Genomic DNA, 144,179 nt, shown 5'->3' with positions numbered 1-144,179 from the left:
CCAGTTCAGTCAGTTATCAGCCCGGGAATAATGAAGGAAGAGGCCGGCAGACCAGGACCACTCACCCTAGCCAGCCAAGTGGAGAATTTAATTTCGTGCAGGTATCACTGTAGCCAAGCATTTCCCCATTGGAAGTCCACTGGTGCTTGGGTGAGCATGGACAACTCAGTGCACCCGGATCGGAGTCTTTCCGGCGCTGACATAGATGTGCTGTGATGGATTTGCAGAGTGTATGGGAGAGCGAGTGGGTTTCAGTTCGGTGGCGATCTTGAAGAACAAAGGGAGCGATGACAGCCTAACTTCAGAGAGCAGTAAGAATGCTATCACCGGGTTCCGAATTTTTCAGGTCTTAAGTGTATATTTAATAATTAAATCCAACGCAGTGAACTGATGAGTGAGTCTCACAAATGCTATTTTTCAAGTTTAATCTTACCTCTCCAATATCCTTTGGTTGCACATTTTAATTAAATACATTGTTTTACATTATGACAAATTGTAATCCCCAAACATGCCAATCTGTGGGTGAAACTAAAATGTCTAATTATGTGCCTTGCATTGAACATATTCAATTTCTCGCAAATCATTGTTGTCTGAGTTTTGACAGTCAAATATAGTGCGAGTAGCTAACATACATAGCATCATCTTAACTTAAACAGCACAACCAGATGCGACTGAATTGCAGGAATGCAAATACATTATATCAAGTCTCTTTTTCATTAAAAAAAAAAAAAAAAAAAAAAGCTAGACAATGCATGTGCTGCCCAAAAGAGAGACCAATCGAGCTAGTGGGAATGTTGCCAAAACAGGAAGTGGAAACCCACCAAAATAAAGTCAGCAAAAATACTAAACATGCTTCACAGGACCAAAACTTCTGCTCAGTCATCCACATGGCTTCTGGTGATCCACTCTGCCTGTGACACTGAAACACCCCGAGATGATGGAAACGTAGACTCGGTCCTACTTTCATTCACCGTAACATAAAAAGATGTATTCTTCTTCGTCTCGCCTCCCATTCATCTTCTTCCCGTGTCATTGTTAATTCCTTTTTCTGTTTTACAACGTAGTCCCAAGCAATGTGTGATGCGTCAGGAACTTTCACTTATAAATTGCTCCGACTCCAAATTTCACGACAGTACCAGTGCAATGGAAACTGCTGTCTTGGCCAGGCTGCCCTTGAGCAAATGAGATCCTTGTGTCTCAAGCGGACCGACCTGGTTAAACAAAGGCTAAATAATAATAATTGAATATATATTCTCAACAGGGTTTGCCTCCAATACACCAGACATTTCTGTCTGTGGATTGGCATTTATTTATTTGAATTGCATGCTTTAATTTAGGATGGCAAATAAGCAGTCTGTGAAAACATTGCCAGCCTGTGAGCAAGCTCAATGACTCATTTACTAACTTATTTATAGTCAAGGGGATCGATTACGCCTATGTTGCAGTTTCACAACCCTGGTCAAAATGCTGGTAAGGAGGCTGCGTATGTTGTTACCTAGGACACATACAGTAACGAGCTAATACTGGAATTGAGATGACTGAGAGTATGTTAATATTTGCAGATTTTTACGGGGATTATTTGCATTTCAGATGACTAATTAACATCAAGTAAATCCCAACATTACCATCTTTCACTTGTTGCTCTTGAACAAGAGTCTGAAGCTTTTCTTGGATTATTTCATGTTCATGTGGGCTCCAACAAATGCCAGATAAAATATGACGTCAGACACCTGCAGAATCGCTCAGAAATGATTCTATCTTCTGTGATCGTGCTTGGCTTCAGAAAAGACTGAGGCTATCATCATCACCGTTTCTTCTGAAATGTCCTCATTATTTGATATGTTTGGATAGGGGGATTGCTCTGCAAAAAACTGATTCTATCAGGCTAAGAACATCCAAGGATTAAGGGAGTTAGTCAAATATGTTCTATTGCAGTTTTGGTCTCTTCTGACTGTATATTTTAGTGAAGAGAAAATTCTCTCATTATTCTTTTGCTATTTATTTAGTTTATCTTCAGATTCAAGTCATGGACAAACATTTCATGGACAGTCAGTCAACTGGTTCTGTTAAGTAAATCTTCAGTCAACTTGTGTTAACGAAACTGTTACCATTTTATTGTACAACCCCAATTCCAGTGAAGTTGGGACGTTGTGTTAAACATCAATAAAAACAGAGCACGTTGCATGTTCAACCTATACTTAATTGAATACACCACAAAGACACGATATTTAATGTTAAAACTGATAAACTTGATTGTTTTTAGCAAATAATCATTCATTTAGAATTTTATAGCTACAACACATTCCAAAAAAGATGGGACAGGTGGCAAAAAAGACTGAGAATGTTGAGGAATGCTCATCAAACACCTGTTTGGAACATCCCACAGGTGAACAGGCTCAATGGGAACAGTGGGTGCCATGACTGGGTAGAAAAGGAGCTTCCCTGAATTGCTCAGTCATTTACAAGCAAAGATGGGGCGAGGTTCACCTCTTTGGGAACAAGTGCGTGAGAAAATAGTCCAACAGTTAAAGGACAATGTTCCTCAATGGAATTTAGGGATTTCATCATTGACGGTCCATAATATCATCAAAAGGTTCAGAGAATCTGGAGAATTCACTGCATGTAAGCGGCAAGACGGCAAACCAACATTGAATGCCCGTGACCTTCGATCCCTCAGGCGGCACTGCATCAAAAACTGACATCAATGTGTAAAGGATATCACCACGTGATACACTTCAGTAAATACAGTTCGGTGCTACATCCGTAAGTGCAACTTGGAACTCTAATATGGAATGCAAAAGCCATTTATCAACAACACCCAGAAACACCGCCGGCTTCTCTGGGCCCGAGCTCATCTAAGATGGACCGATGCAAAGTGGAAAAGTGTTATGTGGTCCGACGAGTCCACATTTCAAATTGTTTTTGGAAATTGTGGACGTCGTGTCCTCCGGCCCAGAGGAAAAGAACCATTCGAACTGTTATGGACGCAAAGTTCAAAAGCCAGCATCTGTGATGGTATGGGGCTGTGTTAGTGCCAATGGCATGGGTAACTTACACATCTGTGATGGCACCATTCATGCTGAAAGGTACATACAGGTTTTGGAGAAACACATGCTGCCATCCAAGCGATGTCTTTTTCACGGACCTCCCTGCGTATTTCAGCAAGACAATGCCAAACGACATTTTGCACGTTTTACAACACCGTGGCTTCGTAGTAAAAGAGTGCGGGTACTAGACTGGCCAGCCTGCAGTCCAGACCTGTCTACCATTGAAAATGTGTGCCGCATTATGAAGCGTCAAATAGGACAACGGAGACCCCGGACTGTTGAACAGCTGAAGCTGTACATCAATCAAGAATGGGAAAGAATTCCACCTACAAAGCTTCAACAATTAGTGTCCTCAGTTCCCAAACGTTTATTGAATGTTGTTAAAAGAAAAGGTGATGTAACACAATGGTAAACATGACCCTGTCCCAGCTTTTTGGAACGTGTTGCAGCCATCACATTCTAAGTTAATGATTATTTTCTCAAAACAGTTTGAACATTAAATATCTTGTCTTTGTAGTGTATTCAATTAAATATAGGTTGAACATGATTTGCAAATCATTGTATTCTGTTTTTAGTTATGTTTAACACAACATCCCAGCTTCATTGGAATTGGGGTTGTGATATAATTTAAGAAACAAGATCATACCATGTCTCTGGTCTGACCCTTGTAGACATCAAACTCATGACCATGACCACTCATTTGGAAGCGATGCAAACGCCTGTGGCTTTAAAGACCTGCCCAGGGTTCAGGTTCTTAAAGCAGAAATAATTGCAGAGGTGCACGCTCCATTAAAGCAACTATTTAATACAATAATCATTCAATTAAAAAAACCCTTGTAGCAGCTGCCATACAGGATTTGGATCAAAGGATTGTGTCATTTTTATTACAATCACATAACGTGTGTGTGTGTGTATATATGTATATATATATATATATATGTATGAACATAGATACGTTTGAACAAGATACGTTACAAGATAGATACGATAGATATGTATGAACAAGATACAGTTTTCCATTTCCATTTTCGTCAATAACTAAAACAGTCAGTGCTTTTCCACTTATGTTGAGGCAAAAAAAACAGTGCTAACAACAATGCAGTGTGCGTGTCAATAAATGCGTGCCTTCATCTGTGCCAAAAACATTTAGATCGGCTGGATTGACACCACAGGTGCAAGAGCCCAATGCTCACTTGATGCCTATATCCCATTTTGTATTCTTACATACATTTCAAGTGGCGTGGCAAAATTATTAGCTATTCGAAATGGTTGATGAGATGTCATGATGCCAATAGAGGGGAATTTGTGCCCTCATACGGAGACGTTATAATGGCTCTTCAAGGTTTTTGAACGTTGGTGTGAGAGGTTGTCGTCGAAGTCAAGGAAGTATGACACCTTCATTGTGCGAAGAAGAAAGAGCTAAGTTGTTGGTAGGAAGTAACTGTGATGTGCCATGGCCGCTTGTGTATGTTCTTGTGAGTGTTTGGGGAGGGGGTTTGCGTCAAAGGGAGGTCTCGCACAGGGCGCCATTCAAGCTAGGATCGCTATATTAACTGTGTAAAGAGTCGGCTTAGCACAAACACTCGACGGTATAATACAGGCTAAAGTTGAATGATAATTGTTCATATTTAACCTGAGTGCATTGTTGTGCACGTGAAGTCACACTTTGATTGTATTTGGGCTTACAGGGTAAATTGAGACAAATGATAATAAGTCGTTTTGAACAGGGTGATAATCAAAACTATTACAAAAAAATCAGGACATTGCACTTTACAATTTGAAAGCAAATTGCCTTTCAAATTGAAAATTGAAGTCTATGTCGTTGGTTTTCATGCAAGACCATTCTTCTTTGTATTTTTATCTTGTTGGCTGCTTTTGGAGCCAAGGAGCACATTACGATGAGTCTTTGTTTTATTGTGTTCAGCAAATTAATAAATGGGAATCACAGGGGGGGGGGGGAAATAGATATGAAAATGTGTACTTTGCATTATTGAAAAGCCCATCCACGAAAGGTTACCAGCAGCTATTGTAGCACAATCTGTGAAATGTAATTAGAGTCTCTGTGAGAGAGCAGCACAGATAAAGCTGCCTCCGCCATTATGGACTCCCTCAAAACGTTTGGCTTTCCCCCTAAAACTTATTCTCTCTGAACTAATTTCGCATGACATATTTCATTTCTGCTTCAGCTATCATGAGGCTACCTGTAAACTAAACTGGGTATGCAATACAGCAAATTTCCAGATTACATTTTGGACATGCAGCGATCTCATATTTTCATGGCACATAACATGTACAACATGACTGAAGATCCTGTTTGCTGTTGCGCTGTGTAGTACACGTTCTGTATCAATAGGGGATACCGTAGGTTTCAAAGTGTTTGCACAGCACTACCAGCACCTCATGCGAAACTGGCACCGTGTGCTTAAAATCTGAAAACCTGTTTTGTAACAATCCACTGATGGACTCCTTGTGATCATAGTCCACAGGATTTATGTATGTTTCATTTAATCTTGCGATTGAAAAACGAGTTGTGAGGGAATAGACAACAAAACGAGGAACTATTCACATCGTCTCATCATTTGTCGAACTGTTGCTCACAAGAAATTTGTGGTTGGAACCGAGGTGGGAGAAAAAAAGCAGCAATATTGCAGCGTCACATTGTCAACCCCGATTATGCATCATCGATATACCAATTTCAGATCGATACTGAGGCACTTTTCTTCTGGGCCATGGAACATGAAAGCTTCCCATACCTCCACAATTTAGCGCTGAACTTGAATACCAGTGGAGAGTTATTGTTTTTATTGTATTTATTTTTGTGGTGAGGCATTATCATGAGTCACCATTATGCATGTGTAGGTCAGACAAACGTTGACTCATACTGAAATGCACGCCGACCCAACACGACTCATTTCCTAATCGATATGTTGAGACGGGTTGTTTCTTGTTTGCAATGTAGTCCATTTGGAAAACTATTTGTTAGTTTTTCAACTAAATACGGCGCGTACGTGCTTTTACTACGAATTCTGCACGTTTTTTGGTTGTCCATTATCATGAGTACAAATTTACAAGGTTGTCATCTACATAAATTGAACCTTAACAAGTCAAATGAAGTTTTACATGATCGCATTTATAAATAGAAGGTAATGTTGAATTTATGTGACACAGTGACCCAATAGATGTCTTTGTTCATGCTTCCTGTCTGAGATGAGGCTGCTCCCATTTTAATGACACCTCCTCGTGAAAGCAGTGATAATAGAAGCCAGCCAGGCCAAAAGTTGAACAAAAAGGAGAAATGATAAAGGAAGCTTATTAAAAGCAACCTTGTAGATTCAGACGCATGATGGAGCGCACATTATGAGGCCTGATCCTTTTCAAATGACACCACAGTTTCCCGTACACGCCGAAAAATCTGATTAGGGTGACAAGCACTGAGTGATACTGCAAACCTGTTAATAACATGAAAATTAGAAGGGGCTCATGCAAAGAAAGGAGATTAATTTAGCTGGAGTCCATCTTGTGCAAATTGCGAAGTTGTGAATATGTTTTCAGATAATGAGCCTTCCTACTTGTCAGCTCACTTGTCATTTTCTGTAATTAATGTTAAGGAAGACTCCTTCCTGATGGTTCATATTACTCATGTACCATGAAAATTTCTCCCCAGAAATAATTTACATTTATTATCATCAGTCTGTTTGTGTGGTTTACTTCACACTGAAGTAATTTATTGCAGCAGTATTTTGCTCGCCTTGATTAGTCAGACTGAGATGTAATTTTTTTTCTTGCACCTCTGAAATTGAATGATTTTTTTTTTTTTTTTTTTGCACAGCGAGGTATCGTCCCAGCTTAATCCTTGACTATTTTTTGTCCTTTTGTGTCTTTAAATTTGCAAACACTTTACTGTAATTTATTATGCAGAATGAATGAATAGACAAGAATGAAATTACACATTTATTTTGCCTACACAGTGTGCTTTATTCCCACGAGTGGCTGCAGATAGCAGCGAAACAGATTTAGTCCACAGTGGTGTGACCATAGCTCAAAGAAATGTTCGTTTAAGACAGATTTTTAAATAAGCCTAGCTGAGCATCTGAGCTTTGCTTTTCTTTGTGCCAGCAGATTTATAAGCCCACTTCTTAAATGTATTATTCATCCACACATGTAAATAATGCATGCCCGGCTTCCACTGTAAATTAACCCTTTAACTTACTGAACGTGCAGGAGTCATTGTTTTGAAAGGCAATTATGTCATTTAATTAATGTTGTAATTAATACTGGAATTAGCTTAAACACCTTGCAACTGGGTGCCACTACTAAACTGTCGTAATTAAATCGATTTAAGACTTTCATTTGTTTTCATTTATTTATTTATTTTTGTTTGCAGTGTCACGTCTCAGGGTGCTGTGAAACATATCATTCGGTTTACATTTTTGAATATAATGTTTAGAGAAGGCATTTTAATGATCGACAGAAAAGGAAACGCTTGTTGTCAAGCCTGTTTTTAGATGACAAATCAACTTTGTGACATTTACTTGTCAGGCAATGAAATTGGAAAAATGGGACCAAAAATGAGACGTAGTGATTATTTATTTGACACATTTACATTATCACATACTGATACTATTTTGCACTCTGGGTAAGTCAAAAGATTAACCCAAATTAATCAAATGCATAATTCCTCTCTTAAAATTGAAGCTCTGGAAAGAAGAAGGAAGAAAAAAACAAAGTCGTTCTGGGCAATTTCCACTTGACTCAACAGCAAAGGCTGCAACTTCAGCTTTGTATTCACAGGCCGCATGTGAGCATCCACACAGCTATTGTGCACGTGCACGTCAGGATCCTTTCAGAGCCAGGCCGACCTTTTTCACTGGCGGGCGGCGATGGGGAGAAAAATGCGTTGCTTTTAAACTGAATCCCTTCAGTATGTCAGAATGTGACCGGGTCCCGGAAGTTAAAAGCTACTTTCATACTGTCATGTCATGTGGCGCCCTCTTTTTTTTTATTTGTGGGGTTGAAAAATTGTAAATACCCTAAGTGAATTTGTTCTCAGTATTATATGCACGCGTGTCTGAGGAATACTCGGGCTTTCTATTTGGTTGCATGTGATTTCATCATTGTCATTAGACCATTCATTGAACTAAGTGAGAAATCCATCAAAAAGTGACACCGAGCTGTAGACTAATGGCTGTTAGGCTGTAATATTCTTTAATATGATTTTTATTTGCCTTAATTTCATCTTCTTCTGCACTGGGCCCAAATCGGCAGAGAGCTGCTGAGCACAGGACCATTTGTAAAGCTTTATACAAGCTTTAGTCACCTTGTGGCTCGAGGTTCTCGAAAATGGAAGCAAAAGAATCATTTTTTTTGTCTCTCACAATGGGGACATTTTCCAAAATGAGGGTCAGCATATGTAATGGCCAAAGTGGCATCAATTGTCCACAGCCTGATTTCATCTCCCCCAACCAGCAAACACTTGAACAATCTAAATGAAAGATAGCTCAGCAGGTTTCGAAAACTAATTTTACACCTCCTTTCAGTAGGTTCCCCTGTCCTTACACTTCATATCCTCCGAAACAATCAGCTGGGGTTGAATTGTCTGAAACAACAAAACAAGTCAAATGGAAATTCATTTTTGTGCAACAAGATTATCAGGCCGTGTGACTATTATCTTTGCCTGCTGTTTATCTGAAGTCAAAGGAGAGGATGATGATTTTATAATAAATTGTACTCTATTGCAATCAGGAGTTGACAAATCTTGAAGAAATGGTCCTTCACATTGCTTTAGCCTGAGCTTCAATAATCTTGACCCTGGGTATTAATGGATGACTTAATGGCCTGCAGAAATCCTTTAATTTATGCCAGGGTGAATTAAGAATAAGTAATGGATTCGGCTTTTCAAAATGCCCAGACAAGGCATTTCCTTTCAGCCTATCTGAAAAATCAAATTATCATATTATCTCTCTGAATGGCTCCTCTGAACTCATATTTCACAATATTTGATGCAAATAGTTTTGACATTCATTACATGCTCTTGCTTTATTATATACACATGCTATGACAAAGGAAAAAAGAAAAACCTGACAATTTTCCAGGCAGTACAGAACATAATGGAACTATAAAGAAATAATGGAAAAAAAGTTCAGAGCAAGAGAAATCCTTAAGGTAAATAAATGCAAGAGTACATATGTAAGTATGAATTTGTTCAAAAGAACACATGATTCATAAAAAAAGGAGAGTGGCTGACACATGACAATTAAGTGAGGATTTTGAGGAGTTACTGACAAAAGAAGAAAATAGAAAAGCCTTCATTGTCATTGCGCCGTGCACACTGAAATTGCAGGAAAACTCCACCTAAGGTGAAGGAAATGACGCTGTCTGACTTTGTCTTGTTGTTGTGGCTTCATATTTGTAAGACACTTAAGGTTTGAAAAAAGCTTATGACGTTATTAATTGTATTTATGTGTTTGTTTGTTTGTTTGTTTTTAACAGACATGCCTTGTTGGGCAGCTGGAACATCCCAGAACAGGTAGTGTATGTGATCTACTTAAGGGCATTCTTGTTATCTAGCTGCAGTATTTTATAGCTACACCAAATAGGTGCAAGCTGTTGAGAAACAATACAACAATTCTCTGTTGAAAATAATGCTCATGTTCACAGTCAGAGAATTATTAATGAAACTTTATGTTCGTCACTGTGGTCGTACTTTGCAAACTCAAGAATGTTTTTAAGGGTTAATAAATGCAGCAAAATGAGGGGGGCAAAATATACTGCTTCATCATGTTTTAAATATTTTATACTGAAAAGCTAAAAGAAGCATAATTCGAAGTTTGAAATATTTAGTTTTCGTAATTTGTGAAGAAGTTAATGTTCTTCGGAACCTCTGCAATTGCGGCAGGAATATCGAAGGTCAGTATCAAAGGAAATGCAGAAGAAGAAAAAAACATTCTAGCATTCTGATAAAGATCGAGAAGCAGTTTTAATCACAAACATAATCACTGTCAGAGACTGACAACTTCAAATTACGGTCCTTTGACTTCAAAATGGGCGACAAAGAGTGGTTAGCACATCCGCCTCACAGCTCTGAAGTCTGGGTTTGAATCCAGCCTCCGGCCGTCCTGGGTGAGTTTCCCTGCTCTCCCTGTGCTTGTGTAGCTTTTCACCAGGTACTCCAGCTTCCTTCCACCCTCCAAAAACCTGCTTTGTTGAAGACTGTATTGTCTTAAGGTGTGAATGTGAGTGGGAAAGGCTGTTCGTTTATGTGCGCTCTGCGGTATCACAATGAAACTGAGTGAGAAAAAAAGGTCAGGTTTTCAAAAATGAACACATTTTGATTGCAGACACCAGCAGCAAATGAGAATATAATGTGGGACTTACATAACATGTAACCCACAATGCGGGTTCTGTGGATAAACTCTGACTCTTTGTGCAAATATTGGAGCTACTAGTTGGTCTGGACAGAACTGACGAAGCAGCAACAGTGATGAACAATGTTGCAATTTGTTCCGTCTTCCTGATTCCTCCCTCAGTCACGCTCTATCCCTTCAACACATTCACTTTGTGAGGATGTACAGTTCCTGGACTCAAGACCAAATACAGTACACTATGTAAAATCCCTTAATTTATTTGTGTGGACCTTAATCACAAAACAGTCTCAAAGGGGTTTCAGGCCCACAGTTCACAATAATCAAGGACATCTTCTGGTTGAAACAGCAAAAAACAATTTTGGGTAAAACAAGAAAGAAACCATGAGAGAGGATCACAGCTGAAGGGATCCTCCCCTTCCAGGAAGACCAGGCTGCAATGGACGCGAGTGGTGAGTTGGAGCATTACAGTTTCAGTTGAAGAGAAGCGGCGGCAAAACAGGCCAAAATCCAGATGTCAGCAAAAGGCAATCTGCAAACGACAATGACTTCTTATCTGAAACTAAAAGGTAGACATGTGGACTTATCATTCATTTGTGCTTTGTTTGTTGATATACAGAATAAGAAATTGTAATTTGACTAATGTAAAGTATAATTGATAGCAGTTAATGTCATGTATGTAGATGAACAACATATTTTGTTCTGCATGAAACAATATTCTGTTTAAAAGGTGTAATTTAGTACTTCTTCATTTTACTGATATATTAATATACAGTGTATACACAAATTATAACATTGTTTTTCAAGGATGTATTGTCATCCATTAGTAGAATTGAACGAATACAACCATATATTGACCCTCATAATTCTTCGCATTAGATTTTCCTAATGAAGGCAGAGTTCAGTCTACATTAATGTGTTCAAACTTTTATCGTCACCGAGACCAGTGTCTGTACAATGCTCTCTTCCCTGTGCCCCCGTGAATTGAAGACCCCCTTGGGGCCTCCCTTGCACTTGCTTAAGGCCAGGACTGCATTTTTAGCGGATGATGTCATGCATGTGTCACCGCGAGGGCATTTGATGCAAGCTATTTCACTTTAAGGGAGTTGTCATGATGAAGTCATCCTTTTGCTTCACAGATCACTCGACTTCTCAGGTTGTAGAACATCCCGAAAGCCAGCCGGGGCCCCCTCGATCCTCTAACTCGCACATCCTCTCCTGTCAAGCAACCGCACAACACTGGCAGTTATTTGGGGTTTGTTTGTAATCTTTTCGGGCGCTTTGTCAGGCGGACACTGTGATATTAGTGTGAGTGCACCAAAGCCCCCAAGTCGTGTCACGCACAATTAATGTCCCCAGGTAGCAACTCCATTAGTCTTATGAACTCACGTCGCAGTGGGGAATGCTAATGGTGGAGGTGCCGCAGGGCATTACGAATGAGTGCGGCCATAGCTAGCACTTTATCCTTCGATTTGACCAGTCTGTACCTTCATCTCACTTTAGAGGCCAACAACCAACACCCCCCACCTTGACAGACGAGTAGTCAAGTCGCAGGCCGCCTCGGAGAATCTGCTAATTTATGCCGCTCGCTCACTCGCTCGCTCGCTCGCTCGCTCACTCATTCGCTCACTCACTCACTCACTCACTCAGTTTTTTTAGGAATTTGACCAGCATTTCTGAATAAGAAAAAGAGAATCCTCTGAATTTGCACAAAGTTTGAGAGAGCTCAGAGTTTGAACGGCTGGCATCAAAGTGTGGCTTTTGCTTTTTCTTTGTCTTTTTCTGAATTTTTTTGCGAGATTTAATTCTGTTACAAGGGAAGAAAAAGAATGAGCCACGTCGGCGAATCAATTAACATTGATGTCATCCAACTGTTAAGAATGTTACCCAAAACCCTGAAATGTATTCAATTACATAATGACAACTGATCGCTTGTCCTGTGGGGGGTGCTTCGGGAGTATGGGGCGCCAAACCACCTCAGTCTCTGTACGACCAGTGTCTGATTTTGGTCCGCATTGCCGGCAGTAAGTCGGATTCGTTTCCGGTGAGGGTTGGACTTCGCCCTTTGTCACCGATTCTGTTCATAACATTTATGGACATAATTTCTAGGTGCAGCCTAGCGTCTAGGGCGTAGAGGGGGTCCGGTTTGATGGCTTCAGTATTGCATCTCTGCTTTTTGCAGACTATGTGGTTCTGTTGGCTCCATCAAGCCGTGATCTCCAACTCTCACTGGAGCGGTTTGCGGCTGAGGGAAAAGCGGTTGGGATGAAAATCAGCACCTCCAAATCAGAGACCATGGTCCTCAGTCGGAAAAGGGTGGAGTGCCCTCGCCGCGTCGAGGATGAGATCCTACCCCAAGGGGAGGAGTTCAAGTATCTTGGGGTCTTGTTCACGAGTGAGGGAAGAACAGAACGGGAGATCGACAGGCGGATCGGTGCAGCGTCGGCAGTGATGCGGACTTTGTATCAGTCCGTTGTGGTAAAGAAGGAGCTAAGCCGAAAGGTGAAGCTCTCTCGTTACCGGTCGATCTACGTTCCTACCCTCACCTATGGTCACCAGCTGTGGGTCGTGACTGGAAGAACAAGATCCCGGATACGAGCGGCCGAAATTAGTTTCCTCTGCAGGGTGTCCGGGCTCTCCCTTAGAGATAGGGTGAAAAGCTCGATCATCCGGGAGGATCTCAGAGTAGAGCCGCTGCTCCTCCACATCGAGAGGAGCCAGATGAGGTGGCTGGGGCATCTGATTCGGATGCCTCCCCGACACCTCCCTGGTGAGATGTTCCGGGCACGTCCCACTGGGAGGAGACCCCGGGGACGACCCAGGACACGCTGGAGAGAATATGTCTCTTGGCTGGCCTGGGAACACCTCGGGATCCCCTCGGAAGATCTGAATGAAGTGGCTGGGGAGAGGGAAGTCTGGGGTTCCTTGCTAAAGCTACTGCCCCCCCAACCCAACCTAGGATAAGTGAAAGTAAATGGATAGATGGATAATCAGATTAGTTTTGACCATCAGAAATAAGACAAATATTCTTGGTAAAATTTTGAGTTTTGGCAGCAACCAGCAGTAAAAGTTACAAAGCTCTCCGCTGATTGTCAAAGTAGAAACAATATCTCCTCAATTGTGTCTTTAGTTTACAGCGTTGCTAACCACAGATTGACATACAGATTAGACAACGATCGTGGTTCACTCTTCCAAACCGGTCTATGGCGAGCTGAGCTGAAGTGGAGCACTTGAATGACTTGCTTTTACAAGTCGATTTTATTTTAGGTCTTTGTGTAAAACTCCCTTCGCAGTCATACCATTGTCAGCTTTCATGAACACTGATTCTATCTGAGCAGACTCAAATCCCACATGGTCATGTGACCTCATACACTCCAGATCCCCAGCGTGACCTTGCCGGTGTAGAAGCATGAAGTGGTTCATTTACTCTAACAGGCCTGTAGCCGAGCTAAAAACTCCACAGCGTTTCTTGCCTGTGCCCCTGCTCCGCGCCAATTCCTGCATGGATGCAGTTAGGAAGCCTGGGAGCTACTTTTACTTCACAGCTCAATACCATCACGTTGTCTTCAAACCTACATGTCAATTGCGTGTCACACGGTCCGCGAAGCGAAAAAAGAGATCAAGGTGGTCCGTGATAAAGAGCGAGCTGACAGCAAGCAGAGCGATAGAGGGAGTAACGCTGGTAATTTTAGTAGAATGAGCCCACATCACCTAGCAGCCTCCTCCTCACAGGCATGAAAAACACAAGCCTGTCATGATAGCGACTACAAACACAGAGACGGTAACGCTGCTCTTTTTCACAACCTTTATTACGTTATCAATTACAGATTATAAAGCTACTCCACCAGGTCTGCTTCTCTATGCATTGCTCAGTCGTGTTGAACCGTCATCACTCAAAGTGAAGCCCACACGGGAAGGTCAGGGCAGCTCTCAGGTTGCCAACGCAAACAATCTCACCCTTGCAACGGATTACTGTTTTCTTTCCCCACAACTGGCCATCTGTTAACCCCTGGCAAATACAATTACAATATAAGACAATTGACATTTAAACAATAATCATGCATATTCTTAGTAAGAGGCAATTTTCAAGACTCTTAACTTACTCTGAATATGACAAGTGTGTTTGATTTGACACCCTCCTATAAATGATCCAAACAATTGTTCATATTGATTTGCACATTAACTATATTAGCAATAAAACAATGTCCTGTAGTAATCCAATTGTAAAATCAATAGTAATTGGAATCAAACTATTATGAGTTTTTGGTCTGTAAGCCTTATTGTCTGACCAGAGAAACCTTGAACATTTGTGATTAATGTGATAAATATTGATGTGAACGTCAGATGAACATAAGGCTAGGTATAAATTGCATCAACTCTGGATGATCTGAATTGCGTTAACACACCAAACCTGAGCTGAACATTGTGAAATTGAGCAAAATCATATACAGGATATGGATTTGCAGAAAATTGTTGTTTTTTGTTGTTGTTGTTGTTGTTGTTGTTTCATTCACATGCTACCCATGGTTAGCACAAAATGCGGGATCATGAAGTTGGGTCTGACTTTAATTCTCAGGTTTTCCTGATGATAAATACATGTTAGACAAGTTCCAAATTATCCTGTCAGAAGCAGTGTTCAAGATATCGATATTAGATTATTTTACACAAATAGACAAACAAGTGTCTTCTATACACTTGCCCCATTTACCAGGAGGTGTGGGGCCACCAAGGAGCAAGAAAACAAAGCATGAGGTGTGTCTTATTCTCCGTAGCGTGCCCCAGGGCCAAGGAGTGAGCTCGCTGCCATCCTGGAGGCTTTGAGTGCTTTATAACGGCGCACACACAAAGGAGTAGCTTCCCGCAGCCGGGTCATTAACAAGTGGGCAGCGGTGGCGGAGCGGCGCCTTCCACGGTCCTGCCAACACACCTGCTTCCACATCCTCAGAGCCAGAATGGCCCAGCGTGAAGGATGACTTGTAGTGTGCTGAACTCTTGGGAAAGCCTTGCTCCCACTCTTGTCTTGTTTGTTTGAGAATCTGGAGTGTTAGACAAGAGACTGAATACTGCATAACTGCTAACATTCCTCCAGTTAGGGAGTGCAGAATTTTAATACGATCACAGAACCTGTATACAGGTAAATCTCAATAAATTACAATATGGTAGAAAAGTCCATTTATTTCAGTACTCATTCATTATATACTATAGATTCATTAAACACTTAGGAAAATGCTTTTCAGCGGGCTAATTCCTGCCTAACATCAACGTTAAGAATAATTTCCATTGTTTCTTGATTGTTTGTTACGTAATAATCGAACTTCTGGAGATGGTGAATTTGGGGTTTTTGTTTGTTGTAAGCTATAGTCATCAAAATTATACAAATATTTAAAAATCATGATATATTTCACGCTGAGTTTGTGTAATGCATCTTTAATATGAGTTTCACTTTTTGTATTGAACTACAACCTAACATAATTAAGCTTTTGACACTATTCTAATTTATTGAGATGTACCTGTATGTACTTATGTGGCTAATACAAAATCACATTAGAATAGATACAGTATAGTAAGATATAATAATAGTGATGTAGTTGTCTTTCTGCTCTTCCTGTCAGAGGTCAGCACAAGGGGTCACTTGCAGAATTGTTTTTTCTTGTTGGAACAATTTTTATGCTGTATTCCCTCTCAAATTCGTGCCCCCCTTCAACCTCTTTAAAGATACATTTTTGCATACACTTTTCCAAAACATTTTCAAAATCATGCTTGCTAGAAAATGCAAGCCCCCAAATTAATGAAAATAATGTAGTCTATTACCATTCCTGGACAAAACACATATTTCGTTTAATCATATGATTTATCCTTATGAAAATGGAAAAATACAAGCACAATGAACCCTTGTTTATAGGTGAAACTATATAAATGGGCAAATATTTTTGGGAAGTTTTACCCCTCCCACACACTGAACATATCACTCCCAGGTGACATTCACTGGAAAACTGACACAAAAAAAAAACAAGTGACTCTCCATCATGTTCAAGCAAACCATATAATTGTGTTTTAATGAAAAATGCTAGCTTCATGCTCACTTGGAAGGCAGCAACTCATTAGGCTTCTGGACATAGAAATTTGCATAGATGTTACGGTAATAATAAACCTTCACAAAGCTGCTACGTTAACACACACAGAAGCAATACAACAGACTATACATAAAACAATTCTCAGAGGCGCATATTCTTTCTGCTCTGTGGGAACAGCAAATATTTCAACTGCAAACCATGAAAATGGTCATCTTGCTCTGAATTATGCTGCATCCCTTCCAGTAGACCTCGGTGCTGTCCAACATGTTGTGTCATACATTACACCGAAGGCGTGCCACTCTGTCTACTGTAAAAATCCCCCTAAAACTTTGAGAAGCAATGGATTACAGTAAAGGCCTTTTCACACTGTACTTAGCAGCACGCAGCACTCTGTCAACAAACCCATTCATTGTGTATGTGTTGAGAGGGCAGAAGGATGGAATGGTGTGTGGCGGTGCGGCACATCGCCCAAGGTGGCTATTTCCCACGAAAAAAATATTTTTTAAATGGATTGTGATGTCGCGGTAATATCAGAAAGCTCATCCAATAGGTGAGGGGCTGGCAGAGTGATTTCCGAGTGCTAACATCAATAGACGAACCAGCGTGAAAAGCCAACGTGTTACTTCCTGGTCAGGCTGCTCCACAAGCACTTCCAAATATGGGCACGATTGCACCATGGCACTGTTGTCCTTGTGTGATCCCTCAGAGCTTTTTCAAAAGGCCTTAACCCTATCTTATTACACTCCTGTAATTTTCTTTATGAAATCTCACAAAATATCCATGCACAACCAAGCAACTAAACACAATTGTCCTATAGATCTGCCCTAACACACACACACACTATCAAAATTGATTCCAGGCAGAATGATGTTAAAGCATATGAGAGGAAACGTTAACTTTTGACCACTTTCCATCACATATCGACGCTGTTATGTACTGAGTGAACAATGTCAGCACATCTCTGGCTGGACAGAACCAAATTTTGATGGATGCCAGTTGGGACTGCTCGACTTGACGACGAGACAAGTGAAAGCTGATATGTGACATTTATTTACAGAGGCTGCTCGCCGGCGGTCAAGTAACAATGCTATCTATGTAAATGGCACACCTGTCCTCCCACGGACTTGCCAATTTTGATGGGAAAATCTTCCTAGTAGTGTTGGACCACATTGTGTGACAGGCATCGAGCATTGGTGAAAATATTTGAAAGTGAATATCCTCCCGATTCAATGAAAATTGGCCATTATACATTCTAAAGGCAGGATTTGTAATACAGCTCATGTAAGGATTGTGCAAGTGTACCTGATGGTTTGGTCAGTGAATACATCAACACTAAAGTGCTGCCATATCTATCATTATCCCCAAAGGTTTTGATTCAGTCAGAGACTGAGTTCAGTCTGATCCCTCTTACGGCCTTCTACGTGTTATTCTTGTCTTTGTGTAGCAAGAAAAACATGAAATAAGAAGAAAGAAATGCTGACAAGATGATGATGATAGATTGCAACACCATCAATTTGGCGAGATCCTTCACAAGCACAGCAGTCAGTGCGTTGTACGGTGTTAATATCTTGTAATAATCTAGAGCACAAGCCACACCTTTGCACGCGGCGATGTAGCAGCCTTTGCGCTGTGAACAAAGAAGTCTCTCTGCTGTAATGACTTTGAGGTGATCCACTTGTGTCTCTCAAATTACTTTCATCAGCTTCAACAGAAATCTGGTGAGGAGGAAAATCCACACTAGATAACAATGAAAAATTCATATTGTTGTTTTTCCCCCCTCATCTCGCTCCGTCTCACGTTCCCTCTTTTCTCTCACCTCTCTCCCTCGCAGCCTTCTCTCTCCCATTCTGTGATATATTTAAATGTTAATAACCATTCATTCCTGACACCCGATATACGAGGGCCCAAGTTTAACAGGAAATCTATTTAATCTGAAGAATCTCATTACATGATCATGGCAGCAGCTAAAGTCTCGACTATTATCAATAGACGGGAGGTTGGAGGAAGGAAGCATTGATGCACCCCCACAGAAAATGAATATGAGGCTATATTACATTTGATATTATTTCATTTAACCTCGTCGTCATGCACAGAGCAACACAAAGGAAGCATAAATAGCCTTGGCTCTTCTTTTATTTGAGGAGATGATAGCTGAATGTTTTGATTGTGCTACACAGCTAAAAGGTTTAATCCTTCCTGGGACCATAGGAAAAAAAAAAAAGAAAAACGCCACACCTTCTAGTGCATTTTCTACTCATTTATATATAAAGCTCTATGAAGGCAGTTAAACGATTATCACTGATTGAACAAAATTCCTTTTCCGAGCATTAGCTACAGATGGTTCGGAAAGCCCTCTGCACAGCATTCTCACTCTGAGCTTCTATTATCTCATCCACCCAGCACTATTTAATTTCATTTCCATGAATATGCAATGGATTTAATTTTGAACACTATTTTCCTCTGCTCCTGTAATCACTAAAAAATGCCAGTGTAATTAGTTTCTAATTACTTGGTGTAATTGTTGTAGTAATCATTTTAATTACCCAAATGCACAGACATTAGATGCTAAAAGGGAAGTAATCTGCTTGTACCTCCTACTGTGTCTCTCTTTTTTCCAGAGTTTGATATCTAGATTTTGACATGGATCACTTCCCGGTCGTCAATGTGGGTTTACACATACGATGGAGCATGCGTGTATAGGTGGGGTGGGGGTGGGGGTGGTGGGAGGTGAAGGCGAGGCAGACTGACGGGACCAGACTTACATTGTAGCACCTCCGCAATCTGCTCAGTGTAAATTTGCATGCTCCGGAAAGCCATTAAGTTAAAATATACAGTTATTGTACCTTTCTGGGACTGGTGCCATACAAATGCTTATTGCATGTGCTTATAGCTCAGTCTACCAGATGGTAAATCATGAAATTTTATGAAATTATTGCACCAGTGAGGTGTTTTGAAAAGGAGCAGCTGTGAGGGAGATGGGACATTAGAAACACTCACAGGTGTTCTGTCTTTCTCCTCCGCCAGCCACAGCACACAAAATTAAATTATAAATAAACTGGCAAATGTTGCAATCTCTTTCACCGATACACTACCTACACGAGACATTGGTTAAACCAGCCAAAAGTAGAATTTTAATTTGCATCAAATATTTATCCAGACAAGGAAATGTCTCGGCCGAGTCCGCTCATCTGCCAAATTTGGAAACAGCCGCAATGTTGGTCCCGCTCGCATCTCAGGGCCTCAGATGAGGATCCATTAGGGACAAGTGTAATGTGCACTTCACTCAAGCACATATGGGCAAGTACACCTAATAAGAGAGAGCCGGTCAGTGCCAAACACCACGCCAAGCTTGTGTTTCTCATTAAGATTTTATTCCTTCCTTAGTATTTAATTAGCTAGTCTAGCACAGGGACCAAGGATGATGGCGAAGCATTCAGCACATTGCCGCCTTCCAAGTTTTAGGATGCAAAGTGGCCGTCTCCGGCTCCTCGCTCTCCACGCAGCGGATCGAAAGTACTTGTTGCTTGGAGTGGAGTCACGTTGTGTATTTACGCGTGCTGGCGTGTATATATCGACGGCCCGCTTTGGGATTCAATGCTGATTTGATCTATTAAGGCCTCACCTCTGCAAAATTAGGAACTTCATTTGGATATCTTATAATTCTCCTTTCTTTAACCCACTTGACTTTGTGATACAAGTGTGATACATCGAAAACCGCCCACTCTGGCCAAGGATGCGTTCATGCTGACACTCATCGGTGCAAAGTCGAGCTCGTTATCCTCCTGGGTGTGGCCTGTGGCGCTCAGGTGTGAACACAGTAATTGAAACTTCATTTTGACGTGGTTCAATTGTGGTGAGAAAGGGCGGCCATTTCAATCACATCCAAATGACAAATAAATCAATCAAACATAATGCTGATACAACTGAAGGTATAGCAAGAAAGACAGTCTGGTCATTCAAAATATTATATGAGTAGATATGATGATGACAATTATTCCCAAAATATCAACACCGCTGGTTTCGAAAATAAACTCATATATCAATGTGATACTCAGACCATTCTCTGGTGTTACTTGTTACGTGTGTGCATGCGTGCGAGCATCTGTGTGTGCGTGTGTGTAAGTGTATGTGTGTGTTTGGAGGTTTTCATCATCCTTTACTATATAAATATTATTTCATGACCATGTATTCATGGTGTATGACAGGGCTTTTAACATATTCAAATGAGATGCATGTGTCTTATTTGTGTGAAGAGGCTGGTGCCTGGACACAGAGAAGTGCTGCAAGGGTAGCTACAATAGTCATGCATATTCAAATCCACTGCTGGACATGGCTGCCCTAAATAGTCGAAGAGCGTGCAGCACTCAAGGGGGGGATTGTTTTTCATGTGCTGTTTTATTTTCTTCACCACTCCACTCCTTTAATCACACGAGCATATATATTTTTTTTATCATAACACCGCTGCTCTATACTGTATGTTTTCCTATCTTTATATCTACTGTATGTAGACATTTAGAGAAAAATAATTAAAGAGTAATTGAATTGTGGTCCACAGAGCTAATTTTCCAGTTATTATTTCTGCCATTTTTTTCCCAGAAAGAAATATCGACGATGACTCATGGATTCCAGCAATATCTAAATGTGTTTATTTAATTAATGTTTCTTTAAACCTGGGAGTATACACATGGCTCCAATTATTCTCGAAGTATAAAAGTGAATAAATGAAATACAGAATGAAAGCGTGAGTGCCAACTGACGCTGTACATTGTGACACTTTCTTTTATGAGGCATTAAAAGCAAGCTTCTTCTCACACCACCAAACAAAGCGTCTCCGGAAGAGAATCTCATTATGACTCGTAATGACAAATTCAGCCTGTGCAATTATTTGCTGCCATTTCCAGGCTATGTCTCGCAGAGAGAGAATTCAGTTTGTGCACGGTGGGCCATAAACTCAGAGGTAGTGGCCCAGCCTGGACATTGATATACTTGCTTAGGGCTACATTTCTGATGAAATGCAATGACATAAATGGGACATTGGTTGTTTGCCTATATAAAAAAAAACAACAACAAAAAAAACATCTTAGCTTACGTTGCACATGATTGCAGTTGTTCACATTGTTTGCAATGAATACACACATGCACGCACACACACACGCACACAAGCAAACGCTTACTGGAAAAGAGAAACATCTTTTGCAGCGGAAGCAGCATACTGTATGGTAATCAAACGCATCTGCAATGATCTCATGCTCATCAACAAAAGCTTTTAATAACATCTGGAGAGGACTGCTGGGAAAGAATGAAAAGTGAGCAATGGCCTTTCAGGCTAGTTGGAATTTGGAATTCCCTGAAAAAAATACATCATGTTGTATTAGAAGTACATACAAACTCTTTGCTTGATGTGTCTGCCGGTAGACACATGAAGTAAGAAAGGCTATACATTTGAAAATGATGAAACCTGATTGATTTCGTCTCTTTAAGTGTATTCCCTTGATATATCAAAACAGGAATATACTGTAAAACATGAACACTTTTCCCTGAAGATTCTTCTCATAGCTGATATGACTCATGGTTGATTTAGGCGGACATTGGTGTCAGTTTGACTGCTCGGCTGAAGTCGGCTAAGCTACATCCGTACCGTAATTTCTCATGTATAATGCGCACCCATGTATAATACCCACCCCCAAAGTTGACCTCAAAATTCTGGAAAACCCTTTCACCTATGCATAATGCATTTTTACAATGCATGATTTTGCTTCTACCCATATGATCAAAACATGAAGTAAACATCTGTATTTTGTTAGTTTTTTTTCTGACGTTAAGTGCTTTATTTGAACACACACTTTCTTTTTATTTACTTGCTCTTATTTTGAAATTCACAGCCCTACTTTGATTTAATTAATGAGAAAACACACAGTTGTGCTCATATGTTTGATTACCCAGGCAAAATTTGTAAGATGGGCACGATGAAGGGCCAGGCGAAACACATTTAATTGTATTTTAATGGGATTAAAATTATACTGTCAAGCATTTTAGAAAAGCATTATCATGAAACAAAACATAACCATAAAGAAATTAATGTTGGTTGTTGTTCAGTCATCAGTCGTATTTAAAAAAAAAACAATATTTCACAAATTATGTCAGGGCATGTAAACTTATGAGCACAACTGTACATATTGGAATGAAAGTGTAGGCTACACCTTTTTCATAACCTCTCGGTGGCGGTGGCATATTAGAATGAAAGTGTACAGATTTTTCATAATCTCTAGATGGCGGCATACATTTATAAAATGGGAAAGATTTTGTTTAAATTTACTATTACTACTATTGACTTTTGACAATTCTTTGCAAATTATACATAAGAAAATACGGTATGTGTTCTTCATGCAGATTGCTGCCCTTTGACTCCACCTTCTGATTCATCCTGAAGTTTTGCAGTCGTTATTGCTATGCGGACACTGGTAAAACCCAATTAAACCTAAAGGTCTACATGATGAATCAGACAAACATTTGAACTCAGGTCTTGTGTACTTCACGCCGATGCCTCACATACATTATTGGAGTTAATGTTAGTAGTATTACGTATTAATTGATCAAAGGTTTTATTTTGTCATTAACGTCATTAACCACTGAAAAAAGTAATTCCAAAATCTGGCAATTGCAAAGAATGAATATGTGAATCTCTTCACTGTTTGGTACATTTTGCTTATTATTGTTTGAAATCCATCAAACTTACCGGTAGTACATACATTTAATGGATTTATGAGATTTATGGGTGAATCATGATTTAATGTTAAATTACAATACATTATATTGGTTTTGAGCATCTTAGATCCAGTATTCATCTCCCAAATAATTCATTATTTAGTCAACCTTACTTTTTATGTATATTATCAAATGAATTCCTGACAATAAAAAATACATAAGGTTTAATTAAAAATATAACATTATAGTGATTGCATTCAGTACAAAGGGGTTAACATATTATTGGTAGTTGACCTATATCTGTACAAATCATAAAACCCCTCCATGTTTAATAACATTTTACTTTGAAAGCAATTGCGGCTATTCCTCTTGAGTTAATATCTTTTAATGATCTTTTTCAATAAAAGGAGCCCATCTATATGAAATAACTACTTGCAGACCGCTGAGGCCATCAGCGTGACAGGCGGGTCAAGAGGTCGTCAGACTGCCGAGCATGTGCAGTGGGCTGTGTGAAATAAAGGACACAGGGGACAAGTGAGCGCGCTTCGTCTGACCACCCTCAAAATATTGGCTGTTCTTTACTCCCTACATAAAAAATCGTAGAGAAGAAAAGATGCACTGTACACATTGTCTTTCACTAGATAGACAAACAGAGCTCCTGTCTTCATGTCAAGTGTGATGTATCTGTGCAAAGTTGAAAATAAAAATCTGATTCAAATACATCGTGTACTGTTCTAAACATCAACAAAATTTAAATGGAAAAAAAAAGAGCTAAAGAAAAAGAATGGTGAACTGCTTATTTAATGGCAAATATTGTATATGGTCTCAGGTGAACACGGTCGAGTGTGTTGGGGAAAAATGTTTTGTTGAAACATCTCCGCGTTGTTTCATATATCATTGATTAGACAAAATAAAAAAGCCATAACATTGGGTCAGGGAACACACGGTGCTGGCATTCGATCACAGCAGACACATATTGACTGCTGCTCGGAAAGTAGTCACTCACTCATCAGTGTGAGGCAGCCTGATTGAGTTGCCAGCAGCCACTAAATGAGGCCTCCATCCAGCCTGGGTCGAAATCAACTGCAATCTTTTTAGACCTTGTTGCAGCCCAGAGACCCAGTGTGTGTGTGTGTGTGTGCCCGTACGTGCGTGTGTCTGCGAGACTGCTTGTGTGGGAGAGAGAAAGAGAGGTTTTAAAACACAAGAGGATTTAGAATAAGTTTACTGAAAAACAAAGAAGAAAGCCATGAAATGTCTTCTCCTTGAGATATTCTTCATTAAGCTTGCACTGCGGCATACTATCTTCAAACCATGAGCTCGTACTGAGAAATGACAAAAAGTAGCAAAAGGGCCATCGTAGGACACTTTAGCACATGCTTGGCAGCGTCTTCACTTCTTGGACTCTCTCAGTAATGCAAAGAGAGGAAAGCATGCAGTTAATTATGGCTAATGAAGGCGTGTTTGACCAGAGGAGGAGGGCTGCGCTTAAAGACGGAGAGAGCGAGTCAAGCGGCTTGAACCGGGGGTTTCCACGCACAATTTGTTTGAACCTGGGTCCTCCTCTCTCTCTGCATGCTAATTTACCTCAGGGCTGCACCGCCTGTTTTTAAATATCGTTAATTGACTTAAGAGCTCATCAACGTGCTTCGTCTTCATTAGGTTAATGAAAAGGCCCGGTGTTTATTTTTCGTAACAGATTGTGGCAATGACATAATCTAATCGGTTACTTCCGCTTCCTGAAGAATTGAATCTGAGCTGTTGGAGCCATTGGGATGTTGTGCATTTGCGAGCGTCGCCTACAAAGCAGAGATGACGTCGGAAATAGAAGAAACACATTTTGCCCTCGGCACCAATGTGTTTCGCCCCTCTCCAATCGACAGTGTGAACTAACAAGTACTAATGGTCATTTTTTGATGTGTGGTTTGTTGAGGTGGCTGAAAAAAATAAAAGATAAAACAGATCTAGCTGACAATATGATTTGTCTTCGTAACATTAATGGTCTGAAATAATTCAGCAATAGTTTAATGTCCAGGACTTGTGTTATAAATCTCCGCGGGCCAAAACGGAAACAGGTAATTGTAAACTAATAACACAAAGACAAAACATTTTTAAATAAAGATTAACTTGAGTTTGAATTTCCTTATGAATAAAGTGTCGCGTTTTATTTTTACAACAGCGAAAATGTTTAAATATATTCAATAATAATCAATGTGCTTTGACGAGTAAAAAGATTTGAGCCAGCTTGTGTTCTAATAAGTTCTTAGTGGAGAATGTGGCCGCTATTAAAACTGAAAACAGAATTATAACAACAAGAACAACAAAATGTTCGTTATAGGTTTGTTACTTGTATCTGCAGACAAACAATAAATCATGCGAACACATTGGTCATTGCCATGTGTTTGTTTGTGCTGCTTCATCATTGTAGAACTGGACCAATTGTGCATTTGAATGTGGCCATAATATGAGTGAATACGATTTTGATTCTTAAATCTCCAAAATAATAGTGGGGCATTTGTTGTTTGAGTAAGTCAGTCTGATTTGCTTCAAGATTTGGGCAAAGTGTGCTCCTCTTCCTCCTGAGGCCAGTAACCCCGAGCGCATATATTTCTAGCGCTTAGGCCAATAAAGAGTGGCGTGCTGGTAAAATAAATCAAATCCCAAGCCTGGAGCAGACCTCGTCCTCTTGACCGTATGGACTCTGTGGTCATCAGAGGGCTGCAAAAGCTCATCAGTGAGAATTTGCCAATCCTCTCAGGAGCTCGTTCTGGGGTCAGCTCAGCCTCTTATTGCCATAAACAGCTCTCATTGCAGCCAGGTTCCTCCCTGATCGTTTTCTGCTCACTGTCCATCCTCCAGCGCCCAAAAGCAGACGTTTCCAATAACTCATCTGACCCCCCCCTCTTCTTCTTTGGCAGTTGTCTAGAAGCCCTCCTGTCTGTCCCCAACTTGGCCCGAGATGATACGTTCAGCTGAAGTCACTTAAATAAAAAGATCGCAGTGGGAGACATAATGTGTTAAAGTAATAAGATGGTCTCTGGCAGGTCATGGCCCCTTTCGCTGCTCCAGTGCTCCTGTGGAGGCTCTTTGAGTTAATGGGCTGTGGTCAGTGCACTGGTGAGCCATAAAGGCTGCCCTCCCAAACTACAGCGCCATTCACAACACGGGCCTCTCCAAAAGCCACTAACTGGCCCATCTTGATAACAGCACACCCAGCACTATTTTCCACAGTACACCTGACACTCCCAGGACCTGTAAATCTTTCGTATTTATAATCTACACTTGGACCTTTCTCCCCCGACGGTCATCTTTACGCAACTGTCCTTGCTTGTCAACTAGTTTTCTGATGAAATAGAATTTCAAAAGGATGAAGACGCAAGCAATCCTTGTTTCTCTTCCGTATCCTGCAAGTCGCCGTGTACACTAATTAAGAAAGTTGTAAGCACGATAATGTACAGCAAATCATCCAGCTGGGTTTCAGCAGCAGGTTATTTTTGTGTGTGCTAACGTACCTCCGCCGGCGTGTGTGTAATCTTGCCGAACGGAGGGAGTGACTGCTAATGAATGTAGCTTCATGGATTAATGAGAAGAAGCAGGGGATGTGTCGTGGAAAAGTGTTTTGGCGTGGCAGCGACGGCACCTCAGCCCCCGTCCATGCCGCCACTTACAGTGATTACATGTGAACCCCTGTCATCTTCTATAAGTGCTTTTATTAAATTGTATTAAATGCCATTGTTTATGCCTCACTTTTCACTTCCTCATTGGTCTTCCACCATTGTTTTGTTGCCCACCCTTTAAACGCTTCATTTAAGTTTCACTTTAGCTTTCATCATTGAGGCACTATCACGTTTAGTCAAATTAACCAATTGTTCTTCGAGCCAGATTCACAGAACCTTGTGTTTCTGAGCTCACATTCATCATTTTGCTTGGGAAGGATTCATTTTTCATGGTTCACGTGAAGATCAGTAACCACACCGGACTTTTTTAGTGAACAGCAGTCGCTTAAAGTAGGACAATTTGCCACAGCCAAGACTCCTACTGATAGCATTTACGTGTATTTAAGCCAATCTAACTGATGGCAGGTTGGGGACAGCATTAGAATGGAGGCCTGCACCAATCATTTTCTTTTTTAAATAAAATGTTTTTATGGCACACAGCAACAGAGGTGGGATGATAAAAGTTAAGTCAAATCATTCCAGCAATCAGATGAAGAAAATCTTCAAAGCAGCACACTACTACAGTTCAGAAGAAATTGTTGTTTTTGTTTCTAGTTTCCTCTCCATGCGATGTTTGAAATTGGAATAACTCCTAAATATTTCCACTTGAATTCTAATTTCATTGTGAAACCATGATGTACAGTATTACACCACGTGTCATAAAAACAAGACGAGACCAACTGGCATCATGCGGTGCCTTCTGATTGGCTGCTGACCAGTCCAGGGTGTTGCGTGCCTCTGACCCGAAGTCAGCCAGGATAAGCTCCACAAGCTTAATGAGGTCACGTGGGAGAGAAAATGGATGGATCAATGAAATGCAGCATTGCAATTTAATGTACATTTAATTTGATAGAAATTATGAAATGTAAGCATTTAAGAAAAATGTAATTTTATTCTATTTGTTTGCCACAACACTGGTAGAGGTGTTTATTCTTACTTTAGGCAATAAATTAACCTTTACTGCAAATGAGTTTTAACTGTTTTCTTCTTCTGGAACTTTGTCTTCTACCAATGTTTAGTATCTCACTATCTGTATGTAACATAGTGACATGTGTGTGTGGGGGGGGGGGGGGGGGGGGGCACTGCATCGACAGAGCCCCTGTCCCCCCCCATCCCCCGCCCGCCCCCACCCCCTCTCGCCATGGATGTAATAACCTCCTGGCTTTGGAGCAGACTCTTTGAGAGATATCCTTGAGCCTCACCTTCATCTCTCACCTTCAGGTCACACAGAGATCCAGGAGATAGTGGGCCATAGTTAAGGTCCAGATCTGCTATCTAGACTTGAATGATGGAGGAAACCATGTGGCGACATGTTTATTGTCACCCAGATGGCGCACAATGCAGCGGCCCTAATATAATTCATTGGGTGGCACCATTGTGGGGTGACTGATAAGACCTTCACTATGCCTTGCACTGGTCACTTGTCTCAAGGAGACTCCAGAGAAACTTCACACTTTACAAATGGTGGCCAAAATATCTAATCCCACCAAGGGTTGTACTTGCTAAAGGTTCAGCGCTGAGAGGCCATTTATAATAAGAGAATTCTCTCCTTTGGTCATTTGGCTCTGCTATTAAGAGGAGAGAAGCAATCCCTTGAAAGACAAATAATGGGAGGCAGACGCGAGGGACTCGAAGTATTTAGAAGAGCCCACCCAAAGTGCGACTTGAGGTTTCTTAGTCTAGGCTTTAGTGGTGGCTGTCCACACAAAATTAGGTCTCCAGAGGTTTTGTGCTTTGGCATTTCAAAATATTTTGTCACCTTCAAGTTCAAGAGAAAAAAGCTGAGAAAATATTATTCTCCCAAATCATTTAATGGTGGTATGTTTGTTGACATTTGGATAGTGAAGGGCACCGTTTGATACGGCGGTGACTGCTCGGATCTGTTTCCCATCCAACCATTGTCAAGCCCCTGACGAGGTAAGTGTGCATAATTGCTCTCAGTTATCTAGAAATCTGGTCACCATTATTCATAGGCTGATGTCATCTGTGACATAACACTTTTAAGTGTTATTTCGAAGTGGTCATGACCGCAGACCAATTGATTGATCTGTGTAACTGTGGAGTATGAGCGTTAAAATAGAAATTAAGAATTCCCCACCAGTAACCAAATTAGGGCACTTTTAGGAATCGTAATGCTTAAACTTACCCACAATTGTACCTTATGTATGATGGATGTTAGGAGATTCATACCTACAAGCATCCATCCACCAGCCGAAGCAGGGAAGAGCAGAGTTAGCTCTCCACAGCAACGTCTTCCAGGGGATCCCGTGTCCCTCCCAGGCTCCGGCCGAGCCAGCCGCGCTTTTGTCACGAAGCCGTGGCACGGCACATCAAGTAAATTCAAGTATTGTATTTGGTTCTACTCACGTAAACTCACAGGCCTCTATCTAAGTCGTCGGTACATCCGTGGCGGAGCGCAAATGCCGGCGTATCCTGATTTTCGTGCAAGCGCAAGGCTTGCTGCTCGTGTTTTCCAATTTGACAGATCGGCCTACGACAAGTTGGGCCTTCCGGCGCAGCGAGGATGCGTCCTTGGAGGTGCGCCCGGCAAAGTGAAAATTTGATTGCAGAAAGTCGATCTAAACGCATGCCTGCTCAGACCTTGTCTAATTGCAGGCGCAGCTGGTCTAATGTGGTTTGGGTGAATTTGATCGGGGCGCAGGCAGACAGATACTGAGGACCGCGGACATATTTAAGCTGCCAACAGTTACCAGATCATTCTGTATTTAACTCAAATTGTCTGACTTTCCAAAATAAAGTGAAAATGAAAGAGATCAGATATGTAATGAAGCTGGCATCTGTGCAGCCATTGCTTCCCTCTATAGTGAGCACTATTTTATGTCATAAAGCTTCCTTAGTAAAGCCAATCCTGACTACAGCGGACTGAATCTCCTGACAAAAGCGATGAGGGCACAGACTCTCACATTGAATTTTATAAGCTCTTATGGCATACCGGAGCATTGCGGTCTCCGTGGCTTGTTTTGTGACCGCGGCATTTACTCTTCTTTAATAACCTGAAGCATTTGTGGTCAATGAAATGCATCGCAAGCGAAATTGTGAGAATCCCAGCCACATATCTTATGTTCGTTGTTTTTGTCCATTAACATTTTCTACTGCTTTCTGCTTTTCACGAGAAACGCCGTGAAAGCTATCATCACGTCTCTTGTGGTCTTTGTATTGCAATTTTTCGTGATGGTTTTTCTACTAGCTGATGCCGGTGACTCACAAATCACTGCAGAATGTTACAGAAAAGTGTGACTGACACACAGAACATCACAGTATTCAGGGTTGGGATATTTATTTAAATACAGAAAAACTAAAACATCAAGAGTCATTTTAATAATACATTTCTATAGTTGATAACTTTGTTGCTCCTAGTGTTCTCTTTAAATGCAATTAGAACATATGCCACGTGTTGGATGAAACAAACAGTAAACATCATGCTCTCAGGGTAAACACCACCAAGCAACTTGAAGGCACTCTTTGCTATTAGTACAGTTGATGAAATATCGTTTGGCATATAGTTGTCAAATATAGCCCAAGAACATGAGATGTTTAATTGAGAGGTACTGTATTTCAGTGGAAGGTCAGAAGAATATTTAATGAACAAATTGTAATAGGAAAACATACACATTCTTAAGTCAGTTCAAATATACTTGATTATTCAACTGTTCAGCATTGGTTTCAGTAGCCTATTATGTATTAAACGCAAACGTGTATTGTAATACTGGACAAATAAAATTCATTCATTCATCTTCCATTCCGCTCATCCTCACGAGGGTCGCGGGCGTGCTGGAGCCTATCCCAGCTATCTTCGGGCGAGAGGTGGGGTACACCCCGAACTGGTCGCCAGCCAATCGCAGGGCACATAGAAACAAACAACCATTCGTACTCACATCCACACCTACGGGCAATTTAGAGTCTTCAATTAACCTACCACGCATGTTTTTTGCGATGTGGGAGGGAACCGGAGTGCCCGGAGAAAAGCCACGCAGGCACGGGGAGAACAGGCAAACTCCACACAGGTGGGGCCGGGATTTGAACCCCGGTCCTCAGAACTGTGAGGCGGATGTGTTAACCAGTCGACCACCGTGCCGCACAAATAATATTGCATATGTAAATGAAGATGCATAATTAAAAACATTGCAACTACATGAACTTTCAGTGTATGTGGGATATTTTTCAGTGAGACCTGCAGTTGGAGCTCAGCCTATCGAGGCAGTATCTTTATTCACATGGAAAATGAATCCTCAGGAACCTGGCCAGGAGCTTTATTGTGTATGCAGTGTGTGGCCAGGTTCAAATTGGCAATCAATTATCCAATTAAGACTGACAGAAATGCACATCAGGTATTCCAGCCCATCAGTCCAAGCTTCTGATTGGAACACGATTAGAGGGACTTAATTAAACCCTAGGTGCTGGGTGTTTAAACATCATTTGCAAGCGTCTGAGGGCTTGGAAAACACACACGTTTCTGGACACCCAATTCTCCATACTTAGCTACAACCCAGGGAAGAGCAAAATCTCCTCCAAAAAAAGTCTTTCAGAATCCATCGTGCTTCTGACCATGTTGGTAATTGTGAGCGGTGCACGGAGCAGCATGGAACGGTCACATTACGATGCATACCCTTGGGAAGATCAGACCAAAAGAGACAAATAAATGGGAACATTGCACGGTACAATGCAATAACAAAAGCATCCATGATATTGTGCTACATTAGTCTTAAAGCCATCCCCACAGTTTAAAAGGTCCTGAATAATTCAAGAGCACCCCCACCGTGGAGAGCACTACAAGTGTGACGTGTGGAATGAAATGCAGTTTGCTGTTGAGATTCCTCAGAATGTTTAGGGGTGTTTACTTGGCCGAGCTCGGCTTCTCCCGTGTCGTTCTTTAGTGCCTTTATTGATTTCTGAGCTGTTCCTTCCTCCCATGTCAGGCTGTGCGAAATGGAAGGCCCTGCATTTTGATATTCGCTTGTGAATTAATCATTTTGCCCTGATAGTAAAGCTCAGCTCCGTCCCTGCAGAAGAGCACCTTATCACAGCAAATAGGATTCAAAGGGAGAGGAGCAGGACAAGCCACAGCTAATTGGATGAAATGGCTGTGCTCTTTCCCTCTTTTAGGGGAAAGCGTCCATGGAGCCCCCTCCACGGGGATCTTGCAGACACCGAAGAGGTTATTACAGTTTGTCCTAAGGGAGCATTAATACCTGAGCCCTTGTTCAGACATGCAAATAATCTAATTCAAGGTCTAGCTAATTAACAACTTAGCTTCAGTAAAGATAAAGAGGCTCAATAAGAAGCCAGAGCTTTTGAAGGAGAGCAATGCAGCAGCGCGCTCCAATACACCAATGTCACAAAAGCACTTTGGCCACACAGAGATTAGGAAACAACCTTGTCCAGTGGTGAAATATAAACCTTTGAGCATGAAAGGACCGGCCACAGAAGGCTTGAGGCGACATTAAAAAGGCAGCAGGGTTTAAATTTGGGGGAGGGCCACTAATGATAGCACCTTATCTCTCGAGAGACCACGTCAGTTGTCATTTATCTTTTAGCAGTTCCAACCTTCACTTCATTTAGCATTCAAGCAGAAAGCACACCTAGGGTTTATTAAAAATACTAGAAAAGAGCTCACGAGAGCTAATATGGCTGAACAATCCTAATTTGGATTTGTACCAAATAGACCATCTTCTGCATATTCTAGAATTGTGTAATTATGAGTCATGCGTTATTTATCACATTTAAGAAAAAATACACTCACAAAAAAATATCGAAACACACGACAACCAACACTTGAAGGTAAATATCACAAGCTATCAAAAACAAGATCAGCATTAAATGTTGTTTGAAAGATGTAAAAACTGCTTGTGAGAACATATTGTCTATAACAGTAGCAACTGATAATTTGACAGATGTGGGTGCTGTAGGCTATTGTCTTGCATCAAGCAGTAGAAAAATGGAAAATGTTTTAAGGCATCTCTCGCTTTACAAAGCTAAAATGTGAATCCGGTTTTAGCAAGGTTACACGGTCAAGGTTACCAAATTACAGACAAGCACTAATCACCCCTGCCTGCCTGGGAGCAAGTGTGGCTCTGAAGCAGACACTGCGGAACATTGCTTGCAGCCGCCACCGTAATGTCTGGCGACACTCAGCCACTCCAAGCGCCTTCTTCTCTGATGGAATTGGGGTTTAGAGCACATTAGCAAAGAATTCCAACTTGAATGTGTGACATTTCTGCTCCAGTATTGGTTTGAAAACACAATGATAGCGTATAGTATAGCAGAGTTAAATAAACGTGACGATCACTGACCTTTCGGCATTACAACATTACCATCAGCGTTTACATATACCACTAAAGTATTTCAGACAGGAGAATGTGCATGAATACTTTGTTTAAATCAAGTTTAAATTGACCATGAACAAAATGTGTTCACCCATAATTAAATGATTGACATTTGCTCAAAAAATAAACGGACACATTGTTTGGTTGGAAAGGTTGGGGAGAGTTCAGTGTGTGTGTGTGTGTGTGTGTGTCTGTGTGTGTGTGCGCGTGTTAGTGATGAAATTCATGTCTCTATAATAACATGCATATTATGTTTATGTGTATGTCTCCTCTCATCTTAAATGACCTAACCCCCCGCCACCCCCCAAACGTATTGCAAGTGAGAGCATTTGAAAACATTCGGCTATGGCTTCAAAAGATGAGTATGAGACAATCGATCAACAGTTCATCTTCTATTTTCAGGAATTTACATTTGGATCAGATACATTCCTTTGAAGATAAAACCTTTTGCTTGACTCCTCCCATTTTTCAATGAGGAAATGTACAGTGGGTTATTTTCACGGTTGTGTCCTAGCACATACTATTCCAACAATATAAACCGGAGAGCTTTCAAAGGGTAAAAAACAAGCAATTGTGAAAATGGAGAATAAAGAAACCGCTGTTGTACTAAATAACAAGTTTAAAATAGGTGGCTTAATATTTTCAGTGCACAGGCGCACTACTTCTATGCACCCCTGTCCATAATCCAAATTGTGGGCCACTTCTGCCAGTCGATAATTATGCTTGTTAGCACATCTGCCTCAGAGGACTCACTGAGGACGGGTTCAAATCCCGGCCCCGCCTGTGTGGAGTTTGCATGTTGTCCCCGTGCCTGCGTGGGTTTTCTGCAGCCGTGGCCCAATGGTTAAGATCACCGTGGGGGACCTAGGTTCAAGACCCCGACTGGACCATCTGCCAACATCCCCCGGACTCATGGCTGTGGTGTCCTTGAGCAAGACACTGATACCCCAAACGGCCTCAGCTGCCCCCTGCTCCAGTGTGTTCCACTAACAAGTGTATGTGTTCACTGTGATAGGTAAAACAATCATTGGTTTTTGGGTTACACACTTTTAACAGGACAGTCACTTCCTGTACATACCCTTTCCATAAGATTAGAACTTTGTAAATGTTTTTCAGTGTTTGTAAAAGTGAGAGCAAGCAAAAAAAAAAAAGCAAAGTAGGCATTGTCCAGAACCTGCAGTAAGTTTTGGGGTGCTTAAGGTGGTAGCTGAGCACATGCACACGCACACACATACTGGTTTCCATGTGGGATGAGGACCCGCCGCCCGGTCCTCACCGTGTCGAAAGATGTGTCGGTTGGAGGGGGCCGGGTCATGGCGCTGCGACTCTGCATCTCCTCCACATGAATCAGCTCCAGTTACTAAAATGAAAGCACTACTCGCTGAACTTATATTGATAAAACATTTATTGACTTCAGTTTCACACTATTTACAGTACATTGCATTTTCCCTTTCCTTCTGGTAATGCACTTTTAAATGTACAAAGTAACCTTTTTTCCCGTCTTGGGCCTAAAATGCTTTTGGTTCAGCTCGCAGTTCTCACAGTCATGCTTCGCTGCAATGCAAGAAGCCTGCCATTTTCAGTCGCTCCACAATGTTTTCCTTTTCTGTGGCGCTTTTGCAAAAGTGATTAGTTGAGCTAACACTACATCTGATTTTAGTGTTTTATAATGTATTCTACTGGCTTGCATGTCTTAATTGTGTTTTAGAATTTCATTTTCCTCCAGAAAAGAAAATGTCTCATCTGCTGGTAGCTCCGATGACAAATAATACCAAAAAAACAAAATCAATATTTTCAGAAAGATAAACACTGGGTGGACAGGGATAGAGACCAAATGGTCCAGGCATTGCCTAATCAACACCGGGTTCCCTTTTGGGGACCGGATTTTTCGTCCACATACAGCAAGAGGTCCCAATGATGAGACTGTGGATACAGATCTAGGTTCCCAAAACGGTGATGAATATACACACACACACACAGTACACGTACAACATATATATACACGCACACACACACACACACACACACACACACACAAACATAGCCAGCAAAAGTGAGTGAAATATTTCATTCACAATGAGACAACAAATCTAGTTTGTCTCTACATAATATACGCCTGGTTTCCTGAGTGCTTTACTTTTAGTACCTCAGTATTATTTCCAATGTTAATGAAAAGTACAGCAGCATGAAATTTGGTATACCAAGTGTTAGAGTCCAATCACTCTCTTTAATAGCTTTATAGTGGCCAGAAAATCAAGTATTCATGAAGATTGAAGATGATCCAGTGGACTTCAATTTAATTGGTGCAAATTAAAACAATCCATCTTTTGCAGCTGTCTATCTATCTGCTACCACCACTCCATTGCTCGTCGTGCACCTTGATTGCAATTATCTTTTAATAGCAAAACTTGTCAGCAATTTCTTTCCCTTCTGATTTACGTCACGACCCAACACTGTTGTTCCACTTGTATAATTCATCTTTTAGTGTAAGGCGGAGTAAGCCTTCACTGGGCAGACAAGATGTCCTGACTCCATCAACTCATCTGCTGCATTGCGGTGACAACTGGAAAACTGTCTGTCTGTCTGCAGTTATATTTACCAAGCATTTCCCTATTAACAAATAAGTACTGTATATGCACATTATTCCCACAGACCTTGTGCAGAGCATAATACATCAATAAATCAAAATATAAATATATATTCAGTCACATGTTTTTTTTTTTTGGACTGGTCTAAATGATAAAACAATTTTGACCGATAATTCAGAAAAAGTTTGCTGAGCTAAGGTCTGTTTCGACAATGCCTCACCGAAGCATTATTTTAACATTAATTGAGCTCTTGTGAAACGGTTTTCAGTGACAAAAGGTTTAACATTTTCTCCTTAGTGAATTAAGATTTCATGAATGACGAGAGTTTGAGCATTGGGAAACAAACACATTAAAAATTGTTGAGCAACGCGATACATACAATATCGCTACAAAATATTGGTGACGCAAATGATTTATTTATGCATTCTTTATATATGGGCTTTAAAAAACTTATATTCATGTGAGACTAAATCTACTGGAGGTATTAGCATTATCCATCCATCCATTTTCTGAGCCGCTTCTCCTCACTAGGGTCGCGGGCGTGCTGGAGCCTATCCCAGCTGTCATCGGGCAGGAGGCGGGGTGCACCTTGAACTGGTTGCCAGCCAATTGCAGGCCACATAGGAACAAACAACCATTCGCACTCACAGTCATGCCTACGGGCAATTTAGAGTCTCCAATTCATGCATGTTTTTGGGATGTGGGAGGAAACCGGAGTGCCCGGAGAAAACCCACGCAGGCACGGGGAGAACATGCAAACTCCACACAGGCGGGGCCGGGGATTGAACCCGGGTCCTCAGAACTGTGAGGCTGACGCTCTAACCAATCGGTCACCGTGCCGCCAGCATTAATCATCATAGGGAAAAAATATTTTGAGTTTAAACTTCCTTCCGAAATATCAGCAGTAGAGTAATTGGTGCAGCAATGAAATGGACCCCAAGTTCAAGACAAAAATAACAGCAAATGAGCCAACAAAAAGATGGATTAAAAACAGCATTGTGTATATACAGTATGTACAGGTTAATGTGGATATATTTTTTCAATGGAAAGCCAAATATACTTGACAATAGGCCGCATCAAAGGGCCAAAAAAATAGATGTTCAATTATATACATATAAAAGTGTGTGTATGTATGTGTGTGTATATAGTTTTGGGAATTGTGTGTGCATTTCCACTGTGCCCCAAATAAAACTGGATGTTCTCCATCCATCAGGTGACTACACGGAGAGCTGCCCTGTCATAAATTGTGTGTGGGGATGATGACAGGGCCAGAGCCAATCTTCATGAAAGAAAAAAAAAAAAAAAGAAAAAGGCACATGGATCCCATCCCCCCACCTCCCTAAGCCCTTTTCCTACCACAGCTCACCCTTTACCCTGGCTAGTGGAGCACCCTTTGCTCCTTATCTTTCGGACTCTCTCTCTCTCTCTCTCTCTCTCTCTCTCCCACCCTTTCTCTCTCCATGGGTAAGCAGGTAATCATGAGCTGTCACAGAAAGGTGACCCATTAATGTGATGGATACGGTGTGAAAAACAAATGGTGTGAAACGTGTGGATTGCTGTCCTTACTGCACCTTGGCCTTTTGTTCTGTCATATCAATATCCACACAGGGCCTCATTACACCGCTGCACTACACAATGAGTGGAGAGCCGAGGTCAAGACCGCACCACGCTCTCTTTGACTGGCTCTGACTGGGCTTTTCAGCTCAACTATCACCCCGAAGGACTCCCCCCCCCCCCACCCCCACAAACAGTCACACAGCAGCCTCTGGAGCCATCATCCCAGACTAAATAAGCAACCCCAGCAGCTTTGTTTGCATTTGGGGCGCTGACGCTGATGCACATGCATATATGTCCACAATGAAAGTTGCCAATCTGGTATACTTACAGTATATAAATAATAGTCAAACCTTGAATAACCTTTTTTTTTTGTAGCTAAACACTGACTTTGTAATTGAAATGGACATCATTATTGTGACATTTCTGTGTTACAGCTACAAAGTCAGAAATTGAAATGAGTTTACAATTTTGCCTTGTTTACACCAAACAGTAACCTTCCACGCACCCGACAGGAGTCGTACATTTGAAAAAAAAAACATTCTTTTATCTGTTAAGATTCATATTCCTTGGCAATGGATCACATTTTTCCAAGATAATGACGAGCAACATCATAATATATGGGTCTCCCCATTGCTAGACTTTTTGAGAACGGTAGGACTTTATGGAAAGGTGTATGGAGTCATAAATTGCTTACGGCATACTCTAAGATGGGCACTTACATTTTCAAAGAACTATTCTGCCAATCAAGGTCAAGAGTGGATGCAGTGAGGAGCTATCACAGTCCTGGTCTAACCCTGCGCTGTCCATTATACTTGCCACTGACTGGTCAAGCACTTATTAAAGAGTGAGGCCAGTTCTGCTGCCAGGACCTGTGATCCACAAAGTAACAGCTAATCACCAATTAAGCTATATTATGGATTACAATCAATTGATTTTATGTGCAGGATCTGGGCAGCGTTGATATCAAGGACTAACACTTGGATCCCAGAAACATTTATAACAGCAGAATCGTTGAATAGTAATGCTTCTGTTGGCTTTTCGGAAGATCATTGCGTAACTGAAAGTGAAACACTGCAGCTTTCCCTACACATAAATCCGTGTAAGGGATGCCAATGCACCTTCTGTGTCCCGTCCCCCCCCAGAGGTCTGAAGTGGTGGTCTTATGGACATCTCGGATGGAACACATGACACTCTATTAGGTACGGTGGTTACGGGCCACAAACTAATCTAGTTTGACAAACTGGGGTGTCCCGTTATATCCAGGTCTGGTGATGAATCGAGTGCTGCAGTCGCCCAAGCTGTCAAGTCAGAGAAGAGCTGAAACAGATTGAGAAGGGGCAGACAGCTGATTAATGTTGATGACATCTTATCACTACTCAACAAAAAAAGAAATAGAGAGCGGCCCAGTCACATGAATTGCAATGTTCGAACATTTTGAATACCGCAGGGCATTTAGCCGCTCGCCCAGTGCGCCATGCATTCCGACTTCCTCGCACATTGTAAAAACCTGACTGCTTTGTTCTTTGAAATAAAAACTCTAAATTGCTCAAGTGTCAATGTGAGTTTGAATGTCTGTTAGTGCCCAGCGATTGACTGGCAACCAGTCCGGGGTTAAAACCCGCCTCTCAGCCAAAGTCAGCTTGAACAGATTCCAGCTCACCGTGACCCAAAGTGAGGACAAGCAGAAAAGAAAATGGATGTCTCTTTTCATGACACGTCACAAGGGTGCAATGCAAAGATGAGTCACATCACGGGTGCACCTCACACATCTCAGATTTGGGTTTCTTACCCATCAGTCTAGTGGAAGAAATAGTTAACCATGAATGAAAAGTGATCTTTCAATACTCGCTGAACTAAGCTCGTGTGAATTGTGCTGAGGTCTCACTTGATATGTTGATGTCCCGTGTGATGCATTTCATGACGTTGCTTCAAACTCGGATGTCTTGTGCCTGTTTAAAGGCATATTTACCCCCTCGCCCCCCCCCCCCAAAAAAACCATTTGATTTTAAATTGGATAACCCCAGCGTCATTCAACGATAAAATTTCGCTTGTACCAATAAAATCCTGACATATTTGACAAGAGGTAATCATGCATATCATGAAGTTGCAAACAGGAGAACATTTCAAGATAATTATGACTTTGTAACGGTATTCATCTCCATTTCAATAAGTATAAATTGACTTTTGCTTACTACAGTATATGCGCATCTTTGTCAATGCATTCACTTAGCTCTTGGGAGCTGAGGAAGTCTATTCTGCCAGGGGTCAACAATGATTTTTCTGAAAAATAGAAGGGTGACAATGGTACACAGTGGTTCCTGGTGTCTATTCTCAGCCTTCTTCTCCCCACCCCTCTTCCAGTGATGACCACATCCCCACCGTAATGTACCTGCACATGAAGGACACTACGACCGGCAGGGCTATCACAGGCACAATCTCGCAGCACTTTAATAACTTTGAGAGCGGTCAGCACCCTGTGCTTTAATAACACTCCCTGTCAGCTCGCCCCACACGCCGCAAAATTGTCTCGTTGGAATTCTTTATGGTGGGGGGCCACAGAACTCTGGTGATGGGGCTGGAATACAGCTGCGATCACCCCGCTTCTTCCCTCTAAATGGTTTTCCGAGAGCGTGTTTTTATCTGTGGCTCAAAACAAACATGAGAGAAGACAGACGCTGGCATCGTGACACAGCAATAAGCTTTGAAAATGAGCGCTGTTGACTTTGAAAAAATATATCTATAACTGCTTTCTGTGAATCTAAAGTTCACTCACTCATAAGATAAAAATGTCAAAGATTGAAGGGCAGTTGAATGCTCACATCACCCATTTCACTCGCTTCAAGAATACTTGAACGCAATTGGCAGGTTACATAAATCTCCTGACAGCTCAGAAAGGCATCAGAAATCTCCAAAATAAAGTTATGTGTGAAGTGTTACTCCGTTTGACGATTGGATCCCCCGATCGGTTCGCACGTTTGGTCATTTGGCTTGGAGAATGGTGCGCAACATGGATTGTTTAGATTTATGTTCTCAAAACCATTTAGCTTATCATTATGAAAATATGCGATTATCTGTTAAGAGAGTTTACAGGCAGTCGCATCACAAATGCAGCATGTTTGTTTCCAGTATCCATATGAAAGGAAAATTCCAGCTGAGCAAATGATGTGTAAATCACTGTGTGCCGCACACAGTTGCTGGCTGTGTTTCCCTAGCTAATGATGGGCTGCTTCTGTGTTCTCTTCTGCGCTTTTTCTTTTTTGTGGTGCATTTGAGATTAGAGCTTCTCCTGCAGCACTGGGGCTGCAATCCTGCTTGTCCCTGCCTGGTACATAATCAGCCAACATTAGTTATTCATGTGATGTGCAGAAGCGCTCGGGGGTCAAATCTTTGCCCCGTCTAATAACCTATGTTAAATATTAAAGAAGTACATGGGCTGCCTGATTTACATGCCTCTCATCCTGCCTTTGGATGTGCATGTAGTATGAAAAAAATAAAAATAAATCACTCTTGGCCTGTGGTCCATTACTTTAAAATGCTAAATAAAATAATCATAATAATATCATGAGGAGATGCTGTTTGTTCATGAGAAAAAGTGATGAGACCATAACTGTATCCAATACAAGATTATGTGCACAAACTTACAGTACAAGTACAGAAACCCAACCAGTCATGAACAGTAACACACATAATTGCACTGTATGTGCATGTGCACAGGGGACTTTTTCCACTCGGCTTCTTCTAAACGACCCCAGTGGGCATGCATTAACTGAATTGCTGCGCGTTTGTATGGCTGCATCTCTTGATTAAGGACAATGAGCAGGAAAGCTAGCACAGTGCCGAGAAGCCGATGCCGGGTGTGCCAAGCGCTGGGTGGAGGACAGCCTGTGGGCTGCAGAAAAGGAGGCCGGCTACGAAGCCCGGGGAAGTCATTAGGAGACCAGTGACCTCACTGGTGCAGAGCTCAAAGAAGCTGCCCGGTGGCATGATGTCATACTTCAGATGTCAGCCTTCATCATGGCAACGCATTGAAAAATCTCAAACTGCGAAAACCACATCATGCACCTGGCAGCCGCTTCTCTTTTTGAATGCCAGTTGTTGTTTCACCTGTGAATTTAGCCTCGAAGCACCACATCGACACTAGATTTTGGTTCTTAAAACCCACCGGCCCTGATATGCATAAAGTATAGGACATACTGTATATGCTGCAGTACAAAAGATCTCCTCAGCCACATTTGGGATAACTTGAGCCAGTTTTACCTTGCAACTTCAAAATATTGAAAAAGTCTGTTTGTATTCCTGTCAGATAGATATTGTATTCCAGGAACTTCAGAGCTGTTCTCTCTGGGACCTATAAAGTCTCTTACTTACAGTAGAGAGAGTTTGTAAGAAAAATACACAGATATAGCAGCAAGTGGCTCTCAGCGGTGGCACTATAATCCAGACTGGGTTTTTAATGGCAACCAGGAATGTCCAAGTGAATGGATGCACAATTCGTCACCATATTCCCACACTGAGTACGACCAGGAGGACAGCGCATGTAAACTAATGAACCGCAAACTCTCCTCAAGGCTTGCCTTTGTAGTGCTCAAGATACTCAGTATTTCTTTCTCTTTTCTTCTTTTCTGTTTCTTTTATTTTGCACCCAAGAAAATAATGGTCCTTACTGCCTCTGCTTATCTATTGGTGTGTGGATATTTAGGAAGTGACATAACTATTCTGCGTCTTTATGGGCAAATACACAATACATTTGAACCTCTAAAGACAAACTCACTTCCGTGACACTGGTCACCACCAATACGTTTACATTTCAAAAGAAATGTCCCCATATAAGAATCAATCAATCAAGTGGAATTTCACATTGTTATTTCTAGGTTAAACAGAGCGATACAGCCAGTATGGGATTGGAGTTATGTCATCAGTGGTGACACATGACGGTGATGTCATCAATGGTGACTTGTCGAGCTTCTCTGATCAGTGCCTTGACCTTAGCACTATTCCCAGAACTAACCACTGAAAATGGTCTGCCACTCCCTTGCCTGTCAAAGAGGTCACTCAAAGCAGGCGCTTGTTCTACGCCCTTGGTCCTGGAGACCCACTTTTTTGGACACCTCAAACAAAACTTAAAATATATATATATATATATATATATATATATATATATATATATATATAGACCGTCAGCCTCACAGTTCTGAGGACCCGGGTTCAATCCCCGGCCCCGCCTGTGTGGAGTTTGCATGTTCTCCCCATGCCTGCGTGGGTTTTCTCCGGGCACTCCAGTTTTCCTCCCACATCCCAAAAACATACATTAATTGAAGACTCTAAAATTGCCCGTAGGTGTGACTGTGAGTGCGAATGGTTGTTTGTTTGTATGTGCCCTGCGATTGGCTGGCAATCAGTTCAGGGTGTACCCAGCCTCCTGCCCGATGACAGCTGGGATGGGCTCCAGCACGCCCGCGACCCTAGTCAGGAGAAACGGCTCAGAAAATGGATGGATGGATAGCTTCAAACAAGTATTTAAAGAACAAATCGTGAACATTTCAGGGGGAAAAACAATTATTAGTAGGTTAAATTAAATTCCGCTCATTAATTTTTGACTGTCACTCGTATACCTAAGAGTAATCCTCTTTTCTTGACTGCCAAAAACAATTACCTCGGTTTTGTTGTGGTTTAACGGTTAATTAAAGTTATTTATTTGTTTTAGACAGCGACACAACAACTCAATTGAACCGTAGTCATCTGGAGACACTGCTACATATAACTGTGTGTCATTTTCATAGCTATGACCGTCAACATTAAGTTTGTGAAGAATTTGACCCAAGTGTAGAATATACAGACTGAATAGAAGGGGTACAAGAACTGACCTTTGAGGGACTCGATATATCATTGCCATTCGATGAGATTGAACACCTTTCCTCCAACTAGGACCTGAGCTACCATAAGAACTTTTCCATTCAGTCCAACCCACTTTTCCAACCTGTTCAGCAGTATATTATGATCTATCGTATCAAAAGCCGCAATGAGATCCAAGAAGACCAGAACTGAAACCTTTCCTGAGTCAGTATTCAACCTTATATCACTTAGCAGTTCGATAAGAGTTGTTTCTGCACCGTGATGAGGTCGGAAACCTGAAACTTGTCGAAAAGTCCATTGAAGTTCAGGAAATTGCTGAGTTGATTGAAAATAACTTTCTCAACAATCTTGGCAATGAAGGGGAGGTTTGAGATGGGTCTGTAGTTTGCTAACATGAAGCATCTAGCATTCTCTTTTTTAGAAGAGGCTTAATGGCAGCTATTTTAAGAGCTTTAGGAATCTCGTCTGACTGAAGTGAGCAATTGATCATTTGCTGCAAATCAGCTAATACAAACTTCGCAATAGCTTTGAAAAAGTCAGATGGTGTTGAGTCAAGACCAAGTGGATGGTTTCAGCTGCTGAACCGTTTTCTCTGTTTTTTTTTGTTTTTTTTTTGTCAACTGTATCAATTCTGGCATGGTAATAGAGAATTTCCCAGCTGGTTTTAAGTGTTGTGTCATTTTATCATTTTGCTCATTTGTGCTGATATTTGTCCTGAAGGATTGTATTCTTTCCCTTAAATAGCAAGTAAATTAATTGGATTTGGGAGGGGGGGGGGGGGGAAGCTTGTCAACCACAGCAAACAGAGTCGGAGTATTGTTGAGGTTCTTACTGATGATTTTGGAAAAAATGTCACTGCCTAGCCCTAACTAACTCTTGTTTAAAATTACAAAGACTTTGTTTGTACAGTTCATAGTAAATGTTGAGTTTTTCTCTACTTGCACTCTACTTCTATACATTTAAATTTCAAGGGCTTATCCATTAAAGTGCAGCTCCATGGTGCTTTAAGGAGAATCTGTAATGCAAAGAACACACAAAAATGATCAGAAAAAGCCAAGTCCTTCATGTCAACAGATAAAATGTCACCATCCTGATAGACTACATGGTCGAAGATGTGACCTTGAGTCTGGGTCAGACTCTTTTTACATTTAGGTGAAAAATATATTCTATATATAGTGTTAAAATATCCCTAAAAATACAGAAATACAGCCAAAGTAATGGGATCTCTGTGTCCAGAAAGGCATAGTTGAATACGTTTAATGAAGAAGGACTTGAAGCCCTGAGCTAAGCCCCATCAAATATTTTGGGATGGAATAGATCAGGCATTGTGAGCCAGGTCCTCTCATATAAAATCAGTGACCTCTCACTTTTCACATTTTCTCCTGGATGAGTGGACCAAGATTCCCCACAGATACTCTCCCCAGAATTGTAGAAAAGCTTGCTCCAAGAGATCCCAACCCAATGGAAGCTGTTATTGCTGTGGGGAAACAAATAGTGGGAGGAGAAAAAACAAAAAAACATTTTGACTTTTGGTGGGTGTCTGAATCCAACACTGGCTTGTTTGGGTCACCCTTGTCATGCAAGGACAAGGCTTAAGCATCAACTCGGGCAGAACTATAATGACAAATGAGTAATTCATTGCTTATTAGTGCTTTCATTTAGCAATATCTGTACATTCATTTCTTTTACAATTAAATACGACCTCAAATGACACTTTTGTGCTAGATCTTTGCCTGTGAGACAATTTAATTTAGTGAAAGCAAAAACAACAAAAAACAAAATCCCATTTTATTAACACATTGTGACCCTGCCAATAATGTGATCATGTCAACTGGTTTCTATAGTTTATATTTCAAGTAATAATGTGCAGCAGTCATACAGTGCTCATGCAAAATCAGCTCTTTCTCCATATCTAAAGATGATGGCAAGCCCAATGTATTTGGCAGAGTCCAATGTCCAGTGGTGAGTGGATGAATGAGCCACAATATTGCACAGCGTGAACACAGTCCTACATCTTAGCGCACTGCGTTTAAATCAAGCGGGCGGTCATACTCGATGTGTACATCACCACTGAGGCATGGTGAGCAATGAGACGCTTGTACAAGGCCCCTGCCGGCCCACTGCAAAAGCTGCACTGCTGAGGCCCCTGGGCTGCCTAATCAAATCTGAAACCATCACATTCGCTCGGGTCTCAGGCGAGGATGCATGCAAAAAAAAAAAAACAAAAAAAAAAAAGTACATCACCAATCATGTGCCCCTCCCCCATCACTATCTATTATAACCATTGGGAATGCAAATGCAGGCTGGGAATTCTCGCATTTCTTACTGTTGGTTTCTCAACATTAAGTAGCTTTGTGCTCGAGCAGAGGTTAACAAAAAATAGTGCTGCTTAACACAGCCAATGCAAACAGTCTTATGATGCACATACAGTAAAATATCATTCCCCATGCGCAGCTGATAATTTCCCTCTACTCTCAATCCCTAACTTTGCAGAACTCTGAAATTGATGTGTTTATTTAGCGTGTCCAAGCCAAAGTCGAGCAGTAATAGTCTTGTCACAGGGGCCAAGATAGAAGCCCATTGCTTCGCCTTCTATGCAGAATAAGTGATTTCCTTTGATGGAGATTTGCTCCATCTAAATATAATTCGGCAAGCGTGAACAATGATCTTCATGAAGATCAGAGTACTAATTAAAAAAGTTCAGCAATACAGCATTTCGAAGATGACAATAACAATAACAAGAGGATGGATTGCACCCTTTGCCAATGATTCAGAGGATATCAGCTATTCTAATAGAATCATATCTTGGCAGGAAAAATGACGATGAATATAAACATGAGTAATACATCGATCGCGCCTTCTCCAGTAGAATCTATCAAGTTCAAACAACAATCATTTTTGTTGGGCGCAAGATCAGTTTTAAACATGAAATGGGTATGTACAAATTGTAGCCTTTGTTTTGGTCACAATTATTATTATTTTTAATTCAAAATGTATCATGAGTGGTCACATGATACAACCACATGGCAGCATTTTGATGACTAAGTACGTGCAGTCAATTGCTACCAACTGTCTAACCATATTTAAAGCACTTAAAGAAGATCAGAATAATCACAAAAAGGTTGTGTGTGCATGAGTGTGATTCAAAGAGGTTGGTCTCCCGAGAGCTGCAAAGATTTTCAAATGAATGCAAGCCTTGAGAAAAATGGATTTCTTCCTGAAGATGTGACTTTATAGCTTTTCTTTAAATCCCTGCAGCACTGTGTGCATTTGATTACTCTCAGAGAAGGAGGAACTCTTTGCATCTTTATAAAATATTCATCAGTACGGGTGGGTGAGGCAAGGCTGCGTGGATGGTTGCTGGGTGATGGTGGAAATCTTTGGAAGTTCAAGTCGGATGCTCAGACAATTTGGTGTCTGTTGTGCATATCACATGCTGTAAGTAGGCCAGGTAGTTAACGGTAAAACTGCTTAAAATGATCTGAAACACGATTTGATGATGAGCTTAGTTGACGGTTTGCCCTCATCTTTAATAAATGGTATAGTGCATACAGTAAATGAGCTGATCAAGTGATTCAGAGTTGTGAATCAGCCACAGGCAAAGGTTGCTTTTGTTCCAGCATCTTTCATCCATTTTGCACTGACAACAGATTGATTTAAGATACGATTGTGATTTAATTAGTCATGGGTCTTTCATTATCCACTTGGCAGTCTCTGCTCTTTTTTCCCCCTGCGTAATCTTGGTATGTGTTATCTGCTTGCCTCTACATACATGTGGTCAGAGTTAATTATGAATTCACTCTTCAACACCCTCTGGTGTGTCGAGCCAGTCTGACATTCGGTACTCCGCCTCTGACTCAGTGTTTAACTTCTTAAAACGTAAATATAAACTAAAAACTGAATGGTGAGTGTCGTGGCAACTAATCTTCTTTTGCCATTTTGACTATAGGGCAGAATAAGTGGCTCGTGCTTTCCGTCGACAAGCTGTACATAATCGAAGCATAACACCAAGGATGGAGACCAATTTAAACATGAAAAAAAAAAACATTTTTGAACTTACTCTCGCTAAGCATCTCTCCACACACTTCAACACAGCGCCATCACGGCGGCTACCTGTGCTTTATGACCATTTGAAAAGCAAGACAACCTAATGGAGCACTGCTCCCTCAATATTCATACAAAAATGATACTCAAAGTGAAACAACAATAAAAGTTGTCCACTTGCCATCCTCACGTTCTACAAATAGTATCTGTGACGTTGAAAGTGTGTGAGTCTTTAAAAGGCAGGCCTGGCCCGATGAGTGACGTGGAAGTCAGCAAATGAGAACGTAGAGCTGGCTGTTAACCACTCTGCGTGGTGAGGGACAACGTCAGCTGAGGGCATCGGCAGGTTGTCTCAGAATTTGCTTGTGTTTCCACTATTTTGTTACCGTTTGTTCAATAAAGTGACTGAATCCTGACCACCTGTGGAGGGATTACGGTTTGTTCTAACTAGCAGTGGGTGGCTGTATTAAATTAGCTACGGTCTACTTTACCGTAGACGTGCAGTTAGGCTACTTAAGCCAGTTGAGCATTGCAATAGCCACACTGCATGTTAGCTTCTTTTATTAAGTGTGAAACGATCCCAAACTTGAGACATTCTCTGTCTTTTACGCACTATTTCCACGTGGCTCGCGCTTATTGCTACGTAAGTGCAGTAACAGTCCGTGTGGAAAAACAAACTCAACAAAATCCTGAAATAAAACAAATAATCCACAATATATGTACGATTAAAAAAATTATTTTTTTTAAATGCTGCAATGCAGTGAAGTCGCAAAACTTTCACATGTGCTAGGAAACACGCACTCGTTCCCTATACAATATGGGGAATAACTTGAACTCACCATCATGGCTTTTCACCTTTCACGGGTGGGTCTAAAACATATAACCTTCTGTCATGATCTGTAGTTAACTTGATTTTGATTAGATTTAGTTGGTTTCATGTTTTCCTCTGTTCCATGTACTTGTTTGCTCCTTTTGTTTTCATCCCCACCTGTTCTCGTTCTGTGTCAACCAATCAGCTACCCGCTACCACTCGTGTTTAGTCCATGTGTGCCTTGTTGTCTCGTCAATTTGTTTGTATTAAGTTGCCTTCTTTCTTTCAGTCTGTTTCTGGTCATTGTTGCTCTAGTCATGTTTCCTTTGTCATAATATGTTTTCTGTTGGAGTGAGTCTATCACCAGTGTTTCTTTGTTACGTTGTACCTTGTTTTTTGGGACTTGGTTTATGAAGATTTTGCCACGTGCCCTGTTTGCTTTTTGTGTTTTGAAGATAAATCCTTTGTTAAGATTGCCTTACCGCCCTGTTTCCCTGCGCTGGGGTCCTACAACGTAACACAAAACTGCCATTGACTCTGCATTGTGCTTAATGTAATTCTGTACTTGGTAACAACTTTAGGTCCTTTACAAATCCTCACCAATGAGTGACAATAAGGATTCCTTGCTACAAGAAGCTCCAAAAAGTTGACGTGAAGGCGTTGGATAGTTTACCATTTGTTTTGAGACAAACTGCGGCAAGAGCAAATCAATTTCTCTAATCATCTTTTAATCTGATGCAATTTTTTGGGGAAATGTGTTTTGCTATTCACACGCCGATTGGCCACAAAGTTTCATTGACATCGTTTTTCAACTTGGGCGAAAACAATTCCTCTGGCTTTTGCACTTTTATGCTTGGTGGAGGCAAAAAATAGAGTTGGAAAGTGCTAACACACACACACACACACACACACACAGAGACTGAGTGGAAGGGCTTGTCAGAGGAGTAATACCCCTTGCTTGGTATCTTCAAAAGTGACTGGATGACAAACATGTCTGTCAGCGCTGTGCCAATATAGTTTAGAGCCTCTCGTGATGGGGCACACACCCAATGACAGAAGCAGGTCATTTCCGTTCCCTGGCATCATAAATCCACCGTCTGGCCCCTGTCCGGCTGCTGATGCTGCAGAACACCACACACAGTGGACCTGTCGGAGCACCGTGAGCTACTGCACTGTCCCTGTGGCACAAAGACACACACACACACACACATTCAAAGACTACTCTTTTATTACAAAGCATTTGCTTTGGCCAACTTCCTGTCCAATCTGCTGTTATATCGGGTCTTCAGTGTACTTGGTCTTTCCATCAATTACTTATTTTGGGGTTAAAAGCTTTACAGATGATTCTTGGCAAGAAAGAGAGCAAAGCTGCCATCCTGTGGCTCACATGTCCGCTATGCGCAGCCTGACAGCCCGTATTCGTGTCTGCAGTGAAAGCTACACTTAGTATACAGTAACATAGCCAGAATACAGTAAACGACAGTACAACAGATACCACACGTAATGTCAAATTCATATTTGCTCAAGTTTAAAACAGCAAATATTTCTCGTGGCTTCACGCATCTTTGGTGCAGCGATTCAACATGAATGCCAATACAGGACATCTCTGCGCAGTAATACAAGAGAAATAAAGGACGAATGCTGCACTTGTGCCACTTGTGTTCCTCTCCTCTCAAGACAAAAATGTAACTAGGTCATTGATCTTCAATCTCATTTTGCTCTAACGTGCAATGACAATCTTGAAATTCTGATTTGAAGCCACCTTCTGACGAACAATCATATGGAACGCCTCCGTTTAGCATGGAAAGGTATTACTATTTCCCAGCATTAGGCCATGGGATGAAAATATGTGCTTGAGGGAAGCCATGACCGCGTTCAGGAAGCCATGTCTGGGGTTGAGCGGAATGCTAAATGCCATACATCCTCAAGGTTATCTGTGAAGACAGAGCCCTTTTGGAATCAGCCCCTGCTTTATTTTTCTTGAATGCATGCATCAAGTCAGCTGAACGGAGAAGATGAAGGTGACTCCTGGAATGAGTCAAACGCTTTGTGCTGCGTGTGTGCACTCTGTCGGCGGTTGTACGGCAGGCTACACCTTGCTGTGTCTACGATGAATGGTTGGGATTTGGTGGGTGTTTTTTTCCAGCCAAGCTGTGCGTGCACTGGGATTATAGGCAGGGGTACAGTAAGCCGGCGGCTAATGCGGTCCGCACAGTAGCTCGAAATTTGAAAAGTGTCCTTTCTATCCCCAAGTCCCTGAATATTGAAATTAGGTCATCAGTGCAGCAGAGGCCAATTGTCACCCTCATATATCATGGCTGCCCCTGCACTCAAGGTCTCATTACACGATACATGGTCAATAAGCTATTAGCATGCGGCACATAATGTGTAACGCTCACACAAAGACAATGTTTCTACAGTAACGGTATGGGCAAAGCGTTTGCGACGAACAACATTCCAATCATCTTATCATATCTTTTGTTATATAAAGCTATTGATAAACATTTAAACGTTTGGGCAGGGAGGGCAGCCGAAGCTTAAATACGCATCATCTATTTTTCTAGCATCCGTTTACCAGTATGATATTCATTTGGTGGAAGCTGTGCTGCATAAACAAACAACGCCCAAGGCTACTAGCGGCTGGTTAAACAACCACAGGCTGTTTTCTCATTTCTCCATCACATCACATTGGGGATTCTGTGTTGGGCCACAACACTCTCTTTTATCTTTATTCAACAAATAGCTTATGTGTACAGACAATTTTGCGTTATATTATTTATACCTCACCGCAAGTCTGTGTTTATATACTCAGTCAAAAGCGTACATGTCGAACATGATACTGTAATTGTCTTTGTAATGATTTAATGGTTTTCGCTTCACTTCCTCCATAAATCGCAATGATATAAACGCTCCTTTGTTTGTCTGCATCCTACATTTCTTCTGCCATTACTGCGCAATAAAGTGAAGGCATCAACATTCTTCTAACAAACCAAAGGCAGATTGAGGCCCCTGGCTGCCAGAGCTGTAACAAATGGGCCAAATCATTGTCACAAGCCATGTTTCTTTCTACTTTAACGTGGTTACATGACTGCGGGGACATTTATGGACTGTCTGATCCAGTGCTGGCAGATTAAAACTAAATCAAGCCAAACCAGTTTGAACCACTTCTGTGACAAGTCATCCGGCACATGCAACATTTCAAAACAAACATTGTATTAACAGTAAAACAACATTCTTTATTTTGTATCCAGACCTGATTCAATATATTTTCCCCAACATGTTTCCCCCCTGAGCTGAGTAGCTTCTTCCTGCTTGTGGAAATGGGGTTTGTATTGATGAGTCGCGCCCGGTATTGATTTGCCATCATTCCTGGTGTGGACATTTTTTGGTCTATTATACTACAGTCGCGGCATATTCCCACAGCAGCCGTAAAGTGGATATATGGACAACCTGACCTTGGCAATATGGAGATAATGAAATATCCTTAATGACCCTTCCTGAAAGATTTTACAGGCTGGACTATAGACTGCCAACCTATGTACAATAATAGTTAGCAGAGGAGTATTTTAGCGGCCTGACTAAATGTGGAGCTTGCAAGACATATTGGGAGGACTGTTAACTTGTCTGTTTTACTAGGTAAATGTAACCTATATTTAAGGACACACAGTTATAAAACGAATTGTCATGAATGAAAAATGACTGCTGGATATGAAACGTACACTCGCACCTGTTAAAATGCCAGGTTTTTGTGGTGGAAATCATATTTGACCAATATTAGTAATTTCAGAGCGTTTTCTTCAACATGTGAAATTAAATCACTGTAGAATACAAATCCAAAATGAAATCAATATTTTATTTCATGACAGCAGTTAGTCAGATTTGGAGTCTTTGTGCATCGCACATCTTGGTTTAGGAAAACGTGTGCGCGCCAAATCTGTCAGATTGTGAGGACCTCTCCTGTTTGCCACCCGCTTTAGGTTACGCCCACTTTTTGGTCAATCAGGCTTAGGGTGTACATATGACTGGGTCATATGTACAAACTGTCATAAAACTGTACAAGTTACAGGTAGGTAAAGCCACTTTATTTGTCACATGACAATGTACCGCAAAACATGCCTGCAACCATGAAGGCGCAAATCCTGACGTTGTGTATGTGATACATGTTTTTGATTGAGTGTGAACACTGGAGCACCCGGACACAGATTGGCATGGGGAAAACAACAAAACTCCCCACGTTCAAGCCCCAAAATTAAACACAGTCTGGTGTTGCAATCTAATTAGGTACCTGCTTGCTGGAAGGTAACCACCTCGCAGAGTCTGTAATCATTTTCATCTGGGGAAGATTTTCTTTTCTTATTTGGATGCTTCCTTTGAGTGATTGTTGTGATGAAAGGGAAAATTCCTAAAGAGGATCTTTTTTTTTTTCCATAGGATGCCCAAAGTTGCTCCTTTTGCGTCACCATGAGTGAGATATTCTTTCGGGCTATTGGCCCAAAAATTCCACCATGGTCACATCAAACATAGCTTCACTGCATACCTTTGGTGGATTATTTTGAAAATATTAGATGCTTTTTTTTGTTTGTTTTGTTTGTTTGTTTAGAAAACAAACATCATCATCAATCTTGCCTTTTTAACGTAAAGCAACTGTTCTCAAACTGAGCCCTACAGGTTGGGTCTCTGCAAAATAATTTGCACTAAATTATTTAGTTGTTATTTAGTTGTATAATTAAAACAAAGTGCATACCCACAAATGGGTATGCAAACTTGTTATGCAGCATTTCTAGCTACCAACGATAGATTACAATCTAAATAGCCAGTACATCAAGTGGGAAATGCTTAAAAAAATGAAAATATATGGATTTTAGAAGTCCACATGGTAGTTACCGTATGTTTATATATGAGGGGGTTCTTGAGAAAAAATTACACGCAAGTTTAAAAGTTTTGGTGGGTGCGCAAATCCAACCACATTGCTTTCATTTTTGCATGACTGACTGCAAATTTCCATTCCATACATATTTGGGCTAATTCCATTACAAGTTAAGCTGATTGTTCCATTACATTTGGACAATTATGTTGTAAAAAAATAAAAATAAAAATAAAAAACTAAACTAAAAATCCTGACCTTTCAATAATTTAACATGGCAATGTTAGTGGTGGATGGGTGTCGTACAATCCCCTTTTTTTATTTATACAACAGATTTAAATGGGCTTTTTTTTAATATACTGTGTTATTTATCTTACAATAACATATTCTAAATCTTTATAATTTATAATACACTTTCTAAACAGTTCCTCGAGACATTTCACTAGTTTCTGATCCGGATCTGAAATAAGTCAAGTAAAAGAAAGGAAAAAGTCGAATCTCTGAAGTGTAGCATTGTAGATATTTAGATGTCAGAGTTGCCTAGGTGTCAGTACTTGAAAAAGGAAGATCATTATTCCCATGTCACGCTGACAGTTGTTTCAGGGCTCGGTGCCAATAGCACACGATAATCAGACCCGGAGCGAGGCGGCAATGAACTCACCCTACCGCTCGACTGTCTTCACAACACTTTCATCATTCTCCACTTCAAACACAAAAGCAGCCATCTCCTTTGATGTCATTGTGAAAAAAAAAAAAATGGCGTTTTGTTCGGTTGTTCGGTTTAAACTCCGCCCCCTTCGCTAAAACCGTGCAAGAGACAGTTTGAACATGAAAAGTGCAGCTGTGTTGTATGTGCTTCCATCAGGACAGAACATTGCCTGCCCAGCTGAGCTTCACCATCTTCATGTACATAAACTCAAGAAATAACGAATTGGGAGAAACTCGGAGGGTACTGAACCGTGAACAGAGCTGTAAGGTCACAATTTTGGGGGATATCATTCACATGAATATTTTATCTGCTTCTTCAATTTTATGAAGTTGTGACATTTGTTTGTTTTGTAAAGGCAGCAGGCAGACACTGGATTACTGTCACTTTATGGTTAATTAAGAGAAAAATTGTTAGGAAAATAAAAGAGAGGGGCGAGCAGCTCACAGTCAGTATATAGTACAATTGTCATGTGGCTGGTTGTATACAACGTGGCCTCATCTCCGTTTTGTGGTATGGCAAAACTTCCGGTTGATTCAAGCAGAGTCACGGAACTTTCCGGTCAGCCAAAGAGAACCTTGCAGAGGCATCTGGCTGAGCTTTTCGGCGCCAACAGACGGAGTTGCTTCATAATGACTATAATCACAGCAGATAAGCAACGAGCACATAGGAAGGAGGGCGGCGATTAGATGGTGAAAGGAACAGAAGGAGAGAAAAAGTAATTGGATCTTTTGGAGAGACGTTCAGATGAAAGCCATTGGCTATGCGGGAGATGCTTTTCACTGATTGACATCGAGATTACAGAGGTGCCTTGTTCGCCATCATGGTCAATAGCTCCTAGTTTCCAATGGCATCTACTCACAGTCTTAGCAGCACATACTTTCAGCAGCGCAGAGCTCAGAGTGTGTATATACAGTCACACAACTATTGAACACTACCTCCAATATGGTGACTTCCTGAAATGGTAATCACAACCCTGTTCGCATATCATGTTGCCCTATAATGCTTTCCATCTGCAGTATTTTTGTTTAACTTGGTTGCTTACCACCATTAAACGACACAACTGAAGAACAATGGGATGTCAAACAACAGCTACAAACTGTACTGTTGTTTTGTTGCTATTTGCAGCTACAAAACGTTAATAGGATTTAATTTGGGCAGCACGGCATTCCTGAATGAAATCAAGCATGTTCTCCCTGTGCTTGTCAGCGTGTTCACCTCCCACGTTCCAAAAGGTTTTGCTACATTTACATTATGTTCCTGGCTCCCTGGCCAATAACGTTTCGGGCCACGATGGACAAAATAGGATGGACTTGACACAACGCAGGGGGAGCAGACGGGCAAAATTGACCGGCCGTGTTTTCCCTGGATTCCTTGCCAAATTTTTAAACTGCCAAAACATTTGCCACGGCAATGAGAAACCCAGTCCGTCGTAGTAAAACGGGGTTCACGCAACAAAACGTGACACTGAGTAAGAGGGCCTAACAAAACATGGAGGCGGTCCATTGTTGGACGGGAAGCATGTGTATTTCCCCAACATCTCCTGGCCCTTTCAAGTTTTGCCACATTCTGCCGTGTTTGGTGTGCCTTTTGTCCCATTATGTCACGTTGTGTCACGGTTCTCACTGCAAGCTCGGTTGTATGGTAGCCGTTTGGTCGCGTTCAATCACTGCGTATCTGAGCGTGTGATGATTGTGTTGTGTCCTCCTACGTATGGTCTGACAAGGCGCCAAGGAGCTTCATTGCAGTCTGCTGTGGTCACAAACATCCCAGCATCCGTAGAAAGCCTTGGCGGAACGTGAAAAGCATGTCACATTTTGATCAGAATTTGAGAAACGTGACGGGCTGGCAGAAAATGAAGTGGCATCAGTGGTCGATAGTGGTGTTTGCCTTTGACCCAGGCTTTGGGAGGGTTGGGAGCAATGAATTGTCCAAAAGCTCTTGGTTTGCTGAATCCTTCAGAGTTCCTTCCACTGGAACTGAGGAGCCAATATTTTTGGACAATTCCATGCTCCCAACTTTGTGGGAACAGTTCTTCAATTTCTAACATGGCTTTGCACCAGTGCACAAAACAAGGTCCATAAAGACAAGGATGAGAGTGGATGAACTTGACTGGCTTGACCCCAAACAGACAGAACACCTTTGGGATGAATTAGAGCGGAGACTGAGAGCCAGGCCGTCTTGTCCAACATCAATGTGTGACCTCACAAATGCGCTTCTGGAAGAAAGGTCAAAAATTCCCATAAACACCCTCCTAAACCTTGTGGACAGCCTTCCCAGAAGATTTGAAGCTGTTATAGCTGCAAAGGGTGGACCGACGTCATATTGAACCCTGTGGGTTAGCAATGGCATGTCACTTCAAATCATATGTGAGTCAAGGCGGGTGAGCAAATACTTATGGCAATATAGTGCATATCAAATATTTTGGTTAGGAACTGACAGGATCCTGTTGATCATATACACGCTGATGAGCATCTACAATATAAATAAACGAAATTAGGTCGGGTTCGTCCGAAAATGCTTCTTATTTGGCATTCTATGATTGCCTTAATCTTGTTTGTCATCATCCTGATCAAGGAACTGATACATAATATTAAAACCTAAACATTGAACTCCTCCTCCTCTGTACGGTCAACATTCAATGGAGTGTTGAACCCACAGCAACTTAATGAGCCCGCCCCCATACCGCTTTCAGCCATCGCAACTCCTGCATTGACACAGACCAGCATATCCTTAATGTTGGAGGAATCACATATCGCCCTGGTGACACCCTTCAAATGTATCACAGATTAATGATATATCACGGTGAGAGATCTACAAAAACCATTAGTAAGCCTGACACCCTGACGTCAGATTTTAAAAAATTTCCAAGTAATCTTTTTGATTTATGAAAGTGTGTCCAGGTTCATCGGGAGTGATTCCAGATTTATCACATCCTGGTTAGAATTATTAATGATTTTCAATTTGTAAATCTGATGCTGCCATTTTCAGAGAAGCTCTGCGGAATCACCAAAGGCCGACATCCCAGTCTGAGGTTCAGCTCCCCACGCATGATTACTTCATCAAAATAAAGCAATCTTATATTTCACTTAGTTTCCGCTCTTGCAGAGCCATCCGCGCCGCCTTCATTTCTCCCACTTCACGTACGTCTGCCATACACATTTTTCAAAAACTGCTTCTAAACACCAGAGCAGCCACGGCTAATCTTCTGAAGTTACACATTGCACTATTAGTTCCAAGTTCCTGACACATGCACTTTTAAGGACCTACTGTGTCAACATGTCAAATGAGTGTGGCCCGCAGACGGCTGTACGTTGCAATCTTTCTCACTGTTGATGAGCAGCACAGCAAAGATCATCATCACTTTCCAAAGATAGCCAAGAAGTGTCGAGCTTTGCTTTAAATGTCACGTCGGTGCATCTACGCCACAGTCCGACTGTGCGTGCTCGGAGCGCAATCGGTTCTGTGTGAGCGCTCCGTTGTGTGGCGTATGCCCACTCGGACATGAATAAGAATGGCACTTTGCAAGTAAGCACGATGAGGAACGTGCACGACGCGCATGGCCTTGACACCTTTTGCTGAAATGAGCTTTTTTGGCGGCAGCCATCAAAACAAAGCACTTGATGTGCACAATAAAACTATAAAGAGCTCACATGCAGGCTGGCGTGCAGCAATTACTTTAAATGCTCTTCTCTATAAATAATCACTGCATGAAAATGTTGCCAGGCTTTTGTGACAGTTGCTGTGTACATGTTTACTTCTCTATGGTACATCTCACTTCCATGGAAATCAATAGATGTGTGAAAGTGCTCGATAAGCCTCTCCAGTCCTTGTCCTGGTCTCAGATAAATACATCTCTTTCATGCCACATCCATGATTCATTGCTGATCGTGCCAAAATAAATGTGTTAGGAATAGAAGCTCTTTACTTATTCCAAAGACTCCTTGTTTTCCATGCCCTCAACAGCACACAGTGATATTACTACCAATAGGCTATGCTAAATAACACTACGGATTAGAAATCACGTTGGCTATTGTTTTGGCCATTCTTTTTCTGACAGAATAAGTAAGCAAGCAATCTTGTCTTTGTGGGTTTTTATGACAAGGAAAAATGAAAGGTCTTTGCAAAGAGAGGAAAAGGTACAAGTCTTACGAGTTGTCACCCCTTACTGAACCCCAGGCAGAGAAAAGGGAGGGAAGGAAAAAGGAAGACACAAATATAATAATTACATTTCGGAAATACAGATGACGCTGTGTATAGCTGATGGTAAGCTTGGGCTCATTTAAAGAATATCTCTGAAGAAATGGAAGAAAATTCATCTAGCAGCCTAGTTCATGCAGATCAGAAGTATAAAAAAAGTGTTTTCATAGGGTCATATTGTGTATTTTTATGATTTCTTGGCTCTGTGCAGCAACAATTCGAGGAAGCTGGTGGATGACAAATAGCCTCCTGCAAAAGCGCATATTCTCCCTTCTAAACAGTTTTGTATGGATTGGAGAAACTAGATTTAACACCTTAATTAGTGGCCCGGATATTGTGACTTTCCGACAGAACCAGGTTAACGGTTTCCTGGTTTAACCAGGTCACGTGATACCGTGGGCAAACGAGATAGCAGACTGCTGTTAATCACAAGTGCAATTCTGATTGCTGGTTGAAATAAAACAAACAGGTGTTAAAGGCAAAGCATAGTAGGCACAAGAATTTGTTCTCCTTCTGGCTATTTTTCTTTTCGATGATTCTATGTGTTGGCTTATTCACGTCGCTAAAATTCCACATCATACATTAAATGGGTTAATGTGTAATGGAAATGGAACATATGACATCAAAAGTGTCTGGCTGCTCAGTGCACTACGAGCAATACAATAAATTATAAATCAAATACGTACACAAATACATTTCACTCAGCAAATGCGACGTAAATACACCTACAGCATTATACACGTATTTATCAAGACCTATAAATCAATTTTTAGGTTCCGATATCACTCTGCAAACATCTTTTCTTCATAAGAGCAAGTTGCTTTACTTCATATTTATTTTATATACGGCGTTATACAGAGCCTGGAACAAATGAATTCATTTTACATTGAAATATAATTTGGGAATTAGAGGAAACGAGGAATACTGAATTTCCCACCACGATCATGTAATTTCTAGATGTGTGTCGTGAACTGTGCAATTCCAGTTCGTATAACATTTAATAGACTGCCTAATTGCATGCAATGTGTTGATGTATCTTAAACGTGGAAAACACAAAGCACATTTTTTGAAAAGCAAAAACCCTTTCATGGCTGCGTTGTCCTGATCGTCTTTGTCAAAAGGAGATGCAAGGTTATTGGACACACAACTCTTGGATGACTTATTACAATATTGTGGTTGGGGAGACAAGACTGCAGAAAGTAGCAGGACTTCATTAGTGTCAGACGAGCAATGATAGTAATGAATTCCAGCGGTTTGGGACGACTCCGTGCCAAGGTCTTGATATTTATGCAGCGAAGAGCTGTGCGTGTTGATTGAAGATAGACGACAAATACAGCACAAAACACACTCATTATGTAAGCACTCTCTTAAATGATTGCTAATCAAATAAAAGAAAATGATGTCCTTGTCAGTTTTGTAAATGAGAACCCGGGTCAAACGCAGTCCCTAAGACACCAATTTATTGCCAGGTTCTATTTTCTTATGAGGTTGTGAGGCAATGGAGCCTGATCATTTTGTCCGTGTACAATAAATGACCTTTTATTGAGAATGTCAATAGGAGGATCTGGTTACCTATGTTGAGCGAGGGGGAGGAACTTAATTGCTCCCAGTGAGTGCAGTCTGAGGACTTGATTAGACCTTGAACCACTTCTCATGTTTTTCATTTGTGTGGTGACGACCTTCCTCCTGACTCAAATCAGCCGGGCTCATTCCACGTCTGGCGCTCTCTAGAGATTCATGCCCCAGCGACTCCGACTGCTCCGAGAGCTCACTTCATTCTGGCAACTCTTAGTCCTCAAATACCTGTTAGCTCTATGAATAGCACACATCCTGTTCTATTTACACTGGAGGATTTTGTAATATTTTTTTATTTGCAAGCTGGGGGAACACATTTGAATGTCAGTCTACTGACCCATATGAAAATGGCAAACATGAAAACTAATGACCTAATCATGTAAATAGCAGCCTAAAACACTGTATTTTTTTAATGGTAAGATTAAGATTATGTGTGTGTGTGTGTGTGTGCGAACATCCTGAGTGATGATGGAGATGTTTTCGTTTACGGGCGGTGCTCTTTATTAGATCAAGGAACTGCAACAGATAAAAAAAGAAGGACATGGAAATCACAATTACAGCGCCCAACTGACACACCTGCCATTAGCAAGATGAATTAGCCGGGTCCATGCTAGTGGCAACAGTTGCAGAGGGGAAAAAGATCCCGGTGAGACTCCCGACAGCACCGGGAAGCAGACAGGGGCCAACGGACCCCAGGGAAGGGCAGAGAGGCATGAATAAGATCAACACCGGCGCTACGCCTGCAATTGCGTAACGGTGACAGAGAGCAGTTCAACACAGCGCATATCATAGCATTACAATTCTTCTGGAGTTATTGAGCTCCATCCGTCCATCCAGGAAAAGGTACACCTTGAGATGGTCGCCAGTCAACCACCAGGCAAAGATTCACACCTACTATGGGCAATTTACAACCCCAATTCCATTGAAGTTGGGACATAGTGTTAAACATAAATAAAAACAGAATACAATGATTTGCAAATCATGTTTAACCTATATTTCATTGAATATACTACAAAGTCAAGATATTGAACGTTCAAACTGATAACGAACTTTTTTGAACACGTCATTACGGCTTGTCAGTATAACACTAAACAGAATAAATCCCATATTACAAAACCAGAATGAATTATCTCAACTGTGATCGTACAGTGTGTCCTAACTAAAGCATTCCAATACGAATGGTAATCCGCCTCGTATTCCAATTTATAATACTGTACAGAAAGAAAGAAACAAATTCCCTTTCATTTACAAGGTGTACCTTAGCACAGCTCACACTAGCATGAGGTGACTGTTAGCGTTAACATCTATGGCAGCTGCACTGAACAACAAGCCACCATTAATTACTCAACTAAAGAGTGAAAAATAAAGTATAAACAAACAAAATACTGCAAAACTGACACAACAATGGAGTTACAAGCCCAAGTCTAATGAAGTGGGGACATTGTGTTAAACATAAATAAATCATTGTACTCTGTTTTTATTAATGTTTAACACAACGTCCCCACTTCATTGGAATTGGGCTTGTACATTCATCATTGCACCTAGCATGGATGTTTTTGAATAATAATTGTGAGCCATATGCGCTAACCCAATGTAAAGTCTCCAACTTGACGCCCACTTTGGTGACCAATTCCCAAATAAAGTAGGAAAAAGTCAGCATTTTTACCGCTGTAAAATCTAGTTAAGAAACCAAAAATTCTAATCAGCAATACAATGGAATTATTCCATTTCAACACATTAATAAGAAAAACAAAATTTGCATACCAAGTAAATGTGAAGAGTGACCGATGAAATGAATGTATTGTAAATCTGACTTCATGCCAGCGGGCTGCTTATTGTCCTGTTTCTGCACCAGTGGGGTCTCGGTCTTCGAATGACATCATCGAGGCTTATCGTCAGCCATTGTCTCTGCAACGGCGGGTGCCAACAACCCCACCCTAGCTTCTGTTTTTTAGCGAGTGCTTCGGCTTGAACTGTTTCTCACATGCTTTCAATCATAAATTAAAACGTTTTGTTCACACATACACCAAATGTCTGGATTGCATATAAATATTGCAGTTCACATTAATTTCATAATGTAATGATGATCCTGGGGCGTGGCTTGTTTAAGATGAGCCAAAACAGTATGAAGGTGTTTGCTCGCTAAGGTTGTGTACAAATACTGTATGTCCTCCGTAGAACTGATCTGTATTTGCTCTGCTCTGAATCATAGGTGGCCCAAAGCTGTCTTGATAAATAGCTTCTCCAAGCAAGTATGGTGTATGCTCTCTGACACTATAGGTCACATAACCTTGTTGTCAGGACTAAGACTAATGCAATGTGAAGTGTCAAGTTATTATACTGAAACTAGACTGCCGAGTACAACCTGAGCCACTGTGGTGATAGCAAGTGGGAGAACAAGCCAAGGTGAATGTAAAAAGGTCATAAAAGGGGAGATACAGAGCAAATGAGAGGGTATGGATGGAAAATCCTCAGTACTAAGTGGCGCTTGTTGGAGGGGGGGAAAGCTGCACCGTGGGTCTCGGTGGCCGGCGTAAATCATAATTGGCTGCTGGTGCATGTGCAGCACAATGCCGACTTTATAGTCACACATCATTCCAGGCAGCCAATGTGTGTGTGTGTGTGTGTGTTTATTTCAGGAAAACTAAATAATGCAGTAATAATCCTCCTCACCCTGTCTCACGAGCAAATGTCTGCGCACCTGTCAAGAATCTGCAGTGCACTGTCTGCTGAGAGAGTTGCAAGAAGAAAACATGGTATTATTACAAATCTCTCTACTGTAAATTGTCTGCAGATGGCAAAAACAAGGCACAGCTGGTAATACAGTGTGAAACACAAAGTATGAAATATAAATATGTAGCCAGGGACTGAGAACAAACTGCATCACGCACAAATCTAATGACTTCTCATTACACTTAGGAAGTCTGTAGCAACACTGCACTAGATGGACCAGGGAAAGATTTGTGCAGATTTTTTTTCCTTGTTTCTGGAGACTGCCAAAATCAGTTGATTACACATTTGGAGTAATATTTCAACAAAAACCAAAAACCTACTTGCCAACACATTAAAATGTCATAGTGTATATGGATATTCATTTGAATATACAGTACTCTAATCATCATATCACATGATCAGTGTCCAAGAAAAGAATATTTTTTAATTGTGGCTTTGTCGTGAAGGTTTCCAAAGCGAGGCATTTTTCAGAGGGTCCCAAATCCCTGGGAGGCTAATGCTAATGAACAACTATCACACAAAAACTACTAATTAAATGTCTTTGTTCTTTCTAGTTTAATTAACATTGATGTGTTTTTATCATTTGCGTTACCCGCCTACCCACGTAATCATAATGGCACCTCCCACCTGATCATCGCCTCCGTAGACCAGGAAGTAGCCTGCTAAATAACAAACAGAAATATGATGAGTTACAAGTTGTTGTCACTTTTCATTTAAAAAATACAGCTTTAGGAAATATTGGAGGTACAATTGGTCAAAATAGCATTGGTAGCGTAACTCAAGAGATGGTCGGTGTTGGGCAAGCTATCATACAATTAAAAAAAGCTTAACCGATCACGTTGTCCTGATAATTGTTGGTCTGATGCAAATTTTTTAAGTTTTTATTTTTTTGGTATTTGTTTACTGTATATTTCATTGTATTTTAACTGTGTTTAAATTGTCCTCAAGAGGCTTAAAAGGCGCCTTATAAATTCAATTTATGATGATTATTATGAACCACACCGAAGCCACTCACCAGAAAACGGTGGCAAGTAAGCTAAGCTCCAGTAAAATGTCAGAATTATCGAAACGACCGTACATCAGAGTTCCTCCAGTTTGGTGGAGGGCCTTTAAAAGAAAAAAAAAACAATGTTCTTAAATTTGTGCTCAACCTTTTGGATAGCGCAACTGGACCACGCGGTGGGGGCCCCCCACCACCATCGTTCTCGTCTGCGTGCTGTTTGATGTTGATACCGGCGACGTTTTGACCACACCACTGAAAAATGTAGTTCAATTAGTAACGCAGCCGCCTGTACTTGTAACGCCGCTACTGCCCAACACTGCTCATGGTGGCCAATGACTAACACAGGACTACTGTATATTGTGTACTTTATATCTATTGTATATAATGTATATGCTCGTGCTAATCTACATTATTTTACTGCATCTGTGTGAACCCCCCTCATGAATGCAACAATAATAAGATGTAATGTTGTTTTGTATTTCAATATTTACAAGCACTGTAGTCATGTAACACATTATAACACGGGTCTGTGAACAATGCAAGATAAGCAATAAATTCAATGAGGGAAAATACACGTTTCATCTAATTTAATAAAAGTTCACTTTCATACTATACAGTAAATGATATCTTTTTCGAATTTAATTGACACTTGCTTGGTGCTTATCGCTAATGTAATTCTAAATCTCCATATTTAATGATGCATGCTTTTCCTAGTGCATTTTACTTACTTATATTGTCATCTTTAATGAACCTATGAGAATTCACTAATAGGTATCATCTCAGAAAATGTAATGCTCTTATTTAAATGCTTCTGGGCCAATTTTACTGAGTACAGTACTTAAAATCCAATGCTTGAAGTTGAGGGAGTAAATATATCTATTTGTAAAAGTATATTGAACTAGTAGATTCTAATGCAAATGGCCGAGTTGAGCAGTAATGGACCTTAAACTCCAAATGCTTTTTTCCTAGTATAGGCACATGCATATATGCAGTGTGTTGTTAGAAAACATAATTTAGCTTGTGTTTACCAGCTTGGTGCTCTATGCAAAGACAATAAAAGAGGAACTTTAGCAAACTACACTATAAAGACAAGAATGTCAATGGGAATTGTTCTTATATTCCCAAAATGTTCAACAAGTCCGCTTGGTTGCCACCTCCATCATGACGTTGCTCCGTAGCACAAAGCAAGTTGTGCCAAAAAAAGCAAGTTTGAATTAGTTTGGTATGGAAGATCTTGAGAACTCTGACCAGGACCTGATCGAACACCTTTGGGATAAATGAAAACAGAGATTGAGAGTCAGGTCCTCTCTCAGGTCCAGCATCATCAAAAACTTTCCCTCGCCAAAGTTCTTTTGGCTCAATGGATACACATGTCACAAACACACTTTTGGACAAAGTCTCAAAACTTGAACAAAAAAGAAAAACAATTCCTTATCTTTATTCCTGTGGTTGGCTTGCACATTAACACAAATGTCAAATGTCATGTAGACAACTGTTTCTTCATATGTGGGGGTTGTGTCATAATCAGGAAATGTCATAAACTAAGGTTGATTTTCACACAAAAGTGTTCAACAAAGTTTTGCACTGGTTGAATGGACAATATGCTCTCATGGGAAACTGCCTGCGCATTGCACTTAAATTAGACTGGAGCTGTTACATCTCACTTGTCTCTTTGCTGCCTATCTACACTTGAGCTCAGACCAAAGAAAATATTTTATGTGCCAGTGTGCGGTCTATTGATAGCAAAATGGATGGTGTTAAGTATCCAGGTGGGTTGAGCTGAACGCAATCACAGTGAGTGAACAAGAGAAAATGAGAATAAATGGATGTCAGTTTCCATGTGAAATTGGCAACCCGTGATCCATTAACTCCACAGCGACCAAAACTAGACTTCACGACATTTCAGCTAATAGCGCTAATGTCGGCTCCATTACTGACTGACTGCAAACCAGGTTACATGCTCACCTTCTGTCCTGTGCTTTGGATCGCTTCCCGAGACAACAGGTACATTACAAACCACATGCAAGAATGATAATATTATTACAGCAATGGAATACATTATATCCAATACAAATGTACTATAATATAAAATACAGCAATAGAGATTGCGTGTGAATGCTGAACTGAAATGCTGTAAAACATTTTCAAGCTGGAATGGTTTCAATCGGTTGAAAAAGGGTGGAATATTTGGAGGAAATTATAAAAGAAGTCATCCATTTGCGAATCTTTGGGAAAATGTGGAATACAGTAATCCCCCCTGCATCGCTAGGGTTAGTTTCCAGAGCACCCCCGGGATAGAAATACCCTGTTAAAATACACCCGAGGCATGTTTTTATAGCATTTACAGCGCTTGAAACAGTTTTAAGGTCTTTAAACACACCTTTGAAACAATACAAACCCTTTCAAACATATATTGAGAGAGCGCAAGTGCAGCGCATAACACAAAAATATACAAATAGTACAAAAAAATAGAATAACTGCTGTAATAACGCTTAATAAATCCAGAATACAGCAGGGGGGGGGGGGGGGGGTTACTGGACTCTAAAAAGGGGATTTTTTTGGAATGTAAAAAGTAGTTCACCGAGTTGTTATGAACGATCTGAAATGTATTCACAACATAATGAAATGGACTTGCCTTCTAAAAAGACCTGTACTATTATAATTATGGTACAGGTGTACTGTATCACTCCCTCATTATTTTCTGACAGGGAGTTTGTTTCTTATAATGAGTCATCACACATAAGAAAACGTAAACAAAACTACATGCTGTCACCAAAGCAAAAGTTTTATTTATGTTTTAAATTACACAACTACCACAAAGAAGACTTTTCAGTCCAGGGTGTAGTCCGGTTAGAAAGCAACACTAAACTTTTTTTTTTATTACATTTGAATCACTGCCACACATCATTTGTCATGACTTTTCCGTTTCAGAATCACATACAATAGAAAAGAGAGAAAAAAAAATGGAACCCTGTTGAACAGAGCTGGAAATATACAGTTCTGAATACTGAAACTTCTATGCATTACAGTCTTAATAGTGCTTTTTTTTTCTCTCAGTTTTTTTGGGTATGATTTAGTAATAAGATGAGCAACATTCAAAATGTTTTTTTTTTTTCTTTTTAGTATTTACAACAGTTTCACTGTTAATTTATCGCAATTTTATCGCACCTCCTTCATGAAAGCCACAGACCAACAATGTACTCGCTCGGCTATTTTTCATGGTATTAATGTTATCAGATTCACTTTTGTTTTTGTCATTTTAAGCTGCAATATTGCAACAGAGTTTTATTAAAAGATTAAAATATACATAGAGAATGAGTACATTTACAGTGTTGCAAGATGTTATCAAAACAAGTAAAAGAATCCAAAATAAGTCGGGCAAAAAAAAACAAAAAAAACTAACACGGTATAATGGTGTTTAGAGGTAGTATGCGAGCACTCTAAGCTACAGGAATGGTGGAATTTGTTGGTATGAATTGTAACGAGGCAATAAAGCTGTGATTTGATTGTTAGGATGTTGAAGTACTCTTAAGGTATGTTTTTGTACAGGTTTGTGTGTCACTGGGCAAGTTATGATCAACTGTGGGGGGATTCGATGACTTCCACAAGCAGTACAAAATGTTTACAATATGTACATAGCAAACATCACATGATAAAAATATGGGATGGTGTCATGTTATGATAACGCAATCAATTACACTTCTTTATCCTCCAGACTATGAAGAATCATTGGCTTGTACTCATGTATACAGCTGCAATGCAAATTAAACCTCGGAAGTAATCACAAAGCTCCCAATGATCTGTCAACAGTAGCATTTTTAGAGTCACTTTAACAGCTGCTTTAATACATTTCATCGAAGAATACAAAGAAAAAAGAATTTTCAAAATAGGCGTACGTCTGACATTTAAAATGTCATGTAAATACTCGTCATCCTGTGTTTTCATTACAGAAGATAAAACGAACGTTTGACGAATATCAGAGGGCTTTTTGATATTTGCACATACAGTTTGTGTGCTTACCCCTCAACAAACAATTTGATTTACAAATAAAACACTGAGACAATCATGAAAAGTTGACTCTCATGGTAAAAAATGTCATCTGAACATGTGGCATGTTGTCGTGGGACATTTATAAATGCACCAAAAAAAAAAAAAAAAAAAACATGATAAGGTTTTGGAGGTCCTCTGCAGTTGTGCAGCCAGTTAAGAGTCCTTGCCCAGCTTGAGGCTCAAATGCATGGAGAGCGGATCAATTGGAGGTATCCGAATGCACGCTGCCGGGCCCCTCTGTCGGAGATATTACTGAAGACGGAGTTGTTGCGTCTTGCCACCCCCCGTTAGTCTGAGACACAAACAGGAGAAGGCCGAGACGGCTGTCACATTCTCTGCCATACGATCGCACGGTGCTTTGAAAACCAAAACGGAACCAAACTTTCACAATGCAAACACTTTACATACTTTGAATCCGTCAATGGCATCTGATCAGTTGTGTTTTAGGGGACATCAACCATTATATATTACCGTCCACAACATGACATAGTCTTGCACAAGAGCTGCAGAATTGTTAAGATTTTCTTCCTTGTCACCTCATGTTTGCACTACAATTTGTTGCCAGGAAGAGTTAGTGGGGCTACCTTGGAACTGCCCCATATGCCAATGGAAAAGCTGGCAAATGCCAACCATGCTGTTTGAATGGCCAACTAGGGGCTGATAGTACTGTGCCCATGGACAGGAAGTCAAATAAGACGTTAAAACTCAAACAGCAGCAGTAAAATGATATTTAGGCACTTTTATTAATACTCATTCATTTTAGGGAGTGAATCAGGCTTTGTATAAAGTTACAGCCGTCTCTCAATGCAGAGTCAGCACTGCAGTCGATTTTACGACACAATTGTCGGAGTACGTTTTTCACCGTTTGGTTTTCATACATATTTGTTTTGCAATGTTATGTCATTTACTGATTGACTGCAAACTGATGTCATTCTACTGCCTGACACAAAGGCCTGTTAGGTCCATTTCATCACTTCAACTAGCAAACATGCTTCCGTTCCTGAAAAAGCATTATAATGTTTTGGACGAGCCTTTGAGCTGTCAAATCAGCAAAGAGACAAATTTGTCTTGCGTCCCAACCAATGGGAGAGATGCCTGAAATCAGCGTGTAAGCCGAGTTCAGCGGCGTCCGGCAGCTTGTCGCTGCATATTCTCCTGCCAGTCAGGCGGAGGGAGGGCTCGGCCGGGCTGAGGTGGGGAGAGCTGAGTGGAAGTGACAAGGCAGGGCCTCGCCAAGAGAGCCAGTCTTAGCCAGCCTGACTTTGCCTCGCTCTAGGCACGACCTAGCCTTTACTGGATCCGTCTACGTCACCATCAACAACGCTAAAGGTTAGTCTATGCTAATATGTCTACAAAGCACTTTCTGGCTGAAAGCAGAAGCAGTGCTACAATGACTTATTCAAGAATATTTTGTGTGTGTGTGTGTGTGTGTGTGTGTGTGACCCGCGATTCTCATTTTTTAAAATCTTTTTCATTTTTGGGGAGAAGGTGAGGATGACTCAGTAGTGCCTGTTGCTATTTTAGTCAGGATTGTGCAAAGCTTCAGTGAGCCACGAGGCACAGGTCTACAGTGCACATGGAAGTGAGAAACCTTGTGAGAAAGTGAAAAACACTTGATCTAGCTGCAGGCTGACATGTCAGAAGAGCTTAAAGTAATAAGGCTTCAGCGGAGACAAAATGACACCGGAAGCTGCCGGTTCAGACGACAGCATTTTCTCGCTGTTAACTATTTTGAACGAGTGTATATTATGACTCATATATCTTTTATGTATTCAATACAAAAAGAGACGGAGCTAATTTCCAGATGTGTTGTCATTTATTCACCTGACCTGTATTTGTTTTTTGGAAAACAATTCTTGACTGACCTTTGTGGGCAACTGCTACATAGATTTTAAAAACCTTTACGCAAGTGGTGAAGCAACCTATATAGACAGATAATATTACAAATCCTCAATATTCAATATTAATTAGCCTTCATAAAGAAAAAACTAATACTAATATTACTGCATCTCACTGAGTCACTCACAGTAGTAGTAGAAGTACTAATCTTCTGCGTTTGTGTCTGTATGAGTGCGTTACACTCCCTCCCAGTGGCCAAGGCAGGCACACCAGGAGAGGCACGATGAATTGAATTGCTGCATTAAATCAGTATATTTAAACAGTTTAATTCTTTATATTCTATTTAATTGTTATTACCGTAATTTCTCGTGTATAATGCGCATTCCCCCCTCAAAATTGTCAAAAGTCAATAGTGCGCATTATACATAGGTATAGAAGAAAATGAAAAAAAACTTTCCCATTTTATAATTAAATGCCGCCATCTAGAGGTTATGAAAAAGGTGTAGCCTACACTTACATTCCAATATGACAGGGGTACCTATGACTGCATATACTGTATATACAGTTGTGCTCATAAGTTTACATACCCTGGCAGAATTTGTGAAATGTTTTTTTTTTTTTTTTTAATATGACTGAACAACCCCCATCATTAATTTCTTTATGGTTATGTTTTCATTAATGATAATGTTCTTCTGAAATGCTTGACAGTTTAATTTGAATCCCATTAAAATAAAATTAAATGTGTTTTGCCTAGCCCTTCATGTTTTCTTTAAAGAATTGTACCCATCTCACAAATTCTACCTGGGTAATCAAACATATGAGCACAACTCTGTGTTTTCTCATTTACTAAATAAAAGTAGGGCTGTGAATTTCAAAATAAGAGGAAATAAATTTAAAAAGTATTACATGTTCAAATAAACTGCTTAACTTCAGAAGAATTCTTTGAAAAAATACTTCATGTTTTGATCATATGGGTAGGAGCAAAAGCATTGTAAAAGTGCATTATAGATAGGTAGAAGGGTTTTCCAGAATATTTAGGTCAACTTTGGGGGAGCGCATTATACACGAGAAATTACGGAAATCTACTTTTCATAAAATACAACATTATAGAGTGCTATTTTGTGTTATTAAAACTCGCAAACACCAAATTGTGTGGCATGTTTTTGGGAAGAGGCATGAGACATTGACAATAGACATTATATATATATACAGAATATATATATATACATAATGCATCCATCCATCCATTTTCTGAGCCACTTCTCCTCACTAGGATCGCGGGCGTGCTGGAGCCAATCCCAGCTATCATCGGGCGAGAGGCGGGGTACACCCTGAACTGGTTGCCAGCCAATCGCAGGGCACATACAAACAAACAACCATTTGCACTCACATTCACACCTACGGGCAATTTAGAGTCTCCAATTCATGCATGTTTTTGGGATGTGGGAGGAAACCGGAGTGCCCGGAGAAAACCCACGCAGGCACGGGGAGAACATGCAAACTCCACACAGGCGGTACCGGGTATTGAACCCTGGTCCTCAGAACTGTGAGGCTGACGCTCTAACCAGTCATCAACCGTGCCGCCGCCAAATACATATACATTATACATATATATATATATATATATATATATATATATATATATATATATATATATATATTTATTTATTTATTTATTTATTTATTTATTTTATTATTATTATTTTTTATTTATTTATTTTTTTTTTTAGGAGAGAGTTTTGGTGTACTCACATTTAAACTGTGTGGACTGTACATGGTGTTTCGGCTGAGAGTATCACTGTATCCTGCCGTCTGACTGATAACATGGCGCAGAGTATCCACCTGAAGGGGCAGACAAGTTGGACAAGTTGTTTAACTCTGTGCGCGGCAGCAGGGCAACACTCACTGTGCACATGCTCAGGGACAGACACTAACTTGGGTAAAACGGCATCTCAACAGCCAAAGACAAACAACGTGCTAACCAGATTTGATAAGAACGCTGCAATATTTTCTAATACAGAAAGTAAATGCTGATATTACGAGCATGATTGAGTCAGTTATATTTGAGAAATCACAATGAGCACAAATAACAAAAATCAGTAACACTACAACTGTTTTAACTGAGCATTTTTCGTTCATTATTTATCCATTTTACATTTAATGTAACAGACGGTATAGCATAAATTAATACTATATAAATTGATAACAAATTATTGTTGGTAGGTGCACAGTTGTGACCGCTGTGCATTAAGCTTACAGAATGGTAGACAGCAACAACAAGCAGTAACACAATGAGACAAAAGAGGATAGAGGAGAGTAACAAAGGGGATCACATTAGCAAAAACCCAATCCCAATCCAAGAGGTCAAGTCAAAGCCAAATGCATTCACCAAATGTTCACTTGGGGTGTGAGAAATCTTAAATGTATTGTGGTATTATACAATATATTGTCAGCCAAATCTTCCATCTAAAAATATATTATCAGTCGACACTCTGTTGACCGTTTGCCGTTATCAGAGAGCCTCACTGAGCAAATGTGGGCTACACTGCCGAGATACCTTTTTCTACCTTTGCTTTAACGTGCTTCAGACTGCACTGCGGATGGCTCAGTACACAGGCAAGACGAGGACAGCTCTCTGCACCGGCACTGAGGAACTGTCCCTGATTGTTAATCCTACCTGTGACTGTACATTGGCTCCGACTTGTGCCCCTTGGTAAGAATCCCCATTCAGACTCTGCATGCTCAAGAACATGTCCCCAGAGTTTGGGAGGTTAAAAGAACCTGAAGAACCTAGAGAGGGAAAATGTAAGTAGCTGAATAACATGAACGGGCTATAATAGGACTGCACATTCACACACCACGCGCACACAAAACACATACACGCAAACGTGTCTGAATAAATGGAACCCAACTCAAAAGAGACGAATACAAATTTACAAATATACGAGGGGAAAAATGACCATAAAGCAAGCAACTACCGGAGAGGAGGAGGAGGAAAGCAAAAGAAGCAAATAAACAAACGGATGGGGACAATATGCAGGAGGACTGAAGAAGGTTTTATATTTTGACCAACACGATGGGCACAAATGAAGTGAGGTTCACACTCTACATGCGGTTGGTCGCTTAAGCTCCCAATCGCTACACATCTACTACTCGCAATCTAGCACTGCCCGGAGGTATCACATGGTATAAATGACAAGAACAATAAGAAGCTTATGAAAAGACCAGTACCAGTAAACATGTTGGTTAAAAGAGTGTTTTTGCTCTCTGCAGAATCCAGCTGAAACTCCTCATCTTTCATCTGGAATCCTGGGTGCAAGAAAAAGGGACCACTTCATAAGCTTACCAAATCCCGATGCACTTCATCCCAGTCCAAACCGATCACATTCTACATTTCACTCATTGCACCGCAACCGACCTTTTGGTATTATAGAAAACGCAAACGGTGCGAACATAAGCTTAATCCAAAATGCTCCTGTTTACACTTGTGTAGCCAAATAATATGCCACCATTCCATGTGACTACGTAGCGTTACATTTAAAATGACAGGAGGTTGACAGAAAAGTCAAGGGAAAACAAATCCCATGGCATCATTCAGATATGTTGTTTTTGTTCTTTTCCAAAAATACATGTATTCTCGGTTCACAAGTCAGGAACGCTCCCTTTATGCATGAGTTTGCTTGGCACCGAGTGTCTTATAGACGGGAGACACTGTGATCCCCAAGCTGGGAGCTGAGCCTGTCACTCTCTCGCCTGTGTGAATGGGGCACGCGGGAAGGAGGTAGGCAGCAGGTTACGGCCTGAAGTGAAGGGCAATTCTTTTTTTGGTTTTTTTTCATCTCTCTTCTTCATTCTGCAGGAGTGCCTACCAGAGTTGGGTGTAGTAGGGGAGTTGGCCTGGCTGTTCTGCACTGCAGCGGCTGCAGCGTGTGCCGCGTTTACGGCAGTCTTGGCGGCGTACAGGTTGGCCTCCTCCTGAAACTTGCCGATATTTTTCTTGTAGCGGATCCGTTTGTTGCCGAACCAGTTGGATACCTGTGTGGAAGAGCACAAGAGGGGGGGGGGGGGGGGGGGGAGCAGAGGAGTCAGGCGTCAAGCAGCCACAGCAGCGTGCACTTGAGCAGTGTGACTGTTTCAAGATGTCATGTTTGGGTCCATCGAGTACCCAATTCCCAGCCCCTGCAGCAACGTCCACTGGGTACACAAGCTAATTAAGCCATAATAAGGAGCCACTTGTGTCTTCTCATGGATGGGAGCCTGACATGCTCTCAGCTCTGTCTCTTGACAAAACCCAAACACGAGGGGCCCCTGCCGCTTCGACATGTCCGTTATTGCGTGGCTGGCTGTTAAGGATGCAGCCCTCCCCTCAGTGGTGCACGCACACACATACACACGCACATGCACGCACACGCACACACAATGCGAGTGAGTGATGGAAAAAATGATGAAGAAATAAGTGCAAAACCAAAAAATGCATTGTTACCAGTGTTTGTCGTTTGCAGTTTAGAAGTTATTAGACAACACAAGAAATAACCTTTGGAAAAAAGGTGAAATGCTTTTCTGTAGACTGGCGAGGAATCTTTGTGTAAGTGCAATGGGGCTGCTTCTCCAGCGGCTTCCTATAATACATGCAGGTACATCTCAATAAATTACAATATGGTAGAAAAGTGACATTTATTGAGATGGTCCTGTACATACCTGGCACACGTATTTGACCCAACCCCCCCTTCATTCTACCCTTCATACAAGCCAGGGTATATGGTTATTAGTTAATATTTTTCAAATTACTTGTGTATGTGTCAGTATTTCAGTGAGAGAAAAGTACTTGTAGCAAATAGCGGTCATAGAATACTGTATTTTGTCAGTCAGTGTTAAATGATTTTGCTTTTGGAGAAATTCCATTCTACAGAAAGGGACACGTGTTGAGATGAAAGGATTAGCTGGGTAAGCTAAGTAGTTTGAAATTCAAATTTCATAGAAGTGAAACAACACAACACAATCGTGAGACCCTAAAAAGTTGTTTGAACCTTGCGTGTAGATGCTGGCTAGCTCTGTGCGAGCAGAATAATGATGAGATGATGCGTGCTTTTAATGGTTCTATAAATTAGAGTGTGTCATTGCTGTGCTGCTGCGCCCCCCACCCCGTCCACTCTATCTCGCTGGCCTCGCAGCCCACTGCTGGACCAGCCAAAGAGCAGCTGCCCCTAATGACGCTTTATTTAATTTCCACCCATGTGCTTAAATTTTAATATCCCCAGCAGCCAGCCAATGTAGTGGCATAAAAAGTGACTGGATTTGCAGGACAACAGATCATTTCTATCCTGCACGTCTCTGCGCTCTAAATCTTTAATATCTAAGCAATTAAAATTAATGACCATTCAGGCGAGACCCACTGTCGGCAGCAGGGTTTCCTTGACATCAATTGTTTGATGGCTTTACCTAGAGGTTAAACTAACAAGCAAGGTTTAATTGGAAGCAATGAAAGCCCTGGCTATCATCCTTTTTACTTAACCTGCTTATAGTGGATTGGAATGATCTAATCGTCACCTTTTTTTTTTTTTTTTTTTTTTTTATTTTTTTTTTTTAAAACAGCCCACAAACATGAAATCACATTAACATGATAATTCTTGTCTCACTGAAACTTTTCCTTTAATTAGTAAACATATTGATGATCAAGCGTGACCTTGATGTATTTTAATGTAATTGGGACCACACTTCAACCAGCAGTCCTGCAGTTTGCCAGTTAAATGTGGACACAAAGTATTTACAGTTCAAGCATAATCCATCTCCGTGTGGTGCCCGTCCTTTGTGATAACATGTAATATGAGGCGGCCGCTATATATAAGCCTGAACAGGCACATAGCGGCAAAGCCTTAAATGTCACATATTTTCTTCTCCTGCCCACTGAACAACAGCTTTAGCCGTTCTCCGGGTCAGCCTAGTATTGAGCAGTGCAAGGTGTGGATCACAACCTAATCTATAGCGCTAAGTCGCTTCCATCTCGGAGAAGGCCACGCATCCAGTCGACTGCTAAGTAAGGGCGTTAACAGCAGAAAACCTGACATCAGCAGCCTTGAAGCCAGTCATCGTTTAATGAGCATGCGGGCTGGCTGCAAGAACACAATAGAGTTGCTCCACATTTTCAGGCGCTGAGGAGCTGTTAGAGTCTATTTAAATCAATAATCCTCCCTAATCAATGAAAATATTTGATCAGCTTATGACTACAGTTTGGACAACCTTGAATTTCCAAAACAAATGGAACATTTTTGAATGTGACGCCACCAGTTAGGCAGGACCCATAAATAACGAGTGCGCACAAACAGCTTTGTTTCTGTGGTGTGAGGCTCAGAGAGAGAGAGAGAGAGAGAGAGAGAGAGAGAAAACAAAATTATAGTTAATTTTCAGATTGTATAAAAATATGGCTCTGGAGCAGCCACACGTCCTAAAACAAACATGCAAGGTGGCAAAGAAAAGATGAAAAAGTTTACACTGAATGTCAACCTCGCGACCAATAATGCAAGGTGTTTCGTCAGCAGTGATGCATCGGGCAAAGCTTGCGATTGATATTGGCATAGCGCTCACGATGGATGGTTTTTACTTGATGAACTGTTTGAATAATCAACAAAGCCCACACAAAAAAAGGAATTTGGGATTTTGACAAATGGCTCAACTAAACCCACAGAATAGCCACTGCGATTGGATTGTGAGTGCGTGGCGCTGTGAGGGATAACACACTTTGGGTGCACGAGGCATTAGGGTGAGCCTCGCATTTTGCTACTCACTTAAAATGAGCTAAAGCATTGAAGAATAAGTCAATAATAATGTCTGCTGTGGCCTCTGTTTGCCGAGGAGTGCGTGCGCCACTAATGGGGCCCGATGAGTTCAAGTGAATTTTTAAAGGCACTCTAATTCTTGCGAGGACTGATTTGTTCTCATGGGGGACGGACGCGGGTACAGTGGCCCGCTTTGCAAGGCACTTGGAAAACGAAGCCAAGTTCCACCAGTGCCCATTTCTTTCAGTGTTGTAGCGTGATTGTGCATGGGCCGGGTGGTGGGGGGACTTGGGGGGAGTAAAGAGAACAAAAGGTGGATATTCCAAACATCACACATCCTGTTGATGCCAAACAACAAACAAACAATAGTAAATGCAAAATATAGCATGTGACACATACTGGAGTCTGTACACACAAAATATGATGAACAAATTAGTGTGCTTGTAAAATATGAGCTGACCAAAATATTTCAAGGTGGGATGTGAGTTGTACTATGTAAATTCAATCTTATTATTTGAATTCATAATAACATTAGCGATGATCTAGTTGTGTGAGAGGGAGGGGGTTCTGTGCAGTGAAGTGGCTATTACATACATAAACAAAAGAGGTAACAAAGAAATGAAAACAGTGGATCAGGAGAAGTTATGACATACCTGAGATACTGTGATGGTGCTTCCCACCCCCTGAAGGCAAAAAAGAATGGGCTTTTACAGTATCTGACTCTTCATGACTACACTCAATACACCCCTTAACACTCCCCTCCCCACACAGAACAAAACACTGCAGATGAATCGTTATGTTATAGATTCATGTCTCTCTGATATTGCGCCTCATGAGGACGAGCGCAGAGCAATATTACGTGTTTGTGTTAAGCGTCTGGAGAGTAGTCAGCAGGAAATAACAGGGGAGCGTGCACGGTAATAATTTAGATGCGGATGAGGGGGTTAGGTGTGCGAGATATTGCCTTCAGGTTTATACCCAAAAAGGAGGCTCGGCTATCGAGCGGTTAAGTCACATATTTTTATTTTTTTTATTAATTTTTTTTTTTTAAGCATAACGTGAGAATCTTATCTTTTTCAAAAATGGATGATTTTCTTCCCCAGTTTATGACCTGAGTGAGTGACAGGCAAGAAGGATGGGAATGAGTGTCGAGGGGGAGGCGGATGGCGGGGCAGCCGGCGTCGGGGCAGTTAAGGAAGGACAGCATAGTGCTTTGATTGAGGCCAAGATGGTGGTCCTCCCCTCTCTGTGGCCCTGCTCACACTGCCTCGACTGAAGCATCATTAGGCAGTCACAATGTCAAGGTTAGCTGAGGACGCTGTGTCTTGGTGGTGTAACCCGTGGTAAGGCTTCCCCCTTCCCCACCCTGATTAGCCACCAGCTACTGTTTGGATGTGCGCTACCCACCTGGGAAACTGTGATGCTGCACTTCTTGGCCAGCTCCTCTTTGGCCTCCTCGCTCGGGTAAGGGTTGCTGAGGTGCGAGTAGAAGTACTCGTTCAAAATTTCTGTCGCCTGCTTGCTGAAGTTTCTCCTTTTCCGCCTGAGTGGGGAGCAAAACGAGAGAAAGGCCGGGCGAGCCTATTAGTGGGACCGGCATTAACTCATCCATTTGGATCGCACAAATTGCACAATCAATCTCACACATAAATGGTGAAAATGATGAGGAATGGCCTCTAAGGGCCTGAGGAGCAAAATGCTGCACTGTGTCCTGCTGCAAGTCTCGTCAAGACAAAGAAGACTGGCTTCCGACCAACACGCTGACAAGCAGACACACAAACAAACGCGCACACACAAGCACAAAGCACATACAGTGTTTAATTTGGTCCGTTGGTCTCCAATTTCTAGTCCAAGCGTGTAATGTGCAGGGTTTAGTGCAGTGGATGGGTGGGCTTCGTGATGGAGCGCAAAGCCCAGTCGGAGTGCATCTCGGCACATTATAGAAATCACGGCATGCACAGTTGAGCATTGTTCCTTAAGTGCCACAGCCCCGGGGATCTCCGGCAGAAACAAGCAAACTCAAACTAGATCTGGGTCCGCTTCCCTCCCAAGGGCACTACTTATCACATTCTTGAGCATTTGCTTATTTGTTGCCCTGTTTACTGCGCCGAGCCGAGCGCGGGCAGCAAATGCGCTTCCGCTCGGCTCGTTTGGCCTAAACTTGTGTTGCGCCTCGCAAAATTGCACATTTCCGCTCTTCAACATTTCTTTTACACACAAACTGATCCTCAATTCAGTCTGCTTTCAGGTGTGACGGGATGATTGTGCGGCAAAGTCATCATGCATGGAACGGAGACATGATTACAACCATGCATCTCTGCCATAAAAATGATTTTGAATAAAAGTAATGCACAACAATTAGTAGAAACCTTTTTGGAAACGGAATAAACCTCCGTTACATCAATCAAAGTCAAGTTTTGTGTTTGCACGGTTCTTACGTGAAAGCTCAAGAGACAAGACCAAATTTGTGGATTACTACATAATCAAACAAATACACAATATATTTCATTTTGGAAGGAAGCCTATGAATAATTATGTCCTTTTTTTGTCTTTTTTTTTTTTAGTTATAATGGATTCTTCAGCCCAGAATGTTCTGAATTGTTTTGTGGTGTGCCACTGTGATTTGTGAGACCACAGAAAGCTTGGGCACTAAAGCTTTTCTTTTCTGGACAGTAGTTCAGTTAAAAAGCAATATACATAATATATATAAGAACATCCCCAAAAAAATCCAAAATGGTACAATGTAGTAGAAAAGTTTCTTTATTTCAGTACGCATACATTATATAGATTCATTAAAGACCTGGGGAAAATGCTTTTCAGAGGGCAACTTCTACATCCAAAATAATTTCATTGATTGTTTGTTACGGAATATTGCTAGATGACGTTTCTAGAGATGGTGAGTTTCGGATTTTTGTTTGCCATACGCTATAATCATAAAAATTCTCCCTCTCTCTCTCTCTCTCTATATATATATATATATATATAAAAGGATTTTCTACTCCATTTTTGTGGAAAAGAATACTAAACTTCAGACCTGTGGACCAAAGTAAAAAGCAGAGCCCTTCCCCACTGGGTTTGGCCATATGGGAGGCAGCCATGGCTTCTTGTGACTAACACGCACTGACCTGGCGTCAAGGAATCTGGAGCGCAGGATCATGACAGCCTCACAGGTGCTCTGTTTCAGCTGCATTTGGATGGAGCTGAACTTCCGGTGGATGATTCCCACCATGCGCTCGATCTCCTTGGGCGAGATGGGCCGCGTACGAGACTGTTCCCGCAGCAGGTTCATCACATGGGTGGTGAATTCGTTACACGCCTGCCGAGTCGAAACGCAGACAAAAGAAAGCAGTCGGATTTGTAAACATCACACTCGTGAGCGCTTTAGAACGCCCAAAAGCCCTTTGATTGATCCTCGACAACTGCGCACATTTTTCTATAGGTTCATTAGATGCAAGCCGGTCTTGTTAAAAGCTCCAAGTGAGTACAGTGTTTATATATTACTTGGACATAATAGGTGAAGTCATGTATGAATATAAATGCCAATTTGCAATTTGGCTTTGGCCTAATGCAGAGTGAATTTAAACAGCTTTCCGTTAAATCAGTAGTTCATACATCATTAATTAGAATAACCCAATTATGCAGTGCACACTTTAGCTCATTACTCTGAGTAAAATTCGTTAAGTATTTACATTAAGATAATTAAAACCTGGAAATACCCCTAAGAAAGATGCATTCACTCTAGGCAAAGTGGCGCATGCCCCCTTCAAACCCACCTCCACTTACCGAGAGTAAATTATGTCTAATTTACCTCTCTGGCTGGATGAAGCATTACTGCTACAGCTTGCTATTTTTATTTTTATTATTTTTTTTAACCATAATGCTTCTGTTTTTAATGGGAGGATCAAAGCGCCAGGTGAGCTAATCATACTTTAAGTGGACAAAGTTCACTTACAGTTACACATACAGTCATACATTCTTGAAAAAGCTGCTCTCGGCCTGATACTTTAGCTAATATGGTGGAAGGCAACCGTGTAGCACCTGAGTAAACATCTTGTGTGTCAGCACCTTGGTCAAGGGAACTGGTTGGAAATTAACCACTCGGGTTATCAACGAGCTATCTGGGGTGCGCGTGCGCAACAGGTCGGCCATCTTTGACAGCTAGCTATGGCAACAACAGTAGGACAAAAAAGACATCGTACATAGGGACCTACGTGAGACGCGAAAAGGTCCGCTTGAAAATTGGTTAGGGTTAAGGTTAAGGCAGGCATTCTCGTGTTTAATTTGCTATACAATCGAACTCATTCACGCGTACCTTCGTGGACCTCATACCAGGAAAGTAAAGGGCCTTCGCCAACCATTTCTGACAAAGTTGCAAGTTTGATTTATTCGCTAATTGAAGTCTTTTGTCTTTTGAACAAAAGTCCATGAACTCGTTCATATTTTGGGCGAACGTGAACTGAACTTAGTTCATTTCTGCCTGATGAACGTTATAGAGAACACGTCCTTTCTGGTGTCTGAGAACGGTTTCCGCACGAAAGTTCATTTTCAGCAAGAGTGCCAAGTTTTGTTGAGGGATTTCCAGGACAAAACCTGTCAGAGCGCACTATATAAGAGCCTTAATATGTCGGGGGATGAACGCTGTATTTGGCAATCCATTCATTGCGGCTCCCGTTAATGTTTACATGTGCGAGGTGCGTTCGGGGACACTCCTTAAAGGGGAGAGAATATGTTCTTTGTTAGTATTTTTTATTTTTTTTGTATCAGAATGCTGTAGTTAAAACACTGTACGATAGCACTGTCATAATATGGAGTTTGTTTTGTAATATAAGACTCAATAAAAGATGTAGATGTAGTTAGGCAGAGCTGCGAGGAATGCAAAGTTCCCAATGTCCTTTCAACATCGTTCCTGTCATAATGTGTTTTTCTTTGCACATGGACAAAAGTCCTCTTTTTGTTTTAATTCCTCCTTGAATAAAATCTCATTCAAGCAACAACATACAGTATTGAAAATAACCCAAAGAAACGATGAACTCGGTCATTTTTGGAACAGTGCACTTAGTTCAAAATTTGGAATTATGCACTATGAACTGAACTAGTTCCTTTTGGGAATTTGCGAACTGAACTTTGAATGAGTTCGCATTGAAAATGAACTTTTCCAACACTACATATATTGTATTCTGAATTTGAGGAAAAGCAACAGAATTTTCCAGCTTTAAAATGTATGAATCAGGGTATCGCTAGAAGATCCATTGTTTCCGCGCAACGGCCTATCCCGTGATCTCGACGCTAGGGAGATCCTAATCTCGAGACAATGGAGACCGTACTTACCTGTTCATATTTCTCCAGCTCCGTGTGGTAGATCTGTCTGATCTGGGTGAGCTTGGCTCTGTAGTCGGAATGTTCAATAGAATTGTCAGCTGCCCCGCCTGAGGCAGCCGCCGCGGCTGCGGCGGCTGCGGAGCCGCCACCCTTTTCTGGTCCCGCCACGCCCTCTGCCAGCAGCATGTTGTCTAAACGCATGAGCTGGGGGTCCGGTGGGTCCTCCTCCTGGGCGCCCCGGATGCTGAGCCCTGCGGCCGCACACGGACGAGAGAGAAAGGGACTCGCATGAAGCCGTGCGGCGACATTCACATACAGTCATGGATATTTCGTTACATACCCTATTGAAGGGAAATAATGTTACCAAAACATGGGAAACGTCTATTTGTATGAGAAATTAAGAGTTCTACCCCATGCAGCCCACATTTGCAATGATCAACTTTTTTTTCTTTTTTTTTTACGGATGTATACCCTCTTGTATTGATGTCTTGGCAGAAGTAGCTCAAGCTGGAAAAACAATTACAACCGGGGTATACATTCAGACATGCAGTACATTTGCATTTGAACTCTGATTAAACCTGACAGAGCTGCTGAGCACAATTAAAAGTATTACGTCTACAAAGTCTGCCCCAGTGTGATGTTTACCCCGCAGGTAAGTAAGTCAGCATTTTCTAAGAATGCGCCGTGTCGCTGTCGTCTATGTCTAAGCCTGTTCTTTTATTTACACACGGCTGTGCACACTGTGTACAGTGAGCTTGACATGACAGCAACATCCATAAACTGACAAATGCTCAATTGTGAAAGTGGCACGTCTACTTTGTGAAGAGATCCTAAACAGAAAAGTATATCTCCAGTGTCTCTTTTTTGACACAGTGAATTTCAGGACCTCTGCAATATACCACATGTTTTTCCCCTACTTGTTCTTTGTTTGTTATTAAGATCTGAATGCGCAGCCCTGATTTTTATAGCATTATTTTCGTAGTAGCACAATGAGAGCCCAATAAATGTTTTGTGAAGTGTTCATTCATTAATTCTGCTCATGCAATCAGACCCTGCTGTTCTCTGTCTCACCAGTCTGTCAGTAAGTTGTAATCACCCAGGAGATCGCATGCATGCACACCTGGACGCACTGGCAATGCAGCTTTGATTCCAGGCTTTATAGTATTAAAACAAAACAACGAACACAAATAATAAAGTGGCTCCGTGGTTAGTAAGTACAATGAGTGGCTGCTCAAACATCCTGATTGGCAGAGTTGTTTCAATCGAATAATTCCTCTCAGAAGTCAAGGATTTTAAACAGCTCATTACAGCGACTGGCCTCTGGATTCTAAATGAGAAGATTGGTTTTGCCAGCTAGCGGGCATGCAATCAGAGAAGGCTTTGACTGACCCTCTGCATCACTCACAGGAGTCAGGACTTGAGTTATCATTTTGCTCTTTTCCATAACCAAATAAAAAAAACACCACCCTCTGTACCCACTCCACCGTTGATTCCGTGTTTTGTTGAGCTGCGATGTCAGTGAGAAAGAAATTTGCCTCTATTTATGGATTGGCTGGCTTTGAGTCTTTGAGGTGTAATGGTGTGAGAGGAGTGGATGAATGTGCCTATTTGTGTTGGAGACATTGAGATGCCGGACAAGGCTCCATCAGGCTCGCACAGCCAACCCAACCATGTGGACAATATGCCGCTTGCTCCACTAACCCCCGTCCGCATCATACAGCATCTGTGCAACTCTCACACCCAAAAGCTCTCATTGTGGGCGGGGGTGGGGGGGGGGGGGGGCTGTTCCAGGTTATGCACACACAAAAAATGGCACATGATTCAAATGTTGATGTATTTCAGCGTGCTCTAAAAGCTGGTGCTTCGTCTGCCACCGCGCTTCATATTTTCCTAATTCAGTATTTACTCGCTCTCAGATTCAAGTCAAGCTCAGAAGGTTGTACTTTTCCTCTGTGCTTGTGAGAAGCTAGGCACGTTTTTCATGTCAGGTATATTAAATATAACTCTGGGACGCGGTGTACATTTCCACAGCAAACCCAGTTGTCACGTTTACTCTACTCACGCTGTGTCCAGCGGAAATGCAGCTGAGGGAATTTACAGGGCTTTTCAACTAAATGGACATAAATCACTAGTTTCATTCAAACTAAATAATCACGGACCATAAAGAGCTCCTTGTCTCTCACAGTATATTACCACAAAGTTGGGGTGTGCAATAACGCGGCCATTCACAGCAAAGGAAAAGAGCGCAACATTAGTAAGTGACATGTAATCCTATTAGTCCGCTGACATGCGGAGTGGCCGTGACATTTTTATCATACATGTCCATTTCTATTTCTGAAATCAGCGGGATAAAAATGATTACTCCGCTCCCCTGTGAAGCCGACGACCCCGCAGGAGTCCACGAGGTGTATTTGAGCCACAATCAGCTACGGCAGGTCATTCATAACGCGCGCGTTTGAAAGGCTGATGTGTCTGACTTCCATTCAAGCACAGAAAATTAGAAAAAGAATGGGAAAGAAATAGCAAAAATGGAAGCGTAACAACAGTGCAATGTGTCTCAGTCTCTGCTTCTTTGTTGGGGGAGCTCAAGTTTGCAGAATCACTTGTCTCAACTCAGCGTCATCACCCGGCTCCCTCCGAATAGGCTCGGGCCAGATAATATCTTTAATTTGCTGTGTGGTTGACAAATCTCTATAAAAACTCGCAAAGCCGTATTCGCATTTTGAAATGCTGCGTGCCGGCACAAATCTTTAGCGATTTGGGTGTTCAAACAAGTTTGGGCACCCGGGTTAATCCACCTCCACAGTCAAAGTGGGATTTATCTCCGTGCGAGGGAACGAACGTGCACGAGCCTTGTCACCTTGGTGCGCCTCGTTTACTAAAGCAACTCCAGAATGAGAAATCCATAGCTGTTCTGGTTACTTCGCACAACTCCAATGATACTGGCCTCTTTTAATTACCAGAACTTGTTTAATGATGTAAAAAGAAAAGAAAGCCTAAATCAGCCTCATTTGTCATTCAAACAATAAAGTTGGAGTATTTCTTCACTGTGGATGAGACAAAATGAGAAACTATGATAATCCATCTCTATCAGTCAGGGAGGTTCTTTTGTTTCTTTTTTTGTTTTGTTTGTTTCACAGTTTGATCCAAGTAAGCGAGGCATTTGCTCGACAAAGACAATGCAGCTTTTTAATCGCATCTAAAAAATTTCGGTGCGCGTCTGTTGTCTGGTCCGTCACTCCCTGCTTGAATCACTGACAGTGAGCCAAGGGTTGCCCCGGGCCGCTTTCCTTTCCTCCCACTTTCGCTTCCCTTGCGGCGTCCGTTCTTCTGTGGGCTTAGATGACCTTTGGCCCGCCGCTTGTTTACTCTCATCACTGAAGTGCGAGCAGGAGAGCCATAAAGGCAGAGCCCTGCTGGGTTAATGTGGCCGGCTCAGGAGGGAAGGGCCAGCGTCCGGGTCCTGCACCTCATTCTGCCGCCATGACTGCACCGTCAAGCAGCAGACGGCATATGTGAAGATATACTGCTGCATGCAGATAGAGTGCAGATGCGTTGCAAAAGACCACTTTCAGCGGTGTGTCGGTGTTCGATGACGCGCTATGTGATCGTGTCCGCCGCATTCCAAGTAACCCTGACCTCGTGCTTCTCTGTTCCCGGCCTGTGCCTTTAGCGCACGGCTCCAGCCGCACATCGACACCCCGTTCATCGAATTGCGTCGATCCAGGAAAGGTCTCCCAAAGCTAACTAATCGAAACAGAATTTATTTTCCGTCAATATTTGCAAAGGTCATCTCTCTTTAAGGTGCGCAGTGGACAGCGTGAGCCAGGGAGGCGTCTGGTTGGAGGAAGGAGGGGGAAGCCGCGGCATCTAGCCTGTAACTGGGTCTCATCCAAGGTGAGCTTTAACTCCAGGTTGGCAGTCAGGATCCAAGGCTTCTAATCCACCGTGTTATTAAAACCCGCTGCCAAAGCAACACACTAGAGAATACAGAGAGCTTACAGTATTTATTTCACAAAGGGGCCAGTGTCACCACTGCCGTGTTCCACGTCTCCTTTGACTTCACGTCATCTTCTTTGTCGAGGCGGCTGGATCAGTGACTTTCAGCTCTAGAAGCTGGAAGCGGGATCAAATTACCACTGGAAATCTTTTGTTCTGACAAATGAAACATAAGGATCCGCTTTCACTGATGTTCTGAAAAGACTTTTTTTGTAAACCTTGGCCTACATCTACATGGCACAAAGAAACTGAGAGACTGCCTGCGGGCTCTCTATTGCATGTACAGTAATTAACATTCCATTAACACATTAATACACATTAACTATTCCCAATGTTAATGGCAGAGTAATTACCATACCTGATAGCACACTGTAGGGAGGCAAAGCACATTAGCAATTTTGAGTGTCACTGTCTCGGGTAAGTGAGCTACAATGCATATATTTTAAGATTGCTCAAAAAACCTTTGTCTACACTGGAAATCGTATTTAAATGTGTTTATGCTATTGTACACGCAATGGGACACGTACATGCCAGTTACATTTCCTGAAAACTACTATGACGAAGAACTGTCTCCCCCTTTGCAGAGCTTTCATACACTTCCTACAAGATTTTGTGGGCTTTTTTTGTTCATTTTTTGGAGAATGACCAGAAGCCATTGATGTTGGATGATTGACAATCTCTGATCCGCATCATCTCAAATGTGTTTGATAGGTTTTCCCACACACAACTCATGCTAGCATCTCTTTGTGGACCTTACAGCTCAATCCAGACTGATAGAATTGACTTGGAAAGCTCCAGAATTAAGATTCATATGGAACCAATGTGACATTATTTCTTTTATGAATTAAGAAATAGGTCTCAATAGTATTTAACGTACGCACAATTGAGCGCAGCTTTCAAAAGGTAAATCAAACAACATTTAGAAATTGATGGCGAAATTTTCCGAGTTGGGTGGTTGCAGAGTCAAACGATTCAAGCTAAACAGGGGAATCCCTGTCTAGAATGATGATGTATTTCCCACCACAGTGAGTGATAAGCTAATCAGCTGCGCTGACAGTGAAATGTTCGAGCCGCTCAGTGCCAGAGCTGGGTCAAGACTTCCCCCATCACGCACCCGCAGTACACAGAAAACAGGCAGCAAATGGGCTCGCGGTGGGCTGAGCTCGGACGACGACTGACAAAAAGTGCTCGTGAAAGACGATCCGTGTCAGGTTAGGTCGCCTCGATGTTAATCCCAGCCTTTAACCATCCAACAAATGTCTGGCGGAGTAGCGGAAGGGTGGGGAAAGGCGCCGCTCGTGACCTCCTCGTAAGGACGCGGAAGGCTGCGGTGGGCACAGTATGGGGAACAACAACGCAAACTTAGATCTTGAAGACATTTCGCCAAGCACACTCAAATTAATCACTGTCCTGCGGTGGCTCTGACATTTGTGTGAGGTGACACCCGACATGACAAAGGAGGAGGGTGGAGGGTGGAGGCCTGCCCAAACAAGAGCCACTGTCACTCTCAGTCATCGCACGCGCATGTGTGCGCTGAAAGTGTGTATGTGTGTGTTTACTGTATCTGGACATGCGATTTGTTTCCAGCTCTCAAAGACTCAATGCGGGCAAACGGCCAAGTGGTACAGTGATGGCTGACCGGGCCCGGTGGCGGCGGCCGCGCGCGGCGGTCGGGGGACTCCGGCCAAGCGAGTGCGCTGGACCTTTGCTACAGATCACAAAACAGACCGACCTTACACGACAACCACGCGGGGACCTCGACGTGAAGGTCTGCTCGTCACATGAATGAGCTGCAATCACAGACATTCTTCTTTAGCGAAAGTCCATGAATATTTCTGTCAGGCATTGGAGCTCAAGAGTTAAGAGCTCGACAGTCAGACGTCTCGTATGACAATATTGCGTTTCATGATGCTATTTATTTTCCAGCTTTGGTATTGTATAGTTAATGTATTGATGGTCTTGAGCTGCTCGGCTCTATTTTTTTTGGAAAAGGTAAACTGCTTTGTTATTCAGACCCCCGAGCAAATAATGCAAATGCGGCACTGAAAGCCACTTATGAAATACCCCACGGCAACTAATCAGTTCTCCTCTTGTTCCAGCCTTTCTGCAGCCTCCTAATTAGAAGATGGAGATTGAAAGAAACCAGGTCACACAGCAGGTCTTGCACACACAGATAACCAGACAAGATTTGGAAGAAAAACTTTGTCCAGACACCAAGCCAACCTCGTAATTAATTATTTTAAATGCTCGAGGTGGAGAAAATAGGCAGTTAATCCAATACATTTTACAATAATTTTAAAGGCGCTGCATTTTATGCAAAGCATTTTGTCCGTGTTCCATGTATTATTTTTGCGTGCTCGTGTTGGCAGGTGTGCGTGCAAAGGCTACATGGACGCATAAACAAAGAAACGGCATTGGTAGCATACAGCCAACCATGATCCACTGCCAGAGAGATTATTCTTTGCAGTGGCATTCCTGCAAGAGAGTTGACAGTCCATCATTTAGATTTTGCAGTGTATTCACGAAAAGGCTGCATTGCCTGAAGCAGAAGGAGCTGCTCTTTCCCCCAGTGTCTTTTGTAGGAACGAATTCAGCTCTAAATTGGAAAGCCCGAATCCTTTGCTAGGCGCGCTGGCGTGTTAAGGACTCTGCTGTGAGGCAACTGAGGTTACGACTGAGCCTGATTCTCAGGGTGAACTGCTAAAGCTCACAAAAAACACATCCACTTCTTGTCTTGGGCTGCACGCACCTTCACAACAGCCTTGTTTCTGGAATCATCCAGAGCCTGATGTTTCAGGTTACAAGTAGGTCTACAGAGTGCAGCGCGAGGAGTGGGTGGGCAGATCAGGTCCGGGCCAACAACAGCTTGTGACAGAAGCAGGCCAAAGAGGATGCTGAGACACGCACAGACTTAACAGGCAGCCGGCCTGCCATCCACTCTTTTTCAGCTCGCCTTAAACTCAACACATCACTTCACATCCATTGCGACTGTCGCTCTGACGGACAAAACAGAGTTTCATATTACCATAAGAAAGAAGTAGAACAAGATAAAAAAATAAAATGTAAAAAAAGAATCTCTTCTCAATTAGATAGGATAAGCAAATCCTTTTCAACATCAAGCAGTGTGATGACTTCTATGCCACTGCAAACAAAACAATAACCACTTACATAAATCTAAACCTCTCTTATGGTGCCAATTAAAACTAAGCATTATTGTATTACATTTGTAATAAGCAGAAACGTCGATGCCGATATTGTATTAGATCACATTCGACCGCATCGGCGTGAAGTATTTGTGAAACAGGAACGCCAAAGTCGTAAATACGTAGACTGGAGGTGTGGCCATTGGCAGTGACTTGCTCGCGTCGTTATCCGACTTGAACCGTGCAGTCCCCCTCACGTCACCCTTGTCATCTGGAGCTACCCAAAACCCCTCTGCATCAAATCCCCTGCTTGGACTTCAGTGGAGCAGAGATGAGGCGCCGCTGAAGCAACACAACAGCTCCCGTTGCGTCGCTGCACGAGGCGAAGGAGGGGCTGGAGGGGGGTGGTGGGGTGGGGTGGAGCCGGGGAGCCCGTGCCCATAATTACAATAATTAACAGTTGCAGATTTAATTGGAAGGGAAGGCATTAACAGGGCCAACACTGTGGACGTGCATGCAGGGGGGAACCTCTGCTGCAAGACGCCTTTGTCTTTCGGGGCACCTAATGACGCTTTGACTGCGGTTGGCAAGTGCTGACACGACACAACGCAACCTTGTGGAGGGTTCAGACGGCAGGGCTCGTCAGGACTCAGATTGCCGCTAGATAATTAGGTGACAGGTTAATGAGAACGCCAGCTCTTGATGCCGTTCGGTTATTGTATGTCGGCAATTAATGACTTTGTTTTTATGTTATGATTGTTTACTTGAGTGGAAAACAATCAATTATCACCACGCGCCTGAGTTCTGTTTCACTGGAATGGAGTGAGAAACTTGAACCAGTTTGTTATATTGTGTTGGATCTGTCGCACAGCTCCAGACTGAACGTAGAGGTCCAACAATCCTACTTTGTTTTAGAATCAAACTGCATAACGTCATTAAGAACCAATTGCAATAATAACATGCATCTTAAATAGACTGTTGTAAACTAGACTTCCTTTCAAAAATGAAAGAAAAACCTGGATCCAACCCGCCATTTTATGGGGGGTTTTGCCCCATTTTGTGATATTATGGTTTAGTAGATTTTGTGTAATCCTTACACCTAATTAATCAAATGGTAGTAAAACAGAACTTACTCGTAGGAGGTTTTGAGGAAAAATGTGTCACGATGAAAGTAATACTGAATGATGACATTTGATCATTGTCATTAAGTACTTGGCTCTAACTTGTAATTCCAAGAAACCTGGAGAAAAAAAGGGTCTTTTCATGTACTCATTGAATTTTTTGGGTAATGTTGAATTACGATTGTCCTCACAAAGGGTTAACCCAGTACGGAGATAACCAAACGTAATCGCAGTTGGCTCGTGGTGATCGCACTGCAATGACCTTTTCCGAGTGTATTGGCTCATGTCAAGCTCTTAAGATGTCAAGATGGAGGTCAGGAAAAAAGGAGACCCAACCCTGTGGCCCTAAGTTTTCGGTTAATTCAGCGTATTATGTTTCATAATTGTTTTGTGAAATTCCATACTCCCAGAAAAAAAAAAAGAAAACGCTGTGCTTTCTTTGCAGGGAATTTATTGGCAATGAATCCACTGAGAGGTCTTCAGACATCCTCCCAACCGCTCAACACCTCCTATTTTTGGACGGAGTTGTACTTTGCCTGTGGTGGCCAATTAAAGTGCCATACGATAAATGGGCACCCGCAACTTTGATGTCCATCTTTTTAATAAGCTTTGGTTAAGAAGACATCTCCGTGAAAGGATTCAATATCTTCACAGTGTGAAAGAAAAGAGGTTTATTCTCAAACGAAATGCCATGTAAATAGCGCTGGAGGTTTAGGCTGGGTGGGGGATCACAGTGTTGGCCGGGACTTGTGTGTTGGCATTCATTATCTCCGACTGCAGTTGTGAAGATTAGTCAGCGAATGATGATTTTTAGAGCCTCGTGAAATCAAAGATTTATACTACTGAATCAGCTTGAGCGCACACAGAGAAAAAGTGTTCTTTTTTTTTTTTTTGTCACCGTAGTCACACACACACACAAAAAAAAAATAAAAAAATCTCAATTTATAAAGCGGTGAAAACAAAACTGCTGTTGTTTATGTTCAAACTTAAATCTGGCAAGGTGTTTAATTACATGGAAAACAAAAAACAAAAAATCCTTCAAGGTTGGCAATGCACGGCAGTAACAATCGTAGTGTAACAATATCTAGAACGGCGCATGTGGCAATAAAGTGTGTATGAATGTAAGAGAGGTGGAACTGGAGCATATATCTCAACGGGCCAACGGAAGTGCTGCTTTATAAGTGTGTGTAACTCAGTCAGGAATAATGTAAACGTCTGGAGAGTCTTGAGAGCGAGCAAGCACCCTGTTTCAGCCTAGTAAAACAAGTCAATAAATACAGCGGAGAAGCCACTGCTGTCTTGTGCTCTCCGCTGAATGAAAACAGAGGTGAACCGCTTATTTTCACTCTGGCACCACAACTTGACAGCGGCATTAATGTGCGCTCATACATTCTGACTATCGCTCGTCACAAGCTATATCGGTCAGCATTACACCCGAGTGCATTTTAGATGCAAAACAAGCGCACCCCGGAGGGTGTATTTACGACTTGTTGTGGTCAGTTTCCGGACGCGTCATACGACGACGCTTTTGCTGTTTACACAGGAGCCCTCCCGCTCGCTCTCTTCATCGGTTCGTCTTTTTGTTGATTCCCACAAGCAGAACAAACACAGATGGATGACACACGGAGCCTCGCTAGGCCAGCAGTTAGCAGCTTCCCTCTGCCCGCACTCCAAATGGGAAGCCGATGACACAGACTCAGGCTAAATGGAAACACCATTAGGAAGGCAAACACTTCACCGTGATAACTTGTACCTGATTACCACGGGAAAGCACAGGCTCGGTTCCCTTTTTTTCCCCTTCCACTGTGTCAACACTTTGGGAAAGCAAATATTTCACAGACTACTCTCCCTGGTCTTTAATCCATATGCTGCATTCTGTTTGACACCAAAGACTCTGCATGGGTTGGTGGACTAGGAAGAGCTACTCGTCGCCATGCTTGGGATCTGTATTACACAATGAATACATAGAGGTCACACGCCATATCACACCGAGGCCAGCGCCGATCCTTTATTAAATTACCTTAGTATCTTATATTCTGCCAGCACATTGATAGGGGGGTTATCTTTTTCATTTATGCAGCGGATTTTCAGGGGGATTATGCATTAAAGATTAAGGGTGTGTACGCCCGATACCTCGACGCAACAAAATTCAATATGTGAGCAAATACATGGCGGATGTGTGTGAAGAAAGGGAGGCAGTCGAAAACAAATCTTCGGCAGCCAGAGCAGGACGGGGTTTATTCTCCTCAGACAATACGAGCTGTGACTATACAGAATGTTTCTCACCTAAAATACTGTGGTAAGCAATACAAATCCCTCGGACAAAATGAAATGTATTAAACATGTGGATTTCATAAATCTCCCTTCGCTCTGTCTGGGTCAGAGGTATATTCAGTGTAGAGCTCAGCAAGCACATTGTTACTTGCAGTTGCCAGTGCGCCGTGTGGCTTCCAAATGAATGTCAGCGAAAGCTGCATGTGTATGGATCTTCACGGCAACGCAATTCAAATCATTTACGTCTGCTACTTTAAAAGAGTATTACGGCGGCGGAGGGATTTAAAGGTCTGCTGTTGAAAGATAACAGCTGCAATACTGAACCAGATAGGCAAGAGGAGCAAAGAAATGGATATACACTTCGAAAGGTTACGAATTCTTTATACATTATTTCTCCACTGCGCACAGTGGCAGCAAATACAGTAGTGTGAATATTTTAGTGATAAGGAAACAGTGTTAAAGAGCAATTTGGGATTCTTTTACCCTTGAGTGCCAATACAAAAGGCAGAGGCAGCCTAAGGCGTGTAGGGGGTGCCCGCAACTGGCATTGCCATGCTGGCTCAATGTCCTGCGGGGCCAAAACCTCCCAAGAGAGTTACAAATGCCACTTAAAGAAACAACACAAAAACAATCTTTATTTTATATTATATCATCCATTTGTTCCTGCCCTGGTTTCTTATTAAAGTGCGCTGTGGTCTGATTATGTCGTCTCTTCACCAAAAGAAGTGGAGCTCAGAATTCTATATTGTGATCAGCAACAGTGGACACAATTCTAATTTTAGGGTGCGTTTGAACTCCATGTTAGGTTCCGTTGAAACAAACTCCATACCGGTGCGGTCCGCTTGGTCAAGTGTGAACCCACAAAAGAAGGAGTCGGGCCTCGGTCCGATCCCAAGTGAACTCCGGTGTGGTCCGCTTCGCTTGAGCCCAAATGTGGAAGGCGCACAGGGCAAAGACGAATAAAGATGGCGGAAAATCCTTTCCCGGAAACTCACGTAAGGGCTGAAGCTAAACAAATAGTGGAATGCAGCCGACAACGTCTGAGCCACTTTTGTGGCATTGTATAATTCAATCATTATGGTGACAGCTAACAATTACTTCATCATCACGTAAAGACAGATTTAAAAGTTGTCAAATTAAATATTAAAAAGGGGCTGCAGGCTGTGTGGAATTTCTAAAGGAATAACACAGATCGGTGATAAAATGAGGCACCTATATGCATATTTAATGCCATAGGGAGCAAATGCATATATTATTCCTCGAGGCCACCTACTTTGTAATAAGGAATAGCGAGTATATACATGTGGTAATGCAGCCCAGTGGAAATATGAACCAGAAATTGGTTTTACATAATGATGTCAAAAGGAATATGGCTCTGCATGGTCATGCGGAACAAAGATAAGATTCTCTTTCTCAGCCAGAGAATATTGTGCTAATGGTTTCTTCATTTCCTTAAAGCATGAAGAAGCCAGCTTTATGTGCACCGCGGATGAGCTTCTATTGCATGAAGGTAGCGTTTATCTTGCAATAGCAGACAAGATCTGTTGAAAACGCCCGCGCGGTGCAGCATGCTGAATGTAAAAGCTTCGTCATGTGTTGAAATAAAGAGAAAGTGACAAGTGACAGTAATGTTATCACATTTTCGACACAAGGAGGTTTGAAGTGGAGAACAAAGCAACCAAAGGCAAAGCGAGACGGTTAAATCTCTATAAGGAACAGAAAGGAGGGTGCAGTTCACCCAGTCAGCATCCCTTGCCGTAAACAATCACTGATCGATACGCACATAAAAGGCTCATTCGAGCAAAGACTTACAAGTACATTTCATACATTTTTGCTAACAAACACAAAGTGCGCTACACAGAGGATTTTCTTGAACTGAAGTGCACCTTTTTCATTTCCTTTCATATATATATATATATATATATATATATTCTCGTGCACAGCTACAATACAAGACATGCCCTAAGCGTCATTGTCTCAGGACCTCCCCTTCTAAATGGTTCAGCCCTCCACCATCTGCAGGCGTTCCCAGACACTGCCATAATGATGCATGACTAAGTGCAGTTAAAGTGTTGCAGTCTGTTGGCAAAAAGCAGTCAAGCACCTTGCTATAGTGTCACTACAGATAAAGCATACAACTGAAGGTTGACAATGGATAAAAGGCAGTGACAGGCCAGCTGATGTGTGTTTGTGCATTAGCGGGTGTGCAAGTGTGGAGTCGCGCGTGTGCGTGAGCCTAGAAACCGCAGCACAGCAGATTTGGAAGTTCCACTTAACGAGGATGTGAAACAGGGTTGGGCACAGTGAAATGAAATGCTTTGCTGAAGTCGGTTGAAAGTGGGACACTGTTTCAAAGTTATTCCCACCGCCAAAGAGCGGCCGTTGCGCTGCACTGCTCTGGTTTTAAGGCACGTCGCAAATTGGGTTTGTCACACGCACTTCGGCAAATGGCCGTTCCATGGAAGCAAAAAACATCTTCAGCTTGCCTTCCCTCGAACAAACACGTCAACCTATTTGCACATCTTAAACTAGAAGGTACCTCAGTAGTAAGGGTAGACCGAGGCCAGGGAGGAACAACTACTTTTGCTCAAAACCAGATTTCGATTTTCATCTTCACAGGATTTAACCTGCATTTTGACATTAAGATTCATGCATCATTCATTTTTTGCCATTCTTTGCTTGGTCCTTGTGTCAACCTTCCAGAAATGTTATTGAAATCAGTTTTTTTTAACTCGCGAACGTCAAAAATGTGTATTCCAGTCAAACAGCCTCTTTAGTTTGCAATGATTCATTCCTTAGTGGCATTCACAAACCTGTTCTCAGACCAGGTTCTTATGTGTGGCCCTCAACATTCCTCATGGTAGATAATCAGCATGGACTGTAGTTGATTACATATTCAATATGCTGTACTCTATTTGGCAAAGTCTTTAGTGTCAAAACGCTCCCTAGACTTTGTTGTTCCCGCCTCTGTGGGCTTCACTGCCACAGCTGCTTCCATGTAAATGCTCTTGAATGTTATTTTCTAAAGACTGCATTTTAAAGAGGAAAACCTCAAATTCTGTCACAAACCCTTTTCTTTACTTTGCCCCCCACCCCCCTCCTCGCACCCGCTTGGTGCCGCTGCAGCCGCAAACTGCATAATTGATGCAAATACCGCCACATGTGTCAAGAGTGGAGACTCTTCTGGTTTACTTGTGTGGAACATTTTATCGGAGGACATTAAGTGGAGAAAGCGGCTTCATGCCAGGGGTGGAAAATCATCTTGTCAGTGGTCTCATTCACACAGCCTTCAGGATTGTTTCATCAAGGTGATTGAGAACAAATAATATGGGAGAACATTCCAACCTGTGCTCCATCCCTTTTATTTGCTACACATGATCTTGCACCATATGAATGTTATATTTCAACTATTTTCGTTAGTTTGCGCCGATTTGCTATATATTCTCTCTTCATCAAGCAAGCCAAACCTAAATTGAGGAAGAATTTTGTATACCGACAATAACAGATAACCGCTTTAAAGGAGCGCTGACGGGCCAGCTGTAATGGAGATGTGGCTCAAGAAAGAGGATTCATTTACAATGGCATTACATGAAGAGTTATGTAGAATTGTAACATTCCTAGCCATTTAATGAACCATTTTCGCTAATGTCGAATTTTACAGTCTATAACGGTAATAAAACACAGCGCCTGCTGCACTGTTTCTGTCTATTTTGAGCTTTGTCTGAAACAATGGTGCATAACAGAGCAGCCAGGCAGGCAGGCGGACGTGCACGTCTTCCCCGTCCGTGCATGCAGACGGGCAGAAGCACTTGTCTGCTGTCCTTTCCCCTCCTCCCTCTCCCGCCGTGCTCTCCCTGTCCTTTTCCTTTTTTTTTTTTTTTTTGGGGGGGAGCCCCAATCTGTGCTGCAGATTAACTGACTTGATCCTGCAAACATCTGAAGAATTCTGCGCCACAAAAGGGGTCAGACAAAGGCCAGGGCAAGCCTCGCAGGTCCTCCTCCATTAGCGGATCCATAGATTCGTCACCAGGAGGACCAAACAAAGACGCCTCAAAAGGGAGCCGGTTCACGAGCAACGTCAATGCTACAAATCGCTAAATCTACAACAACTTATTTGCTTTACCATTTGCAATTGCACTCTCTTAAGAAAAAAAAAAAAAAACAACCCAAAAACTCACTCTTTGGCAAACTATTTTTGAAAGTTTCGTGAGAGCTGCAATACTTAAACCAAGTGCTGACTGTCTCTTTGTTTACATGTCTCTTGATATAGACTACAAAAAAACAAAAAAACAGAATTTTCCAGGCGATAGCATTCACAAAGAATCTGGGGGCCGCGAGAAAAACATTTCAACTGTAATAAGCCTCCTCCATGAGAGCCTGAAACATTTCAGAGGGCTCCTTTGAAGCTCTCACTGTGTTGACTGTTCATTTATGGACTGTGCTTGGAAAGCTTAAGCGCCATATCACTATAACCTCGCAGTGCATGTGCATTAATAATTTATTGTCACTGCGAGTAAACACAAGTGTAAATATAAGAATGCTCCAATCAACACAAACTCTGCTACTACCAACTTAAAGTTGTATTTCAGAGGGATGCGCGCCATGTATATATTCGGTTTTACTGTGCCTGTTATTTGGAATGGTGTCGAGTTTTTTTTTTTTTTTGTTTTTTTTATGTAAACATCGGATTTAAGCAGGCAGCATCATCTCTCATCCTGCACACACCCATATTTAGCGGGACCTGCTCAAGAGGAGATTTGGAGGTGCTGCTCTTGTGTAGTTGCCCTTTAGCTTGCAGGCAACACACTGTGAGTTTACGACTAACGCAAGCTCATTTATATTACTTATGGTGAGGGATGTATTTGCCGGGCCTGCAGAACATGCTGACCTTGTCATTGTGGCAGCATCCAGCCCTGCTCGTGAGGAGCCCGCTGGTGCTCAGGTAGCAAACGGCTCTCTGCTCGTGTTATTCACAAAAGAAAAACAGTATGACAGCACAACCGTCGCTCACTTAATGTCCAAGCTCTGATTAAAATCTTTCATTACATGTCACCATAAAAAGTTCAAATCTGCCCGTTGAACAACCAGCTTGTTTTTGATAAGAAAAATTGATAGGCAATACATTTATGAATATAATCAGAATAATAATAATACAATGCACACACTTATCCTATTTACGTAGCTGTATATGCATCAGCGATAATTCTTCTTTATTTAGTTTGTGTCCGGAGGATGTGGATTTGAACTGCCGTTCAGAATTCGGGGCAAGGAGAACGTCCTTTTTTTGCTTCCTATAAATCCTCATTATTTCTAATAGCACTTGTGAAAGCTAAAGAGTTGAGCAGCGCATGTTCTCTTTATACTGCAGTCACTAACAGACATGGCCAAGCACGATGGGTTAATGTAATATCACAGTTGGATGCCTCCTCAACTCACTTACATTCCCTGTTAGCTGCACAGCCATTCTGTGGGAGGGGGACGGACGGACAAAAAGTGCATCGTACGGTAGCTGGTGTAGCGAATGCAATCGCTTTATGTAAAATCACATAAGCTACACAGCTACAGCATTAGGTACACCTCCACAATCAAATATGTTCCAGTACAACTGTATTAAAAGTGTTGCTTTTACAAGGTAGCAATGCTCAGATTTTCAAACGATATTATTGTGATTGCAGTTTGCTGTGGAGTAAAATTGTACTGCATCATTATGAGATGTGTTTTTATGTCATCCCACTATTATTGAGAAACCACATTAAATCAAAAATCAAACGTAAACAAATGAAAACAAAACTGAGCATCATTTTTTTTGTCTAGATTTCCGGATTGTGCAGGCGACTTTATCATACCAGGATGCTTTGCACGAGCTCTATAAAGTTCACATCTGTGATATCCATAGTTCCATTTTGTCAAGACGAAAACGTTGGTCTAAGAATAGAAGTATGACTGTAAAAGGTCCATGGCTCATCTACTGAGACTGGCATATCAATTAGGAATGTGAATAAGAGTGTAATTGAAAGCAACAGGAGCAGAAAGAAATGGAAATTCATCAAGGCAAGCATGGAGAAGCGCAAATGAGCTCCGAGCGAGACGCAGAGAGCCTCTTCCCTATTGTTCTTCTTCTTCTTCTTCTTCTTCTTCTCATTCTTTGCCTTACAGACACACCTAATCTCTACGGCCATTACCGAACAATGAAATCAGCAAGCAAACAACTCTGCTGACTATCGTTTCCTTTAATAATTCTAAAGAGGCTAATTGTTTTATTTGAGGTACACATAAATATCTCCCGGACTGTCCCTCCTTCCAGGCACAGCAGATTCATAAAGTTAGTGTTAAAAGCACATCGGGTGTTAAAGAGTGCAGCCGCGGGGACTCAATAAACAGCGCAACGAGATTTATAAAAGAGAGAAAAGCAGAGCTGGATGTGTAACATTAACCAATTACTGTGAGCTCAACAGTCACAACCTCTTGAATTGGATCGCCTCTTCTTAACATTTAGGGGCACGGAAGAACTTGAAGTGGCCGGAGGTCAGATTAATGTGACTTTTTATCAGTGGCCTTTATTGGGTGGGCTTTTGCGCCGCCTCTGCTGGCAAGTGAACACAAGAGTGCAGGCCCGCCGTGCAACAGTACCGCAGGTCCACTGTCACTAAATGCATCCCCAGTTTCCTAGACATGGGCTTCTCCAGCTGCAGCCTAATTTCCTGTGACTTGCCTAATTACTGTAATTAAGGATTAATTGCCATTAATTATTCACACATAAGCTCATCGCAAATCATGGGGTAAATGTCTTATGAAAGCTGCCATACAAGCCGTGTATAAACACACTAGCATCCGCCAGGCTGCCGGATCGATCACTCAGCCCTCCACGACAAATATCCACGGCACACTTCGGAAGGAAGTGGAACTTGGAAGCGTTTCCTTCGTCAATGCCTTTCCTGGCGACGCTGCGACCATTTTGGATGCTGAAGATATCCCCTCGACATCGCGTTATGAGGATTCCCATAGCGTTTCCAGGCAGGACACGCCCCGCTGCAACGTGATTGGTTTCTGCGTCGCGGGAAGGGCAGATGTGACGAGATGACCATCCCAAACTTGTATCACTTGTATGTACGAAATAAAAACAAAGACGTTTGTTATGGTTAGGTTCAGGGCAAGGGTTGGGGCTTAAGGAGGTTTAAGATGGGTTAAGGGTAGGATTAGGGTGGGTTAGCGGAAGTGGGAACCATAGTAACATTATCGGGCCAAATGTTGACGGGCCTTTTTGAAGCTTTTTAATCCTCCCCATTCTGTTTACCAAGTTCATCATTGGGCCATGCTGCCGAATACGTGCTTGCACCAGCATGGGGGAAACCCATTCTACATCAAGACAGTGTGGGATAACAAGAATTCAGACCTTTAGTCAGTGCGGGCAGAATTTGCCCAGATCAGCGTTATCGCTGCCATTTAATTTACTGAGCTAAGCAAGTCCTGTTTTATACGTTTGTTAGATTAATGAGCAGAGCAATATTTGATTTTACTGCTGCGGTCTTAGATCATGTTTGGTTTATGGGTATTAACCTGAGATTCGAGTCCAAGTTATTACAAGAAATATCTATACCTTCCCAGTGAGTTTCAGTCCTTGAGTTTAAAGTATCCAATATGTCCTCCATTTCGAGGTGTTCACTTTACACCATTTCTGTCTTAGTTTTACGTCATTTTACTTTCAAAGTATGACATTTTTCTCGGTTAGCATACGCGAAGGACATCCCAGTGATAAATATTACCTCTCACTGACAAACAAAAAAATGGTGTTCTGGTGTTCCAAAGGAAGTGAATCGTAGCGGGCCGTCTCATGTGCAGTGTGTCAGCATGTGAGGGCCCACCGTCGCTAACTGGGTGGAACCTGCAGCCCCACGCGTTCCGTATTCCAGCGATGCAATGCATCATTGCATCATTGCATCGCTGATGCTTCCATATTTGTTGTCACCTTCCCCCGGCCGGCATCCTACTCTATGTGGCGCTGCGTTTATACTTCCTGATCGCGGTGGTAGGCGTTCTCGTGCAAATCGGTAGGAAACACAAAGACGAGAGTCGCCGACACTCGCTTCACGCTGCGGCAATAAATTGGGGCTCCGATGAGTGCGGCTTGCTGCGCTGCGATGGCGGCAACACTTTCTGCTCTCGCTCTCTCTTTCCTTTGTTACACATTCAAAGTTCACGACATCGTGAACATTTTTACGCAGCCTTAAACTTTTTTATGTAGTCTGCATTGACTTTTAGATGTCAACATTTAAAGTTCGAATCATCATTTATGCGCGAGCAAATGACATTCTAAACATTCAGGATGACTGTAACTTTTTGAAGTCCTATAGCTGTATATATCAAAACGAGGTGCAAATTGGTTGGGGTTAGTATAATGACCTAAATATAAATATTGAAAACAAGACAAGACTGTCTTATTGACAGTAAGAATAATAATAAGTAAAACTGAAAAAAACATCTTCATACAGTAACATGCATGTGTAAATTATTATTATTATTATTATTACATGAAAAGACATTGCGGCGGCACGGTGGCCGACTGGTTAGAGCGTCAGCCTCACAGTTCTGAGGTGCGGGGTTCAATCCCCGTCCCCGCCTGTGTGGAGTTTGCATGTTCTCCCCGTGCCTGCGTGGGTTTTCTCCGGGCACTCCGGTTTCCTCCCACATCCCAAAAACATGCATTCATTGGAGACTCTAAATGCCCGTAGGCATGACTGTGAGTGCGAATGGTTGTTTGTTTCTATGTGCCCTGCGATTGGCTGGCAACCAGTTCAGGGTGTACCCCGCCTCCTGCCCGATGACAGCTGGGATAGGCTCCAGCACGCCCGCGACCCTAGTGAGGAGACGCGGCTCAGAAAATGGATGGATGGATGGAAAAGACATTGCTTCTCTGAAAATATGCTAATCATATACAGAGTGGGTGGAAAAGAAACTATAGGCAATAGAAATGGCTGATAGAATTTTTAGTATCAGTGAAGTCATTATGAAAACATTCTTTGAAATGGACAACACTAATGGGGATTTCTAATAGTCTTATTTCCTCTTTTCTAATCATCTATTTTCCGGATGGCCATTCGCTTCACTATTTGCTGGTTTTTCTTTGTTGACGCCACCAGTGCTTACGTTAAAATATGAAGCTTAACTTTCTTTTTCCATGGCAACAAAGAACAAACACATTGTTTCTTTCAATACATTTGTATTGTAATGGGATCTGGATTTCATTCCCAATTTTGAATGCCAAGTTACTTTTCACCCATCGTATATATATGATCAAATATTATATCCGACTGTATTCAAAAAGCACGTGGAGGATTTGCAGACAACTTGAAATGAAAGTATGAGAGAATGACCTGTTATAAGAAAACTAACGGTGCTATTTTGATTTGTTTTTCCAGCCCTATTGATTGATTAGTTATTTGACGGCCAGAATAACATCAGAAAACAGTCCGATTTTTTTTTTGGTGTGTCGTGTTTCTTATCTGCTCCAAATGGCTTCATTTCTCTGAAAAAGGAGACACAATTATGCAGATATGAAATAGCGAACTTTTGCACTGATTAAAATCGTGTTTCACGCTTGGGCTTTTACGACATAAACACGGCAATGTATGTTTTGATCTTCCCTTTCATTTCCAACTAGGTTCTTTCTCAACTATGTGCTGTCAGCAGATGTCCTTCTAACGGAGACAAAGAAAATGAGAGGGGGCTGGATATCATCAGCATAGAAATGAGCCTCCTCTCGATGCTCCTTCTCAGGCACAGCCACAGCACCGCTTCAGCCACTGCGCTACCTTTTCAACTTGCAAATGACAGTGTCACCAAATGCTATCCTTCCATCAATCAAGTCGGGGGGGTCATGAATATACAAAAGGCAAAGCGGAGACTGGCTGCCTCCCGCAGCTCTACTTGGCCCAATTATACAGGCTCTGCTTTCTCCTCTGAGCCTCGACTTTTTTGTTTCAGTCTAAAGGGTACAGTCCTCGCAGCCCCGGGCTTAATCAAGGTAGGTCACGCATACTGGACCTCTCAAGTGGACTGCAAATGCAAGTTAAATGTGGACACCAAATGTCATCTTTCTTTTATATCATTTCTGCTAGGGGGGCAAAGACAGCATGGGGTCAGTTGCGCACCCCCCTTTTTATCTGTGCACCCAGCACCATGAAATCCCCCTCATGACCAAAAACAGAAGCCCGAAAGCACTCAGCCGCCATGGTCCCCTACACGAGGCCCTTTCTTTACCCCAGCTGTCAGATCATAGTGGGGAATTAGCATTCTAACAGCTACGCCTCCACACAGGGATGAATTAGCACACGGGAGCAGCTAATGACTGCCCTTCGGAACATGGACCTTGTTGCCCGTGGCACGGTTGATCAATAGCACTCTTTTGGATCAGTTCACACTCTGGTTTGGATTATCAGTTGATGAAAAATGTGTAAAAACATTGATAGCATTACAAATGACAGTAAAGGGGGTGCTAAATTGCATGTTCACGCTGACAGTGACAGAGTGCAAGATGTTAGTTGGCGTCTTGTGCGTGATCTTCCAAGATTGCTGTCTTTTATTTTGATCCTAAATAGCGGGCACTAGCGGCTCACCAACTCTATTGGATTGAGCAGACTGTTGAGAACAGCTTTAAAAGAGCACCGTATTTAAATGTTTTTGCAATTTAGGAAGCTCTGATGGTTTGCACCATCGGAGTAATTGGGAGAGCAAAATGAAGTTTGAATTGAAGGAATTGGAAGTGTTAGTGGAGGACAAATTTTCGCCGATTTACGACTGCCCCGGTCGCCCATATCAAAAACTACCTCCGTGGCTTTTGTTATTCTCATTCCAAATGCTACTAATACAGTAGCATTGTGTATAGTATGCAGTAGTTTTGTTTTATGTTTGTTTGGTCAGGTATTCATGAGAATAGTAAATAAGCAGCATAAATCCATGTCAAAAGTCACTGAAATAATGCTGAAAAAATGATTCTTACTTTGATTGTGTTCTTGTGTTTACAAGCTTCAAAACAAGCTAATTTGAGTGCGGCACCACAGAGTAAAGCTGAAGTCTCAATTGTTTGTTCAATTGAAAGCAGACTGGTTGTTAAAATCACAATGTCGAAATGCGACAGCGATGAAGACAGTATACTGGCTCTCATCTCACAAAGTTTGAATATTACATTCATGCATTCTGCCCGAAGAGAACATGACTACTAAAAGATGTCTGTCTTGATTTAAGAGCGAGCGTCTGAAATGTTGAGTCGCAAAAAAGAAAGGGACAAGCAGCTTGGAAACTTGCTTTCATCTCCGTGTTGATGTGTCAGAGGAGACTGAGCAATCAAGACCCAATAAGTCTCAGAGGAGTGTGGGAAACCAGAGGGTTAATGTGGGCCTGCGGCTGAGAAAATAAATTACTCGAAATATGTAAGCGGACATCGGAATGGTCTCCGTAAGAGCGGACTGGGTTTGGGTAAACCAACAGTGTGTCTGCAGTAATTTATTGACCGCTGCGATAAATACTATTTGTCCGTGACAGTCGCATGAAATAATAAAGCATTGCTGGCTATAAACATTGCGAAATCCTGACACTATTGATTTACAATGTCTAAGAGTGACATCAAACCTAAGCAGTGACAGAAACAATGCCGTAGCTTTAGGAGTGGTTTGTCAACGATTAATACTGTCAAAGAGGGTTTGGCTCTAAGCAGAGCGAGCTTGTCGTGCACTTGTCAATTCCTACGCCGGGAAACGACTGCAGCGCGTCCGCCGGTACGGGCCCTAGGCGCTGCTCCGCTAGCCCTAATTACCTCCATCCTTGCTTTGGCAATGACAAGACCAGCCCCTGTTTAAAATGCATGTTAATTATGCTAATTATTAATTGGGCTGGTGCTTGAGGATTTGTGTTTATGCCTGGATTAGGGTTAATAACTGTATCAAGCTACGTTTTAAGTCTGACCAATGACAAGTAACGCTGAGGTGCCGAAAGGGATATTTTCCAATACATTACCCTCTGCTTTCTTCCAAGTCAATTTCCCACTACAGCGTGCTAAATAAATGACGTACATTTTCTCCAGCCTCGCAACAAAACCCAGACACTTTGGATCAAGCGCATGTCGTGTATACCGTCGTGCTGCACCAAACGTGCGCTATGCGAAACAATCGCGTGGCCACACAGCAGTTTATCCACATGGGTGACTATTAGACGCACAAATATTCGCACTTACGCAGTCAAAGGCAGATGCTTTAACACACACACGTAAACACTAGAGACTTCTATTTCATGGAAGTCCAGGACTAGCTGTCAGGCTAATTGCATACACCTGTGATGGGGACCGCACACGCTGCGTCAACACCTGCCATCCAGAACAGCAACTTCCACTCCCTGCATTCCACACGACCAGCTAGCAAGCATTTACAGGCCAAAAGACAGTTTCAATAACAATGTGACGTTTTTAGATAGATTTCACGCAAAACAGATGATCCCCCGCACACACAGACCTGACAAAAAAAATGACTTTGAAACACTGTAATTTGCATGCCAGGCCAGTAGTTGGTGTAGTCACTTTTTCAAGAAACACCCGACCAACGCAAACAGCTCTGTGAGCCGCCATTGTTGTTTGTTTTGGTGGTGAAGTGGTTCGCACAAGAATGCACTTCATGTGATTTTCCAAAACCTGGTCAATGAAACACATTTTCAGTTGTTGTTTCAGGCTATTTGGTTTGTAAACAATGGAGTGTAAATGGCCCCTCAGAACTTTTTGCACATTATTTGTGTTGAGATTAGCGAAGCTTCGCCAATTATGAATGAACGCTCTCAAGCTAAATTTCAGTGAATGTAGGAATGTGCTACCATGTACAGAGTAGGAACTGCAGTTCATCTCTTAAAAGCGGACAGGGCTCAAACTTCATGGTCAACAAGGCAAATATAGTCCCCCAATTCTTTAAATTAAATCAAAAATGTCTGGTGCTGTTGTTCGACCACAACTGACTAATAAACCACAAAGGGTTTGATCCCTGGTGTCCGCCAGTCAGCAATCTCCACTTTCTGCCTCGACCAAAATGGTGAAGGGTGCATTAAGCTGTTTTGTTCAATGGCCCTTGACCAATATTCACAAGTAGTGAGAGCGCATGCTGAGATTTATGTGCTGTGAAGACATTACAGAAGCACATCCATATGACAGCACATAGCTAGGATGGATGGATGGACCAATAGGCAAACAGACAGATAATGGCAGACACCGTAGATGAATAGTTTTGTTTGATTATATCTAAATTACAGCTTGATTAAAGTCCAACTGAGGCCTACTGTAAATCTACTGTGAACGTTTGCTGCAGTTCCTCTAAAATGGGAAATATTGATCAGCATGATTTCCCTGGGTAGTCGGGAGCTACAAGGAAGAGTGAGAGACATTATTTAAGGGACCTGGAGCCTCGGTTAAAAACAGGAAGGGAAAAAAAAAGTGTCATTATGGATCATTCCTTGAAACATGGCTTAGTCTGAGTGGCCTTTGATGGTAAGGCAAAAAGCTAGTTTATCATTGGCTGCATGAGAACCAGGGGAGTGGTTGTCTTGTGTTGGCTTTACATTATTAATTTGAGCCACAGAAGGTCATCGAGGCCGCCAGAGTCGTGTGAACCAGTTGTTATCTTAACACAGCTGTCCAGCTGGATCCGGATTGACTGATTATGCCATTGATTGGTACCACCATGAGAAGGCAGCCTTTTTGCCATCGGTTCTAGATTCACAGCTCTTTAAATTCCCCAAAAATTCCATTTTGTCGCTGAAGAAAATGGCTATTATTGTTTTTGAATACATTCTCTGCTGGAACACAATATTTTCTGACCGGCTATGTCTGACTGAGATACTTTCAATCTTCTGCAAGCAAATCAAACGTAAATGTCAAAGAGTTGCCTATGCATGCTGATGCAGAAGAAACCTGTGGGGGAGCGATGGGACAGGGGCGGGGATGAAGTGAAAATAAGCATTAGAAAAACAGTGAGATCTGAAACAAAGGGGTTGAATCCTGAGCAGCTGGCAAGGAATGAACTATTCTGGAGAGGGAATGCCAGTTTCAGAGCGCCCCGAGCATCGATTTGGAGCCAAGGCAGTAAACAGCTTTTATCAGCAATAATGATGGCATAATCCCAGCTAAAGAGGAAAGTAGCATATGGTGCAAAGCTTACAACTGCAATCCCAACAAAGTGTGGGGGGGGGGGGGGGGTGGGGGTTTCATCACTTTGGCCATTTGCAAGACCCTCTGTCAGTTATTCCCCTCTCTCAGTCAAGAGTAAATATATATGTTTGGAATACTGGACCTTATTTGACTATGTACGTACAGTACGGTACATGTCAGATACATGCCAGTTGCCTAACAATGTCATAAAATTGCACTGCTAAAATAAATTCAGTCACGCTCTCATCGTGTGAGGCTTTGCGAAATGCTGCCCAACAAGCAAGCAGAGGGTCATTCTGATGCAATGCAGACACACGAGGTGGGAGCGTTGCGAGCAAATTCAAATGAAGTTCAGGCAGTCGAGTCGAGCTGCCACTTAGAGCGACACAAGCATTCTTTGCTGCAGTGTCTATATTTCACTTTTATTGTATCCGCCTTTATCAAGTTTGGCTTTTGATCAGCGAGCCGACGCCAGAAGACGGCTCTTTTCCACTACCGGCGTAACGTTGCCAAGTAGCACACCACACCGACTTCAACCTCTGTCATTGATTTTCCTCTGAGCTGTGACCATTTATTGTTTGTGACATTCTCCTTGACACCACTCAACTGCATCACTCTCTTCTTTTTGTCAATGCCTTGTGACTGAAGGAGTCAGATGCAAATGGACATCAAATACTGTAATTTAGGATTCGGCAATTCTCTGGCAACATTTTTTACTTAGAATGCGGTCGTGTTGTGTTCATTCGAATTCATAAATCCCTTTGGGGTATGGTGTAACTTGAGCCACTCTGGAGGGGCTAACGCTGGACTGGCTGATGTAAATTCAGCCTTTTTCAGAATATTGAAACAACAACTCGTACATTTGTTTGCGCGGCTCGAATTTTACTGGGTCCAATCGTGGTAAATATTAGCATTTATAAAACACTCCAGTGGTTGTGTTCGGAATTTGCCGCACATTTTCACGAAAGGTATTCCATAAAAGTCACACATGAACTCAGATGTTGAGCCGTCATCATGCGTGATGTCGCCAGAAGTGCAGTATTAATATTAAACTGCTCAACCTACTTTTGGATTTGTATGGTTATTAAGAATGGTTCTCGAAACACTGCCTGCACAGTTAATGAAGGTTTTGATGATGGCAAATGTTTGACTCCAGATAAGATAAAAAAGTGTTACTTCTTGAGCGGCTCTCCCAAATGCATTTTCCTGCAGACCGCGTTGTTCGCCCTCTATTATACTCTCGATATCACGTACCAAGAGCGACAACAATTATGGCGCAAGTGACCTTGACTTCTGTCTGGACTCTAAGAATGATATTTGATATCAATAATATTAAGTGCAACAATAATGAGATGAATTTTCCCTATTTAGTGCGGCCGCTTCAGGACATATTGTGAAGGGAGAAGTGTGTGCAGCTACATGCTGGTCACTCTCAGTTGTCAAGGCTGATTTATTGCCTCCTAGCTGTTCAATTTCACATTTTGTCCTCGTCATATCCCCGACTCATGATCATTCTGCACTGACCCTTGTAGGGCAGGCAGGGAATATTGATAAAACAATTATCCGCTCTCCGTTCATTTGATTTTCCATTTCAATTACGGATTGGAGGAGACAAAAAAAGAAAAAGATTGCCGCATTGATTTTCTTTGCATACCTTCCAACAGGAAGGGGGCCACATTTGTTGCGATGCTTTGTTGACATGGACGAGGTGTCAAAATACTCACTTGCTTCTCGCATTTGGCTATTACGTTTTTGCTTCATGTACTTCACAATGACCCAAATCGCTCACGCATTACTCCCCACATACAGTACTGTACGTCGAATTTGAGGAAAGTAATTGATGAATTGATTAATAGTGAAGACGTTTAATGAGTGTAATAGCAGAAGCTTTATTCCAAAGGGGAAAGGGGGAATCACCGGACAGCATGTTCACACTGCAGCTGACCGGAGGTAAACACTGTATGCGCCGTATCCTCTTGAGGCCAAAGGGCCTAAAGGACACAGCAGTTTGTCAGTGACACCATTTCACTCTTCCCCCTTTCTGATGGTCTGCCACTGTCTATTTGTCACTCTAAAATGACAACAGAGCTGCATCATCCCCGTTTCCGCCCTGCAGCACTGACAATGCTCCAGCACTTCTATATTGTTAAAGTGCTGCAGCCTATAAGAATGTATCGAGAAAAGCCGCTGATGCCTTGGAACAAACAAACCCATAAAAGTAAACCGAACAATCGAAACGTAAAATGAACGTTTGACCTGTGCATGGTGGTTCTTTGATTCCAGTAAGGCAAGTCATGAATCCATTATCACTTAAAGCAAATACATTCTTCTGGAAATGATTTGGAACCTTACTAATGGGTGAAGACCAAATGGGAATCCTGGTAAAACGGCCTTTTGGGAGCCTGGGAAAATCTGCCTCAGTGTAGTGGCCAAAAGTCTGATCAGAGGGGCAGGGAGGGCAGAAGCAGCAACAAACACAGAAAGACATTGGACTAATAGAGCAAGGTGAATAATCGACACTCACACAGGATTTTAAGTTGGAGTCTTCAACATTATAATGTAACAACGCTTGAAATCTGAAAAGGCTGATCGTGAATCGACTCTTCGGCATCGATTCAACACGGTCACAGGCAGCAAGCGGCCGCAGCAGCGCGACTGCTTCGGCAAACACGGCGAGTCCTCGGGGATTTAAGTAAACTTGTCTTTGATCAAAGTTTGGCTTTAGCATGATTGGTCTGCTTGCTGCAAATCAGGGGATCAGGGAGATGAGTCCAGGGCCAGGGGGTCCTGGCAAACAGTCCTTCCCAAAGCTCGAGAGTAGCCTTCCAGCAGCAGATTATGTTGGGCAATTAAGGTAATGAACTGGATAACGTAACAGTGTATAATGAACCTTTTAAACCATTCTCAAAGGTGTCCCATCGCTTCTCCAGGATCTATTCATCTGTATCAATTATAAAACTGTCTCTTATAACATTTGCAGGACACTAAGGCAAAGGAAAACAATAACCGGACTATGTGATGTGAGTAGGTGGGGGAAGTGAAATAGTGTCGACATTTTTGTAGGGTGGAAGGGCATTTGTTTAGCAAAAACACAGCACGTGCACACAGGTGTGATTTAGCTTGACCGGTGTGCGTACAAGAGCGAACATCAGCATGTCTTCGCGTTCACGTTGGCCCAGGCCACCGTCGCCTGATCGCTCCGCCTGCTCCCTTTTCATTTGAACACATTTTCGAACCCAAAATTTTACTTCAATCTCACCTCATCTCTCCATACTACATTAACCCCTGGCAATTGCCTTCCAAATGACCCCATTAAGCTGTAATTGCCTCAGCAGGCCTGCTCCCTCGCTTGTAATTCTGTGCAGCGAACCCACCAGACGTCGCCCCGGCATTGTTTCGTGTTCTGGCTCCCATCATCCAGTTCAGACGCCGTCCCCCCTCGCACTCGCTTACGTTCCGTCTCTGTCGTGGCCAGTGTTGGCGCCGCTCGCCACTACCGCTGACGACAGTACCCATCTCTGAGGGCGGAACATCTTTAGCTTACGTTGAAATTACACATTGTCACAAAAACATGCATTTCCAGAGGCATTCCTAGTTCCGGTGACATCTTACGATGGCTTTTGTTTAGTAATCAAAATGAAAAAAGTGTTTACAACAATAACGAGAGGAGGAAGGATCCCAATAGAAATTGCCTTCTAATCTATTACACATCGTCTCAGTGTTGGGAAGATGACTTTGGAAATGGAGTCGGTTACAATTACAAGTTACACGTTGGAAAATGTAACAGTAGTGTCACTATTTCAATTACTTTCTCAAAGTAATATGTCATATTACATTTGGTAACATTTTTTTCTATTTTTCTTTTGAATGAAGGCGCTCAGCTGTTAACCATTTTCACCTTTAAGACCCGATGGTGTTCAAAACCTTTCAGGCAATATAATAAAAGACTCCACAAAACTGAGCTTCATTCTTGCTTTTCTTTTTACTGTTCGAACAGTGCAGTATATACAGTACACCTCCTGTAGCATTTGTCAGTGTCTTAACAAATCTTTCACAGTCAAAATTTCAACATTTAGTGCAAATTAGAAGCAGGACTTAAACTAAAGGAATTTCTCTATAATTCCAAAATCAAAGTGGCCAAAAGAATGCTACATCATGCTAACAGATGCTACGTCGTACCTGCAGATGTGTCCGCAAGTTCGACATTGGCATTGACTGGTGGCAAACAATCTTTGGATTGTACTAAAATGTCTGGGGCCTTCTCTTTAGTCTGCGTTAAGATTTTCTTGTATTCCAACCCGGGAATGTCTTGTGCGCCTCCATCGTGGCTGCTAACTGCCGTACCGAGTCGACTGACTCATGACCAGAGAGAACCAATCACCGCCGTTGGCTTTAGAAGGAGAGTGTAAGGAGGAAGTAGATATGAAAAAAAAAAAAAACCTCTATTTGATAAAACCATATTTTGGCTGTGATTTCTTTCAAATTTCCAAAAGCAACTGTAATTTAATTACACATTTTCTCCCAGTAATTAGACTTATGTAAATATTGTAATATGTCATTTGTTATTCCCCAACACTGGTCACTGTATGGTGCTGAGCGTACGAGCTGTGAATGACACTCAACACAGCACAGAAGACGAAAGCCTCCATGGGTAACTAACGCTCAAATGCGGATTGGTGGAGAAAACGATTCAGACAGTGATGTATTACAACTAGTTGCAGATGTCAAAAACAAGACACTCTACCCAGCAGTAGTGTGCAGTATCCAGTATATGCACATATGTACATGTGGATGCTCATGTCCCCTCCGAGCCGTCACATGTGACATGAGCAGGGCCCAGGACTAATAATCCATTCAGCACATTTCAAGCAGCACAACCTCTATGACGCCCAGAACAGATTGGTTAGCTCATAAAATCCCTCCGATGACACATACACAAGCTTGCACACACACAGACACACCTATGGCATCAGTTACATCTTGAAACATCCTGTTACCTTATGTTATTTTTTGTTTTTAAGAGAGCTTTGTAGCAAAGACAACGTCGCGAATCCAAAGTTCAATTTTCCCTTTTCACACTGCAGCTGTTTACTGTTATATGAAAGATGAATTGCAAGCTTGAGCTACACTGTCTCTCTCTGAACACATAAACCTTCAGAAACACTTTAGATCATTGCGTTCTCCCCTTGCCTGTTTATTTAAATTCAGCCTTTTCCAAAGCAAACGTTCCCGGGAATCAAGGTGTTTTTGTTGCAAAGCTCTAACTGATCCAGTGGGATTTGCTTCCAACAGCCTGTCTCTCCCCCTCGCCTTTCAACACCAAACTCTGTGCTCCAATCAAAATGAACCACCAGGGACCCCCTCTTCCCTCCCCCGGAGCTCCGCCTGCTCCGAGTGCTGTGATAGCAGCCTCCCTGCCATTGATCGCCGACGTTAGCACAGCGCATGCATGCCGCCGTTAGCGGAACACAAAGACCTCGCTGCCTTTCATTGCGGTTCACGCCACTAATGCAGCTCATCTCTTCTGTTTGCTTCTGAGCTGAAGACTGAACGAAAGAAAAGCAGAGAGCAATTAAAAAGGTTAACGAGGATCATCGTCTTCACACAAATCTTTGAACCTCATAAACAGGCTGATATTGTTCGAGGCACGCATTCGCCGGCCACACGTGATCCAAAACCCGCCTTCGTGTCATCATTTCATTTTGCCAGTCTAATTGTAGATGTTGAATGTGAAAAGGGAAACCCGGCGCCATTGATCCACCGATCGCAGGCCAGGAGGAGCTCATGAATTAGGAATGAGATAAATCACCATTAACCCCGGACAAACCAGCTTGCGGTCGACCACGACACACCGCGAGCATCCGTTTTGGGGTTTTTTTGTTTGGTTTTTTTTCATATTCAGTATAACTCTTCTTGGGATTGAATATATATAACTCCTCAATGAATACCGCCTGCACGTGTCTGTTTATTTAATCAAGGGCTGATTTAATTGTGACAGAGAATACATTTTTCTATTTTCCGTGAGCCTCTATAAAATTGCCATCATTTTTAATTAATTCTTAATTAAAATATATTACACCACAGCTTCTACCCATCTCTCTTGATATTGTAACATAATCAATTCAGAACCATTTACATATCATTAATTAAAAGCTTTCCTCTCTCATCCTTAAAATCATAATGAGGGCCTATTCCTCATTAGGAACCTTAAAGGGAGAAAATAACAATACAGTCGAGAATAGACGCTGCATCCTGCAGTCACTTCTTTGTTTTACAGCATCTGAAACAATTTGAAGCAATGAGGATATTTTGAATTTGATGTGTTTACTCACTACCCATTACGGTAACACGTGGAAAACGAATAAGGTGAACAACATTTGAGCTTAGTAATGTGACAAAATGGAAGACGGTTTTGTCATCACAGACGAAAAAAAGAAAAGAATTATTTCTGGTGTAAGTATACGCGCGTCCTCGACATGATCCACCTGTGGACGATGATGCTCGACCCAACTCAACCGATGTCCTAACCTTGGAATTAGCTCGCAGTGAGCGTGCAGACAAAAAAACAAGGCGCTTTGCTCCGAGCAATAAATATTTCTCTATGAATATAAAACGGCGTTCTGCAATCTCTGATAAGACCGCATAATTCAGTTGAACTGTTCATTTGTACTGAAGCTCTGCTAAAAAAAAAAAAAAACCCGGGAATATATATTATCACGACTTAAAACAAACACATGCATATCTTTCTATCTGGAACTGACTCTTGAAGGAAGGAGTAATAATATCAAATAATGATGGCCATTCTTGTGCAGAGGATTGGGCATATCCTGATTTTTATCAGCCGTCTTTCAAAGGTGCTTCGGCACTACGTGTCAGTGTTGCATGTCCGGGGCTTCCACGTGTCAGATCAAAATCGCTTGCACTTGCTGTTACGGCAGCCTGACAGCAATTTGTTTGAATGTTTTGTCACGCCGCTCGCTGTTGCTGCATTTTGTGCGGGCTGCTCGGCGCAACGGCAACAGCTCGCACTTTCCTTCCGATCGGGCGCACACACTCACATTAGCAACACGACGCACAAGCATTCTGCATTTGCGGCATACCTGAGCTTGCAAATGGAATGTGTTGATTATTATCTAACACCTGAAACGGCAGGTGTCACTAGATCATTAACACGTGGCGTTATTCTAAAATATACTTGTCATTCACACACCACGCCTATATTTAGTCCATAAAAACACACTTTTGAAAATACTCAAGCTACGTCTGTGTCAAAGCTTTTCCGCCAGGATACAGTATATACAGTAAAAATGCATTTTACTCACACCTCAAGCTTATGCAGTTCAAAAAATAATAATAATACATTTTGACTTTGACATGGACTACTGAGTGAGTTAATGAAATCCTATCAAAGACAGGAACTCTATTTTTACACTGTGATAATTAAAGTACAACACGGTTATAAATTACAGCTCCTGCTTAATTGCATAGGGAAAGTCAAATGGGGAAGATCTATGAAAGGAGACGAAAAGTGTGTGTGCGTGTGTGTGTGTGTGGGGGGGGGGGGGGGCGGTGTGTGTGTGCGCACACACCTGAATCAAGAAGAGTGACTATCAAAAGGCATGTAAACAACAGGAGCGTATCTTTCAGCATCACGGAACGTATCAAAGATCAGGTAATGAAATATGCATTGTCCTATTTTTCTGCTCGCAGACCCTTTGACAAATCGAGTACAATCCAAAATCTCCATAAATCACTATTAAAGACAAGTATATCATCACCAGCGCATATATCTTCCCCAGCCTGACCTGTACACTAATGAGAAAAGGCCCAGACTATCTTGTCTGATTAATTAATTCAAAATGTCGGCTGTTATTCAAATGTGAGGCTGGCGTTATTTGAATAACACTTGACAGCAACGCCTGAAGAAATAATTTCTGCTTTGTGAGGCTGCTGCGACATTACTGACGATAGCTTGTGGAAAAAGAAGAAGCCGGGAAGTTTTGTGTTTTTTGTTTTTGTTTTTCCTCTTCTTTCCCTGTCCATTTGCTTTCTCTGCCTCACCTTTGCTTTCATGACGGCGCCGAGAAGTATTTTATTATTTCACCACCCACGCCCACTCACAATTATGGTTGTGGCTATTTTTTCCCCCCGCTGTTTGTATTCCCTCTCACCGCCAGCACAGATCTGCAGGGCAGAGCATTGGCGCTGCGAGAGACATGCTGGCAAAGAGGAAGGTCATGATTTTTACAACTGCGGCTCCACATAGCTGACAGCCTGTGCTGCCAAAGTGACACACTCTGTTTGGCTTTCCCACGTTCATAGAGTGCACCAGCGCTTTGTCTTTATCACAGAGCCCGCCGCACTCAAACATCAATTCGCTCTTGCACACAAACAAACGCATATTTGTTCTATGTTGATCCAAACATGGTGGAAAATTCAAATGTCCACACTGGGACAATTTAAAAAAAAAAAAGAAAACAAACAACATCAACTTCGTCCACATCTATAAGCACTAACAGTAAGGGCACTATTGCCCAGTGGGAGTCTTGAAGAAAATACTTTCTGAACCCGTGTGAAAGAAATGACTGTTGACCTTTTCACCATTTGCATTGTTTTTACGTGTTTTAAAAGTCATTCGTATACCTGAACTTAACTGACACCTGTGTTGAGGAAACCACATTTTTGTTTGATTAAAGACAGCAACAAATTGAAATTTACAACATTTGAGATGCACCATGAATAATGCTAATCGTGGAACTTTTGGTCAAGAAAAACTGTGGATATTTTGGAAGTAAATATGTCTTAATTTGTCTTACAGTCTTTTGACACTCACTGTCTGATGTCAAACCCATTCAACAAATACAAATTCACTTTCACTGAAAATTTGTTCAGGGTATGTAAAATTCCACACTAAAATTGTGTTAAAAAAAAATCTCCCTTTTGGAAATGCTGCACGCAAGTCCGTTTTTCCTCATCTACACGCAAACCTTCAAATGAAGCTTTTGAAAGGTTTCATGCTTGGACAACATTTTTCAAAAATTACATTATCAGTGACACAATTTACATGAGTTCAAAGGCCCCCCCCCTCCACCAAAAAAAAAATACAAGGATTTAAAAGTACCTGCAGCTGTGTGGACATTGTTGCAGGAAATGAGATCGTTGCCAACAAGTTTTAAGTAGTCTTTCTTTCTTTCTTTCTTTCTTCTTTAAAAAAAAAAAAAAAGTCTATGGAGGAGGTGGGGTGGAGGGATAAAAAAAAAAAAAAAAAAAGCAAAGCAAGAACGTGTGTGCAAGGGCCTGGGGGCAGTGCAGACCCTTCTATCGCTTCCCTCATCAAGCATGGATTCTAATCAGGGCTTGGGAGATATAAGACGCTCAGTCATTAAATAAATTAACTCTGCCACTCCACGCTCTCCTTCAGCACCCGCGAGATGCTTGCCGTGCTCTGCATACTTAGACGGGCATCTCCAAGCATCACGCACTTCACCTTCACACTGCAGCCTCGCAGGCCTGCCAACACGCACGCAATTTAACAGCTAATGTTGAATATTTAGAGGAGAGCAACCACGCCTCCTGTCCCTCAACAACTGATTCTGTTTGCATGGAAAGCTTTTACTTAATTGCATTACGAGAGCAAAAACTAGCCTACGGGACGGGGGTCTCGGTCCCTTCCTGGCAAATGTAAGACGGCGAGAACGCACACTGAAGTTGTTCGATCACGCAAATGACGCCGCAATGAGCTTCCCTGTCGGTGTGCAACGCTGACACGGGCGCCGAAAGCTGACACGCGTCTTCACCGAGCACCTGCTCTACAAATGGATCAATAAAAGAAGGAGACTCATTCACTGCTTAACTCGTACCCTTGCACCCGCATCATCTTCCGGAACGGCGTGACGTCAAAAGTGCCCGTCAATCATTTGGACAGATTTCAAGAAGGCAGCGTGAGGCGCACGCAGCAAGTCAGCAGAACAAAACTTGCCGTTTGAATTGCAAACTGCATTTTGTGGAGATAAATGTCCTGTGAAAGCCCTTACATTGCAATTTGTATGATTTCAATACGGCATTACTCAGTGAGGAACTAACTGGATGCACATTAGAGAGAAAGTCGAAAATGAACAGAAGGGTCTGGGGATTCTCTCTCACAGACACAATTAAATATTCATGCGTCTCCACCTTAGGACACAACAGATACAGATCATTATCATGGCAACGGCGCACCACCATTTTGTTCACACGTTTTGCTCGAGCTCGAGATGTATCTGTTCGCGTGTATAATTTCAATGAAATGAAATGTGCTTTATTGTAAGCTCTGTCAAAGAGGCATGCATGGCTTTTGATAGCTTCTCTCCGTGCGACAAAAAGCACCGATTTTTCCCAAAACTACGCTGAGAAAAGGAGTTGGGGCCAAAGACGATTTCCCAAACAAATGATGGTGGGGATGAAGATGCAGATCAGGGATTTTTGTTTCCAGTGTGAGCGGGGCATTGTTCGACATATTGCTTAATTTCTCACTGAATAATGCATGAGCCCTAATGACAAAATGCAGACATACGCATGATGTGCGTATCTATGAAGGGCTGCAATTTGGTGCTGATCCAAATTAGGATTGTTTGGTCTTGGCACAGTCTTCGCCGTATTGAGTGCCAATTCAGCCGTATTATCTCTTTAAATCATCTCGCGTTATGTTATGAAAAAATGCTATCAGTGTGACACACAGGATATTTAAAATGCTCTCAGTTGTAATTAGACAGTAAGCATGTCCAGGTCTAGATGTTCCTTTGCTCTGCTTTAGTCCACTTATGTACTCTTGGTGACCTCCGCTTCGGGAAGCGAGCACAACCTTGTATATCTGTGTCTTTTGTTTTGTTTTTCAAAGCCTATCAAAGAGGAGCAAAGAGAGGAACAGCATTCCCCCGCTCGCCGTCATTAATCACAGCTTTCCGGGAGCAAGCGCATATTAATTTCTGTCATCCCGAACATCATTTGGTATTGTTGAGCCAGGGCTTAGTGCTCGTTCACCAGCAGACGCCGGTCGCCGCTGCCGGTTGAGGGAAGACAGGGCCTGTGTGGCTGCGTTTCAGAGCACGAAGCCTTTATCCCGGGGCTCTGACACCAATTAAGCCATTTCAGCCAGAGACGAAAACAGGGCCCGCTGTTTCAGTGTAACGTGAGCCAGCACCTAGCCTGCTGGCCCGTTGCCATCTTTCCATTACTTCAGACACAAAAATGCACTTCAAGGTCTTAGAATAATAATAAAAAAAATAAAAAAAAAGCTCTGCTCAGCCAATGGTCATACCTTACTGACAGCTGGCTAAATTACAAAGGCAGGCGAGTCAGTGTTTATGCATTGATCAGCGGCTGGGGTCATTGCAGTCTCCCAGTACAATAGTTAATTAAAGGTATTATACATGCATATTTTATTCCAGAGACAACATCAAAACAATTTAATAGTAGAGTGCCTCAACTCATATAGAAAAAGGCGCAGTGTGCACGGTTGGTTTCCCCACGGTTGCGCACTGGAAGGCAGCGTGCGGAGCTTAACTCAAGGCTAACACGGAATAATGCAAGGTTTGCTATGAATTAAATATTAGAAAGCCAATAAGAATTATTTGCCTTATTAAAGCGGCAGAAGACGCTGATTAAAATTTCATTGCATTGCCGTCTTTTTCCTATTTCTGCCTTCAATACATCATTCTAATGTGGGGAAACGCTGAACAGTGGAGCGCAATGAGGAGCAGATCTTCATTTTCTTGCTTGCAAATGGGGGAAATCACGGCATGTACTGTATTTCCCTTTTTTTTTTTAGACAAGAGAGGTGATGTCACAATATCTTGGATACAAATGGAGTTCATTCATGATCATCTGCAGGTAAACCCCTCGACTCGCAGCAATTCCAGCACTTTTAAAATAAAACACCAACAATGCACATTAGGTGAGCGACAGCAAAGGACGGCCGGACCCTGCACTCGCAAATGATCGCTCATTTAGGTGTCCGCATGTAATGTGTACAGAGTAAATGAACATCACGCCGTCTATTGTCCCAGGAGGAAACGCTCGAGCTAATGAAATCGGGGCCTATAAATAGCAGAGTCATTACTGAGAGAGGACTTGCTTTGCACCAGTCTCACACGAGCCGTCTTCGTACTGGACCAATAACGCGCTGAGTGACGTTACACCGTGGGGACAAGGGTGTAGACACACCGATACGGGAGCGTCGACGTCAAAAGATATTCAGGAAAAAGTGCAACAGAAGCAAGCTGTATCGTGGCTCCTCAGTCATTTCCCCCTGTTCGTCCGAGTCAACTTTTTTTTCTTTTCTTGCAAAGGAGGTATTTTTGCAAGCCCAAATTGTACTTTTTTTTTTTTTTTTTTTTTTTTTTTTGTGCTAATATAATGGGGGTCATCTATGATGAACCGTTGACAATGCATTTGAAACTTCAATGAAAAAAAAGTATCCTTAGGTTTAAGGACTGGCACATTTGAGATCAAGTCAGCAGTCTATTTCTAATAGGATCAACATTTGAGGGCCTCTTTTGTTCTGTTTCTGGTTTACGTTTTGGATTTTAAGAACAACAGCGCAAGCAGTGAAAATGTGCGGCAGCTCTCGCGCTGTGAACCGGTTTCAATCAATCCTTCCCTTTTGCTTCCCAAGCAGCCTCTGCTGGCTGCCAGCGCCTGAAGATAACGATTTCACCACCTCTGTCATGCCTAATTAACAGCTCAGACGCACAATTCAGAAATTTTGCAATTAACCTACTAAAATATTGTTGGAGGATGCTAATTGTTATGCCAGTTGCCATAAAGGCTCATTTGCATAACGTATGTGCAAAAAACAATTATGAGCTGTTGATCGCACAGGAGCCCGGCGAAAAACGCTTCCAGCGACAGAGGAGGAGGGCGAGAACGCGAGAGAGAGAGAGAGAGAGAGAGAGAGAGACGTGCAAGATGGGTGCCGATGGAGAGACGCCATTGTGCAAAAACCTGATAGGAGCAGTGCACAGACATTTATAGCCACAGGACAAAGGCATTTAGCCTTCCAAATGAAACTGATACATATTCTTTGTTTTGTTTTGTTTTGTTTTGTTTTGCTTTTGGTCCCCCCTCGCTCTTTGTCTGGCTCGGCTTCATCTTCTCTTTGCTGATGGGGAATCGGAGGGTGTTTGGGCGCCGTGCAGATAATAGCTATACGTTGCCGCGTCCCCCTCGCGCTTCAGAGGAAGCACGAGCAGCCCTGCCGTAGAAGGCAGTCGGGAACCCAGCTGTGCGGGAGCCATCGGGCACCGCGCTATCTAGTCGCCGCAGCCGCATCACCGGGGCTCCCTGAGACAAAAAAGCAGCCAAAGTCAATTGTCTTTGCTGCTGAATGGCTTGCTGTTCTCTCCCGTGAGCGCACTGGAGCTTTTCAACACCGGGAAAATCACAATAGAAAAACAATCAAAACAATAAAACAATTTAAAAAAATAGGAAAATCACAATAGAAAAACAAACCGCACACACACACACACACACACACACACATATATATATATATATATATATATATATATATATATATTGCATAGAAATGTTTTACACCACCATGAAATGTAAGGTTTATGCCAAACCTGCCCTAAATCAAAATTATTTGTCAATCCAAACATAATTTTTTATCTTTCTGTTATGCTTAAAACAAGTGAATGTAAAAGCTGTTTCATCAAAATGATTCTTTTAATGATTGAATCTAATTACTATTGTTAGCTGCAAATGTTACAATGTGACTTTTAAGGTTTTGGTTTTTTTTTTTGGGGGGGGGGGACAAAAATGTTAAATTATAGTTATTTACTTGCATTCCTGAACCAAAGAGTTTTGTTTTAGTGGTTGAATGTTAATATTGATTCATTTCTGACTTCTGAGAGAATCCAAGAAAAAGCAGCTCAAAATGTCATAAAAAAAAGATGAATTTCTCATTCCTGTTCAAAATGCAAACATGTCTGCCGAGAGTTCACTGAAAATGAAGGCATCCGCATTAAAGCACGACACTACGCTGTATGGTCGGAGAGCAAATAGTAGCAAATGGTCTAATGAATGTTTTAAGCACTGTATATCTAATCAAACGTGCAAATACGCAAAATGTGCATTGATGATGCCGATAAACCAGTTGAATTGAGCTGCCTCGTTGGGCGCGTCAAGTAACACTGAAATGAACGTTCCCGATAGATTTCACAAACGCTTACCTCCTAGCGCCTAACGCTATTTACCGCAGCTAACGCTTGTCGTCTGCCTCGCTCGTGGTTAATTACAGTCTCATCGCGGCCCGTATTTCGCTAACACCGTCCCCCACCCCCCGCTCAGCATCGCGTGAGACGTGCCATAGCCGACACGCATCTCTGAAGGCATCTTTAGCTTTCCAAACGTACTTCAGGATTCATGCCAATGCAGTCTTCCCGCAATCTTCAGTACTACCCTTTGCGGAGCCCGCCCCCTGTTTTTGGAACCTGACGAGTCAAAGGTCAGCAAAACAACAAGTCAATACATAGCCAAAGCAGCGCCAAGCAGCTGAGAGAGCTGTGGAGAGGACCGAGCCTCTCCGTGGCACTCGGCGATTCGGCCTGTAATAGTTCTGTGTAATCTCTTTCTATTGATTAAACCTCACTTCAGAGAGGAGTCCCGCAACACGAGCTCTCTCTTCCCGGTCACAAATACCATATGGAGGTAATCTTTCACCTTTGTTATTCTTGCCTCTCCCGCTGCTGCTGCCGCTGCCCCTGCCCCTGCCCCTGCGAGCCACTCTTCCAAGCATGAAAGCGAGACAGGGGAGTCGCCAGCAGGTTCACATAAAGCCAGCACACATGCGAGAACAACTGCAAAGCTCGTCCGACTTTCTGTCAATGCACAATTCACTCTGCGTATACAACGTGCAACCAAATGTGCCCGGCGTTCCGAAGTGATTTCAGTTTGTGCTTAAAGTGACGTTCACGGGAGCAAAGAAAAACAAAAGGAGTGCAAAAAAGGAAAGCACACCTCTCACGTGTATTTTATTGAAGAGCAAACCCAAGGAAATTGTAGCACGCCTGCTAAAAACACTGAATTTACTGACAAGCAAATGACTTCATGCTGCCACTTAATCTCATTTCCTGCATAATGCTTAATTAGCATATCAACGTGAATTAATACATTAGCAATGTAGAAAATATTCTCGCGCTCGACAAAAAAGAAACAAAGAGCCAGAAAGTTCTCAAAAGTCCTGAAAATGCCTCGACGACATCCTCTTTAGCCCTCATCTCAAATGCAACTCACAAATAGTTTACAACGCAACTGCATTTAACCTTCACATACCAAAAGAGCCTCCGAGCCAATATCGACAATGACGTCCTGAAAACATTTCATACACTTTCAGCAAAGAACATTTGAGTATGAAAGATCACGCGGGCCTGCATCCCCCTTTTGAGGAGAGATGAAAAGGGCCGAGGAATCCCCCCCCCACGCGTCGCACCGTGCGCAGCAATGAGAAGGCGGCCGACAAGGCCGCCGCACCGGCTGAGCTCCGTCAGCCACTCCAAACCGCAAGTTGCCGAACATGCGCATCCACACTTGCGCTCTGTGGCGGGCGCATTTACGTATTCACGGGTGTGCACGTTTTTTGCAGCCGCAGCTTTCGCCAGCTGGTTCAAACGGTGCCACAGAAAGAAAAAAAAAAAAAACACTCCCGCTGAGACCATGATGTATGTTTTCCACAAACACGGTAATCTGGTTTTGCCTGTTTGGACTTCATTGTGTGAGGTGCGACTGTGGAAATATATCAAATTCGAAAACGTCTGCAGTTCACCGGGAACTTTCTCGCAAAATGCAAAGCGACAGACAATCGGTCGTGTCTCTCGCAAAAAGCCGAGCACCTCGGCCTCCGGCGCGGACCCTCCGTCTGCCTCTGCGACCGGCACCTGAGCAGGGGGGGGGAGTTCATAAACTTTTATGATCTCCCCCGAGCCAATTTCCTCATAAGCTGCACAAAGGTCACAAATCTGACAAGTTATCAGAGGTGCTAAAATGACTTCCAATCCACAGCATTGTTTGCTTCCTATTCCTTTTTTGTTTTCTGACAGCTTGGGCGTCGCATGAGAAATCTAATCGACGTATGTGAAGTCCAATAGTTTGGAAGTGCCATCATTTTTGCAGGTGCCGTTGCAGTCTTCTTTTAAATGTATTTAATCGACATATTTATGACAGAGTATTTTGTTTTGTTTTACAGTGCGCATTGTGGAAATTTTCAGTGTGTGTTTGTTGAAAAATGTAACATATGTAGAGAGGATACTTGACTAATATACAGTGTGGCAGCTTGAAACTTTTGTTTTCCATGATTACACTCTGAATAATCAGAGACAACATCAACATCAGTCTCTGATATTTCATGACATGAACACACATATGGAATATTTTCACTAAAATGTACACGTGATGGTCATAAAAAGCAAGGGTGACATTGGCGCAAAATAGTTCTCCAAAATTCACATGTACTGTGAAATATGTTATTTGTATTTCACCAGAATTCAGTGAAGATTAAAAAAAAGAATTAAAAAAATTCACCAATTGGTGTGTATAGAGCATTGCTGCCATATAGAAAATAACGGCGGCTGTGTCGAGCGTGCATGTATGTGTAAATATATCAGACATATATCTATATATAGATATATATATATATATATATATATCTCAGCTGCAGGTTTTAAATAGATAAAGGACAAAATAATGTACGTACACAGCTCCACTGCTCGCTGTCATGTTCAAACCATTCAAATGGACAAAGTTCCCCTGCAACTTGTGTGTCAAAGGCAGACTGCAGGCAAAAGTGTGTGATTGTTGTGCAGCTTTCGCGGGGTTCTTCAGAAATAAGAGTTGGGACAAAGCTTACCTGTCTTTTCTTTGATTTCACAGAGAACGCTGAAGAGGGCTGGTTTCATTCTGTGACAGTTCAGTCCATGTTTCCTGTTTCAGTATAAGACAAGATACAATATTGATATAAGTTCACTGATGAGTCACATCTGCACTATAATTAACATTATCTTTTTTTTAAAAAAAAAAAGAGAGATTGCTTGGTATAGTGCCACTTACACATTATTGGATGAGACTAAACACAGCGTCAGTAAATGTCAATGCCGAATTTGAATGAACCTGATTTATTTATGCCCCTTCTTTTCCAACTAAAGAATGTGTGTGTGCGTGCACTTCAACTTTTTGGGAACAACACGAGCCACGTTTGCGTGGACAGACAATCATTTCAATTCCAAAGCGCGACAAAGCCTCTCATGTGCTTCATCTTTATGAGGCGCTAAATGCACCTGATCATTGTCAGCGTCATTAAACGCACCCCGGCCTGCTCTTATGCATGGCGCACGAGGGGTGGGGGGGCATGTTTGAATACTAAGAATGCGTGTTCTAACTGGGGGGGGGGGGTTAGGAGTTACAAATCATAAAAAAGCAACCAACTTTGCTTGCGCCTCGTCCAGACTTTGGTCAGTTATGGTCATTATTTGATGAAGAATGTCGCCGATGTCTTGTTTGCGTCCGTCCCCGTCCGTGCCGTCGTGTCCGTGAGGAGGCGGGAGGGCCATGCCCCCCTGCACCGAGTGGCCGGCCAGACTGACGCCGCCGATCGACTGCATGATCCGGGCTTGATCGTCCATCGGAGCCGCTAAGGAGTCTGTGCACTGAGCCACACAAATTGAAAAACTCATATACGAAACGGGCTAGAACATGTGCCGAAGACGACGAGGGTGCGCGGCAGCCTGGTCCGAAACACACACGCACACAAAAAAAAAAAAAAAAAAACACACGCAAAAAAAAAAACAACCACAATATTGCAGCGATGTGGCGGCGGAAATGTGTCCAAGTTGACGCGAGCTCCAAAGTGCCAAAACGGGAATCTTGCCTTAATTTGGCTATTTCGTGCAAAACTTCTATTGTCAAAATTGCCCAAGGTTGTCCATCTTCTCCACCTGGACTTTCACGCCAATGGATCTTCTCTCTGTCCGCGAGATTTGACGGCTTTGGACACAACTGCTCCTTTGGTGATCTCTCATTTATTGGCGCTCTTCGTGGGATTCCCGGAACATCTCCTCACCAAAAAATGTCCACAAAAAGCATCATCGGAAAACAAAATAATCCAGAGCTGCAAATAACTCTTTGCAAAATAATACCAGAAAAAAAAAATCAAAATCAAAATCGTAGTGCAGAAATGAAGTCCACGTATTTTTTTTTAAATGTGGTGGTGTCCGAATATCTTTAAATTAAAAAAAAGAAAAAATACAAAAAAAGTTGTGCGATGTCAGCTTAGGAAAGGTAAAAAAACCCCACAAGAAATGAATAAGGATGCAACGCTGTATTATAAAGCGATGCGCCAAAAATAAAATTAAAAAAAAAAAAGACCTCGCCTTGCTAATATTTATGAGGTGCAGCCTGTGTGCCTGTGTGTGTTTTATGTTGTTTGATGGTGAGCGATTGACAGTGTGCCAATGCCACTCACTCAGTGCAGACGTGTCAGAGCAGGCAACACGAGGGGGGGAGAGGGAAAAAAAATACACACGCACACACACACACACGCGCGCGCGCGCACGCAGAGAGAGCGAGAGAGAGAGAGAAAATAGAAAATGAAATGCAGGCCCCGCCCAACAGAGGAGGGCTCCGCGCTCCTGTCACTTCTCACCCGAGCAGCGAAAAAGCCCAAAATGTTACGAGCGAGTAGTTAGGCAGCTGATTATAGTGATGAAAGCGCGGCAGTCTTTGCGGGGAGGCGTCCTCGTGCGTGTCCCGCGCAGTCATCAAGATTTACTCCTGCAAGCCGGGCAGGCAAATGCATAACGAGACTTTTATGCAGTTTGATGTAGAGCAGCGCGCGCTCCTGCTAAGGCTTTGCTCGGCGAGCGGCAGACATGTTTATATGATTGCAAAATCAAGCCGGCTCCACCAATCCACGTCCAGAAGCGGCAAGAGTGACGACGCGCGTGTCCAATTGCTTGGCAGATGCGTGATGGCCAAAGCCCACCCACTCAATCCCTCCATCTTCACGCTGCCCCTGCACAAGAAGCAAAAAAAAAAAAAAAAAAAAAAAAAAAAAAGGAAGAATGGCAACTTGTGATTGGTCGTTGCTAAGAGCGACATCCATTGCACAAAGCAGGCGGCGCTGCTCTGTGCTCCTCCGCAGTTGCTATGGCAGCAGACACGTTGTTGGGCTGCGGGATGCGAGGCAGCAAATCTACTGTACTCTGCATTCGCTGAGGGCCTTTTGGAGCCGAACATTGAGAAACAAGCTGGAAGAAAAAAAAAAAAAAAAAAAAAAAAAAGGGGGAAGAATTCACTTGCGTCGACTCTTGGAACAAATGTCGCTTCGTCGCGGTTCGTGTGGCCGTCGAAATGACACAAAAGCGCGTTAGCGTGTCGAGCTGAAAGAAAACATTTGGACAAAAATGAAATATATCCTACAATACGATAAAAGGATTTTCAGTCAATATTTTGTGTGTGTGTGTGTAAATATAGTTTAACATGTTGCATTCAGGTCACAAATTGTGTAGTCCAAAGGTGTCAAACTCAAGGGCCGGGGGCCAGATCTGGCCCGACACATCATTTGATGCAAATCATTTCCATCGAATAACTTTTTCTTGTTAAAATACCCAAATTGGAAATTGCCGTTCACATATTTATGTATTGATTACGTGCGCCTCGATCAAATCCACCGAAATCACGTTAGACCAGCGGCCTACCTACTGCGCTGGACTTAGCCGTGGTCTAAGCAGATGTAAGTTGAGACTGACTTTCTGCCACCAAACTGGCCTGATGGGTGTGCGGGTCCCCGGAGGCTAAAAGGATTGTTACAACCGCGCTACTCAGCGACCTTCTAGTTACTCGACGTACCTAATGTTGTGGCCGACGAATGCGCACATTCGTACGAACGAGAATCCTATGGACATGAGCGTTGACTTAGACGCTGTGCCCAGCTCCACTTTCAACTATCAATCAAATACGTTGGCGCGTCGAGCATCTTTCGTACGCTTACACATACCTACCTATTGGTTGGAGCCGCAAAAATATATCCGCTTAAAGCCTCCAGTGGATTAAATGTCTTTATCTACAGCGCCACAATTGAGAAGGCCACGACGCAGATGCTTTCAGCAATTCTCTTCAAACAAACAAATCTCTGAATTCATTTGACAAGGTCTTTAAGGTGGCTTGATTATATTGCGCTGTTGTTGTAAGACATTTAAATGTTTTTTTTTTTTTTGTGAACTGAGCCGACTGAGCAAGACCGAGAGAACAGTGACAAAACTGAAAACACTGTGATTGGTGAGTGCTTCTAAAGCTGTGGCCACAAATGAAACCAAGCATAGTAAATGGTACAGAAATGTCCAGTCAAATGACAAGGGAAATTGCTTTTCATTATTATAACATGAGGAACAAAAAAAAACCAAAAAACACAGATGTGCTCTTTTAACTGTACAATTGTTGTATTTTTTTTTTTTTTTTTTTTTTTACCCTTTTCAACAAAAGTTTTTAAGCAATTTGACAGCAAATAACACTGTCGGTATTTATTCTCTACCTGGGAACTAACTATACTATTGGAATTAGTCCGTTTACGAATGAGCTCTGTCTACAGTAGTAATGTTTACAAGAAGCCTCTAAATAAACAAGTGAATCAATTCACTGTTTAACTGTTGGACATAATTTGACAAAGTAGCTGACAGTGACATTTCTTTTTTTTTCAAATTTTTATTAGTATTGTTGAAGGGGCAAAGATAAAGATACTGTATGTACAGTACCAGTAAATTCAAGAGAATGTTGTGATGCTATGATGCTTTTTTAAATTTGGGATCTGGGATCAAATCTCCATCGGGACGTCTCATTAGGGTTTTTGTTTTTTTTTATTACCGATTACAATCGGTTTTAGAAGCCCAAAGCGAATGAAAATGCTCCGTACAAACACCGCAATGGGACACAAACAGGCCGAATGCAAATAGAATTTCACAGGGTGGGAAATTCCCTTTCGTAACCGATCGGAAGTAAATTTCCGTCGTGTAAGCCGTCAACGGGAATGGTGCTGGGCTGCGCTCTGTCTGCGCGTGCGCCGTCTTGACGTGAGTGCGCAGTGACGTCATCGTTTACGCTTCCAACCAGGGCTTGTATGTAATGGAAATTCCACTGCACTGTAGATTCCCATTGCCTTGACAGTCTAAGGTGATTGTGTAACTTGAGTAGTTCATCAAAAATGTATACATGAAATTCGACTGGCTGAACAAAAGACAAAGGTCTTTAGCAGTGAGTGTGGTTCATTGGCTCGACCTTGAAGCGCAAGAGCAAGGCAGTCTCGAGTTTGGTGAACAGGAGTCCCGAGACTGCTGCATTTATCATTGAAATGCTGAGCTGTCAAGTCACGCCGCGCACCTGTCACGGAGGGCTCAAAGGTACAGAGGCAGCTCTTCTCCTCTGTTGCAGTGCGTGATTCTTCATCGAATTGCAGCGCAGGCCCGTTCGCGTTTGTTTTCAGGCCCGTGTCAACGTAATTCATTTCTGTATGCGACAGCTCCTGACTGGAAGAGTCTGGCACTGGCAGTTCAAATGTTCACATCAGCATGAGAACGTGCCTTTCACTCATTGCAGATATCCCTCCTTACACCACGCTTTGCAAATGTCATTAAAATGCAGCGGCTCGTCTACACAGCAGAAGCATATTTACTTTTAAGGTAATTGGACAAGCTGTTTTCACACTTCCTGTACGCTCGATGGGAGCGAATGACATCATTTTCAAGTGAGCTGAGCCGGCCCAGGAATGAGCACGCAAGAATGTGGAGACGACACTTTGTCATCATGCTTCTCATCGTGACATCTGAAAAGACCCACAGGTGCTGTACAAAGTGACTGTGTTGTCATATTTCATTTAGGCATCCTTCAGCAAAGCTGTAATTGCCTAATTAGCTTGTTAATTAGAAGATTAGCATTTACTGATGGAGTGGCTTGCTCTGTTGTGATGAGAGTAATGCAGATTAAGTGAGAAGTTAAGGGTGCCTAATTTCACACAATTTTACTGTCCGCAAAGGGGTCGCAAATTATTCTTCCGAGGTTTGCTTTTGCGTTTGAAGATGATGCTCAGCCTTATTTTTTATGAGAAACTCAAGTGATGACAGAGAAGGCAACCTGACACATACCTCCCAGGTTAATCTTATTCATATACCTACTGTAATTATTTCTGTCAAAATTGTGTCATAAGTCATATGCTAGTAATAGTAATACAATACACGTCATAGCGGTTTTTTACACAAACGAAAACAATAAATAATGAATGGTTTCTCTCTTTGAAACAACGTTAAAACATATTAGCAAGCACATGTCATTTTGTATCGCTAAATAATTTCTGAAAGTAAATATTTGAACGCGCCACTGCTGCACGGTTCTCTGTGCTCAATCATGATCAATCATACTCCACGTGGACTGCCTCATCTCTTTCTGTCGCTGCCTCCGCCAAAAGGGATCCCATTTTTGGGCTTAAAATTACGACACGTGCCATAAACCTGGAAGCGGGTGTCCTGTTAATGTTGTGCTTGCAGTAACCTTTAAGACTGGTCTGGTCATGTGCCATATATCCTGCTCAATAGGAGACGGAGAATGACTCAGAGAGGTCGAACATTTTCGCTGTCAACACGACGGGAGCTCAAATGGATTCCCGCGTGCTGATGAATCAATGAAATCATCGATGGCCTGGCGGATAGCGATATGCCCAATGTTAGCTAGGAGCACAACATGTGATCAGCGATAAGCAAGATCGAAAACCGATCAAATGATTCAAGTAGTACGACACAATAGGTTCAAAATGGCGATTCAACAAGATTTCTAAATGAGCGTGTACCTATTTCGTCGTTAACCTTAGTCCGATCAGTCATCTGAAAGCATTTGCAACAAATCGGACATTTCCTAAAAGGTGGTTCAAAATCGAACGAAGCGAACGATTCAGCCTGTCGAACTGACCTGTTGGCAATTTGGCATACGTTCAATTTATTGGGAAGACAATAACTGCAGCTCAAGATGATGTTTTTGAACTACATTTTTTTTCTCCTTGTCGTTATGAAACCTGTTTTGGGTGGTCAACAACATAGATGTGCGCGGTCGCAAGAACGACAGCACTAAGATACTGGAAAAGAAACTACACCCGCACAGTCTGCTAACATCGAAACATTTGCGTTTGAGTTGTACGTTAATGTAGATTAAAAGCTAAAGACTTAAAATGATTCCGCTCTTTTTTTTCCCCCCTTCCAAAGCACTTTTGGACAAACTAATGAAGAAAAAAAAAAAGTGTACGTACGGTGTCTAAATCACTGCGGCCGAGCTGCCCTCTGTTCAGCTTGAATATTGACATTATGCCAGCTGTGACACCATAACTCAGCCGACTGCGATGGTCATTTGATAAATGCTATCATAAATTGTTGACAAAACAATTTGTGATGTATTATGTTTCCGATGGGTTGTACTGCTTATCAAATCAAGTAATCTGGCAGGGCTTTCCATTCATCAGCATAAGGCCAGCACGCGCTGAGGATAGTGATGACTTTGTTGCTTTGGCGACACACATTCCCAACGCGGTACGGCCGCAAACGGGAGACGCCGTACGCTGCACACGAAAGGCCAAAATGTTGGAATGACAACGGCCAACAGCCTCCTCTTTAAACCTTAGCGCAACCTTAAACAAATAGGGATTCTAATATATAATAGTTCTACTTTCATAAGGTCACGTCTTATATTTCTATGTCGAGTACGCGTGAAGCCGTCCGACAGTGGGGTTTTATACAGAAAAAAAAAAAAAGAAAAATGGTTGCGCTTGTCTGGTGTGTTTCTGTTTTATTCCAGTTTGTCTTCCAACAGCAAGTTAATAACGATCTGTGAGTGTATAAACACAAAAAGCTGCGAATAAGTCAACTATCACGTGTAGAAATGTCCATCAATGGATGTGCTGAAATGATTTTTACTGCTCATGTTTTAACTTGGGCAAGTCCAAGTGCCCACCAACAAAATTGGACAATTGAATGCCTATATCAAATCTGTTTGACTCTCTGTTTACTTTTACGTTACAAGTGACATACATTAAATTGACGGAACACAAGTTGTGCGTAAGTGACTCCACAAGGGTCAAAACAGAAGTAAACGATAATACGTAACACAAATATTAAACGTAACGTTCTGCTTGTAGTTGGCCTAGGCTGACTCTTTATTTAGTATTTATTTAAATGAGGGGAACTCTACATTACTCCATTGGCCACCATGAACAATTATTTTACGTATTACATGATCGATAGCTCAAATGTGCAATATTTTGACCAGATTTCTTTTTCTGTGCTTTCGCTGGAGTTGAATGCGTTTGTTTTTGTGTGGTTTGTGCAGATGGCTCTGTCCATCCGTCACAAATTGGTGAATCGAGCTCGCAATGCATCCAATAAACGCTGCGCCGGGAGTTGCCGGTATCTGAAACGTATCAGATCTCTATCCACATTTGGAAGAGGCCCGATTCCGATCTGAGGATATCTGATTCCGGAATTGTGTCACTTGAAACGTGCAGTGTAACCAGCAACCACTGTCTAGTTTTAGAGAAGGTACATACATATATGTTGTATTTTGAAAAATATATATTTTTTCTTAAATTTCTATTTGAATGCATTAAGCAGCAATACTGTTTTAGATTTGGAGCACCAGTGCAGCAACAGACAATGCGGTTTAGTTTAGTTTTTTGTTTTTTTTTCAGCCATGTCCCTGATTTTTTTTATTTGTTTATTTTTTTATCCATCCCTTTGCACGAACTCGTGACAGATTTAAAAAAAAAAAAGTAAAGAACAGTGATATTAAATCTAAGACTGAGAATTCATTCATGTTGCTGTGGTGACAAGTGTTGGTGTGAATGTGACTGCACTCACCACTCGCTGTCCTCGGCAGAAAAGAAGGCTGAAAAGAAAAAGAAAGTCAGACGGGGATCACGTGTGTCTCAGCAGTCACACGTGTACGTGCATTTTAATAAATGCAAAAAGAAATGTCTTTATTTTTAGCTTCAATGAAGTCACACGCTAACACTTAATTGTCAGCTTCCTTCAAACACATTCAGGTGAATATGTCCCATTCATATGAAACATGCAGTCCAATATTTATGAAGCGCGCCGCCGTACACGTCTGCGCTGCAGCCAATTTTCAGCCGAGATATTTGATCTTAAAAGCCGTTGCTCCGCGCTCTTGATCAAGAAACAATTGTTGTATCTTTTCATCCGGGAGTCGCCTGTCCATCCTTTCTCTGACAGTGGGCGACCTCTGGGCTTCAAAGATACATTGAAGTTCTGCAAGTAAACTGTCAAGCACGGAGCCCAACGAATGCTCCTGCATCTGTCCGTGCCATCTAAAGTCCCATTCAGTCATTTCTTGTTGACACCGCGGAATATATTTGTATATCCTTCAAAGTGTTTTAACGCGGCGGAGCCCTCGGTACAATGAGCCGCATATTCCCGGCTCCCATTTGAGAGCATTTGGCTGAGACAAAAGGATGAGACGACCTGCTGGTTTGTGACATTCAGTGGCCGCCGTCTCCCTGACGAGGCCGTGGAATTTATGAAATGGGTCGTTTACTTGCACATGCGTCTTACTTAAGACTCCTGTTAAAGCCACATGACCTTAAGAGAGAGGGAAACGTACCACTGATAAATGCTAATGTGGTGCACATTAGTTCTGTGGATGTATGCGACATATTTCACCGTTGGAAACATTTTAATGAAGCATTGTGACGATTCGTTATTTCCCGTGTCTGTAACATGATTCTGCTCTTCAGCAATTAGCAGCGAATTTCATTGAGTAAATGATGATATCATAGTCATTTTTTTGGGTGATAAGTGACTAGTGGATATTGCCGATTTGACAGGTTTCAGTATTCCATCAAGAGGGGAAAAAACACAATAATTGCAACAGATGGGTTTGGATTTGCTCTGTTAGTAGATTTGTTTGTTTTAAACAATAACATTTGATCACAATCCTCCTTTTGACTTATACTGCACATATTTCTCAAGAATGTATAGTTAAGTAAGCTCTCAAGGTTAATGCTCCTCTCGAGTCTTTACCTCTGGCCCACTGTGCAGATCACAGTAATTACACTTTCCACATGTGAATTAAAGCTGTTGGAAGCAAAAAGGCCAGCTTTCATCATCGGACCCTTGACCTCAAGTGGAAAAAGAGCTCAAAAGTGCTTCATTACGGCAGATTATGGTGAATACTCAAACTTGCTCCAAAGTGGTCTCTATACTCCAAAGACTTAAGTTTTTTACTCTCAAAAAGATTCATTTTCGTGCCCTTAAATATGGCAATGTCACGCAAAATCTTACAACATTGGTCCTGCATCTTAAATGCATTGCAGGAATTGATCGCTTGGTTGGCCTCAATCATTTTGGTTATTTGTCAATACTGGAGTAGTACAGACTTTAATGCTTTCTGTTTATGCTGCCATGGTTACTCGATTTCTTTGGATTTAACCGGACAAAAATCCCACTTTTTCTTGAGGATATTACAAGTCACACATGGAAGTTATTAATGATTCATTGTTATACACATAGTTATGTAAATATTATAGCATGGTTAGCACATCTGCCTCACAGTTCTGAGGACCGGGGTTCAAATCCTGGCCCGAAAGATAGCCGGGCTAGGCTCCAGCACGCCCGCGAGCCGAGTGAGGATAAGCGGTACAGAAAATGGATGGATGGATATAGTCTCCATGATCTGACACATTAACGATTCCTTTTCTTTTGAGGGTTCATGACAAAAACAGAGTCAAAGTATGTATTTTCGAGTGGTTAGTAGAACAAAATAAATGGCTTAATACAAGCTCCTTTGGTGAATAACCGATATTAAATGTATTATTTTTGGGGGGAAAAGATGAAATATAATGAATAGCTCTGGGTCGGTAATTAAGGTATGGTTACTGACTGCAAAAAAAACCGGAATAAAATCAAGATTGATGAAAAAATAGAGGTGCAGTTGGCATTAACCATACTAACCATGTGTCCATTGATATTCTGCACAACATGGCGCACGCTGTAATTAAAAGAATTGGGAATGAGCTTTGGTGACTACGATGTATGACAAGAGATAACACAAAAAGTCTTGTGCATCAGGAGAATTTAAAAAAAATATTTTTTGCCTCTCATTGTACAGCAACATATCTTTCATTAAGGTTTGGGCACTAGATTAAACCAGAACCAGTATCCAATAGTAATTAACTTGAGTATATCGCGAGGCCATTTTTCACATTAAAGTAACCTTTTAATAGCTGAGCCTTTAACTCCACTGCAGGTAATGACTTTAAAGAGTGCTTATTGAAAGGGAAATGGTAATGAGCTTTAATAAAGCAGAACAACTTTGAAATAAAGAGCGCTTTTCAATGGAAAAGGATGGAGGGATCGGGCCGTGATTCCATTAACGAGACTAATGATTCTTTATCAGCCCTCTTATGTGTACATGGAGCTAACATTAACAGTGATTGAGGACGGGTCTCAATGAAAAGATGGCTCTTTTCATTGCCCTTTAAAAGATCAGATAAGAGGAAAAAGAACTTTAGCCATTTAAATCACTGAGAATTGATAACACGAGTCATACGACCTCAGACTCAGAAAGCGGAGCGGGAATCTCCTCTAGCACATGTGAACTGTAACAATGCGGTACATCTGTAATTATAAAATAAATCGGTCCTATTATGTCTGAAAATGGAACGAGTAGGAGTCGATTAAAGATTGTGTCCAAATTTGACTTAGAAAGGAAGAACTATACAGTGTTTTTCAATGTAGGTATTATATGGCGCTGCTTGGAATTATGAAGGTCTTCTTACATGTTTAATATTATATTATATAGTATTTCTGGCATTATGGTACTAGACTGGGACTGGATAGTCAAAGTGAATTCTGTGCCTATTTCAAATGTGGATACAAATCCGATATCTTCACAAACAACACCAATTATCTGTGTTGTGTAAATCAAAACCACATGGAAGATTGTTCAAATATGGTGTAAATATTTCCATGTAGCAGTGCGGAAAAAAAGAAAGCCACGGCAGTTACCGGTGTAGTAATGCCAGGTGACCTGCACTCAGTCGAGGCCAACTTAGCAGCGTGTAATTTGTGTTATTCGTTTATTTGCTATTGTACCTGATATTGGCAGCGCCGTATTTTGACCCGCATTTTCGGCATGTGCCCACCCTGGTTGTTTCAAGTGTTAGGACATGTAAATGTAAATGTCCAGGCAAGAACTTAAATGCGCAAAGCCTACAGTGAAAACAGTGAAACAGTGGACCAATGAAGCAAAGATGGAACTTCAAAGCTGTTTCGACTGCACAGACTGGAGTGTCTTTAAAAATTCAGCTGGCAGCCTGGACGAATACACGGACACTGTCGCATCCTATATCACTTTCTGTGAAGATGTGTGTGTACCAACAAAGTCTTTTCGCACATTCAACAACAACAAGCCGTGGCTCACTGTCAAACGTAAGCAACTTCGCCAAGCTAAGGCCTATCAGAGCGGGGACAGGGCCCTGTATAATCGAGCTAGAAACCAGCTGACGAAAGAAATTAACATTGCAAAGAGGAACTATGCGGCAAAGTTGGAAAAACAGTTTAGCGCTAACGGTTCTAAATCAGTCTGGCATGCATTCCAATCGCTGACCAATTACAAGCGACGATCTCCCCAAGCTGAGAACAATAGCACACTAGCCGACGACTTGAATACCTTCTACTGCAGATTTGAAAAGGACACTTTCACACCCACCCATCCGGCCGCACCCCGACCACCATCACACCTCTGACTTCTGCGTTGACCATCCACGAACAGGATGTGAGACGCATCTTCAAACAACAAAAGATTAACAAAGCGGCAGGCCCGGACCTTGCGTCCTGATCCGGCCTCAAAGTCTGCGCAGACCAGCTCGCTCCAGTCTTCACACAGATCTTCAATAGATCTCTGGAACTGTGCGAAGTACCATCCTGTTTCAAACGCTCCACCATCATTCCAGTCCCCAAGAAACCTGCAATCTCGGGTCTAAATGACTACAGGACTGTCGCCTTGACATCTGTGGTCATGAAGTCCTTTGAACGCCTCGTGCTGGACCACCTCAAGAGCGTCACAGGTCCCCTGCTGGACCCCCTGCAGTTTGCCTACCGAACGAACAAGTCTGCGGATGAGGCAGTCAACATGGGACTGCACTTCATACTAGAACACCTCGACGGCGCGGGGACCTACGCGAGGATCCTGTTCGTGGACTTCAGCTCAGCATTCAACACCATCATCCCTGAACTCCTTTCCTCCAAGCTTCTCCAGTTCAGCGTCTCGCCTGCCACCTGCCAGTGGATTTACAGCTTCCTGGCAGGCAGGACACAGCAGGTGAGGCTGGGGGAAACCACCTCATCCACACGCAGCATCAGCACCCCAAGGTTGTGTCCACTCTCTGCTGCTCTTCTCTCTCTACACGAACGACTGCACCTAAACGCACCGAGCTGTCAAACTCCTGAAGTTTGCAGATGACACCACTGTCATCGGCCTCATCAAAGATGGTGATGAGTCTGCATATAGAGAGGAAGTGGAGCGGCCAGAGCTGCGGTGCGGCCGACATAACCTGGAGCTGAACACACTCAAGACTGTAGAGATGATCGTGGACCTCAGGGAGCATCCTTCACCACAGCTGCCCCTCACGCTGTCCAGCTGCCTTGTGTCAACCGTCGAGACGTTCAAGTTCCTGGGAATTACAGTCTCTCAAGACCTGAAGTTGGCGATCAACATCAACTCCGTCCTCAAAAAGGCCAAGCAGAGGATGTACTTCCTGCGGGTTCTGAGAAAACACGGCCTGCCACAGGAGCTGCTGAGGCAGTTCTACACAGCGGTCATCGAATCAGTCCTGCGTTCTTCCATCACAGTCTGGTTTGGTGCTGTTCCAAAAAAGGACAAACTCTGACTGCAACGGACAATCAAAACTGCTGAAAGGATTGTCAGTACCCCCCTACCTGCCCTTGAGGACTTGCACGCTGCCAGAACTAAGACAAGAGAGTGCAAAATCCTCTCGGACCCTCCGCATCCCGGTCACTGGCTCTTTCCCTCAGGTAGGCGCTACCGATCAATGCAAACTAGAACTAGCAGACATTCCAACAGCTTCTTCCCTCTTGCCATCAACTCCTTAAACAGCTAACCTACAATTCCATTGCAACATGCTGGCAATTTTTTTGTCTTGAGTTTGTTGTCACATTTCCGTCGGGCCAATTATATACTACTTGTGCACTCACTGTAGTAGTCTCGCCATGGTGCACTATTTGCACATCTGTTGTTGACCAATACTGGCCACTCATGCCAGAGTAGCATCTGCACCACTTGCACACTGATTGAGGAGTATCTGCAACATTTGCACAATCAACATTGGCCCAGATTATCACGCTACTAGTCACTTTAAACTGCATACACTACTTGAAGTCTCAGCGCCCTTTGCACGATGGTCATTTCACCGGACTATTGCGAGATTATTCATTCCAACTGCTCTAAGTACTAGTGGACTCTGCATCTTTTTGCACGATTAGCAGAAAAGAAAATTGTGGGGGCATTACCAGATAACTAGCAACCCTTTATTTCTCAGTGACTGTTTTTCTCAATGTCTTTATGTCTCAAAAGTGTTCTCTGTCAATTGACTGTTGCCGTACTAGAGCGGCTCCAACTACCGGAGACAAATTCCTAGTGTTTTTTTTGGACATACTTTGCATATAAAGATTATTCTGATGCTGATGTAACATGATTTAAGCTATGGGTCACTTGAAAATACAGTCCCTGTAAATAAACGATGCACAAAATCTGCTATTGGAACTAAATAGGAATTGAGCACTGAGACCTTCTGTATGATATAAAGTATGTGCATTTAACACAGCATTATATACTGTGGGGGTTGTATTGCAAACATATATACCTGGCAAACTACAATATTCTCTCACCCAGCGACACCGCCTGACTTGACTTAAGTGGTCCAACATTTTTTTTTAAATTACAGTTTTTAGTCCGTTTTGAGGCTCTGCGCACAATATACTGTAGGCTACTGTATAATTTCTTTTTGAAGCACAAGAAAATGGCGCAATGGTCAAGGATGAAGCGGATTGCCACTAAAACGAGAGCGTGCTGTGGATATTTTGAGAAGCTGTTGGCAAACATTGCTCGCCCCATTCACTGACTGCGCCTGTGCATTTTCGCCACAGACACTCTTCGCACTTTGCTTTATTATAAGTATTATTGGAGAACACAGTTTGATATTTCGAGTTTGCATAGCTAAGTTACACAATTACTTTGTTAATTGCTCAAAGTATAACGCTGTAAAGTTTTACAACCAATCGGTAAAGTTCAGCCTTTAAGTTCACTGCTGATTTTGTTTTATTATGGAATAAAGCAATTCTTCAGAAATAAGGCTACATTCACACTGCAGGGCATGATGCCCAATTCATATATATTTTTAAAAATTGAATCCAATGTTTTTATGTATGTTGTAGTCGTTCACATTACAAGAACTAATGTGATTTCTGCTGGAGACGGAATGCATCCATGACTTCACATTGCGCATGCGCACCAACACGAGGCACCGTGTTGACGGAAGTAAATACGGCCCCTTGCTTAGGTCTCGTCATGACGCATTTGTGATCATTTTAAAAGATTTTGTGTGACCGGAGCCAACATTTTCTTATACACTATCTATCAGTTTTAAAGCATCTCCTTTTTTTGCCACTGACTGTTTTCGGCTCCTTTTCTGCTCCTTTGTCTGCCGTTTGCTTTTGTAAGTCAAATATCTTTTTAAATACTTTTTTGTATGTGCCACGGGCCACTGAAAAGGAAATGGCAGGCTGCAAATGGTCCACAGGCCATTGTTTGGACATCGGTGCACTTAACCAATTATTTATCTTTATCATTTCACTTGTATTTAAACAATTGAACCAGTACACTGAATGAACTGGTTCAGGTAAATTCAACACCATCTGCTAAATTTGGTGGGGCACTGCCCTTAAAGTAGAATCGCCATCATGCGGGAATCACACAATAATCGATAAAAGATTAGGAATCGACGCTATAGAGAGTGAATTTAATGAATTCAATGTGCGGCAAGCAGCTGGAGAAGGACTCCAGCTGACAGCAGCACCTGAGCGACTGCCTCGGCCCCCTGGCGCCGGCTTCCTGCCCAGCCTTTCCCAAACACCGTGATGGCCCCTGGGCCCCCGCTGGAGCTCTGGCTTGCTCCCCCAACCCGCCTCATTGTTTGCAGGCGGCGACCATCCAACTAATTAAAGGGATGATTTGTGAAATGCTATCCTTTTATTAATTAGTTTGTACACACACCCGCTCTAAACCGTCATCCGAAAATAATTCACATTGAGGATGGGACCTGCTTTTACCTTTTCCACACACTGAAACCGTTTCCTTATCCACAAATCACTTGAGAGGAGACTTGTCAATCTGCACGGCGTGTGAGCGCTGTCACAACAATACGAACGATCCCATCTCACTGCCAGCGACAACATTTGAGCTGTGTTCGTACAACACTTGGCTTTCAGAAGCCAAACACACGACAAGACAAAATGAACGACTGTGCGCATCCTGAACAATTGCTCTCCTTCTTCCATGTTCTCCCTCATCTCAACGTCTTTTAATTACTGGTGAAAAATGAGTTCATTTGGAAGATAAATAGTGCGTGTCTGTTGTGGCTTGGCAGGACTAAAGACGGGTATTTTTCATTGCATTATCATGTAAAGAAAACACAACATTTACGTTTCTTACACAGCTACACAAACACCATTGCAGCAAGCTTCCAAATCCTTAACAAGCGCACATGAAATGACAATTGTTTTGGGATGTGGCAGAATATTTCCACAATATTTTATACTGCTACAGTTTATACACTTTTGCTGTTCGGATGAAGTGTAAACATTTCAACGAATGTGATTTAGTCACGGGAAGGGCCATATTTTTAGAGACTCCAAGTTTCATGCTGTGCTGGTGAAACATTTCTTTTCAATTTGGCAATTTTCCATACTTTGCCTCTTCCAAATGTGACTTGGAACAGGGAACATGAAATAACATTTATTTCTTCTCAAATATATTATCTTCCACGCTGAAATGATGAAATCCCACATTAAAATGTGTCCATATCATTAATAAACACAATATATTATTCAGGTGTTGTGGTTAGCGGTGGGTGCGAACTCAGGTGTAATTTGGTTCGTGGCTGTCGAGATTCATTTTGTCAGCCACGTGATGAATACAATCCTGGGGGAAGCTCCGATGCATCAGTGTCATTCCGCATGAGATTTTTCATGGGAGTTGAGAGTTTCGAAGATTAAATGCAGTATTAGTCAATGTTTTGGGGGATAAGACTTCACACTAATTTAGTGAAGAGCAACAACCTGCGGAGGAAGCTCCATTAGCAATGACAATGAACTACAGCTCCGGTGGGAAAATCTGATTAACACGGCACGCTGAAATTCTGAAGTCATTTCACTGCTTGGCCAATGATTCTACATTTGCAGGAATAGCGGCTCCTAGAGTGTTTTTGCCGCTGCCAAAATATCTCTTTAGCGGAGTATTGTCATATTTCATGAATCCCCAGGAGGTGACGTGGTAGTTCGTTTTGACGCTGGATTTATAGATGTCAAGGGAAGCAAACGCAAGGCGTATTTATTTGGGGATTTAGAAATATGGCTGAGCATTTGTGAAACAACATTATCCACCAAATTGCAAACAAAACCAGAGCCAGGCGATCTGTGGTGTGCATCAGCTCGTAGTGCACTGCTCTGGGTTTCAAGTTTATTCAAACAACACAGAATGACCTTTTACTTTGGAATATCTCTTCATTTTTCCACTGTTTTGAAGGGAACTCTCTCTATTGAGATCAGATGTTGTGAATATACAACACACTGACACGCTGCTGTCACCACTGATTTCCATTTCTCCCAGAAATATGGTGTTGAAATCCTCTCCAGGCAGATAAGTATCTTTCCACACGACTGCCAGATCTGATTGCCTTTCTGCAAAGCGGCCAGTATTGGAGTCCTTCTCGACGCATGTATTTTTCTACTTCTGCAGCCATCATCTGAATAAAAATATTTCTTCCACGCGAGGCAGTTTTCACAATTGTTGTTGTGTAGCCGACCTGAGGCGTGGGATGTAAGTGGGGTGAATGGAGCTTTGTTGTTTTGAGAACGGCGCTGGTGACCTCACCAAGTGGGAGATGTCAGACTAAATTAGCATTAAATGTCGTGTGCACTTGGGATGTCTATTTTATCGAAAGCAATAGCGTAATTTTTTTTTCTGTTTCATCATATTTTTGTCTGTCTATATAAGTGTGTAGTAGAACACATTAAAGTGATCAACAGTACCAATTCAACAACAACAACTCTATAAATGACAGCAATGTTGAGAACAGAATAAAAACGACACCAGACATTTTCTTACGAAAGACATTTTGGATATTTGATGGAATTAAAAGTCATGAGAACTCATTGTTTTTGGTTGTATTTTTGCTCATAATAAATGTAATGAATGCAGCTAACACAATTATGAATCATTTGTGACTTAGTTATAGTTTGTATAGCAAATGGTAATACTGCACAGCATTTCTCTATTTAGTTTGTTTTCAAGTTCTAAAGTCAGGACATAAAACAATAATTACCAAAATAAATAACAAAAATCAACATCACACTGATCACCAGTATGCCAAATTCAATGAGGTGTATAGCCAATAACTTTTCATTAAATATTCATATATTCTTTTGTAAAATATTCCGTATTGTAAGATAGAACATTGGACTGTTTGTCTTATAACTGGACTTTCAATGTGTTCCGATAATGTGCAGTGTATTCTAACGCCTGTAACATATATCTGTGCTATTATTATGCATTATGATTGTATTGTGCAGGGAGAGGAACGAGCGTGTGATGTGGCGGTGGGGGAAGCAGAGTTTGATGGTTGCAGCTTCACACAGTGCACTAATCCATTCAGAGCTACGGGGGTCTGGCATTGTCTGCGCTCGCTATAATTAAGCCGTGCATTAGAGAGAGGGCTGGAATAAAACATGAGTATACAAATGCAGCCTGGAGCTGATGTTCTACTGATGATTACAATGCAGATAAAGCATTCCTCACAACTGCCTGTGTGTACTGGAGCCTCCAAAAACATCTGGACCTTTTAATTGAAAAATGGCCTGGTGTTCCACCATGCTGATTTGTACTAAGTGAAGTCAACAATTAAGACAAAACAACGCAATTGTTCGAAATCGCATTGCTTCATTATTTGGTCTTCTAGTCAAGAAAATGGATTGATCCATTATTTACAGGTCACGGGGCAGAGGCCAAGCATTGCTGTTCTCGTTGTGACGTCGTCTCGAAGCAGCTCAGAGCGCGGCGTCTCTGCCACCTTCCCTCGCATGAAATCAATCATAACACGAATATTATGTTCAAACTAATTACTTCTTATGCTGCTTGTGGTATGGCAGGCTACCCAAGTATGCATGGGTTATTGGTTCCTTACTCATGTACCATTTAATTATAATCAATGTTAAATGTGAAATTGTGAATTAAATGAAAATTCACTCAGCTCAGTGTTTAACTCTTGTGACTGTGGACAGCAGAGAGTCTCGAGTCATTACTACCCAATGTAGTATTAGAACATTAATATTATATGTTAAGTTAGCACTAATAATATTGACCATGTGAAGTCACAGCAGTCATCTTTTTGGGGGGGGGTGGACAATGAGCTAAGGAGTGACCGAAATTGATAAACCAAAATTCATAAACTGATCTATGCCTGTTAGTTATATCTAGATCATCTTACATTAACACATATATTTCATATGATTTTTTATTTATTGAACCTTTATTTTACTACGAATAGGCTCATTGAGTCCTACTAACGTGTCACTGAAAGTTTACATTTACTAAAGTTGAGCTTTGGGTCTTATGTTTGCACTCACAACAGTTGAAAATAGGTCCATTTCATGTCTGTGTATCACATACATTATGCAAAAAACAAACAAACAAAAATTATGAATATGAATTCACTAATCACTGTGTTTATAATGTACTTGTCATTTGGAGATGTATGCACTGAGACATATTTGGAGTTGTTTGTAATAGATACAAATGATTTTTATTATTTCTTTCTTATGCCCTCCTAACAAGATGTGAGTTGGTGCCTTGTGTTTATCATCCTTGGGAAGTTCTAATATATTCATATATGTTTCAGTGACACGGCACAAGCTTTTACATAGGATGCGGTATTCCTAAATATTGTGTGCCCCTCGCTCGAGTAGCGTTATAACACGCCGCACACAAAGTCTTTGCCGCGTGTCTGCTGGCTTGTCATATTGGCAACAGTACAGACGGCAGTACTGAAAAGTTTTCCTACTCCCCGGTGCAGAGCTTGCTGGCGGTGGAGGTCCCGGTGGCCGTGGCAAAACTAGTTGGCACCGCAGCTGGTTTCAGCCTGTGCCCAACTACACTTGTGTATCCAATGCTTTCTCAAAACACGGCGGTTCGAAGTACGGAGTTTGGAATGCTTGGAATGAACAGGATGTTTGGCTCATGTGATGTCACAGCGCCGGAGAGAAACGAAGACCGGAAGGCGCGGGATGCAAAAAAGCAGAAGGCGCATTCTGCATCATATTTATCGATTTAACTGCTGTATAGCTGCCATATAACCACTTCGAAATGGCAGATGTGGTTTGAAAAGGGTTTCAAGAGTTATCAAGAAATTTTTTTTAAATCGTTGTCCTCTGACCTTTAAGAAAGAGCGAGGGAGATTCACCGGCCGCAACATTAGGATACGTATAAATCCAAAACGATGTCCTTACATTGCCCGGTTTTGGTTGACACTATCAGAAAATGCAGTTCTTGGAATAGATTTCATTACATCCTACGTATGTGGCCAGCATGTACAACGTAGTATTGCATCTTTGCAAACAATAGAAGTTTTGACATCAGTTTGATTGATTTGTTTGTTGCGAACGCGATTACATCTGAAAGCCGCACGCTCGTCAATAGATCAAAGAAGCAATAGCGCTATCTTAATGAATGGAGATCTTGACGGTCGCCAGTGAGGGTTTTTGATGCTCGGAGAACATTCCTTCATCCGCCCTGTCTGAGGAGCGGAGATGAGTGGGTCTGGGGCAGAGGCCGTTCATCTGCCAATACGGCGGCGACCTGAGTGATGGGCATGTGGCGATGTCACTAATGATCAGACCATAATGACTCGCTGACAGGGGAGGAGAGCAATAGATTGTCACTGGGGGTTGAGTTAAAGAGGAGCCCTAATGATCTGCCAGCAAACACTGGCAAAGCACCTCCTTTATCACTCCATCGTCTTCCTCGACTCCTCGTCAGGTTCCTCTCCATTGGAGGGAGCCACTACGTAGTGTCTCAATGCCATCGCGCAAGGCATGTAAACATCTGTCACCTCTGTATCTATATTTCATGCCATTACCTCTTAGGCCTTGAGCCGCATGCTGTAAGCCTCGGGGTACTTGGTTTCCGCCAGCAGGAGCTTTCAGCGCAGGAAGGATCAAGTCATAATTACGCTGCCGCATTCTGGTGTTTTAGCAGCGGATGTCCTCTATAGCGAACCGCGACATCCCAAGCGGCTTCGCTTCTGTGGCACTCAGCAAAATGAAGAATACCTTATGACCTCAATTTTTCTCAGATGCTCTGCTACTTCTCTTTCAAATGTAGTTCTTAACCTAGCAGGGGAATCCATTTGACAGGTACATATTCAGCCTAAGTCACTGAATCCATGGAGCATTAAAACTTTTTTGAATAGAACTGAATAGAGAAAAAGAAAATAGAGAGAAAACAAAAATGGATGTTCTCACAGTACATACATGTTAAATTATGCAACAATAATGCTTTTGATTAATATTAATCTTCATACATTATGGATTGACACATTCAATGTATAGACAAAGTGAACGAGATATCTATTTGCAGCTACAGCAGCTTCCACTCTTCTGGGGAAAAGATTTGTTCATGTGATTTTTTTTTTCCCTCTATTCACCCAGAAGAACATTTGTGTGGTCAGAGGTCGCTCATGCCGGATGAAAGCGCCTGACTCACAATCACTCTTCGATCATCCCAAAGATCTCTGAATGTTTGATGGGGTTGAGGTTACGGACTCTCAAGGTCCTCCACGGCAAACCCATCCAAGATTGCTAACTGCACTTGGGAAAAGTCATGCTGGAAGATAAATGGACCTTTCCCAAATTGTTCCCACAAAGTTGGAAATGA

The 144,179-nt window shown here is 42.0% G+C and overlaps 1 protein-coding gene across 8 annotated transcripts; it reads right to left on the bottom strand.

Annotated features, from left to right (window-relative positions):
* Window positions 1–65,945: 65,945 nt before the first annotated feature.
* Window positions 65,946–124,902, bottom strand: pbx3b (pre-B-cell leukemia homeobox 3b). Of its 8 annotated transcripts, XM_061768719.1 has the most exons (11): window positions 123,336–124,901; window positions 122,761–122,834; window positions 81,172–81,413; window positions 78,969–79,159; window positions 77,251–77,386; window positions 76,497–76,526; window positions 72,940–73,105; window positions 72,302–72,379; window positions 71,748–71,860; window positions 70,823–70,912; window positions 65,946–67,523 (listed from the first exon to the last, which is right to left on the bottom strand). In XM_061768719.1, the coding sequence occupies exons 1-11, from the start codon at window positions 123,581–123,583 to the stop codon at window positions 67,431–67,433; spliced, it is 1,461 nt and encodes a 486-aa protein (XP_061624703.1). In that variant the 5' UTR covers window positions 123,584–124,901; the 3' UTR covers window positions 65,946–67,430. The 8 variants fall into 8 exon arrangements, with proteins under 8 accessions (XP_061624703.1, XP_061624696.1, XP_061624697.1 ...); XM_061768712.1 differs by lacking the exon at window positions 71,748–71,860 and having other exon boundaries at window positions 122,761–122,840; window positions 123,336–124,899; XM_061768713.1 differs by lacking the exon at window positions 71,748–71,860 and having other exon boundaries at window positions 123,336–124,898.
* Between the last annotated feature and the right edge of the window lie 19,277 nt (window positions 124,903–144,179).

This window comes from Phyllopteryx taeniolatus, chromosome 3 (assembly GCF_024500385.1).
Source record: "Phyllopteryx taeniolatus isolate TA_2022b chromosome 3, UOR_Ptae_1.2, whole genome shotgun sequence".
Classification (NCBI taxonomy): domain Eukaryota; kingdom Metazoa; phylum Chordata; class Actinopteri; order Syngnathiformes; family Syngnathidae; genus Phyllopteryx; species Phyllopteryx taeniolatus.
This window is presented reverse-complemented; position numbering and strand designations above follow the sequence as displayed.

Coding starts and splice junctions, on each gene's coding strand:
- pbx3b (XM_061768719.1), bottom strand. CDS start 123,583: ATGAGTTTTTCAATTTGTGTGGCTCAGTGCACAGACTCCTTAGCGGCT. Junction 79,160..81,171: donor AGCTGGAGAAATATGAACAG/GTAAGTACGGTC, acceptor TCGACTCGGCAG/GCGTGTAACGAATTCACCAC. Junction 71,861..72,301: donor TTTAACCAACATGTTTACTG/GTACTGGTCTTT, acceptor TTCCCTCTCTAG/GTTCTTCAGGTTCTTTTAAC.